Consider the following 144179-nt stretch of genomic DNA (forward strand, 5'->3'; position numbering starts at 1 on the left):
GGGGATGGCTAATTGTGGATGTCTGTCTGTGTGTTCTGTACTAGCAGCTGGACAATTAGCTAATACCATGTTTTTGTCATCTTTGTGGAAAAAAATATCTTCCAACCACGCCGAGCGTTGGCGCATGGGTGGAGGGCCACCAAACCTGGCTGATCTGTCAGACCTGGAGGAGCTGGCCGCAACCCTCATAGGAACGCATAATCGCTAGGCCACCCGTGGTGGTACTGATCCTGTGGTAGTGGCAGGTAAGTCATGTATAATCTCCGGACTGTGCAGCATTCATGTAATTTAATGCTATGTGAATATAATGTAGAAATGATCTAATATAATGTAATGTAATGCCGGGACCACGAAATCTAAATCTAATGCCATGCAGTTTCTGTCCATTCTGTTCATGTTAATTTCATGTAACGTCTCTCGGTGATATATAATGCAGCAGTGTTGCTCCTCTACATATGCCTGCGCAATGTAAGCATTCTCATGTCACCCTGACCCTCCCCTCCCCTGCTGTTAACCTCTCATATTATGGTTTTTAGTTGCCCAGGAGCTTCAACAACCTGCTGAGCCCCCTGGAGCTTCACCATTATTGGTGCAGGTGCTACTTACTGGAGGGGAGACCACTGAGGAGGAGGAGAGTGTATGCCTTGACGACCCTCCTCAAGCTGTGTCATGTGCACAACATGTGCAGGAGATTGTTGGGGAGGGGGAGGTGATGACTCGGGTCCATTCTACCTGCGGCCACCTCTTCCTCAGCAGAATCTGTCTTTTTGGATTCGGCTTGGAGGAAGTAGCGGGATCAAGTGGTGTGCGCACCGAGTGTTCCAGCCCCTGTGCCGAATCCGCGGAGGTTGATCCGGCAGGACAGGCATGCTCGACGACAGGCAGACGTCGACCTGGACATGGTGGGACTGTCTAGGGTGAGCATCGACATTGGTCGAGAGCTACTCCAGGTCATTGGTGGCTTAGCGGGGAACATCGCCACGCAATCAGCGCGTCGATCGGCGGACATGGCAGAGCTGATTGCGGCGATGCGGTGAACCGTCGATTCCATCAATGCCATGTGAACAATAGAATCGGTATATGGTACTGCACCCTAAGGTGTCATACCACCAATGCTGACAGCATCTGAGAGTCTGGAGCAATTAATTGCTTCCGAATCTGAAGACGGGTCTTCAGAACCCCCAACATCTCCACAACCCCCACACATGGCACTGCCATTGTCACCCCAGCTACAGCAGCAGCGCTCGAGGTGCCCTGCTGCACAACGCCATGGTCCCAACGTGGGTAGGGGCAGGGGTAGGGGTAACGGGAAAAAGCAATTGGGGGTAAATTGGGGGAGTGGGGGGCGGGGGGAAAGGCAGTGGGAATGGTGGCCGCAGATAGATTTTTTGCCGGAATGGGGGGTGTTGGGGTGTTGGTAGTTTTTAATGTTTTCACTGTTTGTTTTTGTTGTTAATGGTTGTTTTGGTTAAATTATGTATCAAATTTCATTTAAAAACAATTATTTATTAATTTATTTTATTTCAAAGATTATAAAGTTTTTCAATTTTCAAAATGTACAAAAAACTCTCACTGTTCAAGCAAAGCGTTCATTTATGAGCTGCTGACGTAACAGTTTTGCAGTTGCATAAGTACCACGGGGCTTCTCCTGTGGTGTGGGGTCGGGGGGTGGGGGGTCGGGAGGAGGCATGGGTTCACCGCCAGGCTCCTCGTCCTCCTCGACCTCCTCTTGCTCCCCCTCCTTCTCCTCTTCTTCCTCTGCCTCCTCCCCTCTATCCTGAGGTGGTCCTGCAGTCCCCTTTGCCAATTCCTGTCCCCTCATGATGGCAAAGTTGTGCAACATGCAACACACCACAATGAACTCAGTAACCTGCTCAGGGTGATATTGTAGGCTGCCTCCAGAGTGGTCCAGGCATCAAAAGCACTGCTTCAGCACTCCAATTCTCTTTTTGACGATATTGCATGTGGCTATATGGCTGTTATTGTAGCGATGCTTGCCTGAGGCTTACGGAGGGGTGTAAAGAGCCAGGTGGCGAGGCTGTATCCTTTGTCCCCCAGCATCCAGCAGTGACCTTGCGGTTGACTCTTAGCGGCCAAGTTTCGGCCTGAGTTGCTCCTGATTTTTTGGAGCAACTGGTTTAAAATGGAGTATCTTAGAAATTTGAATTCTCGGCATTTAGTTTGCTCCAGTCCTAGTCAGTTCGAACAGTTTCACTTTGGAACAGAATTTTTTTTTCAAAAGGGGGCGTGTCCGGCCACTTACGCCTGTTTTCAAAGTTTCGGCAGTGAAAACTTACTCCAAACTAACTTAGAATGGAGTAAGTGAAGATTTTTGTACGCTCGAAAAAACCTTGTCTACACTTTAGAAAATCAGGCGTAGGTTACAAATTAGGCGTAGGGAACGAGGTGTGGGGGGTGGGGGGAAGGGAAGTTATTAAATTCGGCAATCAATCATTAGTTATACTTATACAAATATTATACAAATAAATCCAACCTGAATAAAAATTTATAAGCAAAGAAAAGATTAAATAAACCATGTTCCTACCTGTGTGAAACAGCAGCAGCCTTCGAGCTGCTGTGCTTCAGGCAGGCCTTTCATGTTGGAGACAGGCAGGGGTGTGGCGTCAGTGTCTCGACGGCAGCCCCAACAGCGGCAGCAAGCAGCCTTCGAACTGAGCTGCGGTGCTTGAGGCAGGCCTTCATTCTCTTAGTGGCTGGCCGCGAAGAATCAACACCGGACGGACTTGAGACCATTTGGCCATGGAATAGCAGCGGCATCAGTGGCTGGCCGGCAGCCAAAGAATCAGCACTGGACCGACGTGAGGCCATTCGGCCATGAGATATCAGTGGCGTCAGTGGCTGGCCGGCAGCTGAAGAATCAACAGAGGACACACGCAGCTCTTTATGGTGCTTGAGGCCATTCGGCCATGCTTTAGGGGCAGCGTCAGTGGTTCGACGGCAGCCGAAGATACAGCAGCAGCCTTCGAGCTGTGAGCAGGACTGAGGCCATTTGGACAGGGAGAGGCAGCCACATAGACAGTTTTATATTTAAATTTGCAGAATGGGTGCTGCATTGTCAACACCACATATTATGTAATGGTTCGCCATCAATTCACTGCATAGGAGAGAATTGATTAGAGCTCAACGCACCAGGAACGTCATAGCCCGTAGGTTCATGGGCAGGAGACCTTACCCACGTCGACAATATCGAGCCAGGCGCTCGTACCTGGACATGAGCGAGGCTGATTGTGTGAAAAGGCTGCGTTTTCGCAGAGAAGTTGTCACTGAGATCTGTGATATGGTGAGAGCAGATTTGCAACCCAGAAGCTGAACGGCAACTGCTCTGTCTGTTGCAGTGAAGGTAACAGCTGCACTTTCTTTCTATGCCTCGGGATCGTTTCAGGCTACAACTGGAGATGTGTGTGCCATCTCTCAACGTGCAATACATGCGTGCATTTACCAGGTCACGGCTGCACTGTATGCGCGAAGGAATGACTTCATCAATTTCCCAACGACCGCACAAGCGATCCATGAGAGGGCTGTGGGCTTCTTCAGGATTGCCGGCTTCCCAAAGGTACAGGGCTGCATTGATTGTACCCACATAGCTTTGCGAGCATCTGTGGAGGATTCTGAACAGTACCGAAATAGGAAAGGTTTCCACTCTATCAATGTGCAGCTCATGCATGATGACAAACAGCGCATCATGTCAGTCGATGCGAGATACCCTGGCAGCACACACGATGCGTTCATCCTACGCGACAGCGTTCTATCTGACATGTTTGAGCAGCAGCCAGAAGGGCAGAGCTGGCTACTGGGAGACAAAGGGTACGGCCTGACCACCTGGCTCATGACGTCCATACGCGTGACACGGACAGAAGCTGACCGTCAATACAACATGGCGCACATTGCGACGCGCAGCATCATTGAGAGGACCATTGGCATATTGAAACAGCGATTCCGATGCCTGGACCATTCCGGAGGACAGTTGCTATACTCTCCTCAGATTGTCGGTCACTTCACTATTGTGTGCTGCATGCTTCATAACTTAGCCATCATGAGGCAGCAGGAGCTGGTAGTGGAACCAGAAGACCTACTGAGGGTCCAGTGCATGATGATAGTATTACGGAAGACCAGGATGTGGATGATAACGACGATCAGGAAAGCATGCAAGTGCCTGATGCCGAAGCACGAGGTCGGAGGAGGGCCGTCCATCGTGCCCCTTTAACGATTGCTCGAGCCTTGCGCCAGCAGCTCATCCGTGAATGCTTCAACTACTGATGCTTGAGGGCTCTGCGACCACTTTTGCATATGGACATGTTTATTCTTTGCAGTTGTTCCTACGTTGTGTTGTGTTAATGGAACATGAAACAGTTTTAATGAAAAAATATTTTATTGAAAAGTTAACGTCACTCTAATAAAATATTTGTTGTATCAAACTATACTTTTTAATATGACTCTTGAAGATCACTTAAAAACTTTAAGATCACTTATAAACTTGTAAAGTTACAAAAGTTACAAAACACTTTCTCTGTGAAAATTTTTACACTCTAAGATCACTTACACTTCAAGATCACTTTTTAGATGCAAAATTAAATAATTTACAGAATGTGAGAGCATTTACACTATAAGATCACTTGAAAACCCTGAGATCACTTATATGTTGTAAAGTTACAAAACTTACAAAACAGTTTCATTGTGAAAAATCTTGCACTCTGAAGAACACTTAAACTTCAGGATCACTTTTTAGGTGCAAAATTAAATAAGATACAAAAAAATGTGAGAGCATTTACACTATAAGATCACTTAAAAACCATAAGATTCCTTATAAGTTGTAAAGTTACAAAACTTACAAAACAATTTAAATTTGAAAAACGCTACTACAGCTACATCAAGAACAAGAACAAAAGCAGCAAAGAAAGGCTGCAACAATCTCTCATCCACATCTCAGTGAATGTTCACTTCCTCATGGGGGTGTCATTTGATTGGCTGGGCTGTGTGCCCTTATTGCAGCAGCTACCTCAACCATGCCCTCCCTGACGGCCTGTGCCGACACTTGCATGTCCTTCCTGATGGCTTGTGCCGTCATTTGCATGCCCTCCCTGACGGCCTGTGCCGTCGATTGCACTCCCTCGGACATTCCCTCCCTAAGTTCCCGTGTCATTACTGCTATTTCTCCCGTCAGGACCGTCAACTCTTCACCTACTGCACTGACGCCGCCGATGAGTGATCGGGTAAGCTCATTGGTCTCCATACCCAATGCCACAACCTGAGTCGCATCTGTTGCACGCTGCATCTCAGGAGAGCGTGTCTCCAATCTCCTTCTCCTCTGCCTGGGTCTGCCTTGTGGCACCACTACACTGGGAGACGTGGGCACGGACGGTGGGACGCTTGGTGTTGCAAGCGGCACCACTGCACAGGGAGGCGTGGGCTGGGACTGTGGGACGCTCTGTGCTCAAGACGGCTGAACTGGAGGGAGAGGCTCGGGCTGGAATGGTGGGATGCTCTGTGTTGCAGACGGCAGAACTAGAGGGAGAGGCTCGGGCTGGGATGGTGGGGCGCTCGGTGTTCCAGACAACAGCACTCGAGTGCGAGCCGTGGGCTGGGATGTTGGACAAATGGGTGTAAACTGCTCCATGATATCAGCAGCAACACTGGGACCCGAAGCGTCGGAATCAAAACCATAGTAGGTGGAACCAGAACCTATGCGAGAGGGAGGCGCAGGCTCGGATGGTAGTGCACTGACTGTAGAATGCTGCATTATACCAGCAGCACCGCTGGGACCCGCAACATCGGAAGCAAAACCATGGAAGGTGGAACCAAGACCTATGCTAAGGTTTGAAACTCTGATGCCCCTTGATGGGGGCTCATAAACATTAAATTGGAAGCTCTCCCCTGCAGACATTTCAGTCATCACTGCCATCATCCAGTCTGGATCGTCCGCAGCTGGTTGTACTGGTTCTTGTTCTGTACCCTCAGGATCCTCAGGGTTGGCAGCAGCATCATCATCATCATCATCATCATCATCATCATGTTCTGCAAAATACATCAGAACAGTCAAATGCTTAACAGCAAAGGAGGGGGCTAGATGGGTGGCATGAGTACTCTTACACATAGCAGGTTAGGCAGCAGCTTGATTTAAAGGGCCACGATGCATTTTCAGGACTTACCCTCTTCCTCACGTGCGGGCCCAGCTTGTGCTGTACTGATTGCTTTTCTCCATGTATGACTTATCATAGCAGCTACCCTTTGTTCTCAGGGTGTCAGTGGATGCAGATTGGTCACGCCTCCTCCTGTCCGAGTTGCCTCCCTTTTGTTGTGGGCCAATTTCTTCTGCAAAGAGTAAAATATAACTTTTTACTGAGTGTGCCAGTCTGCAAGGTGGAACATATAGATAGTCACGTTACAATTACGATTAAATTAAAAATGGGAAATATTATTTACACTAACTACTTGACCAAGGTCATGCCATTTCTTTTTACACTGGCTTCCAGATCTCATGGTATGCACCACTGCGCAGAAATCTTCTGCAACTTGGTTCCAGCGTTTCTTCATTTCTTTTGGTGGCACTTTTATGCGACCTCTGTTGCTGGTATCTAGCTCCTGCCATCTCTGCTCAATTATGTTGACTAACATCTCTACTTCCTCATGCAAGAAATTTTTTGTTCTTGGTGGACGTTGATCCATTGCAAAGTTGAATTGGCACTCTTATTTCTCAAAACACACAGTCCTTAATTTGCATGCACCAATGCAGCACCGGTTCTGCAAGTTTAGCAGTGAAAAGCTGAACTCACTGATTTCAGCAGGTGATTTATTCAGCAGTGCTGCTAAAAGCACTCCCTCACACACAGAAATATCATAAAAATTAAATTACAAGCCTTTGCAGGGGTCCAAGAGACAAATCTTCACTTTTTCTCCAGTCCTTTTAAAAATGGCCGCGTGCCAATGTTTGTTTGACACTGCGCATGCGCGCACGCTCCAACGCGCACGCACAGGGTTGCCGGCACCACGTTGGCTCATTTAAATTGGACCCGCCCCCCACTACTTACAGAATCGGCGCGAGTGTTTGGCTCCGCCCCCCGCTGTGAAGAGCGTGCCGCGCCAAGCACAGATCGAGCTCCGAGGAGCCGGAGAATATCGCAGTTTTTTTCTAGCGCACTTTTAGGTGCGAAGAACAGGCGTGCAGCTCGGAGGTGCGCCTTTTTCGGCGCGGGCCGAAACTTGGGGCCTTAAAGAGGTCAGAGACAGTGCTCTCACGAAAGATGTACGCATCATGAATGCTCCCTGGAAAATTGGCATTTACTGCCATGATTATTTGCTTGTGGCAGATAACAAGCTGCATGTTCAGGGAGTGGAATCCCTTTCGGTTCTGGTACATCTCTGGCTCCTCTAAAGGTGCTCGCAGGGCTATGAGCTTACAGTTTATTGCACCCTGCACCTTGGGGAAGTTTGCTATTCTCAAAAAACCCAAAGCCCTCTACCTGTGTGCCTCCCTGGTCATTGGGAAGTTTATGTAGTCCATCCTACATACGTAAAGTGCTTCAGTCACCTGGCGAATGCAGCGATGTGTGGCATGCTGAGAGATGCAGCATATGTTGCCATCTGATGCCTGAAAGGAGCACGATACATAGAAGGAAAGTGCTGCAGTCACCTTAACCTCAACGGGCAGTGCGGTCTTGTTGGTGCTGGTAGGCTGTAGGTCTTCCTTAATGAGCTGGCATATCTCATTGATGACCTCTTTTCGGAAGCGCAACCTTCTAACGCACTGTGTATCAGACAGGTGCAGGTATGACGGCTTATCCCTGTAAATGCGTTGGGGGTAAGGCCTCCGCCTCCTCCTCAGCAGTCTGTGACCTCTTTGATTGGGCACATAATGCTCTTCAATGAATCTTTTTCCAGCTCTATTCCGCAGCATGTAAGTAGTCAGCAATATTTATTGGCAGAGAAATTACAGGCCCCATTCCTTTAAATGTCCTAAAATGTCATCAAAATTCTTCAATTGTCCTTAAACAACCACAAATGTACTCTAAATTGACCACAATGTCTCCAATAATCTACAGTGTATTCAAACACCCTTAAATACTACTCACGAATGACTTTTATGCTTCCACAAACTTGAAACAGTCTTTTCTTCAAGTTCCTCTGATTTAAAAAATGGCGCCCATATCACTGGGTTAAGGTTAGGTGAGTGCAGCTTGTTCTGGGCGGATTTTAGTCCGGCGGTAAAAATGGTTGATTTGCTGAATTTTGAGCGATATTTGGGCGGTGCACGAGAAATGACGTCAAAATACACAACAAAATGGGCGGGTGGCATCGTTTACCGTCAGGGGTACCTGACTGCCGAATTTGCCGCCAGCAATATATGGGCTATAACTGGGCGGTAATTTATACTTTGGGAGGTAGGGCTAGAAACTCCACTTTTGCGCTTATCGCCCAAAAATGGCCGTTATTTCTGGTGTGGGTGTTAAAAAAGGGTTTTCAGGTCGCTAGCTTTTCGCCCATTCTCAAAACACCTAGTTTCCATTTTTGAAAATGGGCGTTACCACGAGCAATATCAAATGGGCAACAGCATTAAATTTTTTTGACATTCTGCTGTAAAGTGTGGCCGTCCTTAGAAACGGCATGGCAAAGCTCGATTCCTGCGATTCGGGAGGTCAAGGGTCATCATGACATGCGCAAAAGAGGAGACAGAGAGAGAAGGAGCTCAGAGGCACTGAAAGCGTGTGTGGCTGTGGTGTGTGCTTGTCTGGCTGTTGTGGGAGGCACGATGGAGATTCACCAGTAGCAAAAAGCTTACTAAGCACCTAGAACATAGTTGGCACCAAGTATTTGTCCAACAAATAAGATATAACATGGAAGGGATGGAGGAGGCCCTGGAGCTGGTAGCCGGGACCACTGGCAGAGCACTCCCAATGGTCCCGGAGCGCTCTTTCAGGCAAAGCGATCATTAATGAGCTCCTGACGTAAGGCTATCATGCCACCAAGCCCTTTCATGCGGTCTACAGGGGGGTGGGGGCATGGCTTCAGTGTCAGCCTATTTGACTGGGCCGATGTCAGCAACTGCCTCCTCATCCTCCTCATCCTCTCTTTGGTGAGGTGGACTGTCAGATTCATCAGGCAATTCTTGGCCCCTCCTGATAGCCAAGTTGTGCAGTATGGAGCACACCACCACAAATTGAGCTACCTGCTCAAGGTGGTATTGGAGCTCGCCTCCTGAGTGGTCCAGGCATCGAAAGCGCTGCTTCAGCACTCCGATAGTTTTCTCCACGATATTGTGAGTTGCTCTGTGGCTCTCGTTGTATCGCCTCTTGGCTTCAGTGTGGATGTCACGCAGGAGGGTCATCAGTCAGGTGGCAAGGCCATATCCTTTGTCACCAAGCATCCAGCATTGACCTTGTGGCTCATTGTTAAACAAGTCAGAGACAGTGCTCTCACGCAGGATGTGAGCATCATGGATGCTGCCCGGAAATTGAGCATTCACTGCCAGTATAATTTACTGGTGGTCGACAACCAGTTGGACATTCAGGGAGTGGAATCTCTTGCGGTTTCTGAAAACCTCAGCATCCTGAAAAGGTACCCGCATCGTGATGTGGGTACAGTCTATTGCTCCCTGCACCTTGGGGAAGTTTGCAATTCTGAAGAATCCTAGAACCCTCTCACTCTGTGCCTCCCTGGTCATAGGGAAGCTGATCAAGTCCCTCCTGTGTGCGTACAGGGCTTCAGTGACCTATCTAATGCAGCAATGTGTGGCATGCTGAGAAAATCCGCAAATGTCTCCAGCTGTGGCCTGAAAAGAACCCGAGGCATAGAACGACAGTGCCATGGTGTTTTTGACCTCGACAGACAGTGCAGTACTGAGGCTGAAGATCTGCCCTTATCAGCTGGCATACCTCAGTGATAACCTTTTTGTGGAAGCACAGTCTCTGAAGGCAAGTGGTGTCAGGCAAGTCGAAGTAAGAATGCTTCTCCTTGTGTTTGCGGTGGGTGTACAGTTTGGTCCTCCTCATCTGTCTGTCACGGCTTACATTGGGCACATAATGCAGTGGAGCGTTCCTTTGGCGATGTCGAGTCTGCTGCATGTAATTGGTCATCAAGAGAGGGTGAGAAAGGACAGGCCCCATTGCAGTAGCTCTCTGTTTTCCACCGATTGGTCACAAACAAAGAATGCGCTGACTGTTATATATGTATACTTGTATTTACTCTGTACAGCCACCAGAGGACTCATCCCCTGGAGTCCCAAGGGATCCCATAATCCCTTGGGAGCACAGGTATTTAAGGAGGCTTCACAGGATGGAGACGCACTCTGGAGACCTGCAATAAAAGACTGAGGTCATACTTTACTTTGAGCTCACACTGTTCAGTCTGACTCTTTCTCCATACACAACAATTGGCGACGAGATACAGATAGTGAATCCAAAGATGCAGAGATGCATCCTGGAGAAATTCTCGGAGGGAGATGATTGCGAAACCTTTGTGGAGTGACTCGGCTAATATTTCATGGCCAACGAGCTAGATGGGGAAGAGAGCGCTGCCAAACAAAGGGCGATCCTCTTCACCGTCTGTGGGGCACCAACGTATGGCCTCATGAAGAATCTGCTCACTCTAGCGAAACCCACGGAGAAATTGTACGATGATTTGTGCACACTGGTCCGAGAGCATTTGAACCCGAAGGAAAACGTTCTGATGGCGAGGTACTGGTTCTACACCTACAAAAGGTCTTCAAGCCAGGAAGTGGCAAGTTATGTCGCTGACCTAAGACACCTTGCAGGACATTGCGAATTTGAAGGACATTTGGAGCACATGCTCAGAGACTTTTTCTTACTTGGCATTGGCCACGAAACCATACTTCGCAAACTTTTGACTGTAGAGACCCTAACCTTGAGTAAGGCCATAGCGATAGCCCAGGCGTTCATTGCCACCAGTGACAATACGAAGCAAATCTCTCAGCACATAAGTGCTGCTACAAGTACTGTGAACAAAGTGATGTTGTTTTCGAATCATAACGTACAAGGCAGGTCACACATACCTGCAGCTACACGTGCGCAGATGTCTCAAAGTCCACCATCAAGGGTGATGAATGCAAACCCATTAACACCTTGTTGGCGCTGCGGGGGTGATCATCGTTTCCATTCATGCCGATTCAAAGAATATGTTTGCAAGGGCTGTGGAACAATGGAACACTTCCAATGAGTGAGCAGGCGAGCTGCAAAGCCTGTTAAGCCTGCAAACCACCATGTTGCAGAGGAGGACAGATCCACGAAGGAGCACGACAAACCAGAGGCTCAGATCGAGGAGGCAGAGGTACATGGGGTACACACATACACCACGTATTGTCCCCTGATAATGCTGAATGTTGAACTAAATGGACTCCCGGTGTCAATGGAGTTGGATACAGGCGTGAGCCAGTCCATCATGGGCAAAAAGCCTTTCGAAAGATTGTGGTGCAACAAGGCCTCAAGGCCAGTCTTAACTCCAGTTCGCACGAAACTAAGAACTTACACAAAAGAACTGATTCCTGTAATCGGCAGTGCTACCGTAAAGGTCTCCTACGATGGAGCGGTGCACAAGCTACTGTACCGGGCGATGGTCCCACGCTGCTCGGCAGGAGCTGGCTGGGAAAGATACGCTGGAACTGGGACGCCATCGCCCGCTGACGACACTTCGTGTGCCCAGGTCTTAAACAAATTTCCTTCGCTATTCAAACCAGGCATCGGGAAATTCCAAGGAGCAAAAGTGCAGATCCACCTAATTCCGGTGGCGCGATCCATCCATCACAAGGCGAGAGCAGTACCATACACGATGGGAGAAAGAGTAGAGATCAAGCTAAACTGAGCTAGATCGAGTTCAACGATTGGACCACTCCTATCGTCCCAGTCCTCAAGGGTGACGGCACCGTCAGAATCTGTGGCGATAACAAAGTAACTATCAATCATTTCTCCCTGCAGGACCAATACCCACTACCAAAGGCCGACGACCTCTTTGCAACGCTGGCGGGAGGAAAGACATTCATGAAGCTGGATCTGACTTCAGCCTAAATGATGTAGAAACTGGAGGAATCATCGAAGGCCCTCACCTGCATCAACACGCACAAAGGTCTTTTTGTTTATAACAGATGCCCGTTTGGAATCTGATCGGCAGCAGCGATATTCCAGAGAAACATGGAAAGCTTACTGAAGTCGGTCCCGCACACCATGGTCTTCCAGGACGACATCTTGGTCACAGGTCGGATCACAGTCGAGCACCTGCAGAAACTGGAGAAGGTTCTTAGTCGACTCAACTATGTGGGACTCAGGTTAAAACACTCGAAGTGCGTTTTCCTGGCGCCTGAGGTGGAGTTCTTGGGAAGGAGGATTGCGGCGGACGGCATCAGGCCCACCAACACGAAGACTGAGGCAATCGAGAACACACCGAGGCCACAGAACATGATGGAGCTGCGGTTGTTTCTGAGACTCCTGAACTTCTTTGGTAACTTCTTACTGGGTCTCAGCACACTGTTAGAACCACTGCATGTCTTACTATGAAAAGGGGATGAATGGGTTTGGGGAAAAAGCCAAGAACATGCCTTTGTAAACGCTAGAAAATTGTTATGCTCAAACAAATTGCTTGTGATGTATGATCCATGTAAGCGTTTGGTACTAGCATGTGATGCGTCATTATATGGCGTCAGGTGTGTATTGTAACAAGCTAATGATTTCGGTAAACTGCAATCAGTTGCTTATGCATCCAGGAGTCTGTCTAAGGCTGAGAGAGCCTACAGCATGATTGAGAATGAAGCGTTAGCGTCTGTCTATGGGGTAAAGAAAATGCATTAATACCTGTTTGGGCTAAAATTCAAATTGGAAACTGACCATAAGCCACTTATATCCCTGTTCTCCGAGAGTAAAGGGATAAATACCAACGCATCGGCCAGCATCCAGAGATGGACGCTCACGTTGTCCGCATACAACTACGCCGTCCGCCACAGGCCAGGCAGAGAAAACTGTGCCAATGCTCTCAATAGATTGCCATTGCCCACCACGGGGGTGGAAATGACACAACCCACAGATCTAGCCATGGTTATGGAAGCATTTGAGAGTGCGCAATCACCCGTCACTGCCCGGCAATCCAGGACCCCTTATTATCTCTAATCAAAAGCTGTGTGCTTCACGAGAGCTGGTCCAGTGTCCCAGTGGAAATGCAGGAAGAGATAAAGCCGTACCAACGGCACAAAGATGAAATGTCTATACAGGCACTCTGCCTTCTGTGAGGCAATCGAGTCGTGGTCCCCAAGAAAGGCAGAGACACCTTCATCAATGACCTACACAGTACCCACCCAGGCATTGTAATGATGAAAGCGATAGCCAGATCCCACGTGAGGTGGCCCGGTATCGATGCGGACTTAGAGTCCTGCATTCACAGATGTAATACATGCTTGCAGTTAAGCAATGCACCCAGGGAGGCGCCACTAAGTTTATGGTCTTGGCCCTCCAAACCGTGGTCTAGGGTACACGTTGACTATGCAGGCCCGTTCTTGGGTAAAATGTTCCTCCAAGTGGATTGAATGTGAGATAATGTCGGCTAGCACGTCCGCTGCCAATACTGAAAGCCTGCGAACCATGTTTGTCACACATGGCCTACCCGATGTCCTGGTGAGCAACAATGGGCCATGTTTTCCCAGTGCTGAGTTCAAAGAATTCATGACCCGTAATGGGATCAAACATGTCACATCTGCCCCATTTAAACCGGCCTCCAATGGGCAGGCAGAGAGAGCACTGCAAACCATCAAGCAAGGCTTGAAGAGGGTAACTGAAGGCTCACTGCACACTCGCCTATCCCGAGTCCTGCTTAGCTACCGCACAAGACTCCACTCACTCACTGGGATCCCACCTGCTGAACTGTTCATGAAAAGAGCACTTAAGACAGGGCTCTTGTTAGTTCACCTGATCTACATGAACAGGTAGAGAGCAGGTGGCTTCAACAAAGTGCATACCATGATAGCGCAAATGTGTCACGTGAGATTGAAATCAATGATCCTGTATTTGTATTAAATTATGGACAAGGTCCCAAGCCAAAGAGGGGAGCAGGGTGTTTTGGGTCAAACTTTCAAATGGACTCATTCACCGGAAACACTTGGACCAAATCAAACTCAGGTTCACGGACTATCCTGAGGAACCCACATTGGACTCTACCTTTTTTGATCCCCCAACATACACACCAGTGGCAACTGGCACCACGGTTGACCACGAAGCAGTACCCATCATCCACAGCAGCCCAGCAGGGCCCAACAAACCAGGCAGCCCAGCAAGGCCAGCTGCACAGCAGCCCAGCGAGGGCCCAACAAATGACTCAACAACACCAGCACAGCAACAACACCGAGACGATCAACCAGGGCAAGAAGGGCCCCAGATTGACTCACATTGTAAATAGTTACACTATTGACTTTGACGGGGAATGTTGTTATATATGTATACTTGTATTTACTCTGTACAGCCACCAGAGGGCTCATTTCCCGGAGTCCCAAGGGATCCCATAATCCCTTAGGAGCACAGGCATTTCAGAAGGCACTCTGGAGACCTGCAATAAAAGACTAAGGTCATACTTTACTTTGAGCTCACAGTGTTCAGTCTGACTCTTTCTCCATACACAACACCGACGAAGACACCGCTTCAATTCCAATAGGTCACAGTGCGGTCAAGATGTTTTTACAGATGCTCACATCAACTCCAACGACCTGCAGAGTACATCCGAACTCTGCCAAGATTGAAGCACAGCAGCCTTTTAAAGGATGCGACATGTGATCTAGAACTTGGCGTCCATAACGCTGTGATTCGTTCCAGTTAGTTCCACTTTTTCTGCGCGTTTCTTTGGGCGAGCGATATTGTGGGCGATATGTGTGCGAGGTGGTGAAATTGACACAGGGCAATCTCATGGCCGCTAGTTTCGGTAAATATGCTTTTTATGACAAAAACAAGTGGCCGGATGTTAATATTGAATCTCGGCATTAAATCTGTGTGGACAGTAACGCTGGCGATATATGGCCATTGAATTCGCCCATTCTGCTGATTCCACTCCAAAAAAGTGGACTGGCGGTCATATTTTTTCCTGGCGTTAAGCACATGGGGAAATTAACGCTCGGCGATAAGTTTCCGAAAAAATGCCCGCCGGTTCCCATTTTGTGCCAAAATGGGCGATATATGGGCATTTTACGTCATTTCAGCGGTAAAATGGGCGTTAAGTGGGCATTAAGCATGTAAAAAAAAGTAGAGGTTCTCGCCCATAATCTCTTCCTCAATGGTAAATGGGCGGTAAGTGGGCAGAATGTTGCCGAAATTCTAGCCCTAAGGGCTATGTTTTCCTCTGCTCACTAATTTTAGCAAAGAAATACGACAGTATAAATTGGAAATTAGATTAGAAATAGGATATAAATAAAATCCTAAGCATTAATATATTGTCTCTGTTACTATCTGGTGTGCAATCATGCCTGATCTCTTTTGGCTTATTGCATATTGGCAATCATTGGGCAATCATGTACCACTATAACCCTTATAATAAAATACCAGGCTGCCAATTATAACATTTTAAAACAGCAAATACATCTCGTAACATGTAATTTCTGGGATTAATTACATTTTAAGATAGGAAAGGATGACGAACATCAGATTGGCACAACAATGCGATGTAAGTCAGACTACCAGAAGACAGATTTGCACTTGAGAATCTTCGATTGCCGAGTCCCTAGTCTCAATCAGACCACCTGTCTAAACTTTCCTGCCTGTCCTCTCTGTTGGAAAAATGGTGGTGGTGGTGAGTTTCTAAGAGGGAGATAAATGATTTTCAATAGAAAGAGGCTACAGACCAAGATGGTCCCAGGTTAGATTCTCAGTCTATACTGAGCTAGCTGATCTCAGCCAGGGTGGCAGTAGGGGTACTAGCATTGGCTTCATCATCTCTGGGTGAGGGAGCAAAAACAATTAGCCAAGGTTTCTGTTACTTATCATTATATTGTGACTCCTGCTGGAACAGTGCATGCGTGCAGATCAGATGAGGAAAGTATTGGTCTCAGCTCTAATGTCCACCCCCCACAGTGAAATAATCTGCTGACACTTGTAATCAAGGCTTACATAGCCATTTGGTGAGATGCAACATGGTGCTCAGTATCTGCGTAACTATCATCATCATAGGCAGTCCTTCGACGCAAGAATGACTTGCTTCTACGCCAAAAAGGGATGAGTTCACAGGTGTTTCAATGAAGGACCTAATATTCCAGATCCCGAACTACATCTTGGAGGGCGGAAGATGCCTGTGCTTGAATTTTTTTAACTTGTGGTGGCCGTTACACACCAGCCACCACACGGGCTTGACAGAGGTAGGTCTTGGTCCAGTGGGATAAGGATTGCGTAACTATACCCCAGCAAGGAATCAACACCTTCAAGAAAGAAAGAGAGAATATTGGCAGGAAAAAAACTTCCCAGGTTGGTGCTATGGACCTTTATGGAGAGCCTCCTTTTCAGCACTATCATGGGAGGATATTGCATCGCGTTGATTAATCTCAAAAATATGTTTGTTTTAAAACTTTACAGCTTTACTTACAAATGGTAAAGGTATATTGTTAGATTTTCTTTCAATGAAATTTGAACTTTTCTAAAGACTCCAGCAGGCTGGTAAGCCTTTATATTTTTACTGATACCTTTGAAACTAAATTAAAACCCGGAAAGACCTCAGTACATGTGAACAGTCAAAAAAGCATAACATCGAAAGACTGGGTGAGATATGATGACATAGGTTGTAGGAAGAGACAGCTTAGAATGGAGATTTTATAATCTAAATGGCCACTGAAGGCTCAGCGAATCTGGTGAGTGGCCAACCAATTGGACCACACAGTGCCCATTTCTCAGACACAAATCGGGTGTTGAAGGGCCCAGTGTGTCATGCAGAATGCTCTTCTTGACTCCATATTAAAACTGTGGGCCGCTGTCGTCACACTTTCCACCCCACCCCAGCCGATTACCTCACCCCACCCCGCCCCCACCCCCAGTCTTATCTTAGGCCCTTGGTCAGCATCCCAGATAACCAATCTCGCTCTCCCCTCCCCACCCCATGTGGCCAGCGACCTGCCCATGGATATATATATTACCGGTACTGTACTAATAAGGCCTGTGGACCAATTTACCGTGGTCCTGTTGCCAGCCTATTTAGGCAGGTGTAACGGCACTGTACCCGGATCGCGCAGCAATTTAGGCACAATCCAATTTCTCGGCCGGTATTTTCTTACTAAGTTCATTAGTTGTTTCATTTTGTCTCAAATGTGTCAGGAAATGATCTACCAGTCTTGAATCTTGCTACAGCAATTCTGTAGATCTGTCTATCTCTCTCCCTTACTGTCGAATGAAACCTCGTCATTACCAACTGACATAAACAAAGCTCCTACTATAACAAACAGACATTTCCCCATGTCTCAGCTGAACTTCAATCATAGTCTATAAAGAACCTCGAACTTCCATAAAATGAACTTGTGATTTTATTAGTCCCTATATTTGTTATAACAAGGTTTGACTTTGCCTTCTTTTTGAGATCTATGACAAGTCCCAGATTTCCCAGTGGGTTTCTGGTAGTAGCCTAATGAGCTTGAGATGTCCAAAAAATGCAGTTTCTAACTCAGCTTTCATTAGGTAGCAGTGCTGATATAAATTATAAATGCTCCTATACATTTGAGATTTTCACTCCTCTTTAAATAATTATTATATAGAACCTGAAGTTTTTAGTAAAGCTCTTAATGTCGTTCAGCTGTATCGGTTAACATGTAACCTCAAATTATCTAGTAATGTAGAAAACCTTTTCATGAGCAGTAACATTTTATTCAATGGCGTGAATGTCAGTTGCCAATTACATTCCAAATAATTGACCACAGCATGATATGGATTTACACCTTTAGATCCCTGTTATTCCCTTTGTAAAATGGTAAAGCCTTTTTTTTTAAAGTGCAAACTAAATCTTGTAACACCACACCATAATATGATGGTTCCCACTTGTTATTTGGAAGAATTCCGGTTCGTCACTTTCCAAATTTATTGCAAGAGTATTGAGTGTCCAGTGAAATGTGTTTTTGGAAAATTATGAGAGTTGACTGACTTTTTAACATTTATTAAGTTGCCTCCATATGGCAGCTCAGGTCTTAAGAGTTATGGAGGAAGTACAAATAGCAACTAGTGTTCCCCAGTGGAAATGAATTTTCTCAATAGAGTATTTTGGATTTTTTTGAAACATATTTTTATTATGCCCCTATGGCATACAACATTCTTGAATCAAGAGTACAGACAGGAGACCTTTATGCCTGGGGATGAATTGCCTCATCATTTCTAGTGATTTAACGGTGCAGAAATGATGTTACCGACTTTCGCGATGAGGAAAGTTGGGTTGGAAGCAGTTTCTGCTGAACTTCTGCGTTTAAACTGCTTCCCCTGAGTTTCCTCCTATCTGTGCAGTGATCCGCTCACCGAGTTGCCACTGGCTTTATTTGCACGAGTCAAAGTGAGAGCCGGTGGCAGAAGCCCCCCGAGTTTCTGAGCAGTCTACACAGCTGTTGTGTCAGGAGCAAGTTGCACTCAGTTCAAACAGCAGCTGCCAGAATCAGCTATTAAAGATGAAAGTGAGGAGTTCCTGACAGAGAAGAGGAGAAGATCTTTTAAAAGCAGATTTCTGCAGGGGAGGAAACACGTTTTTAAAGCAGTGTTTTTGCTTCTGGTTGCTTCTCACCGGCTTAGAGCACCAACAGACTTTCCAACCCTCCCATGCTACCCTCCCACCCAACATCAGGTGTGCTCAGGAGTAGGTATTCTTATGTTTCTTCTAGGTGCCACCTGAGGGCCGGGATTGCAAATGTGATTGGCTCCTCATGCCATACAGTAGGGGCATGGGACTCATGTGGCCCTCAGCTCATGGCAACTGGGTCCTGGCACACAGCCACTGCTGGCTGCATCTCTGGAGGGTGGCCTGGCAGCCTGGTCCCTCCTCCCACATTCCACTGGCATGGAGAGGAACAGTTGGAGGCTTAGCACGTGCTGTTGCCCTGAGGGATGAGAGTATCGTATCATTCTGGGTGGCTCGTGTAATGCGATAATGTATAGCCCCCTCTAGCTAGGAGGTATAGGGAACAGGCAGCAGCAAGAGCGTGCTGCAAACCTTTCCCACAACGACTATCTGTCCCACCTGTGACAGGGACTGTGGCTCTCGTATTGGACTGTTCAGCCACCTAAGGACTCATTTTAAGAGTGGAAGCAAGTCTTCCTCGATTCTGAGGGACTGCCTATGATGATGATATATTGAGAGAGAGGGTCTGTGAAGGAATGCCATCTTAAGCTCCACATGGCTGTCTGAGATCTCCCAAATAAATAGAGTTAAGTTGAACTAAGAGTGTTCACGATTGTTCAAGAGACTATAAAATACATGATGTCAGAAGCAGAAACTTCCTCGAACTTTCGTCGAACACATCTACGACCAAAATATTGGAATTGTAAGACTTTTTCGAGCCGATCGAAATCGACATTAAGCAGTACAGTGCAGAGTGTGCTTCCTACACATCGCGCGTGGATCCGTGAAGAGTGATAAATAGTCATAAGCTTGTAAAATAATCTAGAGACATTAGTAAAGTAAACTTAAAGTGGCATAAGTTATTGTAGAGCCGTGATTGAAAAAGTATTTCTACAATTACATGCCTATGATATTTTACTATTAGATTTGTTCTAGTCCTCTGGGTATTTGAACTGTATACATTATGTATGTGACAAATTCAAAGTCCTAAACTGTAGCGTGCTGTCATGACCACCGCGGTGCCAACTCCCGTGCACATTCCTCTCCCACCTCCATTGCAGGTGACTGGCGATTTGAAAGCCAACTGGAAAAAATTCAAACAGCTGTGGGACAGGTATGAAATTATCATGAATATTGTGGAAAAACCAGATAGAGTTAGGGTTGCAATGTTTATCACTGCCATTGGCAGCGATGCCCTAGATATCCACAATAATCTTTCCTACAAATCAGAGGAAGACAAACAGGAAACTGAGGCCGACAGCCTGAATCTCAGTGCTTCTATGGGCTCTAAATGGGTGCAAAATGGGCATTGATGTACCGAAAGTCTAGCCCTGGGAAGAGCACTGTAAAGGTAAAACAAACATCATCTATGAACAGTACCAGTTTAACAACTGTGTACAAGGGGACGAGCGGTTTGACAGATATCTCGTGAAAGTGAGGGAGCTGGCATCGTCATGTGATTTCAGCAATTTGAGGGATGATTTCAACAGAGGCTGCATTGTCTGCGGAATATCTGATAACACTCTGCGTAAGAGGCTATTGCAAGAATCACGCCTAATAATCGATAAATGTGTGATGCTCTGTAAAGCTACAGAGGCCACAGTTGTGCAAATGAAATCCATGAAGCTCACTAAAACAGAACTCTGAAGGTGTCAAGGATGTCAGACAGAAACCCCAATCCATAAAGAAAGAATTCACAGACAAAGAGTTCACGAACAATTGCAGATATTGTGACAAAACACATGAGCTGTCAAAAACTAAATGTCCGGCATATGGGGAGACCAGCACAAGTTGCAGCAAACTAAATCACTTTTCTCAAAAGTGCAGACAACATGGATCGAGGCAGAAGTCTGCACATAGCTCTAAATATAAGGGCATGTCAAAAGTTCATGCACTATATGAAGAGAGTTATGATTCTGATTTTGAAGTCATGACTGTAAAGATGCTGGTAAAGTTGATCGCACAATCAAGGACAAAGCTGACAGAAAGTATCCTAACAAGATGATGGCTACTTTTTCCATTAAAGGTCAAATGGTAAAAATGCAAATAGATTGTGGGGCCACATGCAATGTGCTACCTCTTAGATACTTACCTAAAGGCTTAAAGGTAAAAGAATCTAAGACAATAATGTCACCCATGCAACCATTCCAGTGGTAGGGACTTGTAAAGTGCCACTGGAAAATACAAAGAACAAGCAAAAGTACGTTGTGCGCTTTGTGATTATTGAGGGCCAAAGTGCACCACTGACTGGCTCACGCACTGCTCAACAGCTACAACTGATAAAAGTGCAGCATCAGAATATTGCGGTGGTAAATGAACCACGCGAATCGCAAACTACAAACAAGGCAAACGTCTTGCTAGCATCAAAAACTGATGTCAACAATGCATGTTTAAGGGACTTGGACACATGCCAGGGACAGTTCACCTTGAACTTAATGAATCAGCGACACCAGCTGTAATGCCACCCAGACTGGTGCCAATAGCAATCCAACAAATGCTAAAACAGGAACTCGATCGTTTGGAAAAACGACAAATCATCACGAAAGTGGTTGAACTGAGGGACTGGGTATCCAGTCTAGTGACTGCACAAAAAACAAATGGAAAGATACGAGTATGTATCGACCCTCAACATCTGAACAATGCCCTGAAACGTGGACACTATCCACTTCCTGTGATCGATGACATCTTATCACAGATGTCAAATGTAAAGCTCATCACTAAAGCAGACTGCAAGGAGGGCTTCTTGCAATATGAACTAGACACAGAGTCCTCCGACCTCACAACCTCCTTTCAGATTCCATGAGGACGATATCGATATAGTAGAATGCCATTTGGCATCAGTCCTGCCCCGGAAGTCTTCCAGCAGAAGCTAGACCAGAACCTCGAGGGTCTAGGTAGAGTCTACAAGATCGCAGATGATATCTTGATCACTGGATGCGATAAAGAGGCCAATCACAATCATGATGCAAACTTACTCAAATTCATGTAGAGGTGCAGAGAACGAAGCATCAAACTAGACTTCGATAAGTTCGATTACAAGAGCTCCCAAGTGAAATACATGGGACACATACTGTCTACTGATGGACTCAAAGCCGATCCAAGCAAAGTGGTCGCAATCAACAAAATGCAGAAACCACAGGATGTGGCAGGTGTATAACGATTTGTCAGCATGACAAATTAACTCGCAAAATTCTTGCCAGATCTTTCAGACTTCAGTGAACCTTTGCAACGGCTTACTCAACAAGATATGGAGCTAGAACCTCCACTTTTGTGCTTATCACCCAAAAATGGGGGTTATTTCCAGCGTGGGTGTTAAAAAAGGGTTTCCAGATCGCCGGCTTCTTGCCCATTCTCAAAACACCTTGTCTCCAGTTTTGAAATTGGGCGTTACCGCGAGCGATATCAAATGGGCGGTAGCGTTAATTTGTTTTGACCTTCTGCCGTAAAGTGTCGCCGTCCTTAGCAACGGCATGGCAACACTCGATTCCCGTGATTCAGGAGGTCAAGGGTCATCATGACATGCGCAGAAGAGGAGACAGAGAAAGAGGGAGCTCACTGAAAGCGTGTGTGGCTGTGGTGTGTGCTTGTCTGGCTGTTGTGGGAGGAACAACGGAGATTCACCAGCAGCAAAAATCCTACTAAGCACCAAGAGCATAGTTGGCACCGAGTTTTTGTCCAACAAATAAGATATGATATGGAAGGGGTGGTGGAGACTCAGGACCTGGTAGCCAGGAACACTGGTGGCAGAGGGCTCCCAGTGGTCCCGGAGTGCGGCACTGCACCCCAAGGTGCGGCACCCCCATTGCCAACAACACATGAGAGCCAGGAGCAACATCTTTCTTCTGGCTCAGAGCACGTTCCCACCTCAGGACCTCTCCCATATCCATCCAAGCAGTGTTTCGGCCGTCATTCCCCCCCAATGAAGCAGCGCCTAAGGAGCTCCTCAGCTTGGAGTCAGGAAGGGAAGGGGAAGGGGTAGAGGTGGGGAGGAGTGGAGAAGCGGGGGTGAGGGGGGTGGGGGGGAAGGTTTTTTTTTACAGAAATACTGATGATTTCAGACAAATGTCCAATTTAAATGTTTTTTATTTAACAAAACCTTGTTGCGCATTGACTCAGATAGCTGCACCACTACACGCTGATAATTCCTTAACATCAAAGGGTATAATAACACTTAACTTCAATCAAATTAAACTTTAACTCTCACCAAGATCATGCCCACCATTGATGTATGACCTGCAGACCCAGCAGTGTATCAGCCTTGTAAATAACACCAACGTTCTTTCAGGCAAAGTGATCATTGATGAGCTCCTGACTAAAGCTCTTGCAGCTATCATGACACCATGGGTCCTTTCATGTGGTCTACAGGGGGGCAGGAGCATGGTTTCAGCATCAGCCTGATTATCTGGGCCAATGTCAACATCCACCTCCTCATCCTCTTCTTCCTCTCTCTGGTGAGGTGGACTGTCAGACTCTTCAGGAAATTCTTGGCCCCTCCTGATAGCCCAGTTGTGCCGCATGGAACACACCACCACAAATTGAGCTACCTGCTCAGGGTGGTATTGGAGCTTGCCTCCTGAGTGGTCCAGGCATCTAAAGCGCTGTTTAAGCACTCCAATAGTTTTCTCCATGACATTACGAGTTGCTCTGTGGCTCTAGTTGTATCGCCTCTCGGCTTCTGCGTGGGTGTCATGCAGGGGTATCATCAGCCAGGTGGTGAGGCTATATCCTTTGTCACCAAGCATCCAGCATTGACCTTGTGGCTGATTGTTAAACAAGTCAGCTACAGTGCTCTCACACAGGATGTGAGCATCATGAATGCTGCCCGGAAATTTAGTATTCACTGCCATTATAATTTGCTGGTGGTCGACAATGAGTTGGACATTCAGGGAGTGGAATCTCTTGCGGTTCCTGAAAATCTCTGCATCCTGAAAAGGTGCCCACATCGCGATGTGCATACAGTCTATTGCTCCCTGCACCTTGGGGAATCCTAGAGCCCTCTCAGTCTGTGCTTCCCTGGTCATAGGGAAGCTGATCAAGTCCCTCCTGCATGTGTACAGGGCTTCAGTGACCTGTCTAATGCAATAATGTGTGGCATGCTGAGACACACCGCAAATGTCTCCAGCTGTGGCCTGAAAAGAACCCGACGCGTAAAACAACAGTGCCGCGGTGACTTTGACCTCGACGGACAGTGCAGTACTGATGATGCTGGCAGGCTGCAGATCTGCCCTTATGAGCTGACATACCTCAGTGATAACCTCTTTGTGGAAGCGCAGTCTCTGAAGGCAGATGGTGTCAGGCAAGTCGAGGTAAGACCGCTTGTTCCTGTACTTGTGGGGGGTGTAACGTCTGGTCCTCCTCATCAGACTGGCATGTCTTACATTAGGCACATAATGCTGTGGAGCCTACCTTCCATCTCGAGTCTGCAGCATGTAATTGGTCATCAAGAAAGAGTGAGAAAGGAGAGGCCCCATTGCAATAGCTCTCTGTTTTCCACCGATTGGTCACAAACAATGAATGTCCCGATGAAGACACGTATTAAGTTCCAATCGGTCACAGTAAGGTCAAGATGTTGGTACAGATGTTCACATCACCTCCAAACATCTCCAATGTACATCGAAACTCCCCCGAGGTTGAAGCAGAGCAGCCTTTTAAAGGATGCGACATGTGATGTAGAACATGGCGTCCATAACGCTGTGATTAGTTCTGGTTAGTTCTATTTTTTCCGGACAGTATTTTGGGTGAGCGATATTGTGGGCGATATGTGTGCGAGGTGGTGAAAGTGATGATGGGCGATCTCCTGGGTGTTGGTTTCGGCAAATGTGAGCTTTATGACAAAAAAAATGGGCGGGCAGTATTATTGAATCTCGGCGTTAATTCCGTGCGGAAAGTAACGCTGGGTGATATTATGGGCATTGATTTTGCCTATTTTGATGATTCCGCCCCAAAAAAGTGGGCGGGCGGTATTATTTTTTCCCGGCGTTACGCCTGTGGGGAAAGTAACACTCGGCGATAAGTTTCTGAAAAATTCCCGCCAGTTTCCATTTTGTGGCTAAATGGGTGATATATGGGCGTTATTCGTCATTTTAGTGGTAAAATGGACGTTAAGTGGGCGTTAAGCATCCAAAAAAAGTGGAAAATCGAGCCCTAGGTTTCAAAGTGTGAAACATGTAACTCCTATCAATCGAGCCAGACAAAAGAACCATTGATAAGTCACGACCTCCCTCAGAGACCGTGGGAAAAGATTGGTTGTGACATATTCACACTCAATGGGAAAGATTACTTATGCACAGTGGATTACTACTCAGACTATTTTGAGATAGACAATTTTCATGGAAAGAAAGATGCCACTGTCATCATCAAACACCTCAAGAAACACTTCTCTAACCATGGTATTCCAGATAAGGTTCAATCCGACAATGGACCTCCCTTCAACTCACAACAGTTCACAAACTTTGCCACAGAATATGGATTCGATCACGCAACAAGCTCACCAGAATATCCACAAAGGAATGGAAAGGTTGAGAACGCGGTTAAGCTCGTAAACGGTTAATCAAGAAGACAAAGAAAGACCATGATGACTTCTACATGAACCTTCTCATCTGGCAAAACATACCAACTGAAGGCCTTGATAGTTCACCAGCACAACACTTACTCGGTCGCCCGCACAAAGGCAAACATCCCAATCGCAAATGAACTACTCAAACCAAGAATCATACACGACATCATCAGCAACAAAGAAAGGAACCATGCCAAACAAGCACATTACTACAACAGAGGTGCTACAGCACTTCCTACACTTCAGGAAGGAGAAATAATGAGGATCAAACAAACGCGATAAAGCAAAGAGTGGCAAAAAGCTCAGGTTCAGAAACAAGTCGACATTCGTTCATATCAAGTCATTAATGGCTGTGAGTATCGCAGAAATAGGAATCATCTGAGAAAGAGCACTGAGACATTCATCGAAACTCCAGAGATCTCTGTGACACCCACACCCGATCCGCTGACTACATAGCCAACTAACATGCAAAACAGCACTTCAACGACAACATGTGAAAACAGGGATATGTTGCCTGATATTTCCCCTCAGAGCACTGATAAAGGGACTAAAGCGATCAGTGCACAGAACACCATTGAAACAACCAGTTTGAGGTGAAGCAACAGAACTTGCACAACACCAAAATACCTGGAGCACTATGTACAGAAATAAGCAATCATGGACACTGGACACTTGGATAAAGAATTAATAAGACAATAGTTTTGTTGTTGTTTGTTAAACTTGTCGTTGTTTAATACATGTATTCATAAGAAGTTAACTACCTGTTTATATTGAAGCTAACTTTAATTCATTTTTGTTTCTTTTGAAAATAAAGTGTAATGAGATAATGTATAGCACCTTCTAGCTAGGAGTTCGATATAAAGTATAGCACCCTCTAGCTAGGAGGTGAAGGGAGAGAGAAGGTCTGTGAAGGAATGCCATCTTAGGCTCCACATGGCTGTCTAAGATCTCACAAATAAATAGAGTTACGTTGAACTAAGAGTGTTCACGAATGTTCAAGAGACAATAAAATGCAGCTCAGTCCTTATCATCCTCTTCACCATCATCTTCATGCTCCTGTGCCCCCTATTTCTGTGGTTGAGCACCATCCCTTGGTATTAAGGAGACAGGGAAGGGGGTGGAAGGTTGTGGCAATGTGGTGCTTCACAGTGATGCTGGGGTGTCAGTGCAGTTCCTCAATCCGTAACCTGGCACCAGCAAGATGTGCTGAGCTCACCATCTCCCATATAAAGATCTGAGTGCCTCCTACAATTTACATGTACTTGTGCTCGGAGTGGGTGAGAGGTTGAAAGATGGGAATCCCCTTGTTGGCCTGCCATTGGTGGGCTTTGAATGCTCATTTCTCCTTCAAAGAGATAAGTAAATGAGTGTAAGGGTGGCAGTTAAGGAATTAGTGACAAGTGGCATGGGAGAGGTAAATTAAGAGATGTGGGGGTATGAGGGTGTTAAAGTGTAGGAAGGAGTTTTAGGGTTGTTCAAGATAGTTGTTAGTGAAGCTGTGTAGCCATTGTGCAGGAATGGGAGTTGAAGGTGCCCTTAATCAGAGAGCACTGTGAAGGTTAGTTGTGGAAGTGTTGCTTTTAGAGAGTGGAGAATGTGCTGGTGCCCATGGTGGGCAAAGAAGAAAAGGGAGAGGTGTGTGTGTGTTGCCTTGCCTGCCCTGGTGAAGATTTGGAATTTCTGTTCTGCATGATAATTCTGTGTGACTTGGTGGAACACATATCCAAAAGTCTATTCATCTGGCTTTAATGCCCTCCGTGACTATCTGGAGACCTGAAGGAGTGAAGTTGTGCACTCTTCTCCTCTGGGTACAGACGGCAGTTGAATATTCATAATTCTAACCAAAATGTTGTCAAGATGTCCAGTGAAGTAATTAGAGAGTGAAATGAAAAAGCCAAGCCGTGTTTCTGCCTTACCTTCTTGTCCCCCAGTATGCTGTTGAATAACTCAGACTGATCAGTGCATTTAAAAGGCTGCACAGTAGTTTCCTGTTGGGTTCAGTAATTTGCACCAGTTTCACACCAATGCTTGCACCAATATGCAAATAAATATACCCAGGAAACTCCCATTTTTCTCCCTCTAGAGGCCACACCCAGTGCACAAAGCTCATCATCGATGGAGCTGTGCTTATTTTTAAAGAGGGATGTTTATTAAAATAGGTCGCATTTTTAAACCAAATTCAATTGTATTGCCAATGAGTGATGTTGGACCTGTGCTTTAAGGCGTTGTATATCACCAAAGTACCATACAAAATGTGTATTAATTATATAGCATTTTGTACTTTTGTTTGTCTCAAGTCGGTTTCTCTGGGGCTGAAATTGCCCACCACCCGAAACGAGGCACACCTACCGCTTTTTGCCGGTCATTACCGCCACAGTGCGGTGGCCATCAGAGGGAAATTCAGCATTTTTGCTTGAATAAAGGAGCGGTGCGGTATTGGTGGCGGAAATGGACTGTTTTCAGCGGTGTGGGTGCAGAGTGGCCGATTGGCCCGCAAAATTCAGTTGTTGCCGATTTACTCATAATGAGCCAGCTGCTCTCTGGCCTTCTTAAAGGGCAGGGTTTGCAGCGAGGCCCTGAGCACTGAGTTTGTCTCAGTAGCTTGCGAAGGTATGACTAATGCCAGAGGTCTAAGGAGGGCCAGCCACTTTTCTGATGTCGAACTCAAGACCCTGGTCAAAGCTGTGGAGGGAAGGAGGCGCGTTCTATATCCCAACATAGACAGACCGACTTGCACCGTGTTTGTGAATGCCTGGAGAGAGAGCGTTGTGGAGGTCTTGGGGACCTCCATGCATGACCGCACCGCCACCCAATGCCGCAAAAGGCTGAACGACATCATTCGACTGATGAAAGTGAGTACATGTTCCCCCAATTCCTCACCTTCCATCTACCTTCACTATAAAGTAATTGAAGCACCATTTGATTGCTGAGGCATGTATATATAGAATGTGTGCATACTCGCAGTGGAGGCTCCCTTTCATGTCAGAGTTACACCTGCATGTAATGGACCCACACTTGCACTAATTGCTGAGGCCTCATGTCACTGCTACTCAGCAACCCTTCTTTGCTTTGCAGGCTAAGGTATCTCACAACAATTTGGAGCAACAAAGGACTGGTGGGGGTGAGCTAGATATCCAGCAGCTGACTCATATTGAAGAAAGGGTGCAGTGGCTAGTGGGCCCACATGTTGTCTTCTCTGTGGCCGCCGGTGATGTGGATCTCGCAGGGCGCAGCATTGGTAAGTGAAGGCCTTCCGTTAATGCCATCTCTCCCTGAAAGTCCAAGCGCCTACCACACAATTGCTTATGATTGTGTGCAAGTTGCTGGCTGCATGGTGCAATGCCCTACCTCACCCTCACGGGTCCCCTTGTGCCACTTATGATTGCAGATGAGACCCCGAGTGTGACATAGTGACACCAAGACCCTTGAGACGACTGGGAGACAAAGTCCGGAGGACACCCTTGAGGCCATTCCAGATATTGCCGACATGTCCGATGAGGCCGAGGAAGAGGGGGACACTGCTGCCAGCATCGTGTCTGCTTCCTACACTCGCACCGCCGGCTCAGATACCGGGAGAACGTGGTCAGGACAGTTAGAATTAGCAGAGGGGTCTGCACTGGGTGATGCACCGGGGCCTAGCGGGCTGCAGCTTGTTCAATGGCAAAGACAACCTCGGGTGCCATCTCTCCGGGGGGCGAGTTCACATGTGAGTTCTGTTGCAGAGGATTCAGACGAGCCCATCGATGTTGGGGCTTATGAAAGAAGGGTGGAGGCCATGTAATCCCAGATGTTGGGGGCAATGGCAAAGGTGCCGAGAACCTGTCGCAAGTGGTCAGGAGCGCGGAGGAGTCTACCTCCCACATTGTGAACAGCTCTGCGCACACCATGGAGCCCATCATTGCCAGTGTGCAGATGATGGACTCCCAGAGCGACCGTGCAGATCCAGCTGTGATGCAACGTGCCGTGGGTGATGTGGCAGCTGCCATTAGAGCACAGGCACAAGGGAGCGAACGTCTAAGTGCTGCTTTGGAGAGGATGGCCGCTGCCCTGGAAGTTCAGAATGTTCTCTTGCACCCTGGGCAACAGGCCACGGAGTGTCTTACTGCTGTCATCTCTGGTGGCATCGAGACCGTGTCTGCTCTCATGCAGTCTCAGCTGGATGCCACGCGAGATTTGACTGCTGCCATCGTGGCTGGGTCCACCACGGTCCATGGGGGACCTTCCGGTGTCATGCCACCCCATCGACCTGTGCTCCAGCAGATTGATGGGGATGGTGAGGTGCTGCCCCGGGGGAGTGGCACTGGCTCCTCGGACCAGGATCCTGATGCGCTCACTCAGGATCACAGCAGTCCTGAACCGAGACCTGCTACTCCGCCATTGCTGCCAAGCATGGAATTGCCCCAGCCAATTCCAACTGAAGGCGCCAAGGAGGATGTGGCCCAGTCTGCAGTCGGCCCTTCCAGAGCCAGAGCTGGTTGAGGGCGTCTGAGATGGTTCTACACCTGAAACACAGCAACCTTCCCAGAGCCATGATGCAGCCACAGGGGAGACACTGCGGTATAGTTCCAAAATAGGCATGAGTAAGAGCGGTTATAAAGAAATGCACAAGGGTGAGAATTGAGAATGTGTATGTTCTGCGTATCCATTATTTGTGGTGTAATAAATTTTTATTTTGGGTTTGAATATCTGTGCGGTCTCTCATTTCATTGTAGGCAAAGCTGTGTGAAAGGGCTCATTGGGTTACCATGGAAATGCACAGATGAAGGGTAAAGTGGGCATGAACTCAGCGGAAACAAACAGCAATGAGACAGTTTAGTACTTCACTTGCAAAGTCCAGATGGCGACGGCGCCTCCTGGGTGGGTGCCCACCAGTATCCTGCTCCTCCTCCTGAGCCTCCTCCTCCTCCTGTGTGTCGTGCTCCTGTGCCTCCTCCTCCTGGTCCTCCTCCTCAGGTGGTACTGCTGCCTCGTCCTCCAATGGTTGTGCTCTCATGATTGTCAGGTTGTGAAGCATGCAGCAGATGACCACGAATAGGGAAACCTGCTCAGGTGAGTACTGCAACGCTCCTTCTGAGCGATCCAGGCAACAGAACCTCTGTTTAAGGATTCCGATCGTGTGCTCAATGATGCACCTGGTGGCTGAATGAGAGTCATTGTAGGCTTGTTGCGCAGCAGTCCTGGGGTTGCGAAGGGGACTAAGTGCACAGTGGGTAGCCCTTGTCTCCAAGGAGCCAGCCGCAATCTTGGTTTGAGCCAGCAAAGACACCTGGCACAGTCTGGCGCAGGATGAAATAATCGTGGCTGCTGCCAGGGTACCTGGCATCAACTGCCATGATTTTGCGGTGGTGGTCGCACACAAGCTGGACATTGAGGGAGTGGAATCCTTTGCGGTTTCTGAAGATCTCGAGATTGTTCTGTGGCGCCCTCAATGTGATGTGGGCGCAGTCTATGGTGCCCTGAACCCTGGGGAAGGCCGCAATCCTCACAAACCTGATCTGCCACTCCAGCTGCTTCTCCCTGCTCATCGGGAAGGAGATGAAGTCCCTCCTCCTCTTATAGAGAGCATCTGTGACCTGACAGATGGAGCAATGCACGGCAAACTGGGAGATGTTCGAGATGTCTACTGTTGCAGCTTGAAAAGATCCAGTCGCATAGAAATTGAGGGCAATAATGACCTTTGATGTGACAGTCAGAGCTGTTCTTAACCTTGTTGACGCTGCAGGTCTGGCTGCAGGAGGTTGCACAGCTCCGTCACAATTTCCTTCCAGAATCGCAGTCCCTGGAGACACTGGTCATCCGTCAGGTCTATGTATGAGAATTGCTACCTATAGATCCTTTGACGATAGGGCCTTCTGCCCTCATGTCTATGTTGTATGCCACTGCTTCATTGCCTTCTCCCTCTTGTTTGTGCTGGTCCTCACCCTCTGCAGCCTGCTGCTGGCAAGCATCTGCCTCCTGTGCATATTGCCTTCGGTCCATCTCGCCCACTATCTGGTGCGGGAGGTCAGCGGACCTGACGCTCCTGCTGATGGCAGGCCCTTCCTGAGGTCCTTCCTGGGGCACCTCTCTGGGTTCAGGTCTGTTGCCATCTCCATGGCCTTCTGCATGTTCAGCAGCCATGTGTGCTGCATCCCTTGCCCATTACCTCTGGATCCATTGGAGACAGCGCTGCCTTCTCCTGCGTGCCTCCCTGCCATGCACAATGTGTAGGAGGTGTTCTGCTGCCAGCACTGACCCCACTTAGATGTCCTCCGCAAGTAGAGCCTCCAGAATCACGGCTCTTTGTTGTCGAGATTGAAGATCCTGCTCTACTATCACTCAAGGCAACTCGCAAACTTTGGAAAAGTCCAAAAAAAATCCTCTCTGTTGTAGAGATTGAGGAGCCTAGCCCACTATCACTCAATCCTGCTGTGAACAAGGCAACTGGCAAAGTTTGGAAAAGTCCGAAAAAGTCTCGGCGACATGAATGCTGCTACACGCAACATGCCTTTAAAGGTGGTCTTGAGCAAGCACTGTGAACCGATCCAAAAACCTGTTGTTGGCACCGACAGAAGACTCTTTGAGCTGAATTTACTTTTTGAGCTGAATTTACCTTCCGCATTGGGGCTGTTGCAGTGCGCGCCCCGATGACGTCGTTAACGACGCATCTGCAGGAGCGGGGCGGAAGTGGGGGGAGCGGGGCGGATCTCCACACAGAGCAACAACCCACGAGGGCAATGGCGCGAACGTTGGCCAGTCCGCGGAGACTCGGCTGCCATTTCGCGCCGCACCGTGGCTGCTGTTTACAGGCGGCCAGCGGCCTTATTGGGAGGGGCAATTTCGACCCCTCTGAATTTTCACATGTACAGCATTGAGAATATTTAACTGTAGATAAATGATCAGTTTAAGCAGAAAAGACATTTTTTCAGTAGAGAGGCCAATTGGAAATCTCACAATACCGTTCTAAATTTCCATCATTTAATTTAGAAAAGCGAATACTGCTGACACCAATTAGAAGTCCAATGGTTATAGGCCTGAGTTTCCATGAGCTCAGTCAGAACCAATAAATGATAACAAACAGGATTTTAGACCATCTGAAAACACTGATTGGAAGTACTTCACTGGGCCACATTAACCACTCGAATGTTTTGCTGGGGTCGTAGGATCCATGACAACCCTGAGGCTTGTTTTTAAATCCTGACTTTGAATGGAGAATCTGAAGCTCTTGGGCATGTCTTTGTCAGGTTAAGCAGAAGAGTTGTTCTGAGGTATGGTAAACTGTAGAGAAAAATAAAACTTCTATATACAAAATACTGCATTCCAAACAGAGTATTTGCAAAGTTTTTTTAAAAATCATGTTAAGATTTGGATATTTGCATATATGACTTGACACTTCAAATCTACTTTCAGTATAAATAAATATGAATAATTCAAAGTGTAAAAATTACTTTGAAAACCAAGGATAGATTTTCCACTTATTCCCCATGAAAGGGCATAGACATCTAAGTATTGCTATCAGAAAGGTTCAATACTTATATCAATTTTTTCAAGATTTTGTGAAATAAGTTTGCCTAGTTTCAACACAGTTCTTATAAGTATAAGAATGCCACTTGGAGAAAATTGACTAAATTTGATACTAAGTGAGCTTTAAACCCACATCCTGTCCATCACCAGACACCTTACTTCAATCTGTCCTTATTTCAGCCCCTTCTGCCACTAAAACTATTTTACCTCCAAACTCAGCTGTCTTCATAGCTTCCTATCCTCCACCCAACATAAACTCCGCCATTTCCAAACAAGTCCAGACAGACACACAAATCCTGTTGCACTAAGTTGCACTCACTTTCACCCTCATACTTGGTCAGCTGCAGTGACTCCCAGTCCTCCAATTTATTAAGGTCAAAATTTTCATCCTTGTTCCCCCACTCTGCCGCCATCTTTCCTGCTAAAATTCTGTTTGATGCATGAGTGCCAAACCCACCCAACACCATCAGTATGAGATCTGTGACATTTTGATTCCCGACCTTCATTTATATCCCATTGGCCAGCTGCCTGCCCAAAAGCAAGAGGCAGTTGGCCCACTTTGAGCAGGTCACATTTTCAGGGCGAGGGGACGTCCACTGACACTAAGGTAAGTTACTGTGGAGTGGGGTTGCTAAAATTGTGCAGGTGGAAGGGTTCGGGGCCGGGAAGTAGAAGCCCAGACTTTATTTGTGGGGCCCATGGGAGCATTTCTGCTCCTCCTGGCCTCACAAAGGAAAGTTTATGGGCTAGAACCTCCACTTTATTTGCCTGCTTAATGCCCACTTAACGTCCATTTTACCGCTGAAATGACGTATAACGCCCATATATCGCCCATTTTGGCACAACATGGAAACTGGTGGGCATTTTTCGGAAACTTATCGCCGAGCGTTACTTTCCCCATGTCATTAACGCCGAGAAAAAATATTACTGCCCGCCCACGTTTTTGGGCGGAATCAGCAGAATTGGCGATTCAACGTCCATAATATCGCCTAGCGTTACTTTCCACACGGAGTTAACGCCGAGATTCAATATTAACGCCCGGCCACTGTTTTTTGTTGTAAAGAGCATATTTACCCAAATTATCGGCCATGGAGATTGCCCATCGTCAATTTCACCACCTCGCACACATATCGCCCACAATATCGCTCACCCAAAAAAACGCCCACAAAAAGTGGAACTAACCGGAATGAATCACAGCATTATGGACGCCATATTGTAGATCACATGTCGCGTCCTTTAAAAGGCTGCTGTGCTTCAACATCGGCGGAGTTCGGATGTACTCTGCAGGTCATTGGAGTTGAAGTGAACATCTCCAAAAACATCTTGACCACACTGTGACTGATTGTAATTGAAGAGGTGTGTTCATTGGGACATTCCTTGTTTGTGAGCAATTGTTGCAAACAGAGAGCTACTGCAATGGGGATGTCCTTTCTCACCCTCTCTTGGTGACCAAGTACATGCAGCAGACTCGACATCGCCAAAGAAACACTCCACTGCATTATGTGCCCAATATACGAAGTGACAGACATTACACCCCAAGCAAGTACAAAGAGAAGCATTCTTACCTCAACTTGCCCGACACCATCTGCCTTTGGAGACTGCGCTTCCACAAAGAGGTTATCACTGAGTATGCCAGCTGATAAGGGCAGATCTGCAGCCTGCCAGCACCATCAGAACTGCACTGTCCGTCGAGGTCAAAGTCACCGCGGCACTGTCATTCTACGCCTCGGGTTCTTTTCAGGCCACAGCTGGTGACATTTGCGGACTTTCTCAGCATGTCACACATCACTGCATTAGACAGGTCACTGAAGCCCTGTACTTATGCAGGAGGAACTTGATCAGCTTCCCTATGACCAGGGAGGCACAGAGTGAGAGGGCTCTAGGATTCTCCAGAATTGCAAACTTCCCCAAATTGCAGGGAGCAACAGACTGTATGCACATCGCGATGCGGGCTCCTTTTCAGGATGCTGAGGTGTTCAGGAACCACAAGGGATTCCACTCCCTGAATGTCCAACTGGTTGTCGACCACCAGCAAATAATACTGGCAGTGAATGCTCAATTTCCGGGCAGCATCCATGATCTGTACCTGACTTGTTTAACAATGAGCAACAACGTCAATACTGGATGCTTGGGGACAAAGGATATGACCTCGCCACCTGGCTGATGACACCCCTGTGTGACATCCACACCGAGGCCAAGAGGCGATACGAGAGCCACATAGCAACACGCAATATCGTGGAGAAAACCATTGGATTGCTGAAGCAGCGCTTTAGATGCCTGGACCACTCAGGAGGCGAGCTCCAATACCACCCTGAGCAGGTAGCTCAATTCGTGGTGGTGTGCTCCATGCTACACAACTTGGCTATCAGGAGGGGACAAGAATTGCCTGATGAGTCTGACAGTCCACCTCACCAGAGAGAGGAAGAGGAGGACGAGGAGGCGGATGCTTACATCGACCCAGACAATCAGGCTGATGCTGAAGCCATGCCCCCGCCCCCCTGTAGACCACATGTAAGGGCCAATGGTGGCATGATAGCTGCAAGAGCCTTACGTCAGGAGCTCATCAATGATCACTTTGCCTAAAGAACTTTGGTGTTATTTACAAGGCTGACACAATGCTGGGTGTGCAGGTCATACTTCAATGGTGAGCATCACCTTGGTGACAGTTAAAGTCTAATTTGATTGAAGTTAAGTGTGATTATACCTTTTGATGTAAAGGAATCATTAGTGTGTAATGGTGTAGCAATCTGAGCCAATGTGCTGCAAGATTTTGTTGAATAAAAAACATTTAAACCGAATATTTGTCTGAAATCATCAGTATTTCTGTCAAACCAACCCTTTCCCCCACCCCCCACCTTCCTCCCCCAGCTTCTCCTCCACACCTCTACCCCCTCCCCTTCCCCTCCTGACTCCAAGCCACCTGGCCGAGGAGGTACTCAGGTGATGCTTCATTGGAGGTGGGGGGTGATGGCCGACATGCTGCTTGGACGGATACAGGACAGGACAGTCCCGCGGTGGGATCGTGCTCCGAGCCATAAGCAAGATGTTGCTGCTGGCTCTCATGTGTGGTTGGCAATGGGGGTGCCGCACCTTGGGGGCAGTGCTGCACTCCGGGACCACTGGGAGCCCTCTGCCACCAGTGTTCCTGGCTACCAGCTCCAGGGCCTCCTCCATCACTTCTATGTTATATGTTATTTGTTGGACAAAAACTCGGTGCCAACTATGTTCTTGGTGCTTAGTAGGCTTTTTGTTGCTAGTGAATCTCCTTCGTGCATCTCACAACAGCCAAACAAGCACACACCACAACCACACATGCTTACAGTCCCTCTGAGCTCCCTCTCTCTATGTCTCCTCTTCTGCGCGTGTCATGATGACCCTTAACCTCTGGGAATCGAGCGTTGCCATGCTGTTGCTAAGGACGGCTACACTTTACGGCAGAAGGTCATTCATGATGCGTTTTCAGCCGGGATCCTGGCCACATTAAATTTTAAGTTCAATCCAACACCGTGAGGATTGAATCTTTACTGTATAATAATATAATAAAAGTTATAGATGAGTGACAAAGAAATATTTAAATAAAATTATCATTAAGTAATATGACTCCATCTACAAAAGCGATCAAGAACATAATTTTAAAAAGTACATGAATTGGGAAGTTATTGGTGCTTTCGTCACAAATCTATAGACTTTTGTATCAATAATTGGTACAAATAAAAGGTGTGTGTATAGGTAATACATAAAATTAAGAAGATTTTAAATGTAACTAGCAGAGATCCGCAAAACATTTGCGGTGAAATTAGTATCTTTAGTCATAAGGGCCTCATCTAGCTTCCTTTTGAATATATCGAACAAACTGGACTCAACTTCTTTCTGTGGTAGAGAATTCCACAGGTTCACCACTCTCTGGGTGAAAAAGCTTCTCCTCATCTCGGTCCTATATGGCTTACCCCTTATCCTTAGACTGTGACCCCCTGGTCTGGACTTCCCCAACATCGGGAACATTCTTCCCACATCTAACGTGTCCAGTCCGATCAGAATTTTATATGCTTCTATGAGATCCCCTCTCATTCTTCTAAATTCCAGTGAATATAAGCCGAGTCGATCCAGTCTTTCTTCATATGTCAGGCCTGCCATCTCGAGAATCAGTCTGGTGAACCTTCGCTGCACTCCCTCAATAGCAAGAATGTCCTTCCTCACATTTGGAGACCAGACCTGCACACAATACTCAAGGTGTGGTCTCACCAAGGCCCTGTACAACTGCAGCAAGACCTCCCTGTTCCTATACTCAAATCATCTCGCTATGAAGGCCAATATGCCATTTGTTTTCTTAACCGCCTGCTGTACCTGCATGCCTACTTTCAATGACTGATGTACCATGACACCCAGGTCTCGTTGCACCTCCCCTTTTACGAATCTGTTACCATTCAGATAATAGTCTGTCTCTCTGTTTTTACCACCAAAGTGGATAACCTCACATTTATCCACATTATACTTCATCTGCCGTGCATTTGCCCACTCACCTAACCTATCCAAGTCACTCTGCAGCCTCATCGCCGATTTTGTAAGTGGGAGGGGGCGGGTACTATTTAAATTAGTTTTTTTCCTGCCGGCAATGCTGTGCGTGCGCGTTGGAGCGTTCGCGCACACGCAGTGTGAAAAAAACATTGGCACTCGCCCATTTTTGTAGTTCTTTGTAGCTGTTTAATTTTTGAACATTTTTTTAATAAAAGCACATTGCCATCAGCACATCAGCACTTGCAGCCTTCTCACTGTCTCCTTCCCCCCCCCTCCGCGGGAAGAACGGGCGCCTCCCCCCCGCCACGGGAAAGAACGTGTGCCTCCTACCCCCCCCGCAGGAAGAACGGGCGCCTCCCCCCCGCCACGGGAAGAACGGGCGCCTCCCCCCCGCCACGGGAAAGAACGTGTGCCTCCTACCCCCCCCGCAGGAAGAACGGGCGCCTCCCCCCCGCCACGGGAAAGAACGTGTGCCTCCTACCCCCCCCGCAGGAAAAACGGGCGCCTCCTCCCCCTGCCGCGGGAAGAACGTGCGCCTCCTCCCCCCCCACGGGAAAGAACGTGCGCCTCCTCCCCCCCGCGGGAAGAACGGGCGCCTCCTCACCCCGCCGCGGGAAGAACGGGTGCCTCCTCCCCCCCCCCGCGGGAAGAACGGGCGCCTCCTCCCCCCCCGCGGGAAGAACGGGTGCCTCCTCCCCCCCCCCCCGCGGGAAGAACGGGTGCCTCCTCCCCCCCCCGCGGGAAGAACGGGCGCCTCCTCACCCCGCCGCGGGAAGAACGGGCGCCTCAGGCTGACTGCAGCATTCTCCGTGCCTTCACACAGGTAGGAAGATGGTTTATTTAATCTTTTCTTTGCTTATAAATGTTTATTCAGGTTGGATTTATTTGTATAATATTTGTAGAAGTATAAATAAGGATTTATTGTAGAATTTAATTACTTCCCTTCCCTCCCCCCCTCCCCCCCACCTCGTTCTGGACGCCCAATTTGTAACCTGCGCCTGATTTTTTAATGTGTAGAACAGGTTTTTTCAGTTCTACAAAAATCTTCACTTGCTCCATTCTAACTTAGTTTGGAGTACGTTTTCACTGTGGAAACTTTGAAATCAGGCGTCAGTGGCCGGACACGCCCCCTTTTGAAGAAAAAATTCTGTTCCAAAGTAGAACTGTTCTACCTGACTAGAACTGCAGAAAAAAAAATGTGGAGAATTGCGATTTCTAAGGTAGTCTGTTCTCCACCAGTTGCTCCTAAAAATCAGGCGCAAATCATGTGGAAACTTGGGCCCATAGTCTTTCTTCCCTTCCTTAATCATTTTTTTAGTCATTCTTTACTGGCTTTTAAAAGCTTCCCAGTCTTCTGTCCTCCCACTAGTTTTGGCCACTTTGTATGCCCTTGTTTTTAATCGGATACCATCCTTTATTTCTTTAGTTAGCCACAGATGGCTATCTTTTCTCTTACACCCTTTCCTCCTCACTGGAATATATTTTTCTTGAGAGTTGTGAAATATCTCCTTAAATGTACATCAACCATTCTACACTTTAATCTATTTTCCCAGTTCACTTTACCCAACTCTGCCCTCGTACCTTCATAGTCTCCTTTATTTAAGCTTAGTACATTGGTTAGAGATCCAACTTTCTCACTCTCCATCTGAATTTGACATTCAATCATGTTATGAGTACTCATTCCAAGGGGATCTTTTAATAGAAGACCTTGAAATTTACAGGGAAACAGCACTCGACTGCATTAATGGGTTTAATTAGGAGGGGGAAAATAGAGTATGAGAGTAAGCTTGCAGGGGACATAAAAACTGACTGCGAAAGCTTCTATAGATATGTGAAGGGAAAAAGATTAATGAAGCCTGACATCAATAGTGGGTAAAATGATGGAAACAATTATTAAGGATGTCATAGCAGCGCATTTGGAAAGAGGTGACATGATAGGTCCAAGTCAGCATGGATTTGTGAAAGGGAAATCATGCTTGACATATCTTCTGGAATTTTTTGAGGATGTTTCCAGTAGAGTGGACAAGGGAGAACCAGTTGATGTGGTATATTTGGACTTTCAGAAGGCTTTCGACAAAGTCCCACACAAGAGATTAATGTGCAAAGCTAAAGCACATGGGATTGGGGGTAGTGTGCTGACATGGATTGAGAACTGGTTGTCAGACAGGAAGCAAAGAGTAGGAGTAAATGGGTACTTTTCAGAATGGCAGGCAGTGACTAGTGGGGTACCGCAAGGTTCTGTGCTGGGGCCCCAGCTGTTTACATTGTACATTAATGATTTGGACGAGGGGATTAAATGTAGTATCTCCAAATTTGCGGATGACACTAAGTTGAGTGACAGTGTGAGCTGCGAGGAGGATGCTATGAGGCTGCAGAGTGACTTGGATAGGTTAGGTGAGTGGGCAAATGCATGGCAGATGAAGTATAATGTGGATAAATGTGAGGTTATCCACTTTGGTGGTAAAAACAGAGAGACAGACTATTATCTGAATGGTGACAGATTAGGAAAAGGGGAGGTGCAACGAGACCTGGGTGTCATGGTACATCAGTCATTGAAAGTAGGCATGCAGGTACAGCAGGCCAGCTCGGAGGGGCACCCGTTTTTTATCGTGTGGAAACTTGGGCCCTATGAAAGTAAGCTAACACAAAATATAAAAACAGATAGCAAGAGTTTCTATAGGTATATAAAAAGGAAAGGAGTGGCTAAAGTAAATGTTGGTCCCTTAGAGGACGAGACCGGGGAATTAATAATGGGGAACATGGAGATGGCAGAAACTCTGAACAAATATTTTGTATCAGTCTTTACAGTAGAGGGCACTAACAATATTCCAACAGTTGATAGTTAAGGAGCTATAGCGGGGGAGGAACTTAACACAATCACAATCACTAAGGAGGTGGTACTCAGTAAGATAATGGGACTAAAGGTGGATAAATCCCCTGGACCTGATGGCTTGCATCTTGGGTCTTAAAAGAAGTAGGGATTGTGGATGCATTGGTTATAATTTAACAAAATTCTTTGGATTCTGGGTAGGTCCCAGCAGATTGGAAAACTGCAAATATAACGCTCCTATTTAAAAAAGGAGGCAGAGAAAAAGCAGGAAACTATAGACCAGTTAGCCTAACATCTGTGGTTGGGAAAATGTTGGAGTCCATTATTAAAGAAGCAGTAGCAGGACATTTGCAAAAGCAAAATTCGGTCAGGCAGAGTCAGCATGGATTTATGAAGGGGAAATCATGTTTGACAAATTTGCTGGAGTTCTTTGAGGATGTAACAAACAGGGTGGATAAAGGACACCGATGGATGTGGTGTATTTGGACTTCGAGGGCATTTGACAAGGTTTCCACGTAAAAGGTTACTGCACAAGATAAAAGTTCACGGGGTTGGTGGTAATATATTAGCATGGATAGAGGATTGGCTAACTAACAGAGAACAGAGAGTCAGGATAAATGAATCATTCTCTGGTTGACAACCAATAACTAGTGGAGTGCCGCAGGGATCAGTGCTGGGACCCCAACTCTTTACAATCTATATTAACGACTTAGAAGAAGGGACTGAGTGTAACGTAGCCAAGTTTGCTGACAATACAAAGGTGGGAGGAAAAGTAATGTGTGAGGAGGACACAAAAAATCTGCAAAAGGACATAGACAGGCTAAGTGAGTGGGCAAAAATTTGGAAGATCGAGTATAATATTGGAAAGTGTGAGGTCATGCACTTTGGCAGAAAAAAAATCAAAGAGCAAGTTATTATTTAAATGGAGAAAAATTGCAAAGTGCCACAGTGCAGTGGGACCTGGGGGTACTTGTGCATGAAGCACAGAAGGATAGTATGCAGGTACAGCAAGTGAACAGGAAGGCCAATGGTATCTTGGCCTTTATTGCAAAGGGGAAGGAATATAAAAGCAGGGAAGTCTTGCTACAGCTCTACAAGGTATTGGTTAGGCAACACCTGGAGTACTGCGTGCAGTTTTGGTTTCCATATTTATGAAAGGATATACTTGCTTTGGAGGCAGTTCAGAGAAGGTTCACTAGGTTGATTCCAGGGATGAGGGTGTTGACTTATGAGGAAAGGTTGAAGAGGTTGGGCCTCTACTCATTGGAATTCAGAAGAATGACAGGTGATCTTATCAAAATGTATAAGATTATGAGGGGGCTTGACAAGATGGATGCAGAGAGGATGTTTCCACTGATGGGAGAGACTAGAACAAGAGGGCATGATCTTAGAATGGCTGCCCATTTAAAACAGATGAGGAGAAATTTCTTCTCTCAGAGGGTTGCAAATCTGTGGAATTCGCTGCCTCAGTGAGCTGTGGAAGCTGGGACATTGAATAAATTTAAGACAGAAATAGACAGTTTCTTAAACGATAAGGGGAGCGGGCGGGGAATTGGAGCTGAGTCCATGATCAAATCAGCCATGATCTTATTGAATGGCGGAGCAGGCTCGAGGGGCTGTTTTGCCTACTCCTGTTCCTATTTCTTACGTTCTTATGTTCTTCTCATGTATATATCCATTCGTCATCCAATTGAGCAACCCCGGATTAACAACAACATCAATTTCCTTTATATCGCGCCTTTAGTGTAGTAAAACATCTCAAGATGCTCACAGGGGCATTATCAAACAAAATGTGACACCAAGCCACATAAGAAAGACTGCATTTATATAGCACCTTTCACGACCACCGGACGTCTCAAAGCGCTTTACAGCCAATGATGTACTTGTTGATGTGTAGGCACTGTTGTAATGTAGGAAACGTGGCAGCCAATTTGCTCGAGCAAGCTCCCACAAACAGCAATGTGATAATGACCAGAAAATCTGTTTTAGTATTGGCCAGGACACCGGGGATAACTCCCCTGCTCTTCTTTGAAATAGTGCCACCTGAGAGAGCAGACGGGGCCTCGATTTAACATTTGGGCTGAAAGACAGCACCTCTGACAGTGTAGCACTGCCTCAGCATTGCACTGGAGTGCCAGCCTAGAGTTGTGTGCTCAAGTCCCTGGAGCAGGATTTGAACCCACAACCTTTTGACTCAGATGCGAAGGTGCTTCCAACTGAGCCACAGCTGACATTAGGAGATATTAGGACAGCTTTGATGAAAGAGGTAGGTTTTAAAGAGCATCTTAAAAGAGGAAGGAGAAGTTGAGAAGCTTAGAGCCTAGACAGCTGAACGCACGACCACAAGTGGATGGAGTGAAAAAAATCGGGGCTATGCAAGAGGCCAAAATTGGAGTAGCACGGAGATCACGAAGGGTTGTAGGGCTGTTGGAGGTTACAGAGATAGGGAGGGGGGGGCGAGGCCTTGGAGAGTTATGAAAATGATGAAAATTTTTAAATCAAGGCGTTGCTGGACTGGGAGCCAAGGAGTATTGCACTGGGACAGCTTGGAAATGGGGAGGGCAGCCATTAAAAAGCCAAGAATGAGTGCAGATTGCAAAAGCAGACTGGGGTAGCAGCACATAAATGGATGAGTGCTTGTTACAGTGAAGTGACTGTTGGGTAGCTATAATGGATGGCTCAAGTATAATTTTGTGTCACTTTTAAAGCATGTCATCAAATGGAGATCCTGGCAGAGACACCCAAAGAAGGGGGCTGAACATGGCAAAGAGGCAGTAAAGAAAAGCACAAAGTTTCAATGAGATCAAAATTCAGATGCTTCTAGATGAGATGCAGTAAAGGTGAGTAAGAGATACTGTCGGGAAAGCATAACATACTGTAACTGGGGTCCTACCAGGGAAGAATGAAGCCATACATGCAGCCAGGTATCACATATCTGTGTGGTGTCCTCAGGTCCTCTGTCCCACATCTTTGGGAAGAGGAGGTGTGCAGATCCAAGGGTGGGCAAAGATCACCTCTTGTTTAGCCTGACCTGCTAGGCATCCCTCTTCTTCTTACAGACATATCAGATATGGAGATTCTCATTGGGAAACCCATTGGTGGCAATAGGGGGACTGGGGTGGAGGGAAATAAGCAATTTACATCATTGGCACAAGGTCCAAGTACCAAGTGAGAAAAAAAAACAAAAACAAATAGGGAATAGCTAAAATACACTTACCTTTAAATTATTACTGTACCTTTAGATAGTTACTGCTGCTATGCTATCCTGGACTCCCATTTCAAGTGTTCTTTAAATCAGACATCCTGCACGCCAGAACTGCAGGAAATGGTGTATAGAACTAACAAAGGCAGATTAAAGTAAAGTGCCTGCCATTATGTAAGGCTGGCATTTCTACTGCTGATCCTGATTACAGAAAATGCACTGGGATGTAAACTGCTATACTTTTAGCTAGGTGGTGTTTTCTCATCAAGTCAATGTGATACCTAGGAATTACATGGAGCAGGTGAGAAAAATCCAGGCACACTTTTCATGACTAACCATTCTTACCATAATCATTGGCAGTCCCTCGGGATCGAGGAAGACTTGCTTCCACTCTTAGCATGAGTTCTCAGGTGGCTGTACAGTCCAATACGAGAATCACAGTTTCTGTCACAGCTGGGACAGATAGTCATTGAGGGAAAAGGTGGTCAGAAAGCCTGGTTTGCCACACGCTCCTTCCGCTGCCTGCGCTTGATTTCTGCATGCTCTCGGCGACGATACTCGAGGAGCTCAGCGCCTTCCCGAATGCACTTCCTCCACTTAGGGTGGTCTATGGCCAAGGACTCCCAGGTGTTAGTGGGGATGTCGCACATTATCAGAGAGCCTTTGAGGGTGTCCTTGTAACGTTTCCTCTGCCTGCCTTTGACTCGCTTGTCATGGACGAGTTCTGAGTAGAGGGCTTGCTTTGGGAGTCTCGTGTTTGGCATGCGAACTATGTGACCTGCCCAGCAGAGCTGATCAAATGTGGTCAGTGCTTCAATGCTGGGGATGTTGGCCTGGACGAGGACACTAATGTTTGTGTGTCTGTCCTCCCATGGGATTTGCAGGATCTTGCGGAGACATCGCTGGTATTTCTCCAGCGACTTGAGGTGTCTACTGTACATGGTCCACGTCTCTGAGCCATACAGCAGGGTGGGTATTACAACGGCCCTGTAGACCATGAGCTTGGTGACAGTATTGAGGGACTGATCTTCAAACACACTTTTCCTCAGGTGGCCAAAGGCTGCACCGACGCGCTGGAGGCGGTGTTGGATCTCATCATTAATGCCTGCTCTTGTTGATAGGAGGCTCCCGAGATAGGGGAAGTGGTCCACGTTGTCCAGGGCCACGCCGATGATAGAAACATAGAAACATAGAAAATAGGTGCAGGAGTAGGCCATTCGGCCCTTAGAGCCTGTACCGCCATTCAACAAGATCATGGCTGATCATTCCCTCAGCAGCCCCTTCCTGCTCTCTCTCCATACCCCTTGATCCCCCTAGCCACAAGGGACACATCCAACACCCTCTTGAATATATCCAATGAACTGGCATCAACAACTCTCTGCGGTAAGGAATTCCATAGGTTAACAACTCTCTGAGTGAAGAAGTTTCTCCTCATCTCAGTCTAAATGGCCTACCCCTTATCCTAAGACTATGTCTCCAGTTCTGGACTTCCCCAACATCGGGAACATTCTTCCCGCATCTAACCTGTCCAGTCCCATCAGAATCTTATACGTTTCTATGAGATTCCCTCTCATCCTTCTAAACTCCAGTGAATAAAGGCCCAGTTGATCCAGTCTCTCCTCATATGACAGACCAGCCATCCCTGGAATCAGTCTGGTGAACCTTCACTGCACTCCATCAATAGCAAGAACGTCCTTCCTCAGATTCGGAGACCAAAAGTGAACACAATATTCGAGGTGAGGCCTCACTAAGGCCCTATAGAACTGCAGTAAGACCCACTGCTACCATTTGCCTTCTTCACCGGCTGCTGTACCTGCATGCCCACTTTCAGTGACTGATGAACCATGACACCCAGGTCTTGTTGCATCTCCCCTTTTCCTAATCTGCTGCCATTCAGATATTATTCTGCCTTTGTGTTTTTGCCCCCAAAACGGATAACCTCACACTTATCCACATTATACTGCATCTGCCATGCATTTGCCCACTCACCTAACCTGTCCAAGTCACCCTGCAGCCTCTTAGCCCCCTCCTCACAGCTCACACCGCCACCCAGTTTAGTGTCATCTGCAAACTTGGAGATATTACATTCAATTCCTTCATCTAAATCATTAATGTATATTGTAAAGAGCTGGGGACCCAGCACTGAGCCCTGCGGCACCCCACTAGTCACTGCCTGCCATTCTGAAAAGGACCCGTTTATCCTGACTCTCTGCTTCCTGTCTGCCAACCTGTTCTCTATCCACATCAGTACATTACCCCCAATACCATGCGTTTTGATTTTGCACACCAATCCCTTGTGCGGGACCTTGTCAAAAGCCTTTTGAAAGTCCAAATACACCACATCCATTGGTTCTCTCTTGTCCACTCTGCTAGTTACATCCTCAAAAAATTCCAGAAGATTCGTCAAGCATGATTTCCCTTTCATAAATCCATGATGACTTGGTCCGATCCTGTCACTGCTTTCCAAATGCACTGCTATTTCATCCTTAATGATTGATTCCAACATTTTCCCCACTTCTGATAGAAACATAGAAACTAGGTGCAGGAGTAGGCCATTCGGCCCTTCTAGCCTGCACCACCATTCAATGAGTTCATGGCTGAACATGCAACTTCAGTACCCCATTCCTGCTTTCTCACCATACCCCTTGATTCCCCTAGTAGTAAGGACTTCATCTAACTCCTTTTTGAATATATTTAGTGAATTGGCCTCAACAACTTTCTGTGGTAGAGAATTCCACAGGTTCACCACTCTCTGGGTGAAGAAATTCCTCCTCATCTCGGTCCTAAATGGCTTCCCCCTTATCCTTAGACTGTGTCCCCTGGTTCTGGACTTCCCCAACATTGGGAACATTCTTCCTGCATCTAACCTGTCTAACCCCGTCAGAATTTTAAACGTTTCTATGAGGTCCCCTCTCATTCTTCTGAACTCCAGTGAATACAAGCCCAGTTGATCCAGTCTTTCTTGATAGGTCAGTCCCACCATCCCGGGAATCAGTCTGGTGAACCTTCGCTGCATTCCCTCAATAGCAAGAATGTCCTTCCTCAGGTTAGGAGACCAAAACTGTACACAATACTCCAGGTGTGGCCTCACCAAGGCCCTGTACAATTGTAGCAACACCTCCCTGTACTCAAATCCCCTCGCTATGAAGGCCAACATGCCATTTGCTTTCTTAACCACCTGCTGTACCTGCATGCCAACGTTCAATGACTGATGTACCATGACACCCAGGTCTCTTTGCACCTCCCCTTTTCCTAATCTGTCACCATTCAGATAATAGTCTGTCTCTCTGTTTTTACCACCAAAGTGGATAACCTCACATTTATCCACATTATACTTCATCTGCCATGCATTTGCCCACTCACCTAACCTATCCAAGTCGCTCTGCAGCCTCATAGCATCCTCCTCGCAGCTCACACTGCCACCCAACTTAGTGTCATCCGCAAATTTGGAGATACTACATTTAATCCCCTCGTCTAAATCATTAATGTACAGTGTAAACAGCTGGGGCCCCAGCACAGAACCTTGCGGTACCTCACTAGTCACTGCCTGCCATTCTGAAAAGACCCCATTTACTCCTACTCTTTGCTTCCTGTTTGACAACCAGTTCTCAATCCATGTCAGCACACTACCCTCAATCCCATGTGCTTTAACTTTGCACATTAATCTCTTGTGTGGGACCTTGTCGAAAGCCTTCTGAAAGTCCAAATATACCACATCAACTGGTTCTCCCTTGTCCACTCTACTGGAAACATCCTCAAAAAATTCCAGAAGGTTTGTCAAGCATGATTTCCCTTTCACAAATCCATGCTGACTTGGACCTATCATATTACCTCTTTCCAAATGCACTGCTATGACATCCTTAATAACTGATTCCATAATTTTACCCACTACCGATGTCAGGCTGACCGGTCTATAATTCCCTGTTTTCTCTCTCCCTCCTTTTTTAAAAAGTGGGGTTACATTGGCTACGATCCACTCGATAGGAACTGATCCAGAGTCAATGGAATGTTGGAAAATGACTGTCAATGCATCCACTATTTCCAAGGCCACCTCCTTAAGTACTCTGGGATACAGTCCATCAGGCCCTGGGGATTTATCGGCCTTCAATCCCATCAATTTCCCCAACACAATTTCCCGACTAATAAGGATTTCCCTCAGTTCCTCCTCCTTACTAGACCCTCCGACCCCTTTTATATCCGGAAGGTTGTTTGTGTCCTCCTCAGTGAATACCGAACCAAAGTACTTGTTCAATTGGTCCGCCATTTCTTTGTTCCCCGTTATGACTTCCCCTGATTCTGACTGCAGGGGACCTACGTTTGTCTTTACTAACCTTTTTCTCTTTACATATCTATAGAAACTTTTGCAATCCGTCTTAATGTTCCCTGCAAGCTTCTTCTCGTACTCCATTTTCCCTGCCCTAATCAAACCCTTTGTCCTCCTCTGCCGAGTTCTAAATTTCTGCCAGTCCCCGGGTTCGCTGCTATTTCTGGCCAATTTGTATGCCACTTCCTTGGCTTTAATGCTATCCCTGATTTCCCTTGATAGCCACGGTTGAGCCACCTTCCCTTTTTTATTTTTACGCCAGACAGGAATGTACAATTGTTGTAGTTCATCCATGCGGTCTCTAAATGTCTGCCATTGCCCACCCACAGTCAACCCCTTCAGTATCATTCGCCAATCTATCCTAGCCAATTCACGCCTCATACCTTCAAAGTTACCCTTCTTTAAGTTCTGGACCATGGTCTCTGAATTAACTGTTTCATTCTCCATCCTAATGCAGAATTCCACCATATTATGGTCACTCTTCCCCAAGGGGCCTCGCACAACGAGATTGCTAATTAATCCTCTCTCATTATACAACACCCAGTCTAAGATGGCCTCCCCCCTAGTTGGTTCCTCGACATATTGGTCTAAAAAAACATCCCTTATGCACTCCAGGAAATCCTCCTCCACCGTATTGCTTCCAGTTTGGTTAACCCAATCTATGTGCATATTAAAGTCACCCATTATAACTGCTGCACCTTTATTGCACGCACCCCTAATTTCATGTTTGATGCCCTCCCCAACATCACTACTACTGTTTGGAGGTCTGTACACAACTCCCACTAACGTTTTTTGCCCTTTGGTATTCTGCAGCTCTACCCATATAGATTCCACATCATCCAAGCTAATATCCTTCCGAACTATTGCCTTAATTTGCTCCTTAACCATCAATGCTACCCCACCTCCTTTTCCTTTTATTCTATCTTTCCTGATGTCAGGCTAACCGGTCTATAATTACCCGTTTTCTCTCTCCCTCCTTTTTTAAAAAGTGGTGTTACATTAGCTAACGTCCAGTCCATAGGAACTGATCCAGAGTCGATAGAATGTTGGAAAATGATCACCAATGCATCCACTATTTCTAGGGCCACTTCCTTACGTACTCTGGGATGCAGACTATCAGGCCCCGGGGATTTATCGGCCTTCAATCCCATCAATTTCCCCAACACAATTTCCCGCCTAATAAGGAGATCCTTCCATTCCTCCTTCTCACTAGACCCACTGTCCCCTAGTACATTCGGAAAGTTATTTGTGTCTTACTTCGTGAAGACAGAACCGAAGTATTTGTTCAATTGGTCTGCCATTTCTTTGTTCGCCATTATAAATTCACCTGAATCCGATTGCAAGGGACCTACATTTGTCTTCACTAATCTTTTTTCTTCACATTTTTATAGAAGCTTTTGCAGTCAGTTTTTATGTTCCCTGCAAGCTTCCTCTCATACTCTATTTTCCCCCTCTTAATTAAACCCTTAGTCTTCCTCTGTTGAATTCTAAATTTCTCCCAGTCCTCAGGTTTGTTGCTTTTTCTAGCCAAATTATATGCCTCTTCCTTGACTTTAATACTATCCTTAACTTCCCTTGTTAGCCATGGTTGAACCACCTTCCCTGTTCTATTTTTACTCCAGACAAGGATGTACAATTGCTGAAGTTCATCCATGTGATCTTTAAATGTTTGCCATTGCTTATCCACCGTCAACCCTTTAAGTATCTTGATGTTTGGGGGGCAGTGCTGTGCGGCGAGGACAGGCTGGTGTCGGACCTTTGTCTTACTAATGTTTAGCGTAAGGCCCATGCTTTCATATGCCTCGGTAAATACGTCGACTATGTCCTGGAGTTCAGCCCGTGTGTGTGCACAGACGCAGGCGCCGTCCGCCTACTATAGCTCGACGACAGAAGTTGGAGTGGTCTTGGACCTGGCCTGGAGACGGCGAAGGTTGAACAGCTTCCCACTGGTTCTGTAGTTTAGCTCCACTCCAGAGGGGAGCTTATTAAGTGTGAGGTGGTGCATGGCAGCGAGGAAGATTGAGAAGAGGGTTGGGGCAATGACACAACCCTGCTTGACCCCGGTCCGGACATGAATTGGGTCTGTGATGGATCTGTTGGTAAGGATCACGGCCTGCATGTTGTCGTGCAGCAGGCGAAGTATGGTGACGTACTTTTGGGGGCATCCGAAACGGAGGAGGACGCTCCATAGACCCTCGCTGTTGACGGTGTCAAAGGCCTTTGTAAGGTCGAAGAAGGCCATGTATAAGGGCTGGCGCTGTTCCCTGCATTTTTCCTGCAGCTGTCGCGCTGCAAAAATCATCTCCGTTGTGCCCCGGAGGCGACGAAATCCACACTGTGACTCTGGGAGGATCTCCTCGGCCACAGGGAGAAGGCGATTGAGAAGGACTCTAGTGATGACTTTCCCAGTGGTTAATAGCAGGGAGATTCCTCCATAGTTGCCACAGTCGGACTTGTCCCCTTTTTTAAAGATGGTAACGATCACTGAATCTCTAAGATCTCCCAGCATGCTCTCCTCCCTCCAGATGAGAGAGATGAGGTTGTGTTTTCGCGCCAGTAGTGCCTCTCCGCCATACTTCAGTGCCTCAGCAGGGATTCCATCCGCTCCCATAGCCTTGTTGTTATTTCGCTGTCTTATGGCCTTTTCTTCACCGCAGTCAAGGCTACATACGGCCCAAACTCGCAAGGCCCCACCCCACTCCTGGCCAAGAACAGGGAAACACTCATCAAGGACACCGAGGCAGTCAGGTCCCGCTGGAAGGAATACTTCGAAGATCTCCTCAAACGAGACTCTGCCTTTGACTCGAGTGTTCTCGACTCCATTCCGCAGCATGCTACCCGCCACCACCTTACCACAATAGAAGTGAAATGGATGACTTCTATAATATTATTTTGTATTTCATATTTACCTAATCATTTCAAGAAGGTAGCTCACCACCACTTTCTCAAGGGAAAATAGGGTCGGGTAATAATTGCTAGCCTTGCCAGCTGCACCCGTATCCCAGGAATAAATTTTAAAAAAGATTACATTCATTCAGCCAGGAAAATGATATATTATCTTAGAAATTCGAGTAGGCCGGATACCTGCAGTGCAACGCAGGCAGAATTTAACAGCGCGCAATGATAGTGCACCGGTATATTGGTGCTACCTGCTGATTTACATTCGCACAGCGCAAAATCTGCAGTGCAACACTCTGTTTTGGGTGGTAGTCTCAGCAGCCGTAGCATCCCTGAAGCAAGGCAGAGTTTTCTTAAAGCTAGAATGTCATTTTAGAATGCAGTGTCAATCTCTTAAAGAGGAACTGCCTTCTAAAATGAAAATAATAAAAATCTTTTAAAAAATAGGCAGTCTTTAGCACTGAGAGCTCAACTGCCTTCTGAAAAAAATAAACATTAAAAATAATTCCGAAATACCAGTCTTCAGCTCGTAAAGTTGATCTGCCTTCCACACCTAAAAAAATGGGAAAAGTGCTTCAGCACTAACACAAATGACTCAACAAGCCAGGAAGGAGCAACCAGGATCTTGCACGCTGTGTGCAGGGGTTTAACACATGCAAGAGATGTCCTCTACCCACAGACACCAGGAGACCTCCAGAAAGAACGATGTACGACCACATCACCAAGGCCGTCACTGGCAACAGTCTCACATCCACGACTTGGCTCCAGTGTCCAAAGAAGCTTTGACTTCCGACCAGTGGTCAAGGTCAGTGAATGCATTTTCAAAAGCCGTCTTCTACCAACTGCACTACTAGCCTCACAAACTGCTTATTGCACGATCCTCCTGGCACTCACCTACCAACAATCTGTACCAAACATGAAGCACACCTTACATTCCTAGCTTCACCTCACCCCCTTGGAGGAGACAGTGCTAGCCATCCTTGGCAAGGACATGGCAGAGCCCTTGGCCAGTGGTGGGACTGAAAGATGCTGGTATCCTCATACATTATCCTCCTTTCACCACTTTCCCCTCATCTCACAATATCTTCTGATTTACAGGGTGCACATGGTGTAAGCATGCAGCTCTTGCTTTTCCACTCTCCCGTCACCACATCTCCATTCTTGAGCATTCCTCATTTCACACACCCAAGAAATGCAGCATGCTCAGCCAGTGGTTGACCAAGAATCCACCAGGTCCTAGAGGGCATCCTGCAAAGCCATCTGCAGTGTCCCCCACTGAAAGCCACCAGCCTTCCACCAGCCATACTGCAGCCACTGGGGTAGCACTGCGTGACGTCAGTAGGATAGGCGAAGGCACACACAAGACAGTCACTGAGGGAATACACAGGTGATTAGTTGATTTCTTGATGTTATCTTGGATGGATAGATGTATAAATTTGGATCAGAAAGTTTGCTTTCTGGTGGCTTTTAATTCAGCATTGTGACCATGAGGACGCTGTGATGGTCCAAAAGCTTAATTCCAAACTTGAAAGATTGTGTGTACCTTTAAGAAGCGCCAACAGCATCTGTGCTTGGCTGCTACATGCATGCTTTTCTGTGCGTGCTTAGGACCCAACGTCAAGGAGAGCGGAAACGTCAAAGTTTGCAATCGTGGCGTCAAGTCAGACATTGCACAATGATTGATGTCACGATCTGCTAATTTACATTTTAGGGGTCAGCGCTGTCAACAGCAGTGCCATCGGCCTTACCAAAATGGTGGTCGTCCTGTCCCGTGCCCGAGGCGGCCGCCACTTTTTTTCCAGAAAACCAGCGTTAACAGCTGGCACTGAGGTAATCAAATTCTAGGCCATTGTTTATTTTACCAATGTTCTCTTGAAACAATTAACTAGATTGTTGGACTGTCAGTTAGAATTCTAATCGCCACCGACATTCTCGGACTTCCTCAGAGGGTCTCAGACATGTCTCCTGAAAGAGAGTGACGGAGAACAGACTGGATGGCCTCGGCACATCTTTTCTGCAAGTCTGAGGAGTACCACCTGAAAGGGGGTTGATCAAGGTGCAGCACTGATAATACCTTTGGAGATGACACTGGTCTGGATTGATTGTTGACCAACGAGGATTAGAGTATAAGGGAGGGGGGAGGGACGCTATGAGAAAAGAATTGCTCACTGTTTCTAGACAAAAATTCCAGAATAATTTTATGATCCAGTTATTTTATTATTCTGCAGATGTATAAATCTGTGTAAAACTGGATGATTCCATTATTACAATTTTCAAATTCTGTGTAATTTATTATTTCTGTTATGAACAGTATGCAGTGTCAGCATAGAGAAAATACCAGTGAAAGATAAAAGCTTCTTTTTTTTCCCCTTCTATTTCTGCTCTTTACATTTTTTCCTGTTACCCTTTGTCTTTCCTGTTCGGTCATCTTACTTCCACCAAAATAAAAAAAAATTAGTCTGGACTAAGTTACCAAAAGATTCTTTGAAGTTTTGGAATGAACCATAAATAAAATGGACACCTTTGGGAGCTCGTCTTGCAGTGTATGTGCATAAGCATTTTGGAGTCAGCTTGATTTGTTGCTGTCTGCATCCCTTTTTCCAGAAACTATAATTCTTCTCCCCAATAATAAATTAATTGTAATTTTTTCCTTAATTTAGATGATTTTAGTGTCTTTAAAGAGGTCTTGTGTAAAATATAAAAAACACATGTATAGGTACAGTCAAGGTACACCACCTAAGTATGGTCTTAAATCTACTCCCAAACAATTCAGTTTTGAGTAATTGCCACAAAGGCCCATAAAGAAATTTCAGATTCGGTTGTAAAGTTTGATAACATCATGACAAATGTACCATTTCATAGCTTGAAAGAGTGGAAATGTCAGTGGAGATATAAAGCTGAGTTATTGTTTCCAGTTTCAAAAGAACAGCAACAAGTACAAAAAAGCAATACGTGCTCTTTGTCCTTTCCCCCCACCCCCCCTTAGACACCTGCAGTCTTCTAATGTTTCACTGAGTCCTGCAAAATAAATGTGTAGCTTCAATCTCTTAATCCATGTGGCTCCAGAGACCACTGTTACATGAGAACTTAAACTGATGATGCTGGGCGTCGCAGGGGCAGCTTAATCTTTTTTAATTCAAATCAACAGAGTCCCATGTGGCGCTAGGATGATACTCTATATGCTGCAATCAGACTGACCTAGACTTCTTGTGCTCTAAATGATTAATGAAACTGCCTCCTAGTTTGTTTCTATGGTGATCTGAAACTTGACACTGCTTAGGAATCTGCCATTCACCCTGAATGAATCAAGACAGAGGTAGACAGGGACACGACTGTATGGGTCTTACAGTACATTCTGGATTATTAATGCTTCAGTGGGCCAGCCTTTGAAATAAAAGGTCTTTAAGTTGATTTGAGCTATGCAATATTTTAAACTACAAAGAATCCTTTTTGACAAAATCTTATACGGAGCTCCATTGCAAAAGAGCTACTGTAGGTCATGTATTAAACCTCCCTTTTTTACATCATTCTCCTTTCTACAGGGAAAGTATTATAGGAAAGTGCGGTAGTCTGTAATGCTAGATTTGGATCAATCAGTGTTATGCACTGGCAAGAATGAAAGTGTCTAAAATCATGGGAAAATGACCTAGCTTAAGGGCAATGTCTAATGGAACTGTTAGAATGACAGTGACAGATAAAATGGTGTTTAACTTCTATATCAAATTTCAACCTTATTAGTTCTGTTTTTCAACAGATTTTGTCTTCCTTTTCTGCATATGGAAAAAAATAGTGTATATCATTTTCTATTCTTTTAAGTGCAGCTTGCAAAGAAATTTGAACTTTTACCCTAATTGAAACAAGATCAGTTATTATGGTTGGTGTCTGCTATTCTGAAAGCCTGAATGTGGGTAGCAGTTTTTTTTATTTGGAAGTGCGCATTACCATTATGAATAAAAGCTGTGCAAGATTCAAATATCCACGAATTGTTGATGCCAAGCCTGTTATGTAGCAACAAATTGCAAAAAGCCACCAATGGTTCTTTGTTCCTTTAAATTCAGCGTCACATAATTAGTTTGAGCATATGTTCAAATTAGTCAAACATTATGTTAGGTCTTATACTCACAAACAATTTGTTATTGCAAACAAGTGAGAGTACAAGTGTTGTTTGGATGATATTATATTCAAAGACAAACTGAAATTAAAAACCATGTTCAATTAAATGCAAAACCAACACGAGTATCTGGTATCTGGCCAATACCAGTGATGTTAGATGCTATCTACCTCTTGCAGACTAAACCACACTAAGTAAAGCAACAGAAATAGTTATGGATTCTTATGTTTGTATTAGAGGCCAAGGATTGTAGTTTATACTACCAACTTGCAATATTATTACATGGTTTTTTTTCAGTGCTACGTAGCTCTATCATGTAATAATGCAAAGTTCAAAAAGTTTGAAAATGTCAGAATTAATGTGGACCCACATAAGCATTTATATGAACCCTTATTTTTCAATGTTACGAGTGGTACTAACCCATTATATTTTAAATACCATCAACTGTATTTAAAGCAGCTGTGCTTATAAATAATTGTTTTAGATAAAGAGGTCGCAGTTAAGGCAGCCTGCCTGTTAAAAAAGATTCTTACTAACTCCATCCATTATGGCAACTTGGTAGCAGAAGTCAGTTTCACTGTTAGGTACTATCTTCAACTCTGACCTCAACCAGGTTCTTGTCAATCATAGAGCTGGAACCTATAGGCAAATAGCAGGTGGCAACTGTGTTCCTAAACTAGGCCCCATCAACAACCTGGATGTCACCATTGACCAAAATCTTAACTTGATCGGACTGTGGCTACAAGAGCAGGGCAGAGGCTGGGTACTCTGTGATGAGTGGCTCATTTTCAAATTCCTCTTTGCCTCTCCACCATCTACAAGGTTTCCGTCAGGAGGGTGATGGATTACTCATCACTTGACTAGATAGGTACAACCACAACTATACTCCTGAAGCTCAACATCCAGGGCAAAGCAGTCTGTTTGATTGGCATCCGAGCCACTGAACTCAATATTCAACCCTCCACCGCCACAGTACTGTGGCTGCAGTATATATTATCTACAGCATGCAATGCAGCAACTCACCAAGCTTACTGTGACAGCATCTCCTAACCCTGTGAGCTCTACCACCGAAAAGGATAAGTGCAGCAACATCATCACTTGTCAGTTCCCCTCAAAGTCACACCATATCTTGACTTGGAAACATGCCACTACTTCTGCATTGTCACTGGGTCAACATTTTGGAATTCCCCATCAAACATCATCATGGGAACACCATGGGAGCACCGTCATCACAAGGGCTACGATGTTCCAAGGGGAGGACCACCTCCCACCTTCTCAGTGAAACAAGGGATGGACAATAAATTCGGAATCGGAAACATTTCATGAACACAAAAAAAATCTTACTTTTGTGCAGGAGATTGGCTATTCGTTTCGTGGGCTTAATTTTTACCTTTCCATCGGGATGGTGCGGGGGTGGGGGGTGGGGAGGGGGGGTCGTGGAGAGGGTCGGGAGGCCGGATGTTCTACCAGCGTGCTTTACAGTGGCTTTTTAACAAAGCCCCTGCAATTGAATCAGTCATGTGGCTTTCCCGGCAAATTAACTGGAGCGGGTCTGATGACTTCACGGATGACGCGACTTCAGCTCAGCTATTGCAAAAGGAGCAATGCGCAGATGACAGTTGAAAATTGGTGGAGGTGCAGGAGAGATTGGTGGAGAGGCAGTGCATTGTTAACAGAGTAAGCTCATTGTTGGAATATAAAGTTACACAGATTGATAAGCAAAAATGCAGGCTCAACGCCAAAAAACTGCCGCCAGATTTAGTGATATCTCCCTGGAACTCCTGCTCCAGGAAGTCAGAGCCCGCAGGGAGGTCCTCTTTCCCGCTGATGGGCAGAAGAGGCCAGCAGCTGAGACCAAGAGGACATGGCTGGAGGTCGCAGAAGAAGTGAGCAGCAGGAGCGTGGTACCCAGGTCATGGAAACAGTGCAGGAAGCGATTTAATGACCTTATGAGGGCAGGAAAGGTGAGTGCAATGCCACATTCAACTACATCCTGCTGTGCGTGCCGCCCTAACCTCCTCACTCTGCCTTCCCAAGCCTACTGCACTTTGTCCCCTGCACGTCACTCCTCCCACCAACCTATCTTGCAGGTGCATCCATCTCTCACTGTCTATGCGCCTACTCACATCCCCACTAACACTCACCCTCATCCTAATGTAATCATAGGAAGTAACGCCACAGAAGGAGGCCATTCAGCAATGTCATGCAACTCCCTCATAGTCACCCTCTACAGATGCAGCCCATCCATCCCCTACACTCATTCCATGATGCTCACTCAAAGGTCTCTTGTTTCCCTCCTTGCAGGAGAAGAGAGTGCATAACACCCAGGAGAGGCAGAGAACCAGAGGTGGCCCTCCAGTAACCATACCATTGACCCATTGACTACAGCAGAGGAGGCGCTGGGCATCAGTGGAGTTGTGGAGCAGCTGGTGGTGGGAGATGGAGAGAGGGGGACCTCTCAGCTACCTGGTGACAGAATTAAATATCATACAGCCACATGGCATACAATAGTCACTCATGGTGACTGATGTCAGCAGCCAGTGAAATATGATCATGTGCATAATGGTAACTTACAACATTCTTATCATAACAATTCTAGTTCATGTCTTTACTCTCCCACAGATCCATCAAGTGCCCCCCCCACCTCACTCCCCACTGTCCAGCTAGAGGAGGAAAATGACTCCTCAGAGGAGGTCAAGGTCTCTGAGGGTGCACCATCACACGACTGAGAGCACCCAGTGCCAGCGCAGATACGCGCACGCTGGTGGGTCCAATGAGAGAGTAAGTAGTGTTGTCACCCGGTGTCTCACAGGTAATGAGTCAGTAAAAGCAGATGGTGGAGACAGGGACAGCAGTGGAGAGTCCTTGTCGGAGGGTGCTGGGTGCTCCAAGCAGTGCTCAGCTGGACACAGATACTGAACCTCGGGGGCCATCGACAAAGAGGATGATTCTTGAGCAGCAAAAAATGTGGAGGCTCTGGCAGCTTTTCCAGCCGTGATGTGCGCGATTGTAAGGAGAATGGAGGAGTCCATCTCCAGCATGTTGCAGGCGATGGTGACGATTAGCTCTTCCACGGAAAGGGTGGCCACCTGCATGGAGCATCAAATGTGGCAGTCAAAGGAGAACATGATTGCTGTGAACAACAGATTGCAGACACTGATTGCAGTCATATCTAGGAGGGATACAAACCTAGACTTGGCCGTTCATTGCCCCACCGATGTGCAGCAAAGTGCTCTCCAGCTCCTTGCTAGCAGGGAAGTGCAGATGTGCCTTGAGAGGGATGATGGTGAGAGGGGACATGAAAGTGTGGACTCTGCTCAAAGCACTCCCACTTCTTCCCCTTGCCTCCCCCTCAGTCAGAGCCCCACATGCTGCCTCAGATACCGATGGCCGAGTCTGCCCCTGCACAGTTGCTTGAGGTACAGACTTTGGCAGGGCCCTCACACGCTCCAAAGTCCAGAGGACTCTGTCTAAGTTGTCAGAGCAGGGAAGTGAGCAGCCTGCCTCTACCTCTGATGATCCCACACTGGGTGCACTGCATAGAAGTAATAGAAAAGGAAAATTGGCGCAATTGTAGATGCACAAGGATATGTACATGGGTATGTTCCAAAATATTACAGGGTTAAATTTCAGGTCAATTCAAGAGTCACATAAATTTATTTCTTTGCACTACTTTCCCATCTTGTCCATTTTTGCCTGCTATCTAGGAAGTGGCCTTGTCACTTGGAGTGAATGGAAAGACATTACTTAAGCTCGAGAAATGGGGTTGTGTATGACAGGAATGATTTGGTCATTTTCAGATTGCTTTGTGGTGTTGGTGAGGGGCGGGGGGGAGTTAGTTCAGCGCCTGGATGCCATATGGGTACACTGATGCAATTTAACAAAATTGTGCCAGTATGAGGCCATCCTGGGTTTCCTGGGCAGCAATGTGTGCTGCTGCTGGTTCCATCTCCACCTCAGGTTCCTCCTCCTTCCATCTGCTCCTCCGACAAAAAGGCTCTGCGCTTTGCACCTTGCTCCATCATTCTGGAGACCCTGGTTGGTGCATGTTGAAGGGCTCCTCCAGATCTGTCCAGGCATCTTCAGCATCCCGATTGCTTGTTCCATCACACATCTGGTTGTCATGTGGTTTTAATTGTAGCACTCCTCGGCCTCATTTCTTGGCCTCCTCTAGGGTGTCATCAGTCATGTCTTCAGTGGATAGCCCTTGTCTCCAAGCAGCCAGCCGGTAAATCTGGTTGGAGTTGCGAAGAGCTGAGGAGGGTGGACTGGTGTAGGACAAAAGAGTCGTGACAGCTCTCTGTGAATCTGGAACGCAGATGAATGTTGATCTTTTTGTGATTGCGGACTAGCTGCACATTGAGGGAGTGGAAACCCTTGCGGTTCACAAACACTCCTGGGTGATCTGGGGGTGCCTTGATAGTCACATGTGTGCAGTCGATGATGCCCTGCACCTGTGGGAAGCCAGTCAGAGCCGCAAAGCTGAGAGCCCGCTCAGTAACACTGGCTTCATCAGTGGTAAAGTTTACATAAATGCCTGACTTGTCAAACATGGCATCAGTTATCTGGGTGATGCATTTGTGGCCGACCGACTGCAAGATCCCACAAATGTCTGGTGCAGATCCCTGGAAGGAGCTGAGGCGAAGAAGCTGAGGGTGATGGTGACTGACAGTCACTGGTAAGGCGTGTCCACCAAGTCCTCTGGGCAGCAGGGCTTCATCCAGCAAGCTACAAATGTCTGCCACGACCTGACACGATATCCCGTGCCTCCTTTTGCACTGCTGTTCAGTCATGTCCAGGAAGCTCATCCTCTGCCTGTATACCCTGTGTTGGGGGTATCGCTTCCGGGAAGGTACATCCCTGTGCTCACCTGCTTTCTCCTGTGGAGAGGCATGTCGGTGAGGAGAAGGCTGCTGGTGTTGCTGCAGGACCTCATCTTAGTCCGAATCTGAGATCAAATGTGAAACAGCATAAGTGGCACCCATGCTGATCTGATAGATGCCAGGTGAAGTGAAGATCCGAGGCACAATTCTACAATGTAGTGAGAGCGACCAGCAATGCAGTGAAAGTGGCTTCTGAGGTTGTGGAAATAACCTGCAAATTTCTCAAAGCAAATTCTCAGCACAAATGGTGTCAGCAAAAGCCTTTCTCTTAGGCAAGGAAGCAGGTGTAAGGTGTGAGTATTTTATGTGATTTTTTTCAACTGTCAATTGTACAACTCGCACAATGGCTGCTCAACTCTCACCTTGCTTTCACTGGGGGAGGTTCAGGATGCCCGTGAATCCTGCGGAGAGCCAGGTTAAAAAGACTGTTAATAGCCTGTCAACGAGCTCTGAACTACCTCTCCTGAGCGAGTCTCTGGCACACTGTGAAACGGCCTGACTTAAAGGCGGAAGTCAGCGGGTTGAAGGCAGTTTCCCGACACGCTGTCAATTTCAGCGCTTTTAACTGCCCACCCGTGCGTGCACAAACCCGCACTCTCTTCAAAGTAAAAATGATGGCCCTGGAGTGGGGGGCAGAGATTGTCCTCCGCCGGAAACGCGGCACACCTACAGTTTTAGTTGTGTTCTGGGCGCCACAATGGATGTGGCAGCCTATCCGGCAAAATTCAGCTCTTCGTCTTTTTTTTCCGAGCGGGGCAGAAGTCGGTCTTAATCGGGGGCGAAGTGGGGGCGGGGCAGAGTAGCCGCCACAGTCAGTCATCAGCGCTGGGCTGGTGACATCATCATGCTGGCGTGTCATCACGTCTTTCCTCTTCAGTTAAAGGGGGCTCTGTGATTATTTTACTTAAGTCCACTGGGCCACCAGGGACGGTTTCAGTCGGGCCATCAGCCTGGCACCCAAGAGGGGATTTTCAGGTCGACCTGGCAGTCGGCCGACAACTAAAAATAAAATGGCGTTGCCGGCAGCACCACCTCCCCTTTAAGGGTGGCGCTGACCAACAAGGAGTGCACCGATACAAAAAGCCAGAGGCCTTAACAAAAGGGGCAATTTCGGCCCCGGTTATATAGGTTAACGCTATTATATTAATATATGTGGGGCCAAAATTGTAATGGCCAAGGAGGGCGTAAAGTTGATAGATCACCCACCAAGGACCAGATTTAGGCATAAACCGGATTATCTAGGTGTCTGCCCGATTTATATCATAGCCCACATTTTGATTGGGCTGAGTGGACTAATCCTCCACCCAGCCCTTTATAAATTCACCCCAGGATTTCCACCCATTGAGCCCTCTTTAGCAGTATCATTACTGTCACCTGGCATGACTTCTGTTAAGGCACAGGATAGGCCCTAACACTGCTCAAGGTAACAGTAATCAATCCTGGAAGAGATCAGTTACCTTCAAACCTATTTCTGTTTGATTCATTAGGAAAAGAAAAAGAAATGTAACTAATTTGTTTCCTCAGCTCAGTGTCCCCCTATTGGCATAGCTGGGAACCCCTTTAGCTTCCAATGGAAAAACAAGGTGGGTTCCTCTGAAATGCACTTACAACTGCCCCAATCATGGTAATGAGCCCACCCCCCAACAATTTGAAACTGAGTCTGCATCGGTGGCCATGGGCATCCTGGAGTCCATCTCCACCAATTCCTGCTGGCGGAACTGCGGGCCCTTTAGGGCCGATTTTAACTCTCGGCCAAGAATGGTGCGGGTGGAGGCCAAGCCGCATGGCAAACCATCCGGTCTCATCTGCACAGGCCCAGTCCGTCTCCTGCCTTAGCCCACTGGGAATCATTAGCTGGCTGACAGGCGGGACTGGGATTTCTGGTAGCAGGAAGCCACCAGCGGAGAATCGAAGGAGCAGTCCTCGGAACTCTGGTAAGTAGTTAGGAGAGGGATTAGGAGGCATTGCGGTCATAGGATGGGGTAGGCCCAAAGCTTCCTTGTGGGATCCGGAGCAACACTTCTGTTCCTCCTGGTCCACAAGGAAACAGAAAAACATTGAAAACTTGCCTTTCCCGATTCCTCTCGCCGCCTGATTGGCCCGGAGGGGAAGCCATAACGGCTTCACTGTGGAGGCCTTGGATTAAAGTCGAGCCCTGATTAATTCATCAGAGTCTGATCTGCTTATTTAAGGAAGAACCTACTGCCTTCTTGCAAGTGTTCCTCTTGCCTAAGGTTAAAATTGCAACCTGTAGGAAGCCAGTGGGATCGATGGGGGTGACATTGTGGCCATTTTAACTGCCTGCCCACCCAGTATCCGATGGGCTGGCAGGGTTAACATCTGCCTTTGTGTCTTTGTGCATTTTAATTGTACAATATTTAATAATATTTACAACATTTATTTTAATAAGATCAAAATGGGGTTTAAGTTGAATGTTTTTAGTATGCTTTTGTTTTATTTTGTTCTATGCATCTTGATTGCAATGAAGGAGATCAGTGTGACTGTTACTATGTTGCACAAATATGTATCTAAACTATCTCAAGAATGGATCAATTACATTTCTTAAGATATCATGGCATGAATAATCTTGGCAAAATCACATTCGTTCTTGAATTTCAATGGTCTTGGTAATAAGTTTAAGTAAAAGATTTTCTTCACAGGAAAATGCAAAGGCATCATGTTTTTGAGCAGGGAAAATAATAACATCATACTGCTGCACAGAAAATTTGGGCTTCTTAATTTCATTGAAAAACTTTTTCAAAGCTAGAACTGCTGATAGATATTTCACTTTAAATGAAGACAATGAAAGAGAAAATGAATAAAAGATAACGACATGTTTTGCAGGTCCGTTATTTCAGCTGGACCAATTAAAATATCAAACTTTGTATGACCAGCTGTTGCCGATAGTTATTTGGTTAATCTTCACTCTTGCTATATATCAGTGATCTACAACATATAGATACTAACAGACTAAAGGAAATGTTGGTCCCTTAGAAGATGAGAAGGGGGATTTAATAATGGGAAATGTAGAAATGGCTGAGACCTTCAACAATTATTTTGCTTCGGTCTTCACAGTGGAAGACACAAAAACCATGCCAAAAATTGCTGGTCACAGGAATGTGGGAAGGGAGGACCTTGAGACAATCACTATCACTAGGGGGGTAGTGCTGGACAGGCTAATGGGGCTCAAGGTAGACAAGTCCCCTGCTCCTGATGAAATGCATCCCAGGGTATTAAAAGAGATGGCAGAAGTTATAGCAGATGCATTCATTATAATCTACCAAAATTCTCTGGACTCTGGGGAGGTACCAGCGGATTGGAAAGCAGCTAATGTAACGCCTCTGTTTAAAAAAGGGGGCAGACAAAAGGCAGGTAACTATAGGCCGGTTCGTTTAACATCTGTGGTGGGGAAAATGCTTGAAACTATCATTAAGGAAGAAATAGCGGGACATCTAGATAGGAATAGTGCAATCAAGCAGACGCAGCATGGATTCATGAAGGAGAAATCATGTTTAACTAATTTAGTGGAATTCTTTGAGGATATAACGAGCATGGTGGATAGAGGTGTACTGATGGATGTGGTGTATTTAGATTTCCAAAAGGCATTCAATAAGGTGCCACACAAAAGGTTACTGCAGAAGATAGAGGTATGTGAAGTCAGAGGAAATGTATTAGCATGGATCGAGAATTGGCTGGCTAACAGAAAGCAGAGAGTCAGGATAAATGGGTCCTTTTCGGGTTGGAAATCGGTGGTTAGTGGTGTGCCACAGGGATCGGTGCTGGGACCACAACTGTTTACAATATACATAGATGACCTGGAAGAGGGGACAGAGTGTAGTGTAACAAAATTTGCAGATGACACAAAGATTAGTGGGAAAGCGGGTTGTGTAGAGGACACAGAGAGGCTGCAAAGAGATTTGGATAGGTTAAGCGAATGGGCTAAGGTTTGGCAGATGGAATACAATATCGGGAAGTGTGAGGTCATCCATCTTGGGAAAAAAAACAGTAAAAGGGAATATTATTTGAATGGGGAGAAATAACAAAATGTTGAGGTGCAGAAGGACCTGGGGGTCCTTGAGCATGAAACTCTTTTTGGAGTTTATCTGCAAAAACAAAAAACATTTAACCGTGCCACCCTACCTGGGTGACACACCATACATTTACAAGGCCCTTTTTTTTCCTTTTTTTTTGTGTTTTTCTTTTTTTTTGGTTTTTTTTTTTGGGCACTAAAATCACAATTTTTCCCCAGTGCCCCCTATAAAAGGGAAGGGGGACACTAAAAGCACCGGCAATTAAAACAAATTAAACTTTAAAACGTAAAATCAAATTAAAATTTGGTTGCCGGGCGTGATGATGCACTCCAGTCCCTCTGGTGCCCACCTCTCGCGGAAGGCCGCGAGCGTACCGGTGGACACCGCGTGCTCCATCTCCAAGGACACCCTGGACCGGATGTAAGAGCGGAAGAGAGGCAGGCAGTCAGGTTGAACGACCCCCTCGACCGCCCGCTGCCTGGACTGGCTGATGGCACCCTTGGCCGTGCCCAGCAGCAGTCCTACGAGGAGGCCTTCGGACCTACCCGCTCCCCTCCGCACAGGGTGCCCAAAGATCAGGAGAGTGGGACTGAAGTGCAGCCAGAATTTCAGGAGCAGCCCCTTCAAATAATAAAACAGGGGCTGCAACCTCGTGCATTCCATAAAAACATGGAACACGGACTCTTCCAGACCGCAGAAATTGCAGGCGGCCTGGGAGTCCGTGAACCGGCTTAAAAATTTGTTGCACGGCACTGCTCCGTGCACCACCCTCCAGGCCAAGTCCCCGATGAATACTGGGAGGACCCCTGCGTAGAGTGCCCTCCATCGGGGACCCCCGCCTCCTCCGGACGGCAAGATGGTACGCCATGGCGTGTCCGGACGGCCGGCGAGGATGGCAAAGTTGAGAGTGTGCAGGAGCAGCCCGTACAGGAAACCCCTCCGCGCGGAACTGAAAGGCACGGAGGGGATTTCCCCGAGGCGGCTCAAGTTGTGAGGCGCCGGCCCCCGAGGGAGGTTCCGGGGTTTGGCGCCGATGAGGAATTGCGTCCGGACGGGGGTCAGTTCGGACGGGATCTCCCCACGTGCTTGAGCCTCCTCGATGCACCTAACGGAGTCAGGGCCCAGAGCTGTTTTTAGCGACTCGATGGCATCGGCCGCGTGGCGGACGTTGGCAGAATTTAGGCGCCGCGCCAGCGTGTCTGTCGCCATCCAGCCCGCTCCTCCGCCATCGAGCAGGTCCCTGACCCTGGTCACCTCACCAGCCACAGCCCTCTCTTCCAACCACCACATAAAACCTCGGTCGTGGAGGTACGGATTCCCGAGCAGCGGCTCCTGCAGGACGGCCGCCACTCCAGCCGGCGGAGAGCTGCGCTTGGTGGAGACTTTGTTCCAGACCCTGATGAGTTCCTTGTAAAAGACAGGCAGCTCCCGGAGGGCGGTCCTGACACCCCCCAAGTTCACAAACAGGAGCTGCGTGTCGTAATTGAGGTCGCGCTGCTGGCGGAAGAAATACCTCGCCAGAGCACACCACCTAGGAGGGGGCTCGACGTAAAGGTATCTCTGCAGGGTCTGAAGACGGAAAGTCGCGAGCTGGGCGCTGACGCACACCAACGACTGACCGCCCTCCTCAAGCGGGAGACTCAAGACCGCGGCAGAGACCCAGTGCTTCCTGTTGTTCCAGAAGAAGTCCACCAGCTTCTTCTTTATTTTGGCGACAAACACAGGGGGAGGGGTCAAAGTGACCAACCGGTACCACAACATTGCGGCCACCAGCTGGTTTATGACTAGCGCTTGACCCCTGTAGGACAGCACTCGGAGCAGTCCTGTCCAGCGCCCTAGGCGAGCGGCGACCTTGGCCTCCAGCTCCTGCCAGTTCGCCGGCCAGGCTCCCTCGTCGGGGCTAAGGTAGACTCCCAGATAGAGGAGATGGGTCGTGCTCCAGACAAAAGGCCTGAGCTCCTCCGGCAGGGAGTCCACCCGCCACTGACCCACCAGGAGTCCGGAACATTTCTCCCAGTTGATCCTGGTGGAGGACGCGGCCGAGTAAATCTCCTGGCACTCACGCATCCTCCGCAGGTCAGCGGGATCCTCTACCGCGAGGAGCACGTCATCGGCGTAAGCCGAGAGGACGACCTCCACGCCCGGCCCTTGCAGAGCCAGTCCCGTCAACCTCGTCCGCAAGAGGCGCTGGAAAGGCTCCACGCAAACGGCGTATAACTGGCCGGACATGGGGCATCCCTGGCGCACCCCTCTCCGAAAGCGAAGGGGCGCCGTCAAGGACCCGTTAACCTTAATCAGACACTCCGCGGCGGCGTACAAAAGTCGGATCCGGGCGACGAAATGCGTCCCGAACCCGAAAGCGCGCAGAGTTCCGAGCAGATTGTCGTGATCCACCCTGTCGAACGCCTTCTCTTGGTCGAGAGATAGGAAGGCGACCGACAGACCAACCTCCTGGGAACAATGGATGAGGTCCCGGACCAGATGGATGTTATCGTGGATTGTCCGGCCCGGGACCGTGTAGGACTGGTCGGGGTGGATCATGTGGTCCAGCACGGCACCAAGGCGAGCAGACATCGCCCTGGCGAAGATTTTGTAGTCCGTGCTGAGGAGGGAGACCGGGCGCCAGTTCTTAAGGAGGCGGAGATCGCCCTTCTTAGGCAGCAGGACGATGACTGCCCTGCGCCAAGAGAGGGGCATCTCCCCGGTCGCCAGACTTTCCCCCAGGACTCGCGCGTAGTCGCTCCCCAGGACGTCCCAGAACGCCCTGTGGAACTCCACGGTCAGCCCGTCCAGCCCCAGGGATATTCCCCTCGAGAGCCAGTCGAGGGCACCGGTCAGCTCCGCCAGGCTTAGCGGAGCTTCCAGATTTTCGGCGCCCTCCGGGCTGACCTTCGGCAGGTCCTCCCACAAAACTCTACGCGCTTCCTCGCTAGACGGAGCCGGAGAGAACAGAGCCCCGTAATATTCACGGGCCCTGTTGTTGACGCCCTCCGGATCCGAGACGAGAGAGCCGTCGTCGGCCAGCAGCGTCAAGAGCTGCTTACGGACACTCTGCCTTTTTTCCAGCGAGTAGAAGAAGGGGGAACCGCGGTCCAGATCCCGCAGGAACCGGATCCGCGACCTCACGAACGCGCCTCGGGACCCGACGAGCTGCAGGTCCTTCAGCGCGGCCTTCTTCGCTTCGTACACCGTCCGCAGGGCCGGGTCCTGGACGACTTGACCGAGACGGGCTTCCAGGTCGAGCACCTCTTTTTCTAGGCGCCCGACTCTGGCCGCCCGCCTCTTGGTCGACCCCCCTCGCGTACTCTTGACAGAAGACGCGGACGTGAGCCTTGCCCACGTCCCACCATAGCCTCAAGGAGGGGAAGCCCCCCTGCTTCCTTCTCCAGTCGGACCAGAATCGACGGAACGAGTCCTGGAACCGCACGTCCTCCAGCAGCCGATTGTTAAAGTGCCAGTACGCGGACCCCGTCCTCGCGCGGAGCGAAGCGAGCTCCGCCCACACCAGGTGGTGGTCCGAACACGGCACCAGCCACATGGAGGCCGCCGGGACGCAGGAAACGTACGCCCGAGACACGTAAAGGCGGTCGACTCTAGACCATCCTACTCCAGGCCTCACCCAAGTAAAGGCGCTGGAGTCGGGGTGGAGATTTCGCCAGACGTCCACCAAGTCGAAGGACCCGACCAGGTCCCTCAGCTTCTCCATCGCCGTCATGCACTGCGGGGCACCGGAGCGGTCCCTCGCCTCGAGGGTGCAGTTAAAATCCCCCCCGAGGACAATGCAGTCGCCGACGTCGACGGAGCCAAGAAGAGCGGACACCTCTTCAAAGAAGCGCGTCTGCTGCGGGCCGGGATGAGGGGCGTACACGTTCACGAGATGGAGCGGCACGTCCCCCAGGCGAACCGTTACGTGCAGCAAGCGGCCTGGCACGGGCTCCTCGACCCCCAAGATCTCCGGCTGAAAATGCGGGCCCAGCAAGATGGCCACCCCACTAGAAATGGCGGTGAGGTGGCTCATGCGGACCTCTCCTTGCCATTCCAGGAGCCACGTGGCTTCATCTCCCGGAACGGTGTGGGTTTCTTGCAGGAAGCACACCGCATATTTCCCCTCCCGCAGGAGCGAAAAATTGTCAAATCTACGGCGTGCCCCTCTGCCGCCGTTGATGTTGAGGCTGGCTATGGTTATCTTCATGGCAAAAGCATAGTGCAACCTCTACCTTAACCTATTGTGGGGGAGGGAGCGGAGTCTTTTGTTGAACTCCGCTCCCTCCGCAGCCCAGCGAGGAGTCCCTCGAGCTCGCGCAGCTCAAGGTGTTGCTCCTTTGTCAAGGGCCCGCCCGCGGCCAAGGTTTTAACGGCGGCGCGGACGGACTCCTTGATCAGCTCTGGCTCGGACCATTTTTCCAGGGCCAGTCGGGCTTGGTTGCAGCGACCCCGGCTCTGGGCCAAAAAGTCTCGGAGTTCCTTTGCAGGAATGAGGATGGTCTCGGTGGTGGCCGCGAGCAGATCCACCGCCTCACTGGCGGTGGTCTCTAGATTTTCTCCCGCGTCCCCCACCGAGTCCCCGTTCTCCTCCGGGAGATGGCCGCCAGCAGCCGGCCCATCGACCGCACAAGGTACGGCAAATGAACCGGCCGCTCCAACCGGCCCTGGCTCTGCCCCGATCCCACCCCCAGGATCGTCGGCAGAGGAGTCCCCACTGGGCTCTTTTAAAAATGGTGCAGGGTCGGGAAATGACAGCGGAAGGGGTTCCCCCTCCGCCCCAGGAACCGGGGAACAAGGAGAGACCCGGCCATAGGAAATCCCCAGGCTCCCCAAGTGCTCCAGCTCCAAAGTAAGGGGCGAGGGTGGGTGTTCCTCCCCCTCCCCGCTGCCACCCCCCAGCCCAGCATCTACAGTGTCATAAAATTTGTTCATTTCATTTTCTGCCGGGTCGAGCGACTCCCGGGGGAAGTTGGATATTGGCTGGGCAGGCTCAGGTTCGGCCTTTTCGGCCCCGCCCGCCTCAGTCCCCGGGACGCCCGGCCCGGCGGCAATGCATTCCTCCGCGGTCCCCACGCCCCCCACGACAGGCAGATCTTCCATGCCATCCCCGGGAGGCAGAGGCTGGGCAGCCTCGACTGTCTCACCCTCCCCGGGGACAGACTCCTCCCGCCTACGGCACTGCTTGGGGGCGCTGGTGGGGGACGCGGGGGACGCGGCGGGCAACGACTCCTCCGCGGAGGGATGTTGTTCCCCCTCCGCCTCAACGGAGCGGCGCCTCCTTTTGTTGCTGGAGGTGCGCTGAGGCAGGGAGACCTCCATGTCTGCCGAGGCCTCCCGCTCCGCCCCCCCCTTTTCCTTTTCTTGCCCGTGCCCGGGCCCCTCTGCGGTGTTGTTCAAGGGCTCGGGCACGGGCTCAGGGCACCCCGCGCTCGCCGGTGGCTGGGTTGGGCCGAGCGCGGTGGTCAATCTTTCTGGCGCACTGAGGGGACCTGCCTCTAGATGTTTCTCCTTGTTCCGCGCCTTCTTTCCATTCGGACGCTCTCCCTCCCCCCCGCCGGAGGCCCTGAAAACAAAGGCCTCCGACGATGCCCGCGCACCCATGGCTCCCGGCACGCGGACACAACTAGGGGGAGGGGTGGCGGCGGCGCCAGCCTTGGCCGCCTTCGGTGGTTTGGCGGCCTTGGAGGCGGGGCAGTTCTTACGAACATGTCCCACCTCCCTACAGGCATGGCACCGCACGCCGTCCGACGTCCAGAAGACGCGGTAGGCAGTCCCCTCGTGCACCACATTAAAACTACCCTCCGTCGTCTCCTCCCGCGCCAGCCGGACAAAGAGCTGGCGGCGGAAGGAGAACACGTGGCGCAGGCTGTTCTCCCTGAGGCCGAGCGGTATGGGGTTGATCCCTGACCTTACCTCCCCCAGTTGTTGTAGGTGAGGGAGGAGGAGCTCAGCGGGAACAAAGGGCGGGACTTTCGACACGATGACCCTCTGCGCGGTGGCCTCGAGAGGATCCACCGGCAGGAACGTCCCGCCCACCGTGAGCCCCTTTTCGAGGGCCAGGGACACCGCTCGCTCCGACCCCAGGAAGAACACAGCCTTCCCAGACATCTTGGAGGCTGCGACAATGGCCGAGGGGCCGACTACCCCAGCCATCGCCCGCACGCACTCCTCGATGCTCATTGTGGGGTGAGTGTAGCTCTTGACCCCGTGTTTCCTGGTTATAAGTCTGAATGGTGGCAGGGCAGCGGGTGGCGCAGGAGGTGCCGTGGAAGCGGTTGCCACCTGCGCATATGTCCTTGCTGGCCCTGCCACCGGCGTGGATGGGGTCGCCATCACGGGGTCCCTTTAAGGGCTACACCCACCCCAAAGTCACAGGCCTTAATGGTCTTTATTGGCCTCGTATATTGACTGAGCAGAGGAGCCCTTAACGAGGCACACCTCTCCCCTAGTTGGCAATTGGGGAGGGGCCTTGCTCCCTCTGCTCAGTTGTCTCAATTGTTTTTTATTTTATCAATTTGGGAGGAAAAGGGCTCTGAGAGAGAGAGGGGAGAAACAGAGAGTAACAGAGAAAGAGAGAGGGGGGTGGGAAGGGGGGGGGGGACTGCGAGGGCAGATCTCCCCTCGCAGCTGTGGGTGGGTGCAATCCCCAGATGGTAAAACACAAAATAGTCTTTGGGATGGTCTTCGGGTGAGGGGAGAAGATGTCTTCACCTGGGGCAGCTAGAGCCACCAGGCACACACTCCTAATGATGTTAAAATAAGTGGTAAATAAAAATCTTCAGCCTGGTAGCTCCAGCTATCCCAGGCTAGGCAATTGGGCGGGGGGGGGGGTTCAATTGTGTGTGGGGCCTAGTTGTAAGCAAGGCCCCCACACACACTTCCACACACACACACCCCCCGCGATGTTCCGGCCCTCAGTGGTCTTCCTTCCTCCCCCCACCGATATAACAAAGTCTTTTTGGGAAATGCACCCACACCCACCTGTAGAAGATGTAGAGTCACCCTCCTTCCACACTGGATGTTGTTTTGGTCTTTCCCCCTCTCTCCAACTCTTTGCAGAAATGATAAAAGTTGTTGAAAGTTTTCTGCTTTTTCCTCCTCTCCCTCTGGGTGAAAGTTGGTGGTGAAGTCCCTTCCTTCCTTCTCTTCCTGGGCTGGTCTCAGGGCTCACTCCAGGCCTTCTAAACAGGAGCTAAGGTTGATAGCTGCTCCTCTCACTGCTCACAGCTCCAACTGTGCAGGACACGCCGCCACTGCTCCACAATTGGCCCTTGAGCATGAAACTCTTTTTGGAGTTTAACTCTTTTTGGAGTTCACCTGCAAAACATAAAACATTAAACGGTGCCACCCGACCTGGGTGACACTCCAGACATTTACAAGGCCCTTTTTCCCCCCCCCTTTTTTTTTTGTGTTTTTCTTTTTTTTGGTTTTTTTTTGGCACTAAAATCACAATTTTTCCCCAGTGCCCCCTATAAAAGGGAAGGGGACACTAAAAGCACCGGCAATTAAAACAAATTAACTTTAAAACGTAAAATCAAATTAAAATTTGGTTGCCGGGCGTGATGATGCACTCCAGTCCCTCCGGTGCCCACCTCTCGCGGAAGGCCGCGAGCGTACCGGTGGACACCGCATGCTCCATCTCCAAGGACACCCTGGACCGGATGTAAGAGCGGAAGAGAGGCAGGCAGTCAGGTTGAACGACCCCCTCGACCGCCCGCTGCCTGGACCGGCTGATGGCACCCTTGGCCGTGCCCAGGAGCAGTCCTACGAGGAGGCCCTCGGACCTACCCGCTCCCCTCCGCACAGGGTGCCCAAAGATCAGGAGAGTGGGACTGAAGTGCAGCCAGAATTTCAGGAGCAGCCCCTTCAAATAATGGAACAGGGGCTGCAACCTTGTGCACTCAATAAAAACATGGAACACGGACTCCTCCAAACCGCAGAAATTGCAGGCGGCCTGGGAGTCCGTGAACCGGCTTAAAAATTTGTTGCACGGCACTGCTCCGTGCACCACCCTCCAGGCCAAGTCCCCGATGAATAGTGGGAGGACCCCTGCGTAGAGTGCCCTCCATCGGGGACCCCCGCCTCCTCCGGACGGCAAGATGGTACGCCATGGTGTGTCCGGATGGCAGGCGAGGATGGCAAAGTTGAGAGTGTGCAGGAGCAGCCCGTACAAGAAACCCCTCCGCGCGGAACTGAAAGGCACGGAGGGGATTTCCCCGAGGCGGCTCAAGTTGTGAGGCGCCGGCCCCCGACGGAGGTTCCGGGGTTTGGCGCCGATGAGGAATTCCGTCCGGACGCCCTTGAGCATGAATCCCAAAAAGTTAGTTTGCAGGTGCAGCAGGTAATCAGGAAGGCGAATGGAATGTTGGCCTTCATTGCGAGAGGGATGGAGTACAAAAGCAGGGAGGTCCTGCGCAACTGTACAGGGTATTGGTGAGGCCGCACCTGGAGTACTGCGTGCAGTTTTGGTCACCTTACTTAAAGAAGGATATACTAGCTTTGGAGGGGGTACAGAGACGATTCACTAGGCTGATTCCGGAGATGAGGGGGTTACCTCATGATGATAGATTGAATAGACTGGGTCTTTACTCGTTGGAGTTCAGAAGGATGAGGGGTGATCTTATAGAAACATTTAAAATAATGAAAGGTATGGACAAGATTGAGGCGGAGAGGTTGTTTCCACTGATCGGGGAGACTAGAACTAGGGGACACAGCCTCAAAATACGGGGGAGCCAATTTAAAACCGAGTTGAGAAGGAATTTCTTCTCCCAGAGGGTTGTGAATCTGTGGAATTCTCTGCCCAAGGAAGCAGTTGAGGCTGGCTCATTGAATGTATTCAAGTCACAGATAGATAGATTTTTAACCAATAAGGGAATTAAGGGTAATGGGGAGCTGGCGGGTAAGTGGAGCTGAGTACAGGGCCAGATCAGCCATGATCTTGTTGAATGGCGGAGCAGGCTCGAGGGGCTAGATGGCCTACTCCTGTTCCTAATTCTTATGTTCTTATGTTCTTATACTAAAAAAATGATATCAAATAATCATGTTCCGCAAAGGCATACAGCACATGGGGGTGTATTTTGGTCTGGGCCAGTATTGAGGCACTGCATGGCCAGCATGTGCCTGAACTGAGCAGCCTGAGGAATGATGGAAGTTGGTCCTCGGCCATCATTAAGCACACTTGGCATGAGCTGCCGGCAGTGGTTGCCCTCCACAGGCAACTCACCCCGAGTGAAGACCTCAATGTCAGATCACCTGCTCCTCATGGCTTCACGGGAACTTTTCTTTTTCAGAACAAGAAAAAAATGAGCTTTCCTTTGTTTGGCAGTCGCAGGGCTGCTGAAGAATCTGAAAGGACTGATGGCTGCCTGCTCATCATTGACTAATTTCTGGATGTGGTCCTTCAACCGATCTTAGGCCTCATTTACATATGTAAGGGTCATAACAACAACAACAAAAACTTGTATTTACATAGCGCCTTTAACATAGTGAAATATCCCAAGGCACTTCACAGGAGTATTATGCGATAAGAATTTGACACTGAGCCACACAAGTAGAAATTAGTGCAGGTTGGTCAAATAAGCGTCTTGAAGGAGGAAAGAGAGGTAGAGAGGCAAAGAGGAATAGGCAGGGAGTTCCAGAGCTTGGGGCCTAGGCAACAGAAGGCACGGCTACCGATGGTTGAGCGATTACAATCAGGGATGCTCAGGAGGGCAGAATTAGAGGAATGCAGACATCTCGGGAGGTAGTGGGGCTGGAGGAGATTACAGAGATAGGCGTCCACCCGGGACATCTACAAAAATGGGCCCACGAATTTAGCAGTTGGACCAAAACCTGTGCAGATTATGACCAAAAAACAGATGCAACGCATACCAATTTCTACCCCATATTGTTTATTTAAACATTGAAACATTTTTTCCAATTTCACACCAAAATTACTATTAAAATGGAATGTTTTGTTAAATTTGCTGTAAACTAGGCTTATAATGATATGTTCAGTGGCTTTATACATATATCAAATTCTATTGTCTAATAGTCAGGACTCAGCACCAGAATATTATAGAAAATTATTTTGGGGATGTATGACACAACAGAGGGAATTGTAACTTCCAGTCAAAAAGCCAGCGAGATGCATGGGCCGCCCGCGGGGAGTCGCAGTGAGCCACACCCAGGGAGAGGCAGTGGGCCGCCCGCGGGAAGTCTCAGTGGGCCGCCCATGGAGAGTCTCAGTGGGCCGCCCGCGGAGAGTCTCAGTGGGCCGCCCGCGGGGAGTCTCAGTGGGTCGCCCGGGGGGAGTCTCAGTGGGCCGTCCGCGGGGAGTCTCAGTGGGCTGCGGGGAGTCTCAGTGAGTCGCCCGCGGGGAGTCTCAGTGTGCCGCCCGATGGGAGTCTCAGTGGGTAGCAGTGGGTCGCCCGGGGGGAGTCTCAGTGGGCCGTCCGCGGGGAGTCTCAGTGGGCTGCGGGGAGTCTCAGTGAGTCGCCCACAGAGAGTCTCAGTGTGCCGCCCGATGGGAGTCTCAGTGGGTAGCAGTGGGTCGCCCAGGGGGAGTCTCAGTGGGCCGCTTGCGGAGAGTCTCAGTGAGCCGTCCGTGGGGAGTCTCAGTGGGTCGCAGTGGGTCGCCCGCGGAGAGTCTCAGTGGGTCGCAGTGGGTCGCCCAGTCCTCTTTAATGGCCGGGCCTCGTTAACATTCCACTGACTATCTGTCTGCTGGAAACAGGTGTCCAGGGGCAGCTCACCACTGCTTGGATTTTCTCTCCTGTTCGTAGTGTCTCTGCACCTTGTTACAAACTCACACAAGGCATGTATATATCAGACACGGTCATTCTGTGACCTTCACTTTATTCCCAGGACCAAGGAGTGCTGACCCTGGGTGGGACCTCCCCTTTTGTACCTGGAAACCCAAGTGAGGAGTGTCTCCTGCAAGCTCACCCCCTGTGGTCAGGGTGTGCATTTCAAGGGTACAGGTACAGTGTGCATGAGTTACAGTGACTTAACTATTGTCATTGCAAGATGGTGAAATACATGGCACCACTCTGCCTGGATTGAGCTGGGCGGAAGGAGTTAAAATTCCTCCTACCGCGTGTATTTAAAAGCTACAAAGTATTTTGAAAAGGGAAAATATTTAAGCAGCAGAACAATCTTTAGAATTATGGAATGAAACATGTTGGGCCACAAATTGCGGTCGGAGGTTTCCTGCGGGCGGATGCCTTCGACCAAAATTTTTTTTACGGAAGTACCTGGTGGTCCTGGAGGAAAGAACACTTCCTGTCTGAGGCCTAGATGCACAGCCCAGTGCAGAGGCCCACGTGTCCCAAGAATGTAAGCGCATCCTGGGATCACGTGGGCCTGGAACATCAATCACAATGTAATATTCTCATTGATATGAATGGTGAGCCCAGTTAGTACGAGCTCCCATTACAATCAATGAGAATATCCCCAAAACACAGAAACACAACACAATACATTTTTAAAAACCTCACATATTTAAAAGTAATTGAAATTGTATTAAATTAAATGTTTTAGGAAACATTTATTTTTTTGAAAATGTTTTAAAAATGTTTTAATAGGGTTAAAAATAAACTTACCTTAATGGACAGGGTTTTTAAAATAAAAATTAGTGATAAAAATAAATTTTTCTATCTTTCAAATCTCCAGGCGTAAGAGTTTTAAGGACATTTGCTGGGCATAAGTTGGGCAAATAGCCCAAATCTCCACCCACGAATGCCCTTCTGCCGGGGATGTGTTGGATCTGTCAATCGGAAGTGCCAGTTTTAGACGCATGTGCTTTCTTTGGGCACATGCGCACATCGTACGCATCCAGAGAGGCCGCAAGCTACGGCCCATTATGTACTTTTAAATTTATTGTCATAGGAACATAAGAACAGGAGTAGGCCATTCAACACCTCGAGCCTGTTCCGCCATTCAATTAGATCATGGCTGATCTGTATCTTAACTCCATCCACCTGCCTTGGTTCCATAACCCTTAACACGCTTTCCTAACAAAAAATTTTCAATATCAGTTTTTAAATTTTCAATTGACCTAACCGCAACAATCTTTTGGGAGAGAGAATTCCAGATTTCCACCACCCTTTATTTTATTGAAAAAAAAGAGATAGATATAGAATCACAGAAATTACAGCACAGAAGAAGGCCATTCTTCCCATCGAACCAGTGCTGGCTCTTCAACTAAAGCCATCTAATTTCCATTTTCCAATACATAAGAAGCACTCACTGTAAGTTTGAGCATATGTTAAGCATCACATGCAAATATTAATATAAAAAGTCAAATGCACACTTTGATAACAATGTGCTTGCTGATCTACATTGGCTCCCGGTCCAGCAGCGCCTTGATTTTAAAATTCTTATCCCTGTTTTCAAAACCCTCCATAGCCTCGGCCCTCCCTATCTCTGTAATCTCCTTCAGCCCCACAACCCCCCGCCCCTGAGATATTTGCGCTTGTCTAATTCTGCCTTCTTGTGCATCTGCAATTTTATTCGCTCCAACATTGGTGGCTGTGCCTTCAGCTGCCTGGGCCCTAGGGTCTGGAATTCCTTCCCTAAATATCTGCGTCTCTCTAACTCTCTTTCCTCCTTTGAAATTCTTCTGAAAACCTACCTTTTTGAGCAAGCTTTTGGTCACTTGTCCTACTATATCTTTATGTGGCTCAGTGTTGAATTCTGTTTATTTTATCGCTCTTGTGAAGCACCTTGGGATATTTTATGATATTAAAGGTGATATATAAATGCAAGTTGTTGTTGTTGATTTGAATATTGTTTATGATTTCATCAATGTGAAGTTTGACCAGTTGGATTATTAACCTGAATTTTGAAAGATTACATATCTCTTTCAATATTTTAATAATTTGTAAATGTTTCAGACCGAATCATCATGTTTTTCAAAATAGAGATGTTTCTGTTACTGAGTTTTCTTCCATATTATTCACACAACATGGGTAACATTAAGCTAGCTTAGTCCGATTGGGCATATTTTCTTATCTCTGAATACTATTTTGCACCATTCCATCATGTGGAATACAATCTAATAAGCTGCTTAATGCAAACTGCTTTCTCGTGAGACAATTACTCTCAGCATCCATTTCTAAACCAACTAAATTTGGACATTATTTTTCTAGCAAAGACACTAACAAATTCTTCCTGGGTTTCGTGATGATTTTTGATCTGTCAAACATGACACATAACATCTTTCTTTCCTCTCTGTAAAAGATACCTTTAGTTGCTTATCCCTGCTATTTGCATCAGTTGCAATTGCTTGGCTCCTGTGAATATAAGAACAATTTAACACATCGGTCATTTATGTTCTATGAGGAAAAATTGGATGGTTTCCCTTTATAAATAGTGAGAAGGATCACAATGTTCCCTTAATACGTGTTGCTGCCCTGAGTTTTAATTGCGAGCGGGAAACTGCGCTGACAAGTTAACTTCCTGCCTGTCCGCAACAGAATGAGACCCGGATAATTTTAACGGCTGGGCCTCATTTAAATCCTGCTGGCTGACTTCCCACTAGTCTGAGCAGGAAGTTGGCAAGAAGCAACGGAGAATCTCTTGGCTTGGAGGCTGCCAGCCGACACCAGGTAGGTAGTGGAATCGACTCTTAGCCATCCTCGGGATTAGGTGGGGGGGATTCCGCGGCAGGTGATTTTAACCTTTCCTTGTAGGCCGAGGACTTCTTTTGGCCCTGATCCTTTTCCCCGCTGTCTTCGCTTGGTGAGAAGGCCACTGCAACTTCCCGCTCAGCATCATTGGGACATGTATATGAAAAATAGGCTCGGTCGACCACATTAAAATTAGGAATGATCAACATACAGCAGCTGCAGGGTGGATGAGTAGCCTGGGCAATTTCAACTCACCACCCACATGATTTCTGTCAGGCGGGTAGAGTTCAGATTGCATCCCCTCTGTCTCAGTTATCAGAACAGGAAAGAAAAACATCATCCAAAGCTCGAGATTACAAAATAATTCTGGATATATATACCTTTAGTTACTTACCATCCATGAGAATCTCTTAAGTTGGGGCAAACACATCATTAAGTGCATCTTAGACAGTCTTCCACACAAAAGTTCCTTGGCATACAGTTATAGAATCATATGGAGGACAGAACAGGAGGAGGCTATTCGGCCGGAATTTTCTCGCTGCCGCACGGTCGCGATTAGAACAAGGTCGGGAGTGATATAAATCGGAGCAGGTCGGGACCCCACCCATTATCCGGCCGTCGTGCGCCTTTTACTCGGGCGCATTTGCCAGCAGGCCGTGACCCGAACAGCAGAGGCTCCCAACCTAATTTAGATATTTCCAATTTCACTGCATGAACATGAAAATCACGCAGCTCGGGAACCACGTCTGTGAACCTGAGGTAGAAGTTCAATGGCCGTTGGTGGAACTCATTACTGCACAGCATGGAAGGCACAATAAACACTCCCACCAGATATCCGGTTACCTTCCTAAGGCAGACGCTGTCGCTGAGTGCAATGTCAGCACAGATTTAGCTTTCTAAGAGGTTGCAAGTGTTTTCCGCAAATTCAGAAACCACTGTCACCTCATTAGTGCAACCTATCACACCAGTGACAGATTGCTTCTTTTATCTCTACTTGACCTGCCTTCTATTACATCAGCATGAGTGCCGTTTATACTGTCTCACCTTGGTCCTCAGAATCAGACCACGATGAGCCCCAACACCAGCAGCAGTAGGCACACCAGCAGCACCAACAACACCACAAACCTTCTGCTCAACCACCTGATGCTCCACAGGATAGAGGGCATCAGCACAGTCTGCATCATGCTGGAGGCGATACCCCCAACACAGGGTATACAGGCAGAGAATGAGCTTTCTCAACATGACTGAACAGCGGTGCCAAAAAAGGCTCAGGCTATCACACCAGAACATCGCAGACATTTGCAGCTTGCTCGAGCAAGACCTGCAGCCCAGAGGAGCGGGTGGATTTGCCTTACCAGTGGCTGTCAAAGTCACCAGCATCCTCAACTTCTTCGTCTCAGGCTCCTTCCAGGGATCTGCAGCAGACATTTGCAGCATCTCACAGTCGGCCACCCACAGATGCATCACACAGTTCACCGATGCCTTGTTTGACAATCAGCCAATTATATCAACTTTGCCACTGATGACACCAGTGTTGCTGAGCGAGCGCTCGGCTTTGCTGCTCTGCCTGGCATCCCATGGGTGCAGGGCATCATCAACAGCACACATGTGGCCATCAGGGCATCCCATTATCACACAGGAGTCTTTGTCAACATCAAGGACTTGCACTCCCGCAATGTACAGCTGGTCTGCAACAATAAAAAAATCATCCTGCATGTATGCACCAAGTTCCCTGGCAGCTGTCACGACTCTTTCATCCTGCGCCAGTCCACCCTCCCTCAGCTCTTTGCATCTACAAACAGACTTTCTAGCTGGCGGCTTGGAGACAAGGGCTATCCACTGAAGCTGTGGCTCATGACACCCTTGAGGAGGCAAAGTAATAAGGCACAAAGTAATGAGGTCTCATCCGCCCATTAGAAGGGAAGAGAACCTCCCTGAATGCTCTCACTGCCTCCACAAGCATATGGAGGGAGTCATTTGAGAACCTGGGTGCAGCCCTCTGACTCAGTTCAGTCATGTTTGGCACTCTTTGCAGCATTGCAATTGTGCAGTGTGCTACCTGCACTATCCAGGATGAACCTTCAAATGCAATTTGGCCATGGCTCCTTTAAATAACCCAACTGAAAACAGGTCATCGCTGATGTCATCAGACTCGTAGCATTTACCAGGGCCGGGTGAAGCGCAGGGCGGCCTTAATAGGCGTCATTAACGGAAAGTCGATCTTAGCAGCAGCATAGTATGAAGAACAGGGTCGCAACCTGCCACGGCCAACGACTCGCCCAGGTACAGAAAATCCGGCCTGTGTGTCAGGCTTTCACCCCAGCAAATTTCCCGATATTAGCCTTATTATAAGATTTTTGGCGAGCTCCTGATAGGATTTCCACCAGCAGTTGGGAGCCTAAATCTGTGAGGAGGGCGTGAAATATGGCTGTTGCAGGTACCTGCATCAATGGGGCAAGGTCAGCTACCTCCAGGGAATGCTATGGTATTTATGACAGATAATATGTAGCATGACGTAATTTAGTCAGTACTGCACCTTAGACTACATTCACTCATATTTGGGTAGATGTATTCAATGGGTGGGTTAAAAAGCAGTAAAATCCCTAAAGTGGCGGCAACCAGAGGAAAACCAGCAGAATGGCTTCTGCTCAATGTCTTGCCTCTTTCCATTCCAAATCCAACTGAAATCAGGGAGAATTGCAGGAAAGCAACTGTCTTCAGTATTCTTTAGAAGTGAATTTACTGCTTTCATTACTTAGGGTGTGGCTTTAAGAACATAAGAAACAGAAGCAGGAGTAGGACATATGGCCCCTTGAGCCTGCTCCACCATTTAATAAGATCATGGCCGTCTCAACCTCGACCTCAACTCCACTTTCCCGCCCGATCTACATATCCCTTGATTCCCCTAGACTCCAAAAATCTATCTATCTCAGCCTTGAATATATTCAGAGACTCAGCATCCACAACCATCTATCACAGAGAATTCCAAAGATTCACAACCCTCTGAGTGAAGAAATTCCTCCTCATCTCTGACTTAAATACCTACCCCTTATCCTGAGACTGTGCCCCCTAGTTCTAGACACTCCAGCCAGGGGAAACAACCTCTCAGCATCTATCCTGTCAATCCCCTTTAGAATCTTGTATGTTTCAATGAGATCACCTCTTTACCTCCAGAGAGTAAAGGCCCATTCTACACAATCTCTCATCATAAGACAGCCCTCTCATCCCAGGAATCAATGTAGTGAACCTCCATTGCATTGCCTCCAAGCCAAATATATCCTTTCTTAGATAAGGAGGCCAAAACTGTGCACAGTACTCCAGGTGTGGTCTCACAAAGGCCCTGTACAATTGTAGCCAGACTTCCTTACTCTTATACTCCAACCCCCTTGCAATAAAGGCCAACATAAGAACATAAGAAATAGGAGCAGGAGTAGGCCACCTGGCCTCTCGAACCTGCTCCACCATTTAATAAGATCATGGCTGATCTGATCATGGACTCAGCTCTAGTTCCCTGCCCACTCCCCATAACCCTTTATTCCCTTATCGCTCAAAAATCTGTCTCTCTCAGCCTTAAATATATTCAATGACCCAGCATCCACAGCTCTCTGGGACAGAGAATTCCGTAGATTTACATCTCAGTTTTAAATGGGCGGCCTCTTATTCTGAGACTATGAGCTAGAACCTGCACTTTTATGGTTACCGGCGTGGGCGTTAAAAAAGGGTTTTCAGATCGCCAGCTTCTCGCCCATTCTCAAAGCACCTAGTTTCCACTTTTGAAAATGGGCATTACTGCGAGCGATATAAAATGGGCGGTAGCGTTAACTTTTTTTGACCGTCCTTAGCAATGGCATGGCAACGCTCGATTCCCACGATTCTGGAGGTCAAGGGTCATCATGACAGGCACAGAAGAGGAGACAGAGTGGTGAGGGAGCTCAAAGGGACTGAAGGCGTGTCTGGGTGTGGTGTGGCTGCTTTGGGAGGAAAGAGGAAGACTTTAGAGCTTCACAGCAAGTAGGCAAACAAAAAGTAGCTGTGACCAGCCACATATTTGACCGAATTTGGCCTATAATGGAGAGAGAGGAGGAGAAATCACAGCACACTGTGGAGACTGACGCTGGAGAGAGCAGTGAAATGGGAGAGGAGCACATTGGAGGGCTTAAAAGAGCCAGGAGATTCTTGGACGAGGCAAACGCCTCCCTCCTGTAGGAGGTCGAGTTACGCTGGGGTGATTTGACCCAGGGAGGCGTGGGAAGCCCACTCCAAAGGCATACAAGAAGATATGGACTGAGATAGCAGAGGTGGTCTCGACGGCGACCAACGAGGTGCGTGAGGGCATCAATGCCGCAAACGATGGAACAACCTTGTGGGACCCACAAGAGTAAGTATTACATTGATTTACATGTACTTATGTATTTATATAATTTGATTTGTAACAGTCATGAGGGACTATCATCAAATGTGAGGTCTTTCACTTTTACCGGGAATGTTTTACTCAAAGCCTGCAGTCACGGTGTACATCTTTAGGTAAACAATGATAATTATCATAATAATCATAATTACATCTGTCGGTTATGTGTTGTATCAGTGTCTGTGACAGTACCCAGCAATGATATCACGCAATGATCTCATGCCATGTCACCTGTTACAGAAGAAGCTATCGACGATGAGGTCCGTGCAGAGGCGAACGGGTGAGGGGGCCACCAGTCCCCAGCGTCATCACTGAGATGGAGGAGCGTGTGCTCGCACTCGTGGGGAAGCACCCCTGGACAGCCACGGACGCATCTGCAGACCCTGAAGTGATGCCACGTGAGTAAAGCTTACACCATTGCGTGATGTAAATTCAATAGATGCCACAGCCACTCATATCTGAACAATTATATATGATAGATGATTTCTAAAATTGTCATATAAATAATGATGGCCTAATGAAAATCATTGGAATGCAAATGTTGATGGTCATTAAATGTGATGTCTGTGATGATTTTGATAGCGGTGGTGCTTTTGTCGTGCATATGCTGTGTGTAGCGCTGGACTCACCTTGTGACCCTCGCACCCACTAATAACCTCATTTGTGTTTTGCAGCTCAGCCAGCAGTGCGTCCCAAGGCAAGACCACAGAGGCCAGAAGGTGGGGCGCTGGGCAGGAGTCGGCAGACGATCCGACTACATCTGGTGCTGAGGATTTCCAATTCTCGCCCGTCAATCCGCTGGGTCTGTTCTCCACGGATGAGAGCGCGGACTTCGAGGAACCTCCATCACCACGCACCAGAAGCCGTTCCACTCCAAGGCCATCTCGTGGTCCTCCGGTCAATCCCGCCTCCACTCTGGAGGTACCGGGCTCAAGCACCTCGCCACAGGGCACCCTATTTGTCCCGAAGACAGCACCGACCCCCGGAGGTCCCATGGATGCGACAGGTCTGTTCCATGAGCACCACATGACAGCGGAGAGATGGTACAGTTGTCCAGGAGGACTGTAGACATTGGTGACCAGCTCATCGAAGCATTGGGGGGCATGTCCCGACAACTGGCCACCATCTCAGGCACCATGATTGAGTACATTCTGTGGATGGTGGAGTCCCTGGATGCGATAACTAGGAACACTGCTGCCACAGGTCTCCCAGTGGTCCCCGAATGCGGCACACCACCTCTCGGTTCCGCACCACCACTGCAAATGACAGATGAGAACAAGGACCAAGATCCTGCTTCTGTATCACAGAATGTTGCCCCTTCGGCACCCCCGCTTCCGTACCCGTCCAATGACCGCATCTGCCTTCATCCCCTCCAATGAGGCACCGCCTAAGGAGCTCCTTGGCGAGGCACAGTGGAGCGAGGAGGGGAAGGGGTAGAGGTGGGGAGAAGAAGGGGAGGGGGCAAGGAAAGCAAGGTGTATGTCCACATAGAAACATATAAACATAGAAAATAGGTGCAGGAGTAGGCCATTCGGCTCTTCTAGCCTGCACCGCCATTCAATGAGTTCATGGCTGAACATGCAACTTCAGTACCCCATTCCTGCTTTCTCGCCATACCCCTTGATCCCCCGAGTAGTAAGGACTTCATCTAACTCCTTTTTGAATATATTTAGTGAATTGGCCTCAACAACTTTCTGTGGTAGAGAATTCCACAGGTTCACCACTCTCTGGGTGAAGAAGTTTCTCCTCATCTTGGTCCTAAATGGCTTACCCCTTATCCTTGGACTGTGACCCCTGGTTCTGGACTTTCCCAACATTGGGAACATTCTTCCTATATCTAACCTGTCTGAACCCGTCAGAATTTTAAACGTTTCTATGAGGTCCCCTCTCATTCTTCTGAACTCCAGTGAATACAAGCCCAGTTGATCCAGTCTTTCTTGATATGTCAGTCCCGCCATCCCGGGAATCAGTCTGGTGAACGTTCGCTGCACTCCCTCAATAGCAAGAATGTCCTTCCTCAAGTTAGGAGACCAAAACTGTACACAATACTCCAGGTGTGGCCTCCCAAGGCCCTGTTCAACTGTAGCAACACCTCCCTGCCCCTATACTCAAATCCCCTCGCTATGAAGGCCAACATGCCATTTGCTTTCTTAACCGCCTGCTGTACCTGCATGCCAACCTTCAATGATTGATGTACCATGACACCCAAGTCTCGTTGCACCTCCCCTTTTCCTAATCTGTCACCATTCAGATAATAATCTCACATTTATCCACATTATACTTCATCTGCCATGCATTTGCCCACTCACCTAACCTATCCAAGTCACTCTGCAGCCTCATAGCATCCTCCTCGCAGCTCACACTGCCACCCAACTTAGTGTCATCCGCAAATTTGGAGATACTACATTTAATCCCCTCGTCTAAATCATTAATGTACAGTGTAAACAGCTGGGGCCCCAGCACAGAACCTTGCGGTACCCCACTAGTCACTGCCTGCCATTCTGAAAAGTACCCATTTGCTCCTACTCTTTGCTTCCTGTCTGACAACCAGTCACCGCAGGTGATGGCTGTGTTATATCTCCATCTGGGTGTTTGCAATTTGTTGCAATGTATGGGGCTGGGGACCATGCTCTTGCTTTGCCTTTGCATTCTGTGTTGCTGGACATGTTGAACATGTGATTTATGTCAATGCTGGAAAAAGTGGGGTGTGGGCGGGGGTTGGGTGTTATTGCCTGTGATGCTTATGATTTCAGACCAATGTTGGTATAAAAATTTTGTTATTGAACATAACCTTGTTATGCATTGTCTCAGATAGCTGGACCATTACACACTGGTGATTACTTAACATGAAAGGGTTAAGTTGTATTTAACATCAATCAACGTAAACTTTAACTGGCACCAAGCTGATGGGCACCATTGATGTCTGAGCTGCACACACATGGCAGTGCCTCAGCGTTGTCACTCACATCAACGCTCTTTCAGGCAAATTGTTCAGATATCAGCTCCTCACGTAAGAGTGGGATTTTAAAAATGCCAGCCACACCGCTGGCGTTCATTCAGAACAGTTCCACTTTTTGTGGCCGTTTTTTTGGGCGAGTGATATTGTGGGCGATATGTGTGCGAGGTGGTGAAATTAACACTGGGCGATCTTCTGGGCGTTAGTTTCAGTAAATATTCTCTTCACGACAACAAAAAGTGGGTGGGCGTTAATATTGAATCTTGGCGTTAAATCAGTGCGGAAATTAACGCTGGGCGATATTATGGCCGTTGATTTCGCCCGTTCTGATGATTCCGCCCAAAATAAGTGGGCAGGCAGTAATATTTTTTCCCGGCGTTAAGCACATGGGGAATGTAATGCTCGGCGATAAGTTTCCTAAAAATGGGCATCAGTTTCTATTTTGTGGCTAAATGGGCGATATCTGGGCGTTATACGTCATTTCAGCGGTAAAATGGGCATTCAGTGGGTGTTAAGCATGCAAACAAAGTGCAGGTTCTAGCCCTATGTCCCCGAGTTTTATTTTCCCCTATGAGTGGAAATATCCTCTCTGCATCCACCTTGTCAAGCCCCCTCATTATCCTATATGTTTCAATAAGGTCACTTCTCATTCTCCTGAAATCTAATGAGTATAGGCCCAACATACTCAACCTATCTTCATAAGTCAACCCCCTCATCTCCAGAATCAAGCTAGTGAAACTTCTCTGAACAGCCTCCAATGCAAGTATATCCTTCCTTATATACGGAGTCCAAAACTGTACGCAGTACTCTAGGTGTGATCTCACCAATACCCTGTACTGTTGTAGCAGGACTTCACTGCTTTTATACTCTACCCTCTTGCAATAAAGGCCAATATTCCATTTGCCGTCCTGATTACTTCCTGTATCTGCATACTAACTTTTTGTGTTTCATGCACAAGGACCCCAGGTTCCTCTGTACTGCAGTACTTTGCAATTTTTCTCCATTTAAATTAACATGCCATTTGCCTTCCCCATTGCTTGCTCTACCTGCACGCTAGCTTTCTGCATTTCTTGCACAAGGACACCCAAATCTCTCTAAATATCACCATTTAAAAGTTTCTCACCGTTAAAAAAATATTCTGTTTTACTATTTTTCCTAACAAAGTGAATAACCTCACATCTCCTTCCATTATCCTCCATTGACCACCTTATTGCCCACTCACTTAGTCTATCTATATCCATTTACTGATGCTTTGTGTTCTCCTCACAGCTTACTGTCCCACCTAGCAATCGTGGATAGATTAGTCAGCAAACTTGGATTCATTATACTCGGTCCCTTCATCTCGGTCATTAATATAGATTGTAAATAGCTGAGACCCCAGCACTGATCCTTGCGGTACCCCACTGGTTACAGCCTGCCCACCTGAAAAAGGCCCATTTATCCCTACTTTCTGTTTTCTGTCCATTAACTAATCCTCTATCCATGCTATTACATTACCTCCAATCCCATGAGCCCTTATCTTGTGCAATAACCTGTTGTGTATCTGTAAAGCACGCACTCCCATGTTCTGCCACCAGAGAGTTCATCCCCTGAAGTCCCAAGGGATCCCAGCATCCCATGGAAGCACTGTATATAAGCCGGCCCCTAATGCCTGTTCCTCACTCTGGAGGGTCTTATTAAAGACTGAGGTCACTGTTACTTTAACCTCCCTGCGTGCAGCCTCATCTGTGTTAAGAACACAATAACTGCTGACGAGAATATGAATCCAACACAAAGATGCAGCAAACTGTGGGCATCCTGGAGAAGATCTCGGAGCATGAGGACTGGGAAGCCTATGTCGAACGCCTAGACCAGTACTTTGTAGCCAACAAGCTGGACGGAGAAGGAAGCGCTGCAAAGAGGAGAGCGGTCCTCCTCACAGTCTGCGGGGCACTGACCTACAGCCTCATGAAGAATCTTCTGGCTCCGGTGAAACCCACAGATAAGTCGTATGAGGAGCTGTGTACACTGATTCAGGAGCATCTCAACTCGAGGGAGAGCGTGCTGATGGCAAGGTATCGGTTCTACACGTGCCAGCGATCTGAAGGTCAGGAAGGGCGAGCTACGTCGCCGAGCTAAGGCGACTTGCAGGACAATGTGAGTTTGATAGCTACCTGGAACAAATGCTCAGAGACTTTTTTGTACTGGGCATTGGCCACGAGACCATCCTACGAAAACTTTTGACTGTAGAGACACCGACCCTCAGTAGACATTGCGATAGCACAGGCGATTATGTCCACCAGTGATAACACCAAACAAATCTCTCAGCACACAAGTGCTAGCAATGTTCATAAATTAACTGGAACTGTGTTTGCGAGTAGAAATGTACAGGGCAGGAATCACGAGTCTGCAACTGCCAGCAGACCTCAGGTGACCCAGATGACTCAGAGTCCCCAACAAAGGATGAATGCAAGGCAATTCACACCTTGTTGGCGTTGTGGAGGCTTCCATTCAGCCTATTCATGTGGCTTCAAAGGATATGTTTGCAAGAGCTGTGGAACAATGGGGCACCTCCAACGAGCTTGCAAATGAGCTGCAAGCTCTGCAAAACATGCTAACCACCACGTGGCAGAGGAAGATCGGTCCATGGTGGATCAAAGCAATTTCGAGCCTCAGAGAGAGGAGGGGTGCACACATTTTCGATGAAATGTCCACCGATAATGCTAAACATAAAATTGAATGGCTTACCCATAGCCATGGAACTGGACACTTGCGCTAGCCAATCCATCAATCCATCGTGAGTAAAAAAATGTTTGAGAGACTGTGGTGCAACAAGGCATTCAGATCAGCCCTGAGCCCCATCCACAAGAAACTGAGAACGTACACCAAAGAGCTTATCACTGGTCAAAGTCACCTACGAGGGCACGGTGCATGAACTGCCACTCTGTCCCAGGCGATGGAAGGAGCTGGCTGGGCAAAATCCGCTGCTACTGGGATGACATCCGCGCGCTATCACATGTCAATGAGGCCTCATGTACCCAGGTGTTCTTAACAAATTTCCTTCCCTTTTTGAGCCAGGCATTGGAAACTTTTCTGGGGCGAAGGTATGGATCCACTTGGTCCCTAAAGCACGACCCATTCACCACAAGTCGCAAGCGGTACCTCACATGATGAGTGAGAGAGTGGAAATCGAGCTGGACAGGCTGCAATGCGAGAGCATCATCTCCCCAATGGAATTCAGCGAGTGGGCCAGCCCGATTGTTCCAGTACTCAAAAGTGATGGCACAGTCAGGATTTGCGCCGATTATAAAGTAACTATTAATCGTTTTTCGCTACAGGATCAATACCCACTACCTTAAGGCAGACGACCTATTTGCAACGCTGGCAGGAGGCAAGACATTCACCAAGCTCGACCTGACTTCGGCCGACATGACGCAGGAGCTGGAAGAGTCTTCGAAGGGCCTCACCTGCATCAACACGCACAAGGGACTGTTCATCTACAACAGATGCCCGTTTGGAATTCGGTCGGCTGCAGCGATCTTCCAGAGAAACATGGAGAGCCTACTCAAGTCGGTACCACACACGGTGGTCTTTCACGACGACATATTGGGACACCGCCGAGCACCTATAAAACCTGGAGGAGGTCATCCAGCGACTGGATCACGTAGGGCTGCGGCTGAAGAGGTCAAAATGCGTCTTCATGGCAACAGAAGTGGAGTTTTTGGGGAGAAAGATCGTGGCGGACGGCATTCGGCCCACAGACGCCAAGAAAGAGGCTATCAGGAACGCGCCCAGGTGACAGTACATCACAGAGCTGCGGTCGTTCCTGGGACTCCTCAACTATTTTGGTTACTTCCTACCGGGGTTTAGCACCCTTTTAGAGCCCCTACATGTGTTATTGCGCAAAGGTGAGAACTGGTATGGGGAAAAACCAAGTAATTGTTTTTGAGAAAGCCAGAAACATTTTATGCTCCAACAAGCTGCTTGTATTGTATAACCCATGTAAAAGACTTGTGCTAGCATGTGACGCATCGTCGTATAGAGTCAGGTGTGTATTACAACAAGCTAACATTGCGGGGAAGTTGCAACCTGTCGTCTATGCTTCCAGGAGCTTGTCAAAGGCCAAGAGGGCCTACAGCATGATTGAGAAAGTGGCCTTAGTGTGTGTGTTCGGGGTAAAGAATATGCATCAGTACCTGTTTGGCCTCAAATTTGAGCTGGAAACCGATCACAAGCCCCTCACATCCCTGTTCGCTGAAAACAAGGGGATAAATACTAATGCCTCAGCCCGCATGCAAAGGTGGGCACTCACGCTATCAGCGTATAACTATACCATCCACCACAGGCCAGGCACCGAGAACTGTGCGGATGCTCTCAGTCGGCTACCATTGCCCACCATGGGGGTGGAAATGGTGCAGCCTGCAAACTTGTTGATGGTGGCGCAGCCCGCAGACTTGTTGATGGTCATGGAAGCGTTTGAAAATGATAAATCACCTGTCACGGCCCGCCAGATTAGGACTTGGACCAGCCAAGATCCTCTACTGTCCCTAGTAAAAAAACTGTGTACTGCATGGGAGCTGGGCCAGCATCCCCACTGAAATGCAAGAGCCAATCAAGCCATTCCAGCGACGAAAGGACGAGCTGTTCATTCAGGCAGACTGCCTATTGTGGGGTAACCGCGTAGTGCTACCAAAAAAGGGCAGAGAGACGTTCATCTCAGATCTCCACAGCACACACCCGGGTATAATAATGATGAAAGTGATAGCCAGCTCCTATGTGTGGTGGCCCGGTATCGACTCTGATTTAGCGTCCTGTGTACGACAATGCAGCGTATGTGCTCAGTTGAGCAACGCGCCCAGAGAGGCACCACTAAGTTTGTAGTCCTGGCCCTCCAGACCATGGTTGAGGATCCATGTCGACTATGCAGGCCCCTTTCTCGGTAAAATGTTCCTGGTGGTGGGGGCTGCTTTTTCAAAATGGATTGAATGTGAAATAATGTCGGGAAGCACCGCCACCGCCACCATTGAAAGCCTGAGCGCCATGTTTGCCACCCATGGCATGCCTGACATACTGGTCAGTGACAACGGGCCATGTTTCACCAGTGCCGAATTTAAAGAATCCATGACCCGCAATGGGATCAAACATGTCACCTTGGCCCCGTTTAAACCAGCCTCCAATGGGCAGGCAGAGCGGGCAGTACAAACAATCAAACAGAGCCTTAAACGAGTCACAGAAGGCTCACTCCAAACCCACCTGTCCCGAGTACTGCTCAGATACTGCACGAGACCCCACTCGCTCACAGGGGTGCCCCCGGCTGAGCTACTCATGAAAAGGACATTTAAAACCAGACTTTCGCTGGTTTACCCCAACCTGCATGATCAGGTAGAGAGCAGGCGGCAGCAACAAAATGTAAACGATGGTCGCACCACTGTGTCACGGGAAATTGATCTGAATGACCCTGTGTATGTGCTAAACTATGGACATTGTCCCTAGTGGATCACGGGCACGGTGATAGCTAAAGAAGGGAATAGGGTGTTTGTAGTCAAACTAGACAATGAACAAATTTGCAGAAAGCACCTGGACCAAACGAGGCTGCGGTTCACAGACTGCCCTGAACAACCCACAGCAGACACCACCTTTTTCGAGCCCACAACACACACCCAAAGGATCAACGACACCACGCCGGACCAGGAAATCGAACCCATCATGCCCAACAGCCCAGCAAGGCCAGGCTCACCTAGCAGCCCTGCAGGGCCAACAACACGCCAGCCCAGCGAGGGCACAGGCAGCACACCAGAACAGACATTTGTACCGAGGCGGTCCACCAGGGAAAGAAAGGCTCCCGACCGCCTCACCTTGTAAATAGTTTTCACTTTGACTTTGGGGGGTGTGTAATGTTGTGTATCTGTAAAGCATGCACTCCCATGTTCCACCACCAGGGAGCTCATCCTCTGAAGTCCCAAGGGATCCCAGTATTCCTTGGGAGCACTGTCTATAAGCTGGCCCCTAAGGCCTGTTCCTCACTCTGGAGTGTCTTAATAAAGACTGAGGCCACTGTTACTTTAACCTCCCTGTGTGCAGCCTCATCTGTGTTAAGAACACAATATAATCTTTTATGTGATGCCTTATCGAATGCCTTTCTGAAAGCCAAATATACTACATCCACTAGTTCCCCTTTATCCACCCTGCTAGTTATATCCTTAAAAAACTCTAATAAATTTGTCAAACACGATTTCCCTTTCATAAAACCATGTTGACTCTTCCTAATCATGTTATGATTTTCTAAGTGTGCTGATACCACTTCCTTAACGATGGGTTCCAGCATTTTCCCGCGACTGATGTCAGACTAACTGGCCTGTTCCCTGTTTTCTCCCTCCCTCCTTTCTTTAATAGCGGTGTTCCATTTGCTACCTTTCAATCCGGTGGGACTGTTCTAGACTCTAGGGAATTTTGAAAGATCAAAACCAATGCATCCACTATCTCTGCAGCCACCTCTTTTAAAACCCTAGGATGTAGGCCATCAGGTCCAGGGGATTTGTCGACTTTTGGTCCCATTAGTTTCTCTAGTACTTTTTCTCTACTTATCTGAATTACATTAAGTTCCTCACCCTCATTAGACCCTTGGTTCCCACCATTTTAGATATGCTTCTTGTATCTTCTACTGTGAAGACGGATACAAAATATTTGTTTAACGTTTCTGCCATTTCCTTATTTCCCATAATAATTTCTCCTGCCTCAGCCTCTAAGAGACCAATGAGAAAGCAAAAAATACAGAATGATTGTGGTCTTCTAAATACAGTACAACTCTACCATTCAGAAACATTTCCATTTCAATGTCAGTCAGGAATTCCCCAAAGTGATGCCTGTAGATGACAAAGCACTTCAACTATTTAACACTAGGTAAAGAATAATAGAATTGGCACAGGAAATAAGGTACAATCTGGTTGTCTCCCAATTTAGTAGAGGTAATCTGCTGTGCTAAGGCAAGAAACCTCATACATCAAATTGGTTGATACTTGATCACACATGCTGACCCCAACATTCCAATCTTGCATCCACGTGATGAAACATTACAGATACTGTACTTAAAACAATTGAAGAATAAAATAAAATATGTATCGGGGCAGATTGTTTCTCTTCTATTGTTACCCCATTCCTATTTACTTGATTTCGTATTCCCTATATCTAATTCAGAAGTGCATGAACAGAGGGGACAAAGGTAAAGTGGGTGATTTAAAAGCGTTTATTCTAATCTTAGAATGTATAGTAGATATGCCTATGCAGAGCTCATGGACTCTGCCAAAAAATGCATGCGCTTCTGCCTTTTAAAAGAGAGCTAATATACAAAAATGTTTTAAGAAATTTATATGCTTTTTGATAGAGGGGGAGAAAAAGTGAGAATAATAGATAGCTAGAGGGTGGGTTAAAAAGCAGCAATTAAATCGAACAGCACTGATGTTATAAATTTTGAGAACAAAGTTTGAGCAGTACACCCAAGATTGAGTTACGAACTTAAATTCACGAACAGTTATTTATCATTCTTTATAATAAATAGTGGCATATGGCAAGACTTAGTGATATACTGAAAAATAAGCCACTGAGCAATGTTGGGTGCCTAACTCATAAGCCTTGAGTGTAAGTGATTTCTGCAGGCTTGATTCCGTGATTTATTGTTTGATAAAACACTTCACTGGATATCTTGTTTATGCCACATACTGGCTGATTTTGTTAGTTTTGAAGATTTCTTTTTTGAAAAGATTGATTTATTCTGTGGGGACTTGCCAGGGTAGAAGGCTGCTGTGTGCTTCCTTATACAGAGCTGTTGAAATATGATGTGGTCACACTACAGTTGGTGAGTTCAGGGAGGAGGCTAGTTGGCTGGCGTGCACATTGGGATCAGAAGAAAATAGCCGATAAAAGTTCCACCTTTTCTAATTATATCATTAATCATCAAGAAATAAAGGTTGTTGGAAAGGTTAACTGAGTGCAGAAGAAGAATAGTTTAAAAGATGTCTCATGATTCATTGAAAGCCTCTCAAAACTTTTAGCAGTAACACACCTTGACTACACTATTGGTACAAAGTTCATATCTATGATGTAAATTTAGGTTATTTTAAAAGGCTCATTTCTACCTTTTATTGCTATTATCAACATTGCAAGAGCTGCATGGCATGGGCAACATGTGAATAAAGATGACAGCAATGTAGAAATGAGGGCCTATAGCATGGTCTGGTGGTTACTATAGTATTATATTTTACCAGCAGTAGATTCATAGTACACTCTATTATTTGCGAAAGAAAAATGAAAAGGGAATAAATAACAAAACAACAGGCAAGCTGATTTTCTATTTATTTGTACAATGCAACCCAATAATCCATTTTTTATATACATTAGAAAAGGCCACACATGAGCAATGCAATTACATATTTTTGTGCCATCAAAGAAAGAGTTTGAAGACTTTTGTGTATATCTTTTTTTTATTATTTCTGCATTTAAGTGAAGTCATTATAAAAATACAAAGCTTCATTCTGAGTTCAAAATTTACCTCTCGTTTACAGTCTGGCACTTGTTAAACCATGTTACTTACCCACAGCAGCACTGGGAGTATCAGTAACACAGAGACTGCCCTTTAAAAGCAAGACTGACCTGAATCTTACAGCTCTGCCTGTCACAGAGAAAAAAAATACACTCATTCGGTCAGATATCAGCTTATCCTGTATGCTTGACTATTCCTTTTACTGTTTTTTCTTTTGCAATGTGAAAAAAGTTGATAACATTTTTTAAAGATTCTGTTTAAAGTGATCTAAATAAATAATTTCTACATATACATTGGAGTTTGCACTATCCCATCATTTAAGAAGTCTGAAAATTAAATATTCGACATAACAAAAGATTCCATTTAGATTTAAATAATTATTATATACAGTGAAATATGTTAAGAATCAATTGTATATTTACTCTACACATGGGCCGTAAGATTATTTAAGGCAAGTTTTTATCTCTCGCATTACATGCTCTACTATGCACAAAAGTCATGTCTTCAGTTAATTCCTGTCTGTTGAAATGAATACACTGGTGAATGGCAGCAGAGAAAAAAGGTTAGGTTAAAGAAAAAACAGTGTTTTGTACTGCAATCCTCTAACATTGTTGAATTAACCTCTCCTCCCCATAATAAAACAAATTCATTGGCTTGTACATTTTAAGACAATATCTTGTATGACCACTGCTCCTCTCTTGAGTTGCAGCTATATTTTTCATTGGTTTTAATTTTAATTTATTCCACATATTTTGCTCTCCTGGAAAGACTCACTATTTCTCAGACAGCTCTGGAATTTTTTCACTTCTGATGAATTTTTTTTTCGCAATCATTGACTCCCTGTTTTCCCTTTCACATAAATGTTATTGTAATATACTTAGGATTTTCACGAGCCATATGATTCATTTTGTTCTTCATTTCCATCCCTTTTCATTTTCTCTCTAGCTCTCTATCTCCTGCAGCAGGGAGAGAAGGCAAAAGAGAAGTAGAAAGAAAACAAAAAGGTGACGTTACAGCCAAGGGGATAAGTGATTGGCTGGTGATTGGTGAGTAGTTTTTTCTTTTTCTTTTCTTTATCAGTAAGTAACCTTTAGCATTATTGTTGGCAAATTAAGTTAATCTAGGGGTTAAGTCATGGCAGCAGAGCTCGGACACATGTTATGCTCCTCCTGTACTATGTGGGAAGTCAGGGACGCTTCCAGTGTCCCTGACGGCTACATATGCGGGAAATGTATCCGGCTGCAGCTCCTGACGGACCACATTGCAGCACTGGAGTTGCAGGTGGATTCACTCTGGAGCATCCACGATACTGAGAATGACGTGAATAACATGTTTAGTGAGTTGGTCTTACCGCAGCTAAAGGTTACACAGCCAGATAGGGGATGGGTGACCAACAGGAAGAGCAGTGGAAGGAAGATAGTACAGGGGTCGCCTGCGGTCATCCCCCTGCAAAACAGATACACCGCTTTGGGTACTGTTGAGGGGGATGACTCATCAGGGGAGAGCAGCAGCAGCCAAGTCCATGGCACCATGGCTGGCTCTGCTGCACAGGAGGGCAGGAAAAAGAGTGGGAGAGCTATAGTGATAGGGGATTCTATTGTAAGGGGAATAGATTGACCTTTCTACGGCCGCAACCGAGACTCCAGGATGGTATGTTGCCTCCCTGGTGCAAGGGTCAAGGATGTCTCGGAGTGGTGCAGGACATTTTGAAGAGGGAGGGTACACAACTAGTTGTCGTGGTGCATAAAGGTACCAACAATATAGGTAAAAAATGTGATGAGGTCGTACAAGATGAATTTAGTGAGCTAGGAGCTGAATTAAAAAGTAGGACCTCAAAGGTAGTAATCTCAGGATTGATACCAGTGCCACGTGCTAGTCAGAGTAGGAATTGAAGGATAGCTCAGAAGAATACGTGGCTTGAGGAGTGGTACAGAAGGGAAGGATTCAAATTCCTGGGACATTGGAACCTGTTCTGGGGGAGGTGGGACCAGTGCAAACTGGACGGTCTGCACCCGGGCAGGACCGGAGCCAATGTCCTAGGATGAGTGTTTGCAAGTGTTGCTGGGGAGGGGTTAAACTAATATGGCAGGGGGATGGGAACCTACGCAGGGAGACAGAGGGAAGTAGAATGGGGGCAGAAGCAAAAAATAGAAAGAAGAAAAGTAAAAGTGGAGGGCAGAGAAACCCACGGCAAAAAGCAAAAAGGGCCACAATACAGCAAAATCCTAAAGGGGCAAAGGGTTTTAAAAAGACAAACCTGAAGGCTCTGTGCCTCAATGCGAGGAGTATTCAGAATAAGGTGGACAAATTAACCGCGCAGATAGCAGTTAACGGATATGATGTAATTGACATCATGGAGACATGGCTCCAGGGTGACCAAGGCTGGGAACTCAACATCCAGGGGTATTCAATAGTTAGGAAGGATAGACAGAAAGGAAAAGGAGGTGGGGTGGCATTGCTGATTAAAGAGGAAATTAATGCAATAGTAAGGAAGGACATTAGCTTGGATGATGTGGAATCTGTATGGGTGGAGCTACGGAATACCAAAGGGCAGAAAACGCTAGTGGGAGTTGTGTACAGATCACCAAACAGTAGTAATGAGGATGGGGACAGCATCAAACAAGAAATTAGGGATGCGTACAATAAAGGTACAACAGTTATCATGGACGACTTTAATCTACATATTGACTGGGCTAACCAAACTGGTAGCAATGCGGTGGAGAAGGATTTCCTGGAGTGTATTAGGGATGGTTTTCTAGACCAATATGTCGAGCAACCAACTAGTGCGCTAGCCATCCTAGACTGGGTGATGTGTAATGAGAAAGGACTAATTAACAATCTTGTTGTGCGAGGCCCCTTGGGGAAAAGTGACCATAATATGGTAGAATTATTTATTAAAATGGAGAGTGACACAGTTAATTCAGAGACTCGGGTCCTGAACTTGGGGGAAGATAACTTCGATGGTATGAGATGTGAATTGGCTAGAATAGACTGGCGAGTGATACTTAATGGGTTGACGGTGGATAGGCAATGGCAAACATTTAAAGATCACATGGATGAACTTCAACAATTGTACATCCCTGTCTGGAGTAAAAATAAAACGGGGAAGGTGGCTCAACCGTGGCTAACAAGGGAAATTAAGGATAGTGTTAAATCCAAGGAAGAAGCATATAAATTGGCCAAAAAAAGTAGCAAACCTGAGGACTGGGAGTATTTTATAATTCAGCAGAGGAGGACAAAGGATTTAATTAGGAGGGGGAAAATAGAGTATGAGAGGAAGTTGCTGGCAACATAAAAACTGACTGTAAAAGTTTCTATAGATATGTGAAGAGAAAAAGATTAGTAAAACAAATGTAGGTCCCTTGCAGTCAGATTCAAGTGAATTTATAATGGGGAACAAAGAAATGGCAGACCAGTTAAACAAATACTTTGGTTCTGTCTTCACAAAGGAAGACATAAATAACCTTCCGGAAATACTAGGGGACCGAGGGTCCAGTGAGAAAGAGGAATTGAAGGGTATCCTTATAAAGCGGGAAATTGTGTTAGAGAAATTGATGGGATTGAAGGCCGATAAATCCCCGGGGCCTGATAGTCTGCATCCCAGAGTAGTTAAGGAAGTGGCCCTAGAAATAGTGGAAGCATTGGTGATCATTTTCCAACAGTCTATCGACTCTGGATCAGTTCCTATGGACTGGAGGGTAGCTAATGTAACACCATTGCTTAAAAAAGGAGGGAGAGAGAAAACAGGTAATTATAGACCGGTTAGCCTAACATCAGTAGTGGGGAAAATGTTGGAATCAATTATTAAAGATGAAATAGCAGCGCATTTGGAAAGCAGTGACAGGATCGGTCCAAGTCAGCATGGATTTATGAAAGGGAAATCATGCTTGACAAATCTTCTAGAATTTTTTGAGGATGTAACTAGTAGAGTGGACAAGGGAGAACCAGTGTATGTGGTGTATTTGGACTTTCAAAAGGCTTTTGACAAGGTCCCACACAAGAGATTGGTGTGCAAAATCAAAGCACATGGTATTGGGGGTAATGTACTGACGTGGATTGAGAACTGGTTGGCAGACAGGAAACAGAGAGTCGGGATAAACGGGTCCTTTTCAGAATGGCAGGCAGTGACTAGTGGAGTGCCGCAGGGCTCAGTGCTGGGACCTCAGCTCTTTACAATATACATTAATGATTTAGATGAAGAAACTGAGGGTAATATCTCCAAGTTTGCAGATGACACTAAACTGGGTGGCGGCGTGAGCTGTGTGGAGAACGCTAAAAGGATGCAGGGTGACTTGGACAGGTTAGGTGAGTGGGCAAATGCATGGCAGATGCAGTATAATGTGGATAAATGTGAGTTATCCACTTTGGGGGCAAAAACACGAAGGCAGAATATTATCTGAATGGCGACAGATTAGGAAAAGGGGAAGTGGAATGAGATCTGGATGTCATGGTTCATCAGTCATTGAAAGTTGGCATGCAGGTACATCAGGTGGTGAAAAAGGCAAATAGTATGTTGGCCTTCATAGCTAGGGGATTTGAGTATAGGAGCAGGGAGATCTTACTGCAGTTGTACAGGGCCTTGGTGAGGCCTCATCTGGAATATTGTGTTCAGTTTTGGTCTCCTAATCTGAGGATGGATGTTGTTGTTATTGAGGGAGTGCAGCGAAGGTTCACCAGACTGATCCCCGGGATGGCGGGACTGACATATGAGGAGAGACTGGATCAACTGGGCCTTTATACACTGGAGTTTGGAAGGATGAGAGGGGATCTCATAGAAACTTACAAGATTCTGACGGGACTGGACAGGTTAGATGCAGGAAGAATGTTCCCGTTGATGGGGAAGTGCAGAACCAGGGGACACAGTCTTAGGATAAGGGGAAGGCCATTTAGGACTGAGATGAGGAGAAACTTCTTCACTCAGAGAGTTGTTAACCTGTGGAATTCCCTACTGCAGAGAGTTGTTGATACCAGTTCATTGGATATATTCAAGAGGGAGTTGGATATGGCCCTTACGGCTAAAGGGATCAAGGGGTATGGAGAGAAAGCAGGAAAGGGGTACTGAGGTGAATGATCAGCCATGACCATATTGAATGGCGGTGCAGGCTCGAAGGGCCAAATGGCCTACTCCTGCACCCATTTTCTATGTTTCCATGTTAATCTACTTTGCATAGGATTATCTGAACTGTTCAGTTATGAACGTTAAATTGATGATTCATCCAGCATCATACTCAAATAGTTTTGCCCCATAAACTATATACAATTTATCCTGCTGTCTTCAACTTACTTAATTGCCTGAATAAAAGCAAATAACCACAAGTAAACTCTTTCTCTGTGACCCCAAAAGGTTATCCAACAAAAGCTCCAGGATGTCATTCTAATTCTATGGGTGGAATTTTCCAGGGGGTCAGTGGGCGCGATTGGTGCTGAGTCAGGTGTTGAAGTGGGGTTTTTTGGACAGCGGGTCAGCACCCCACTGTCAACCCGCCGCCACCACCTTTACCAAATGTTGGGTGTGCCTGTGCTGAGCAGACTCGACACACAGCGGCGGAAAGTAATTCAAATCATTCGTTGCTCGTTTACAGCCATTTAACAGTGCTTTTTTCACTGCTTTTTGAAATTGACAGGTCACCCACTGGTTTCCCACTGTGCCTTGACCTCGTCAGTGAAGCTGAGGCGAGAGGTCACTGACCATTGTTTCAGCTGATGAGTTGACAGCTTCAAATATCAAGTCGAAGCTCCCAGCTGATTGAGAAATATTCCCTTAGTCATTAGCTTCTCTCAACTGCATTTACACAACAGATTCAGAATGCTGCAAGTCCATCCATTCTGATCTCATTAACTCTCCCACTATTGCCAGATCACTTCTGACATCTCTACTTACCTGTCAGCTATTCCATCAGCATGGGTTCCCTTTATACTGTCTCACCTTAGTCCTCAGAAACCCACCACTATCATCCCCAAAACCAGCATCATCAGGCACACCAGCAGCACCAACAAAAACACCAAACTTCTCTGCAATCAACTGATGCTGCACAGGGCACAGGACATCAGCACCTGACCACATTGCTGCCCGGGAGGCCAGTGATGGCCTCACCATGGCCAGATTTACTTCACTTGATGCTGTACACCCTGGCTGCCACATGATGCGCCAGGTTGGCTCCACCCCACCACAATAACATATAGCATCCCTACAATGCCCAAGCCATTCCTTTCACAATCATCGCCATTGCCGGGGGGGAGGGGGGGTTGTGGGGGGAGGTAACGTTATGTCTCACCATTCACTGCAACAAACTAAGCCACTTCCAAAGGTGCACACAAATCTGTCCAAGAACACAAAGAATTGAAAATAAAGCTTTCAATGTTTGACAGCAAATTAACTGAAACTTTACATGAACATTGAATAAAATACCCAAGTGCCTACTCTTGTGTGTTATTAGTTGGTATGATTGCATTAGGATGAGGATGAGTGTGAGGGGTGGCTAGTGAGGTGGGATGTGATAATAAAGATAGAGAGGGATGGGTGGAGGTGCAAAGTAAGTTGGCGTGAGTAAGGATGTGTAGAAGTCGGGTAGGGAAGGCGGAGTGATGGGGATTTGATGCGAGGCACAGCAGGATGAAGGTGAGTGTGGTTTTGTAATAACATTTTGTGATCTAATGAGATCATGGAAACTTTTGCACACTCCACCCAGGTTCTCCTGACCACATCCCTGCTTGTGCCTTTCTGTGCAATGTGCAACCAAGCTGTGTTGGTCTCCTGGGGTGATCCCATGGGAAGGGAAGAGAACCTCCCTGTTTGCTGTGACTCCTTCCATAAGCTTCTGGAGGGAGTCATGAGAGAGCCTGGGTGCAGCCGTGTACCTTTGTGCAGTGTTTGTCAGTGTCTGCAGCACTTCAATGCTGTAGAACACTGACAGCACAAATGTCAAAATAAAGTTTGGCCGTGGTCCCTTTAAGGAAACCATTTAATGATGCGTCATCAAATAATGTCATCAGACCCACTTCCTCTAATTGGCCGGAAACGCTCTGAGAGTACTTAACAAGCCCAATCAAGGGAAATTCATTCCACAGAGTGGCCAGGAACCGATGGTGGGTCAGGGACCCGCCACCGACATCACACGCCACAGAGGTTTGTTAAACCGAGCCCTATGATTTAGCTTAGATCAACTCCAGTTCACAACTGAGATCCTTATAATCCCAGCTGAAACTATAGAGTTCATAGAGTATTTGTTCCTATATAACTTTCCCTTACTTTTATGGGTTTTGATATTATTTCTAACAAAATATTCATACACTTTTTAAAAGTGTCAGTTGGCACTGCATTTTCAGCTTTAGATAGTATTTATTCCATCTTTCTACTGTATTGTGCAAAAAGGTGTTTTCTAATACCTAGCCTTACCTAAAGTTTATTAATTCCTCTGGGTCGTTAACCATAATTTAACCGTCCCTGAAAGCTCATCTGCATGCAATCACACTGCCAATGCACCGGATGAGATAACTTGTCCGAGAATACTTTAAAATAAATCAAAGATTGGTCCGTTTGTTAACCTTGGCACTTGACTGGTTGAATAAGCAGGCATTAGAACTGCTTTTAATCAATCAGAGAAGAATTTTTCCAAAGTTGCTTCCTCCTTCAAAATGAATAGTGGGACCTGGGAGTTATGTAGAATAAGGTAAGCAATCTTTTAAAATTACTGCTTTAAAGAAAAAGTTTGGAAGAAAGTTAGAATGACCTGTATTAGTTAATAAAAGTAAAAAATTCAGAAGAGTGATAATAAGGATGGGAGAATTGGAAGCTAGTTTGGGCAAAAGTAAAGTGGTTAGCAATTTTATTTAAAAAAATAAACAGCATGTATCCTTTTAGTGAAGTTTTGGCACAACATCATTTCACCATATCACGACTTTAATTATATTCGCAGCTGGCTCATTAATTGAACATTACTGAGTGACAATTTGATGAAATGGAGAACAGGAACTTACAGCCCAAAACTTCAGGTACTTTAATGTCAACTCAACTGGAAATGGCTACATTCCTGACAGTGATTCAAATTGACTTTAATTCAAAAATTGAAATGCATTCTCTGTCTCATACAGTTAAAAGCATTATTTCAAATTGACTGAAAACCTAACAAAATGATTGGTATTTAAGAAAAACTTTTTCTTGCAGCTAACTTGAATGAAATCCTTTGTAAAAACAATAGCAAAATTCAGTGTACACACATAAACAAAAGAAATCACGAAACAGCCTGGAATAATTCAATATGTATTTTTTTTGTCTAATGCATTTTTTGGGCTCGAAATTCGGTTCTCAGCGAAAACGGTATTTTTTCGCCAAAATTACTGTTATCGCTTCACTATCGCTATCAGGCCGGAAATTCAATTTTTAATTTGCGCAGTGGTAAAAATCGGTGTTGCAAACCGCGATCCTCGCCAACTTTAGTCCAAGGTCGATACCGCTAATAGTTGGGCCTTGGGAGAGCGGAAAAACACCTAAAAATAAATTGGAAAAAAATTCACAAAACATTTACAAGCCACTTATCTATCAAATCGCTGAAAAAGAATTAAAAAATAAAAACTTTAACTTACCCTTTTTTGCAGATCTCCAAGGGCTGCAACGCAGCTTTTTACATTGGGATTTTTTGCATAAAATACGGATGTGCACAGAGCCAAATTTTTGGCGAAAACGCTGTTTCGGGTCTTGCACGGTGTAGCTTCACTCTCCAGCGGTATTTGAAAACCGCAAAACGTCACCAAAATTACCGCCGACCGATTTTTTGCCAAATATGGTGTAATATTGCCAAAAAAACAGTCGCAAAGTCAGTGAATTTCTAGCCCTAACAATCTAAAAAGCAGAGCAACATATCTACTGTGAGCAATATCGTTGTATCTGTCCATCAACCTCAAATCCTCTGCTTCCTTCTTCTATCTCATTGATTGTCTGCACCAAACTTGCATTTTTTTTAAGATCCATTTGCTCTGGCTGAAGTTGAACTAGCAGTTTGTGTTCATTTCAAAGTAAATTTGGTGAGCTAAGGAAAGAGTGCTACAAACAATATATATTTTTCCAGCATCTTCAAACTGGTGTTAACTTTGGATTCACTGCCATACTAACAACAGCTGGGTATGGCAGCCTGACATTGTTAGAACCTGTGTTATAACTCCCTTAAGGTATTTATATTATTTACTACAATTTTTAGCATTATTAGCAAACCAAAATTGCACATGTTATGACTCATTTTTGTCTATGTGTAAAGGCTAAATTAGACCATGGATATGTATCAAAATCATATTCAATCTTAGAGAATTTGTTGCAATTTTTTCTCCCCAATTTCGATGTCCTTCTTGGTTATCGAATGGGCAGTGGGCAGAACGAGTGTAAGGCCTGCTCAATGCTGCCAATAGGCCTGAACCATTTTGATGATCGGACGTAATTTAAATGTAGTTGGCGAGCTCACCACGCGATTTCAATTATTTTGGGAGGTTGTAAAATCTGTCAGGGCAGCCATTGAGAATGGTCCTAGAGCAGCATCTTAAAGAGGAGGGATGGGCAGATCAGGGGGCAGAGGGAGATGGAGGCATAATTTAAGGACTGAGGACTTTGCAGAAAGAACATGGAAGGCAATTCAGGTAATCCTGAAGGCTCAAAACTGCCAAATATATGAATTAATAATATTTCCTGATTTGCTTCTAACGATCCTTTTAACTTAAGCTGGACCTCGCCCCATGAATACTGAACCCATTTGTAATGTTACAAGACATGAACCATGCTGAGCAGAACTTGATTTCATACCCACAATAGTCTAAGAGATGGATGAACAGTTGTCAACACTGCAGTCTGACATTGAACAGAGAGCAACACCAGCGGTAACCTCAGCGGCCATTGCATTATTTCAGGCCATAGACACAGTAGGAACACCTCATATGACCACTCACTTTACTTTAGGGATTAAAATCCAAGAAGTAGTGAAGGCTAGTTTTGACTCATTTGGTCAATGATTGCAGATATCCACCAGGGAAGGATCAGTGGGAATTGCACATATTCTCCTCGGTGCAATGCCCCATCTGCTGCTGGTGGCTCCTCTGTACCATCATCCTCCTGTTGCTCCATGCCATGCAATGGCCGCTCTTATGTCCATAGTAGTATTGTGCAATACATAGTATACTGTTTAAATTTTGTTTACCTTGATTGGTGCATATGGCAAGAACCTCTTGACTAATCCATCTGAAGCATATCTATAACACTCCATATGGTTGCTCAATATAGATTCCGGTGGAGACTTCACACCATCGGTTAATGGTGTCTGGGAATGTGAAAGGGGTATAATGCCTTGTCATAGTATTAGGGAGACCAAAGGGATCCCTAAAAGTGGGTAAGAATCCAACATGATTATGCAGTTGGTTGAAGTGAAAGTGTGTATTCGTGCCTTACCATGAACACTATAAAGAGACAACATGCAGACATTTACTTAGCAAACTTTTTCTGTGGAGGCTCAGTCATTGAGTGTATTCAAGACAGAGAGTGATAGATTTTTGGATATTAAGGGAATCAAGGGATATGGAGATAGTACAGGCAAGTGGAGTTGAGGTAGAAGATCAGCCATGAACTTGTTGAATAGGCTCGAGGGGGCGAATGGCCTACTCCTTCTCCTATTTCTTATGCTCTTATGTTCTTTTCAACGTCAGACATTTTGCACACCTGGAACAAAGAATTTATAACAGCAGATACTGCATTGACCTCCGCCAACACCTCTTGCCATGTAGCCTTGACAGATGCCTTTTGAGGATGGTGGTGGTGCATGATCTCCCTTAATTTGAGTACTGGGACTTTGTCCAAGAGGATGCTGTCCTCCCTCGTCCCTGTGCATTTCCAGAATTCTGGCTCAATTCCAGCACTGCAAGCCAAGCAATTCTCCAGCTCGGGCACTGAAGGTTGCTCTTTAAGGAGCAGCCCCTGCTCCTCTGTCCCATCACCTTGACTGACCTTGAATCTCCAAGTGTATGGCCCGATCAGCCTTGGAAGCTTGCCATCTTTATTTAAATGAGAGGACCTTGGAAAATCCCAAATGTCCCCTTCCTGCACTCATCATGTGAAATCCCCCAGTGCACCACCAATGGAAAATTGTCTCTACAATATCGACTTAAGATGGTTAACCTAGTGAATCTGGGAGTTTAATTTCCATGCAGGGCTCTGATGGTGTTCAAGATTTTTTCGACAAAAAATACCTTTCCAATTTATCCTTTGTTCAGGAGACAGGGAAAGTAGTGAAAGGTAATCAAAAAAGGAATTCAATTTCTCCCTTGACAGACTGCAATCTGAGGAGTGGAAGAGTTCATAGAACTTCCTGAATTCATTCTTTGTTTTGAGAGGAGGAACTATTATATCTTTGTCAATTTCCCTAATTCCTGGGATAACCCTGTCAGATTCCAATTTCCTCAGTGAACGTGCCAGGAGTCTCTAAGCTCTGTCCCCATGTTACAAATAGGACACTTTGATCTTTTTGATGCCTGCTTTCATTTATCTGTAGGGTTACATACTAAGTTCAATTTGGTTCACTTTGAGGCCATTTCCAGTATGCTTCGAAATACTGCAGTTCTTTTATATCTTACTCCAACTTTACGATTCCCTACTTTTCTGATTTTGTCTTGTTCTATTTGATCCCGTGGACAACAAGTAAAAGTAGCAATTGGACCACTATACTTGTGGGCATGGAGTAAATGTTCACATTCACTGCATGGGCGGTATTTTGGTGGAATGGATCGCCTGCCTGTTATAGAACCCCCGTAATTTAATTCCCTTCATTGTAATGGAATGAATATCAAGCAGGTTCTATAATGGGTGGTCGATCCACACCAACAAATTACTGGCCATGAGGTGAAGATGAAAATATACTCTTATATCTGCTCACATCAAAATTGTTTAGTGTAATAGTTTGCTAATTTATTATGCAGAAAAATTCCCTGCCAGTGGTTTGTTGTTGCAAAGTCTCACAATTAGTACAATAGAAACATAGAAACATAGAAAATAGGTGCAGGAGCAGGCCATTCAGCCCTTCTAGCCTGCACCGCCATTCAATGAGTTCATGGCTGAACATGCAACTTCAGTACCCCCTTCCTGCTTTCTCGCCATACCCCTTGATCCCCCTAGTAGTAAGGACTTCATCTAACTCCCTTTTGAATATATTTAGTGAATTGGCCTCAACAACTTTCTGTGGTAGAGAATTCCACAGGTTCACCACTCTCTGGGTGAAGAAGTTTCTCCTCATCTCGGTCCTAAATGGCTTACCCCTTATCCTAAGACTGTGACCCCTGGTTCTGGACTTCCCCAACATTGGGAACATTCTTCCTGCATTTAACCTGTCTAAACCCATCAGAATTTTAAACGTTTCTAGGAGGTCCCCTCTCATTCTTCTGAACTCCAGTGAATACAAGCCCAGTTGATCCAGTCTTTCTTGATAGGTCAGTCCCACCATCCCGGGAATCAGTCTGATGAATCTTCGCTGCACTCCCTCAATAGCAAGAATGTCCTTCCTCAAGTTAGGAGACCAAAACTGTACACAATACTCCAGATGTGGCCTCACCAAGGCCCTGTACAACTGTAGCAACACCTCCCTGCCCCTGTACTCAAATCCCCTCGCTATGAAGGCCAACATGCCATTTGCTTTCTTAACCGCCTGCTGTACCTGCATGCCAACCTTCAATGACTGATGTACCATGACACCCAGGTCTCGTTGCACCTCCCCTTTTCCTAATCTGTCACCATTCAGATAATAGTCTGTCTCTCTGTTTTTACCACCAAAGTGGATAACCTCACATTTATCCACATTATACTTCATCTGCCATGCATTTGCCCACTCACCTAACCTATCCAAGTCACTCTGCAGCCTCATAGCATCCTCCTCGCAGCTCACACTGCCACCCAACTTAGTGTCATCCGCAAATTTGGAGATACTACATTTAATCCCCTCGTCTAAATCATTAATGTACAATGTAAACAGCTGGGGCCCCAGAACAGAACCTTGCGGTACCCCACTAGTCACTGCCTGCCATTTTGAAAAGTACCCATTTACTCCTACTCTTTGCTTCCTGTCTGACAACCAGTTCTCAATCCACGTCAGCACACTACCCCCAATCCCATGTGCTTTAACTTTGCACATTAATCTCTTGTGTGAGACCTTGTCGAAAGCCTTCTGAAAGTCCAAATATACCACATCAACTGGTTCTCCCTTGTCCACTTTACTGGAAACATCCTCAAAAAATTCCAGAAGATTTGTCAAGCATGATTTCCCTTTCACAAATCCATGCTGACTTGGACCTATCATGTCACCTTTTTCCAAATGCACTGCTATGACATCCTTAATAATTGATTCCATCATTTTACCCACTACTGAGGTCAGGCTGACCGGTCTATAATTCCCTGTTTTCTCTCTCCCTCCTTTTTTAAAAAGTGGGGTTACATTGGCTACCTTCCACTCGATAAGAACTGATCCAGAGTCAATGGAATGTTGGAAAATGACTGTCAATGCATTCGCTATTTCCAAGGCCACCTCCTTAAGTACTCTGGGATGCAGTCCATCAGGCCCTGGGGATTTATCGGCCTTCAATCACATCAATTTCCCCAACACAATTTCCCGACTAATAAAGATTTCCTTCAGTTCCTCCTCCTTACTAGACCCTCTGACCCCTTTTTATATCCGGAAGGTTGTTTGTGTCCTCCTTAGTGAATACCAAACCAAAGTACTTGTTCAATTGGTCTGCCATTTCTTTGTTCCCCGTTATGACTTCCCCTGATTCTGACTGCAGGGGACCTACGTTGACTGCAGGGGACCTACGTCATGGGGTTTAATGTTTTTCATGCATAAGATCAGAGAACGTTTTACCATTTGTTCAGGGATATTAGCAGTTAGATTATCAACAAATCTGTCCATAAGTTTGTTGATAGATAGCACCATTATGCGTATCTATTCTCGCCATGCCACCAGTACTGGGCACTGGTTCAGCACAGCTACTGACCTTCACAAAAGCAAACCCAATGGTATCAATGTTATCAGTAAAGCCTCTTGTGACGCTTGTCTGCAACTCAACCCTAATCCTATCAAAGCCAGAAAAGATAGTCTGCTCCAATCCGACACTACAAGACTCTACAGTAGCAGTCGGAGCATCCATTAAAAAAGCACAAACTGCCCTTCGGGCCTCTGTCATGAGATAACCTTGGTGCTGCCACGTAATCCAGGGTGAAGTGCAATGCTATGTAACCATCCAACATGGTACTGCACATGACCCTAATGGAATTGTCCACTCAATCTCCCATCTGCAGTATATTGTTTGGCACAAGCCCCAGTGCCTTCAAGCATTGTTCCTTTAAAAGCACGACCACTAAGATCTGAATCGGCAGGTCTTCAGCCAAGGGATGATTTTTTTTTAATATTCGTTCCAGGGCTGTGGGCATCGATGGCAAGACCAGCATTTATTGCCCATCCCTAATTGCCCATGAGAAAGCGTTGGTAAGCCGCCTTCTTGAACTGCTGTAGTCCTTGTGGTGAAGGTACTCCTACAGTGCTGTTAGGGAGGGAGTTCCAGGATTTTGACCCAGCGATGATGAAGGAATAGCGATATACTTCCAAGGCAGGCTGGTGTATGACTTGGAGGGCAACTTGGAGGTGGTGGTGTTCCCATGCGTCTGCTGCCCTTGTCCTTCTAGGTGCCAGAGGTCACGGGTTTAGGATGTGCTGCTGAAGAAGCCTTGGTGAGTTGCTGCAGTGCATCTTGTAGATGGTACACACTGCAGCCACGATATGTCGGTGATGGAGAGAGTGAATGTTTAAGGTCGTGGTTACCAATCAAGCGGGCTGCTTTGTCCTGGATGGTGTCGAGCTTCTTGAGTGTTGTTGGAGCTGCACTCATCCAGGCAAGTGGAGAGTATTCCATCACACTCCTGACTTGTGCCTTGTAGATGGTGGAAAGGCTTTGGGGAGTCAGGAGGTGAGACACACCGCAGAATATCCAGCCTCTGATCTGCTCTTGTTGCCACAGTGTTTATGTCCAGTTAGGTTTCTGGTCAATGGTGACCCCCAGGATATTGATGGTGGGGGATTCGGCAATCGTAATGCCGTTGAATATCAAGGGTTGGTGGTTAGACTCTCGTTTGTTGGAGATAGTCATTGCCTGGCACTTCTGTGGCACGAATGTTATTTGCCACTTAACAGCCCAAGCCTGAATGGTGTCCAGGTCTTGTTGCTTGCGGGCATGGACTGCTCCATTATCTGAGGAGTTGTGAATGGCACTGAATACTGTGCAATCATGAGCGAACACTTCTAACCTTACGATGGAGGGAATGCCATTGATGAAGCAGCTGAAGATGGTTGGGCCTAGGACAGTGCCTGGTGGAACTCCTGCAGTGGTGTCTTGGGGCTGTGGTGATTGACCTCCAACTACCACACGATCTTCCTTTGTGCTAGGTATGACTCCAACCAGTGGAGAGTTTTCCCCTTGATTCTCATTGACTCCAGTTTTACTGGGGCTCCCTCGTGCCACACTCGGCCAAATGCTGCCTTGATGTCAAGGGCAGTCACTCTCACCTCACCTCTGGAATTAGGCTCTTTTGTCCATGTTTGGACCAAGACTGTAATGCGGTCTGGGGTCAAGTGTCCTGGCAGACTCCAAACTGGGCATCGGTGAGCAAGTTATTGGTGAGTAAGTGCCACTTGATAACACTGTTGATGACACCTTCCATCACTTTGCTGATGATTGAGATTATACAGATGGGGCGATAATTGGCAAGATTGGATTTGTCCTGCTTTTTGTGGATGGGACATACTTGGGCAGTTTTCCACATTGTTGGACAGATGCCAGTGTTGTAGCTATACTAGAACAGCTTGGCTAAAGGCATGGCTAGTTCTGGAGCACGTCTTCAGCACGACAGCTGGGATGTTGTCGGGGCCCATAGCCTTTGCTGGAACCAGTGCACTCAGCCGTTTCTTGATATCACGTGGTGTGAACCGAATTGACTGAAGAATGGCTTCGATGATGGTGGGGACCTAGGAGGAGGTCGATATGGATCATCCACTCAGCACTTCTGGCTGAAGATGGTTGTAAATGCTTCAACCTTGTCTTTTGCACTCACGTGCTGGATCCACTGCTTCCTAGTTCGCTTTCTTTGGCACATCTAAAAGAGGAAAAGAATAACATTTAGAATGTGTTGCTGAGGAGCAGAGTTCACATCTCACTTGCAGTAGAAGGAGTGGAATGATGGTTTTATGATAAAGTTGCTGACAGGGCTCTCCAACTGTGTGAAAAGTGTTGCTTGCATGCATGATGCAGCATTCTCCCAGCTTCCATCCTTGGAATCTGGACAAAGTCATATTTTATGCCCATCCCCACTTGTTCTGAACAGTTAGTGGCCTTCTTTGGGCCTGATTATTTGTTCAACTGAATAGGTTGCTCGGCCAGTTCAGCAACCTTTAAGAGTCAACCACATGTGGGACTAGAGTCCTGTATAAGCCCAAGTAGGGGTAGAGGTTCTCTTTGCTGTAGAACATTAGTATACCAGTTCCTGTAGCTTTCCTGGTCAGTTTTCTAGGCCAATCTCCTATTTCCTCTTGCCCACCACCTATTCAATTTTCCTTTTCTGTCTTTCTCCCCATCCTCTGCTTCTGTCTCTATTTTATATCAATTATGAGTGTCTCATCTTTCACTATTTTGTTACTCCTCTTCTTTCTCCCTTGTTCTCATCATTCAATTTTTGCTTTCCACTTGGACTTCTCAGACCCTTCTGCTCCTCTTCTTCACTCAATCGGTCCTTTTTTCTGACTCACATATAATACCCTTATTTTGTATCAGTTTGTGGTGTAACATCTTGAGGTGTGACACTTTTGCATGTGACATTATGGATGTATTTTGGACAAAAATTTTTAATTATATAGATGAGCAATAAAGAAGACATGCTTCTTCTGAATTAGAAAGACAAACATAAAGGGCTGGATTTTCAGGTTTTTGTGATTTTGCCCATTTCCGGGAGCAAATCACGGCAACATTTTTTTTTTAGCGGCGGCTTAGCGTTAGCGCCAGAGTGCGCAACTTTCGCCAAATGAAAGTTCACGATGGGCGTCACGCTAACTCTGGCGTTGCATGACAGAATTTGTGTGCTGGAGCCAAAAGTTACGACCATAAGAAAAATTGTCCGTTCTGAGCATGTGCAAATTATTTTTCTTCCCTCGCTTCTGGTCTGCTGTTCGATCACAAACGCTAATGCAGGGCACGGCCGTGCGCATGTGCAGTACACCCAGGGCTGAATCAGCCATTTTACTTTTTGATTTTCATGATGGAGGAGGAGGACAGCAGGCAGCGTGCCAGGAGATTGGGCCCAGAGGCAAACGAGGCTCTAGTGGAGCGTAGGTGGCCTGAATTGTACAGCAGGGGTTGATATAGACCCCTCCCATCAGTAGTTAACAAAATCTGGAGGCAAATTGCAGAGGGGTTCTCTGCCCCAACACTCTGGAAAGGACTACAACACAGTGCCAGAAGTTCAACGATGTTAGAGTGAGTACAATTTTTATTGATGAACTCCTTCGTTACTTAAATTATAAATCTGACACACTATTTGTTCTCATGCTGTTGCTGTCTCTGAGCACTCTGTGGGTTGCCTCCTAAACTTGACACATGGGAAGGCTTAGTGTGGCACCTTTTTTGCCATGACTGATCTTTACACATTATTAACATTGCTATCTAAGATCTCAAAAGACGTTTCCACATTTCGATGTCCTCCTGATGAACCACGTGCAACTTCCAAGGCCGTTATTACATTCACATATTATGGTATAAGTGCTTTGGTGGCTATCTGTGTGTGCCACAAGAGCAGATGGACCCTCTGGTAAGCATTCCCATTTTCATCTTTGCAGGTAAAGAAGTCACATAACCGCTGGGATCAGCGGTGGACAGGCTCGGTCCTGCCACTCACTGACCTGGAGGAGTGAGTGGCAGGTGTCATCAGTGTCTCAGGTCAGGTAACTGCCCATGGGGGTGCTGACCCCCTCTTGGATACTGACGGTAAGTTCTGCACACTCCCTGGGCTGGGTTGGGGCAATGTGATGCAGTGTCTGTGGACTAGGGTTGGGGCAATGTCATGCAGTGTCTCTGGACTACATATAATGGAATAGTGGCAGTCCTTCAAATGAGCCTGTGCTATGTAACCTTCCTCATGTCACTCTGCTCCCTCCCCTGCTGCTAACCACTCATCTGTTGCTTTCTACTTTCAGATGACCAGTCGGAGGCAACGACTCACTCACAGCAAACCTTCACTTCAGGCCGTCATGTGGGGTAAGAGGAGGAGGAATTTGAGGAAGAGGAGCTGACAGAGTAGCCTATTTCAGGCGGGCAGATGCACTTTTGCAACTGGCAAACACCTCATCCGAGGATGATGATACATTCCCGGGCTTTGAGATCTCTGAGGCTCCTTGGACTAGTAGTATGCAGCAACACAGTTCTGGGGTCGAATCCTGTATGCCATCTCTACGGAGATTGAGTTGGCAAAGTCAGTCTGCTAACAGACAGGCAGATGCGGAACTGGACATGGTGGGACAGTCCAGGAAGAGCATCCAGTTCACCTGTCGGCTCCTATATGTCCTGGATTCCCGTGAGCATCGACAGTCTGAAAACGACCATAATAGAGGTAGTGTTGCAGATTGTCGGTGCGAACCGCGAAACCTGCAAGGCCATCAATGCCCACATGAGGCTGGTGGCCTCCACCACTCACACTGGAGTCCCTAATGTGACACCCAGACATACCCCCACACCACTTGTGACTGGCGACACCGATCAAGAGGCCTTCCATGCCTCAAGCTGATCCAGTGCATCCTCAGACGGTACCTCCAATGTCTCTCCCCCCAATTCAGTAGAACTCTGGCCGCCTTGCTGCACGAACTCTTGGTGCCACTTTGTGTAGGGGCATGAGGCGAGGAAAGGGGCTAAGGGTAAGAGAGACGGAAGAGCCGGTGATAAAAGAGAGTAAGGGCAGGGGTTGTTATTTTGTTGTTGCTGTTGTTGTTATTTTATTAAAGTTGTCAAAGTATCCCAATTCTGTTCATAAAGTTATAAAAGTTCACAATGTTTAATAAATGTTATTAAAGTTTCACAATTACGTTTATAAAGTTTACAATGTTTAATAATTTTTTTTGTTTGCCTTAACCATTCCTGTGTAGTGTCTTATTTGCAGAATAAGAGGGGGAGTAGTCAACATGGTGGGATAGAGTGGCCAGGCAACGGTCAAACGTGCTGATCACTCTTCAAGCAAAGCATTCAATTATGAGCTGCTGATGGAAGGCTTTTGCAGCACCAAAAGCTTCATGAGGCTTCCCCTGTGGTTGTGGTGGTGGTGGTAGTGGCATGGGTTCCTCGCCAGGCTCCCCTTCCTCGTCTCCCTCCTCTTCCTCATCCTCCTCCCCTCTCTCCTGAGGTTCTCCTGCAATCCCCATTGGCAAGTCCTGCCCCCTAATGATGGCTAAGTTGTGTAGCATGCAGCCCACCACAATGAACTCAGAGAACTGCTGAGGGGAGTATTGCAGGCAGCCTCCAGAGTGATCCAGGCATCGGAAGTGCTGCTTGAGCACTCCAATTGTCTGTTCAACGATGTTGCATGTGGCTGCATGGCTCTCATTATAGCAATGCTCGGCTTGTGTCTGAGGGTTCCGGAGAGGGTGTCATGAGCCAGGTGACAAGGCCGTAACCTTTGTCCCCCAGCATCCAGCTCTGGCCTTGTGGTTGATGTTGGAACAGGCCTCAGACAGTGCTCTCACGCAAGATGAAAACATCATGGATGCTACCTGGATATTGGGCATTGACTGCCATGATGCGCTGATATGTACGTTCATGGAGTGGAATCCCTTTCGGTTTCGGTAAACCTCTGGATTCTGTAAAGGTGCTCGCTGGGTGATGTGCGTGCAGTCAATGGCACCCTGAACCTTGGGGAAGCCAGCAAATCGTCCAAAACCTACATCCCTCTCATTCTGGGTCTCCTTGGTCATTGGGAAGTTTATGAAGTCCATCCTGCGTGCGTACAGTGCATTTGTCACGTGGAGAATGCAGCGATGTGTAGCGTGCTGCGAGATGGAGCATATGTCCCCTGCTGATGCCTGAAAGGAGCCGGAGGCATAGAAGGCAAGTGCCGCAGTCACCTTCACCTCGACGGGCAGTGCAATCCTGTTGTCGCAGGTAGGCTGTAGGTCTGCCTTTATGAGCTGGCATATCTCTATCAGCACTTCTTTTCGGAAACGCAGCTTTCTAACGCACTGTGCCCCAGGGAGCTGCAGGTATGAGCGCTGTTCCCTGTAAACTCGTTGGGGGTAAAGCCTCCTCTCCATATGTTTTCCATACATTTGCAACATCTTCGATTACATTCAAAATAATCATCAAAAAGCCTTCTTAGAAACATAGAAAATAGGTGCAGGAGTAGGCCATTCGGCCCTTCGAGCCTGCACCACCATTCAATATGATCATGGCTGATCATTTTTGCAACTTTAGTACCCCATTCCTGCTTTCTGTCCATAACCCTTGATCTCTTTAGCCGTAAGGGCCACATCTAACTCCCTTTTGAATATATCTAGCGAACTGGCCTCAACAACTTTCTGTGGCAGAGAATTCCACAGGTTCACAATTCTCTGAGTGAAGAAGGTCTTGCAGCTCGATGCCATATAAATATAGCAGCCAGGAATAATGGCTGACATATTATAGCCCCCATCTTTTAAAATGTCCTTTCAAACAAACTATAAACTCACATAAAACTTCACTATGAAAAATGCAGCCTTCTTCTCCCAATCCCTTTATGCTCTCAATTTCTGCTTCATTTTAAAGATGGTGCCGTTAGTGCCAGGTTTGTCCTGGGTCCGACCTGGGTGAGACTGCTTTTTGCTGGCGGGTTCCTGGGCGGGATGCTAAATCAGGCATCCGCCCGAGGCGCTAGCGCAGCGATGCATGCTGATTAACATCATCCAAACCGTGAAAACATCGGGCGGACGCTAAATGTTCGCGCCGCCACAAATCCACTGCCAAAAGTTCCGGCCAGGCGCAAAATTTGTGCGCCTCATTTTGAGCCACAAAAAAATGTTTTTGCACCCCGCACGGTTGCTAAATGGGTTGCAAACCCCTCGAAAATCCAGCCTAAATTGTTTTGTCAAGTTAAAAACTTCTGTTTACTCTGAAAAGATGGCGGGGCTTATTTTCATCTACAGCTTTAAGACAGTTAATTTAGTGCTCTGTTAAGTTTCAGGGCGTAAGAGACAGAAAATCAAACTGAGATTCTCCCCAGAAAGTGGATTAAGCTGAATTCCTTGATGGGAATTCCTTGAGTGTCTATCAGTATGGGAGTTACACCATCTGCCTACTACCAGTAATAGTTCAAAGCAAAGAAAATATCATACAAAGATCGTAGTTTAACCAGTTCTGAAATCTATTTGGTGTAAATAAAAGTTCATACAAAATGGATCTATTTCCAAGTGCATTCTGGCGATAGGGAACAATTCTCTGTTGTGCACTAATGGAACACACACGTAGACACCTACCCCCACCATTTCAATTGGAACCTCCTCATTTCATCCTATAGATCACATTTGGAAATTTACTTAGGAAGGCACATTGGTACTGCACAATGGTGTGATACAAGGTGAGGTCTCAATCTCACACATGACATCCAAGTACATGATGGCTTTATATACTTTAGAATGCAATGCACTCTTATTTTAAAAGATACATTTTGATCTTAGAAAAAAACTGGTTCCAATTGTATTGACGATACGCTGGTTTCCATTAAGGTCTTGTCCACGTGTACTTCAAACTCCAGTAGACTACAGCAGGCAACTGTTCAGAATTTTCATTGTGATTAAAGTTAATTGGATCTTACTTCATTCTCTCCACTCCAATAATTGGATAATCTGGTGTTTTTAGTCCACCAGTGAAAGAAAGATGTACCATCATGTCAAACGTATATCAGAATTTGTGAATTGGTTTATATACTGCCCAAATTAGCAGCAACACCTCAACCGCCAGTTTGTACATAATAGCCTGGACTGAGGGAGAGCTGCCTTGGCTCACTGTCTGCCCTGGGACATTAGCTCTGGCCACACGGAGGTCTCCAAGCACAGCCCATGGGCATGGTGCCCCCTCCCATTACAGTCCTGTCATTGCCATGCTCATCAGTGGTCCTGATTCATGTTATGCATGCAGCTTCTGTACTACTCTCAGGTTAAGAACATAAGAAATAGGAGCAGGAGTAGGCCATTTGGCCCTTCGAGCCTGCTTCGCCATTCAATAAGATCATGGCTGATCTGATCATGGACTCAGCTCCATTTCCCTGCCCACTCCCCATAACCCTTTATTCCCTTATCACTCAAAAATCTGTCTATTTCCGCCTTAAATAAATTCAATGACCCAGCCTCCACAGCTCTTTGGGACAGAGAATTCCATAGATTTACAACCATATGATTTAATCATATGTAACGTATCTCGTTCACAATTATTGCAGTAATGCTGGTCCTCGTACATATGCCAGCACAGCGCAAGCATTCTCATGTCTACCCTTCTCTTCTAATAACCTCAATTATGTTTTGCAGCTTTTTCTGGTCCCCCTTTGTCCTTTTCCATAACTACCCTAATTGCGGAAAAAGACAGTGTGAATGGTACAGATTGTGTGGAATTCCTAAAATGCATCCAGAAGAACTTCTTTAGCCAGTATGTAACAAGCCCAACAAGAGAGGGGGTGGTTCTCGACTTGGTTTTGGGGAACAAAGAGGGACAGGTGGAAGGGGTATCAGTGGGAGAACATTTTGGTGCTAGTGATTCATAATTCAGTAAGATTTAGGATGGTTATGGAAAAGGACAAAGGTGGCCCAGGGAAAAAAGTTCTCACTTGCTGATTTTGCTGAGATGGGATGGGATTTGGCCAAGGTGGACTAGAAACGGCTACTTGATGGTAAATCAGTGTCAGAGCAGTGGGAGGCATTCAAGGAGGAGATCCTAAGGGTATGTTCCCTCAAAGTATGTTCCCTTAAAAAAAAGGGTGGGGCTAAAAAATCTAGAGCCCCCTGGATGTCAAGGGACATACAGGGTAAGATAAAGAAAAAAAGGAAGGTTATGACAGATTCCGAGAATTCAATACTGCAGACACTCTAGAGGAGTATAGAAAGTTCAGGGGTGCAATTAAAAATGATATCAGGAAAGCAAAGAGAGAGCATGAAAGAATGTTGGCAAGTAAAATCAAGGAAAGCTCAAAGATGTTTTATAAAAGAACAAAAGGATAGCTAGGGAAAAAGTGGGGCCAATAGAGGCCACAAAGGCAATCTGTGTGTAGAGGCAAAAGATGTGGTTATGATTCTTAATGAATACTTTGCATCTGTTTTCACAAAAGAGAGTGGTGATGCAAACTTTGCAATGAGGGAGGAGGAGTGTGAAATATTAGACGAGATAAACATAGTGAGAGAGGAAGTATTAAGGGGCTTAGCAGCTTTCAAAGTGGATAAGTCCCCAGGCCCGGATTAAATGTATCCCAGGTTGTAAAGAGAAGCAAAAGGGGAAAAAGCAGAGGCTCTGACCATCATTTTCCAGTCCTCCCTGGCTACAGGTGTGGTGCCAGAGGACTGGAGGAATGCTATTGTTGTACCTTTGTTTAAAAAGGGAGAAAGGGATAGACTGAGTAATTAAAGGCTAGTCAGTCTAACCTCAGTGGTGGGAAAATTATTGGAAAAGATGCTGAGGGACAGGATAACTCTTCATTTGGAAAGACATGGGGCTAGATTTTGTGCAGATCGCCCAAAAATGGGCGTTATTTCCGGCATGGGCGGTAAAAGTGGGTTTTCAGATCACCAGCTTCTCCCCCATTCTCAAAGCACCTAGTCTCCATTTTTGAAATTGGGCATTACCGCGAGCGATATGAAATGGACGGTAGCGTTAAATCTCTCTGACCTTCTGCCGTAAAGTGTCGCCGTCCTTAGCAACAGCATGTCAACGCTCGATTCCCGCGATTCAGGAGGTCAAGGGTCATCATGACATGTGCAAAAGAGGAGACAGAGAGAGAGAGGGAGCTAAGAGGGACTGAAGGCGTGTGTGGCTGTGGTGTGTGCTTGTTTGGCTGTTGTGGGAGGCACGAGGGAGATTCACCAGTAGCAAAAAGCCTACTAAGCACCAAGAACATAGTTGGCACCGAGATTTTGTCCAACAGATAAGATATAACATGGAAGGGATGGTGGAGGCCCTGGAGCTGGTAGCCAGGAACATTGGTGGCAGAGAGCTCCCAGTGGTCACAGAGCGTGGCACTGATCCCCAAGGTGCCATACCCCCATTACCAATGACACATGAGAGCCAGAAGCAACATCTTGCTTCTGGCTCGGAGCACGTTCCCACCTCGGGACCGTCCTCTCTCGTATCCGTCCAAGCAGCGGTTCGGCCGTCATGCAGGGAGACAGAGGGAAACAAAATGGAGACAGAAGCAAAAGACAGAAAGGAGATGAGTAAAAGTGGAGGGCAGAGAAACCCAAGGCAAAAAAAAAAAAGGGCTACTGTACAGCAAAATTCTAAAGGGTCAAAGTGTAATAAAAAGGCAAGCCTGAAAGCTCTGTGCCTCAATGCGAGGAGTATTCGGAACCCAGGAGAGGGCTCTGAGCTAGTTAGAGTGGGTGAGAGCTCAGATGAACAGGACCCCAAGAAAGAATGCAAAAGGCAGGAGGCAACAGAGCAGAGTCGCACTGGGGTAAGTGTAAACCACAAGGGACAATATGTATGAATATAAAGGGGCTGCAGGAGGGGTGAAAACTAAAAATCATGGTTTAAAAACTAGTATTAAAACACTCTACCTAAACGCACGCAGCATTCGAAATAAAGTAAATGAGTTGACGGCACAAATCATTACAAATGGGTATGATTTGGTGGCCATTACAGAAACGTGGTTGCAGGGTGGCCAAGACTGGGAATTAAACATACAGGGGTATCTGACAATTCGGAAAGATAGACAAGAAGGGAAAGGAGGTGGGGTAGCTCTGTTAATAAAGGATGATATCAGGGCAGTTGTGAGAGACGATATTGGCTCTAATGAACAAAATGTTGAATCATTGTGGGTGGTGATTAGAGATAGTAAGGGAAAAAAGTCACTGGTGGGCGTAGTTTATAGGCCCCCAAATAATAACTTCACGTTGGGGCGGACAATAATCAAGGGAATAATGGAGGCATGTGAAAAAGGAACGGCAGTAATCATGGGGGATTTTAATCTACATATCGATTGGTCAAATCAAATCGCACGGGGTAGCCTTGAGGAGGAATTCATAGAATGCATAAGGGATTGTTTCTTAGAACAGTATGTTACAGAACCTACAATGGAGCAAGCTATCTTAGATCTGGTCTTGTGCAATGAGACAGGAATAATAAACGATCTCCTAGTAAAAGATCCTCTCAGAATGAGTGATAACAGTATGGTTGAATTTGTAATACAGATTGAGGGTGAGGAAGTAGTGTCTCAAACGAGCGTACTATGCTTAAACAAAGGGGACTACAGTGGGATGAGGGCAGAGTTGGCTAAAGTAGACTGGGAACACAGACTAAACAGTGGCACAATTGAGGAACAGTGGAGGACTTTTAAGGAGCTCTTTCATAGTGCTCAACAAAAATATATTCCAGTGAAAAAGAAGGGCGGTAAGAGAAGGGATAACCAGCCGTGGATAACCAAGGAAATAAAGGAGAGTATCAAATTAAAAGCCAATGCGTATAAGGTGGTCAAGGTTAGCGGGAAACTAGAAGATTGGGAAAATTTTAAACAGCAGCAAAGAATGACTAAGAAAGAAATAAAGAAAGGAAAGATAGATTACGAAAGTAAACTTGCGCAAAACATAAAAACAGATAGTAAAAGCTTTTACCGATATATAAAACGGAAAAGAGTGACTAAAGTAAATGTTGGTTTCTTAGAAGATGAGAAGGGGGATTTAATAATGGGAAATGTGGAAATGGCTGAGACCTTAAACAATTATTTTGCTTCGATCTTCACAGTGGAAGACACAAAAACCATGCCAAAAATTGCTGGTCACAGGAATGTAGGAAGGGAGGACCTTGAGACAATCACTATCACTAGTGGGGTAGTGCTGGACAGGCTAATGGGACTCAAGGTAGACAAGTCCCCTAGTCCTGATGAAATGCATCCCAGGGTATTAAAAGAGATGGCGGAAGTTATAGCAGATGCATTCGTTATAATCTACCAAAAGTCTCTGGACTCTGGGGAAGTACCAGCGGATTGGAAAGCAGCTAATGTAACGCCTCTGTTTAAAAAAGGGGGCAGACAAAAGGCAGGTAACTGTAGGCCGGTTAGTTTAACATCTGTAGTGGGGAAAATGCTTGAAACTATCATGAAGGAAGAAATAGCGGGACATCTAGATAGGAATAGTGCAATCAAGCAGACGCAGCATGGATTCATGAAGGGGAAATCATGTTTAACTAATTTAGTGGAATTCTTTGAGGATATAACGAGCATGGTGGATAGAGGTGTACCGATGGATGTGGTGTATTTAGATTTTCAAAAGGCATTCAATAAGGTGGCACACAAGGTTACTGCAGAAGATAAAGGTATGCGGAGTCAAAGGAAATGTATTAGCATGGATAGAGAATTGGCTGGCTAACAGAAAGCAGAGAGTCGGGTAAATGGGTCCTTTTCGGGTTGGAAATCGGTGGTTAGTGATGTGCCACAGGGATCGGTGCTGGGACCACAACTGTTTACAATATACATAGATGACCTGGAAGAGGGGACAGAGTGTCGTGTAACAAAATTTGCAGATGACACAAAGATTAGTGGGAAAGCGGGTTATGTAGAGGACACAGAAAGGCTGCAAAGAGATTTAGATAGGTTAAGCGAATGGGCTAAGGTTTGGCAGATGGAATACAATGTCGGAAAGTGTGAGGTCATCCACCTTGGGTAAAAAAACAGTAAAAGGGAATATTATTTGAATGGGGAGAAATTACAACATGCTGCGATGCAGAGGGACCTGGGGGTCCTTGTGCATGAATCCCAAAAAGTTAGTTTGCAGGTGCAGCAGATAATCAGGAAGGCGAATGGAATATTGGCCTTCATTGTGCGAGGGATGGAGTACAAAAGCAGGGAGGTCCTGCTGCAACTTTACAGGGTATTGGTGAGGCCGCACCTGGAGTACTGCGTGCAGTTTTGGTCACCTTATTTAAGGAAGGATATACTAGCTTTGGAGGGGGTACAGAGACGATTCAGTGGGCTGATTCCGGAGATGAGAGGGTTACCTTATGATGAGAGATTGAGTAGTCTGGGTCTTTACTTGTTGGAGTTCAGAAGGATGAGGGGTGATCTTATAGAAACATTTAAAATAATGAAAGGGATAGACAAGATAGAGGCAGAGAGGTTGTTTCCACTGGTCGGGGAGACGAGAACTAGGGGGCACAGCCTCCAAATACAGGGGAGCCAATTTAAAACCGAGTTGAGAAGGAATTTCTTCTCCCAGAGTGTTGTGAATCTGTGGAATTCTCTGCCCAAGGAAGCAGTTGAGGCTAGCTCATTGAATGTATTCAAATCACAGATAGATAGATTTTTAACCAATAAGGGAATTAAGGGTTACGGGGAGCGGGCGGGTAAGTGGAGCTGAGTCCACGGCCAGATCAGCCATGATCTTGTTGAATGGCAGAGCATGCTCAAGGGGCTAGATGGCCTTCTCCTGTTCCTAATTCTTATGTTCTTATGTTCTTGTCCCCCCCTGATAGTTAAGTTGTGCAGCATGGAGCACACCACCACAAATTGAGCTACCTGCTCAGGATGGTATTTGAGGTCGCCCCCTGAGTGGTCCACACATTTAAAGCGATGCTTAAGCACTCCAATGGTTTTCTCCATGATATTGTGAGTAGCTTTCATTGTATTGCCTCTCGGCTTCAGTGTGGATGTCACGCAGGGGGTTCATCAACCAGGTGGCGACGCCATATCCTTTGTCACCAAGCATCCAGCACTGACCTTGTGGCTGATTGTTAAACAAGTCAGAGACAGTGCTCTCACACAGAATGTGAGCATCATGGATGCTGCCCGGAAATTTAGCATTCACTGCCAGTATAATTTGCTGGTGGTCGACAACCAGTTGGACATTCAGGGAGTGGAGTCCTTTGTGGTTCCTGAAACACTCTGCGTCCTGAAAAGGTGCCCGCATCACGATGTGCGTACAGTCTATTTCTCCTTGCACCTTGGGGAGGTTTGCAATTCTGGAGAATCCTAGTGCCCTCTCAGTCTGTGTCTCACTGGTCATAGGGAAGCAGATCAAGTCCCTCCTGCATGAGTACAAAGCTTCAGTGACCTGTCTATTGCAGCAATGTGTGGCATGCTGAGACATACCGCAAATGTCGCCAGCTGAGGCCTGAAAAGAACCTGACGCGTAGAACGACAGTGCCGCGGTGACTTTGACCTCAACAGACAGTGCAGTACTGATGGTGCTGGCGGGCTGCAGATCTCCACTTATGAGCTGGCATACCTCAGTGACAACCTCTTTATGGAAGCACAGTCGCCGAAGGTAGGTGGTGTCGGGAAGTTGAGGTAAGACCGCTTGTCCCTGTACTTGTGGGGGTGTAAGGTCTGATCCTCCTCATCAGTCTGGCACGTCTTGCATTGGGCACACAATTCTGTGGAGCATACCTTTGGCCATCTCGAGTCTGCAGCATGTAATTGGTCATCAAGAAAGGGTGAGAAAGGACAGGCCCCATTGCAATAGCTCCCTGTCTTCCACCAATTGGTCACAAAGAATGAATGGTCCGACGAAGACACCTATTAAATTCCAATCGTTCACATTCTGGTAAAGTTTTTTTTTTCAGATGTTCACATCACCTCCAAAGACCTCCAGAGTGCATCCGAACTCCCCCAAGGTTGAAGCAGAGCAATCTTTTAAAGGATGCAACATGTGATGTAGAACATGGTGTCCATAACGCTGTGATTAGTTCCAGTTCGTTCCACTTTTTCCGGACGGTTTTTTGGGTGAGCGGTATTGTGGGTGATATGTGTGCGAGGTAGTGAAAGTGATGCTGGGCGATCTCCTGGCCGTTAGTTTTGGCAAATGTGACCTTTACAACAAAAAAAAGTGGGCGGCGGTATTATTGAATCTCAGCGTTAATTGTGTGCAGAATCTAACGCTGGGCAAGATTATGGGCGTTGATTTCACCCATTCTGATGATTCTGCCCCAAAAAAGTGGGCGGGTGGTATTATTTTTTTCTGGCGTTACGCACATGGGGAAAGTAACGCTCGGCGATAAGTTTCTGAAAAATGCCCGTCAGTTTCCATTTTGTGGCTAAATGACGATATATGGGCATCATCTGTCATTTCAGCGGTAAAATGAACGTTAATTGGGTGTTAAGCATGCAAAAAAAGTGGAAAATCTAGCCCATGGATTAATCAAGGACAGTCAGCATGGATTTGTTAAGGGAAGGTTGTGTCTGAAAAACTTGATTGAATTTTTCGAGAAGGGTCGATGAGGGCAGTACGTATGATGTAGTGTATATGGATTTTAGCAAAGCATTTGATAAGGTCCCACATGGCAGACTGGTCACAAAAGTAAAAGCGCATGGGATCCAGGGCAAAATGGCAAGTTGGATCCAAAATTGGCTCAGAGACAGGAATCAAAGGCTAATGATTGATGGGTGTTTTTGTGACTGGAAGGCTGTATCCAGTGGGGTTCAATGACTTGGAATTATGATGGGGGTATGATTAAGAAGTTTGCAGATGACACTAAAATAGGCTGCGGGGTTGATAATGAAGAAGAAAGTTGCAGATTGCAGGAAGATATCACTGTACTGGTCACGTGGGCGGAACAGTGGCAAATGGAATTCTATTCGGATTAGTGTGAGGTAATGCAGTTGGGGAGGTCTAACAAGGCAAGGGAATACATATTAAATGGTATGACACTGAATAGTGTAGAGGAACAAAGGGACCTTGGAGTGCAGGTCCACCTAGCCCAAAAGGTAGCAAGCCAGGTAGATAAGGTGGTTATGAAGTCATTTGGAATACTTGCCTTTATTAGTCGAGGCATGGAATACAAGAGCAAGGCAGTTATGTTTGAACTGTATAAAACTTTGGTTAGGCCGCAACTGGGGTAGCGGCAGTTCTGGTCACCACATTACAAGAAAGATGTGATTGCATTGGAAAGGGTGCAGAAGAGATTTACAAGAACATTGTCTGGACTGGAGAATTTTGGCTATGAGGTAAGATTGGAGATGCTGGGTCTCTTTTCTTTGGAACAGAGGAGGCTGAGGGGAGAGCTGATTGAGGAGTATAACATTATGAGGAGCCTGGATAGAGTGGATAGGATGGACCTGTTTCCCTTGGCAGAGTGGTCAACAACCAGGGGGCATAGATTTAAAGTAATTGGGGGGACGTTTAGAGGAGCTATGAGGGGAAATTTCTTCACCCAGAGGGTAGTAGGGGTCTGGAACTCACTGCCTGAAAGGGTGGTAGAGGCAGAAACCCTCACCACATTTAAAAAATACTCGGATGTGCACTTAAAGTGCCATAACCTACAGGGCTACGGAGTTGGAAAGTGGGATTAGGCTGGATAGCTCTTGATCGGCCGACGCGAACACGATGGGCCGAAATGGCCTCCTTCTGTGCTGTAAATTTCTATGATTCTATGATTCTATGATGATCAAAATTCCGCTCCTGCGGTAACCCGGTGTTGACCCGCTCCGCCCCCCCCCCGCCCCAGCCCCCACTACTCCACTGCTGCCAATCCATCCTAGGTGAGTCATCAGAACGCGCACCACCGATGTTCCTCCCCGATGGCGAAATTCCACCGTGAAAATCTTCAGCCCGACGGGCAGTGCCAAAACAAGCTTTTTCGCGCCAATTCATTGTGGCTGAGGCCTTCTGTAATTGTGTTGTGGCAGGATGCACTGCCGCTGTCGTTTTTTACAAAATAAATGTAAATGTTTTAAAGGGGCTAAAAATAACCATTCCCTTTTGTACAGGGATTTTAAAAAATTGTTTCAATGATAAAAAATAATTATTTTTCAATGTTTTTTTGAACTCTTACGCTGATAAAAACTGGCCTTACACCTGCTTTCACCAGGCATAAGAATTTCACGGGCATTCGCTGGGCAGAAATTCTGCAAACAGCTCAACTCTCCGCCCGCGGATGCCCTTTACCCAGTGTTTGCGTTGGCTCTGTCATGAAGACTCTTGACAGATCGCAAGTTCCGGTGCTTCACACATGCTCTTCGCGCGTGAAAACCCGGAACTTGTGCGGCCCCTTCAGGCGCTTACACACCATGTAAGCGCCCGTAGGGGCCACAAATTACGCAAAAGTCAATATTTATCATTGCCTTCGAAGTATATCCAAGTTTGCTGATGATACTAGATTAGGTGGCACAGTAAGTCGTGTAGATGGGAGCGGAAAGTTGCAAAGGGACATTGCTAGACAAGTGAGTGGGCAAAACTGTGGCAGATGGAGTTTGCTGTGGGAAAGTGCAAAGTTATGCACTTTGGACTGAAGGAAGTTAGATCAGAATATTTTCTAAATGGTGAGAAACTAGGAACTGGTGGACATGTTCAAAATTAATTTAAAAAGATAATGGAATGTTGGCCTTTATCTCCGGGGGGCTGGAGTACAAAGGGGTGGAAGTTGTAAAGGGGTGGGGTTAGCCCCCACCTGGAGAAACTGCATTCTTTTCTGGGCACCACACCTCAGGAAGGATAGATTGGTCTTGGAGTGGGTGCAGTGTAAATGTGCAGAATGATACTATTTTGGGCAGACTGGATAAGCACCCTCCTGTTATGGCCAAGGTAGAGAGTGTTCATAGTGCGTCCACCACTCTACTGTACACCTTTCAGTTCGCTGACGCAGCTGGCGAACCTCAGTCATGAAAGTCTCAGCAGGAAGATGACCACCCAGGAAACTAGTCCTGTTCCCCCTCAGCAGAATCCAAATGGTGACACATGTGGATCTGGTGGACCTTCCTGCAGGATTTGCCGTAGCACAGTGGGCGGCACACTCACCTCTGGGTCAGAAGGTTGTGGATTCAAGTCCCACTCCAGAGACTTGAGCACATAAGTCAAGGCTGACAGTCGCAGTGCAATACTGAGGGAGTGCTTCACTGTCAGAGGTGCCATCTTTCAGAAGAGATGTTAAACCGAGGCCCCATCTGCCCTCTCAGGTGGACGTAAAAGATCTCATGGCACTATTTTGAAGAAGAGCAGATGTCCTGGGGCCAATATTTGTCCCTCAATCAATAACTGATTATCTGGTCATTATCACATTGCTGTTTGTGGGAGTTGCTGTGCGTAAATTGGCTGCCGCGTTTCCCATATTACAACAGTGACTACACTCCAAAAGTACGTCATTGGCTGTAAAGCACTTTGAGACGTGCGGTGGTCGTGAAAGGCACTATATAAATGTAAGTCTTTCTTTTTTTTTCTTTTTTGGCGCATATCCATATTCCCTGCTACCAAATCCATTGTGACCAGCTTTACTGATTGACAGGCTAGTGCCTCACAACAAATGAGTTGAGGGTGCATTCCCTGGCACAGAGTGAAGACCACCTTCAGACACCATCTACTGCAGCAGTGGGCTGTGCGGGTGCCCTCAATGTAGGAGCAGGGTCTATCTCCACTTAGCTTGGCTGCGCACTTCGGGATTCCTTCTGGAGCTGCAGCATCAACTACGCTAGATGAACTTTGATGCTGAGGGCTACTTTGCCGAGCAAGTAAAGGAGCTGCTGCAGGGCTACAAGCATCTCCAGCAGAAGCTTAAGGCATTCCTGGATTAGCATCCGAGGGTATACTGATTAGGATCTGGAATGCAGGGAGTTTGCAACAAGGAAACCCCGAGATTCTGTCCAGCTCCATCTCCCCAGGCAGTGATGATGCCTTGATAGACCACTGCAGAGCCAGGTGCGTGAGCCATTGCAAGTACTTCCCTGTGAAAATGGATCACCCTGGACACTTGGCTCGAAGAGACCAGAAATAGTGTGTATCCAATGCATTAGAAGCTTGAGCCTCTATGTTTTCACAACGTGGTTTGGTTTGACCATCAGAGGAACCGTCAACTAGTGGGCATACTGTCAGCCAGATGTGCCGAGGAGATGATCCATATTGGTCTCCTCCTGAGATCCCCATCATTACAGAAGCCAATCTTCGGCCAATGCGATTCACTCCACGTGATATCAAGAAGCGACTGAACGCACTGAATACAGCAAAGGATATGGGCCCCGACAACATCCCAGCTGTCGTGCTCCAGAACTAGCCGCGCCTCCAGCCAAGCTGTTCCAGTACAGCTGCAACACTGACATCTACCCAACAATGTGGAAAACTGCCCAGGTATGTCCTGCCCACAAAAAAACAGAACAAATCCAATCCGGCCAACTACTGCCCCATCTGGCTACTCTCAATCCTCAGCGAAGCTTGTGGTCAACAGTGCTATGAAGCAGCACTTACTCACCAATAAACTTTCCACCAATGATCAGTTTGGGTTCTACCAGGACCACTCAGCTCCAGACCTCATTACAGCCTTGGTCCAAGCATAGAAAAAAAGAGCTGAATTCCAGAGGTGAGGTGAGAGTGACTGTCCTTGACATCAAGGCAGCATTTGACGGAGTGTGGCATCAAGGAGCTTGAGTAAAATTGTAGTCAATGGGAATCAGGGGGAAAACTCGCCACTGGCTGGAGTCATACCTAACACAAAGGAAAATGGTTTTGGTTGTTGGAGGTCAATCCTCCCAGCGACATCGCTGCAGGTGTTCCTCAGGGCAGTGTCCTAGGCCCAAACATCTTCAGCTGCTTCATCAATGACCTTCCCTTCATCATAAGCTCAGAAGTGAGGATGTTCGCTGATGATTGCAGTGTTCAGTTCCATTCTCAACTCCTCAGATAATGAAGCAGTCCATGCCCACATGCAGCAAGACCTGGATGACATTCAGGCTTGGGCTGATAAGTGGCAAGTAACATTCGTGCCACACAAGTGCCAGGCAATGATCATCTCCAGCAAGAGAGAGTCTAACCACCTCCCCTTGACATTCAACAGAATTACCATTGCCGAATCCACCACCGTCAACACCCTGGGGGTCACCATGACCAGAAACTTAACTGGACCAGCCACGTAAATACTGTGGCAACAGGAGCGGGTCAGAGGCTTGGTATTCTGCCGCGAGTGTCTCACCTCCTGACTTCCCAAAGCCTTTTCACCATCTACAAGGCACAAGTCAGGAGTGTGATGGAACACTCTCCACTTGCCTGGATGATGCAGCTCCAACAACACTCAAGAAGCTCGATACCATCCAGGATAAAGCAGCTCGCTTGATTGGCACCCCATCCACTACATTAAACATTCACTCCCTCCACCATGGGTGCACCGTGTCTGCAGTGTGTAGCATCTACAAGATGCACTGCAGCAACGGTTTCTTCGCCAGCACCTCCCAAACCTGTGACCTCTACCACTTAGGACAAGGGAGCACCATCACCTCCAAGCTCCCCTCCAAGTCACACACCATCCTGACTTGGAAATATATCACCGATCCTTCATCGTCGCTGGGTCAAAATCTTGGAACTCCCTCCCCTCACAGCACTGTGGGAGCACCTTCACCACACGGACTGCAGCAGTTCAAGAAGGCGGCTCACCACCCTCTTAAGGGCAACTAGGAATGGGCAATAAAAGCTGTCCTTGCCAGCGATGCCCACATCCCGTGAATGAATAAAAAGAAAAAAGGTGACATCATGGTCTTCTACCATCTACATGGAGAGTGAGTGATAATCACAGTCAGCTTCGTCATCCAGAAGGGTCAACTGTTGGGGATATTTCTCCAGTTGAGCCTGGCTCCACCAGCAATGTTTCCACAGGTCTCCTTTGTCACAGCGTCTGAACTAGAGCTGGGGGTCCTGGGTGCGCAACGTTCTCCAGGGGTTGGTGCTACAGCTAAAAGGCGCTTCAGCTAATGCTTTGACGCAAGCTCGTTGGACTCGGAGTATGATCTCGCTTTGGGGTTATTGGCTGAAATTTCTGAAAGGCTCCAGGTTCAAATTCCTGGCAAGCCCTTATTTGGGCCCAGTAGCAGCATGGATACAAAATTGGGTTAAGGGATAGAAAACAGAGTTGTGGTGCATGGCTGTTTTTTGGACTGGAGGGAGGTATACATTGGCATCCCTCAAGGTTCAGTGCAAGGACCACGGCTGTTTTTGACTTGGACTTGCGGGTGCATGGCATAATTTCAGAATTTGCAGATGACACGAAACTTGGAAGTGTAGTAAACATTGAGATAGATAGTGATAGACTGCAAGAGCACATTGACAGGCTTGTGGAATGGGCAGACATATGACAAATGAAATTCAATACAGAGAAGAGTGAGGTGATGGATTATGGTTGGATAAATGAGAGACAATACAAGCTAAATGGTACAAATTTAATGGGGGTGCAAGAACAGAGAGACCTGGGGGTGTTTGTGCAAAAATCTTTGAAGTTGGCAGGACAGGTTAACAAAGCAGTTAATAAACCATATGGAATCCTGGGCTTTAAAAGTAGAGGCTAGGGCTAGAAATTCGTTATAGCCCAGGAATGGGCGGTATCAGTAGAGAAGTTGGAGAATTAGCGCCAGGTGTGAATGCTTTACACTGCACGCAAAATTCGTGCTCACTGCTCAATAAAATGGTTGGAGCGCTAATTCAAGTTTAGAGCCCAAGCTCATTGGCGTTACACTCAAAGGGTGGGCCAAAACATGTGCAGTCTAATCGCAACTCATGATTGCCACAGGGTTTTTCCAGTGGTTAAAGGAAAGGTTCATTTATCCTGCAACACCTCCTTCTCAGCATTTTTGGCTGTGCAGCCGAAGTGTGTTGATAACAGATCCACGCCTTGGGAGGGAGCCCGCAGATTCTGCGGTGAAGCATTGGAGGTGTTGGTATTTGCTGTGCAGAGACGGATGGCAGTGCTCTACTCGGCAAGTGGCAGGAGGCCCTCACCACAAGTCTTCCGTACCACGTGGAGTGAGGTAGTGCAGCACGTCTCGGGCAATTCGTCTCGGGCAGTGTGTCTCGGGCAATTCGTCTCGGGCAGTGCGTCTCGGGCAGCGTGTCTCGGGCAGTGTGTTTCAGGCAGCATGTCTCGGGCTGCGTCTCAGGCAGCATGTCTCGGGGAGTGTGTCTCGGGCAGTGTGTCTCGGGCAGTGTGTCTCGGGCAGCACATCTCGGGCTGCGTCTCAGGCAGCATGTCTCGGACAGTGTGTCTCGGGCAATGCGTCTCAGGCAGCATGTCTCGGACAGTGTGTCTCGGGCAATGCGTCTCAGGCAGCACGTCTCGGGCAATGTGTCTCAGGCAATGTATCTCGGGCAATATGTCTCGGGCAATGTATCTCAGGCCGTGCGTCTCGAAAGTGTGTCTCAGGCAATGTGTCTCAGGCAGCACATCACGGGCAGTGTGTCTTGGGCAGCATGTCTCGGGCAGAGTGTCTCAGGCAATGTATCTCGGGCAATGTGTCTCGGGCAATGTATATCGGGCAATGCGTCTCGGGCAATGTATTTCGGGCAGCGTGTCTCGGGCAGCACGTCTCGGGCAGTGTGTCTCGGGTACCACGTCTCGGGCAGTGTGTCTCGGGCACCACGTCTCGGGCAATGCGTTTCGGGCAATGCGTCTCGGGCAATGCGTCTCGGGCAATGCGTTTCGGGCAAAACATCACGGGCAATGCGTCTCGAGCTGCGTCTCGGGCAGTACGTCTCGGGCAGTGCGTCTCGGGCAATGCGTTTCAGGCAGTGTGTCTCAGGCAATGCGTCTCAGGAAGCACATCTCGGGCAGTGTGTCTCGGGCAGCACGTCTCAGGCAGTGTGTCTCGGGCAGCACGTCACGGGCAGTGTGTCTCGGGCAGCATGTCTCGGGCAGTGTGTCTCGGGCAGCACGTCTCGGGCAGCGCCTCGGGCAGCACGTCTCGGGCAGTGTGTCTCGGGCAGTGTGTCTCGGGCAGCATGTTTTGGACAGTGTGTCTCGGGCAGCACGTCTCGGGCAGCACATCACGGGCAGTGTGTCTTGGGCAATGTGTCTTAGGCAGCACGTCTCGACAGTGTGTCTCAGGCAATGTGTCTCGGGCAGCACGTCTCGGACAGTGTGTCTCGGGCAGCACGTCTCGGGCAGCACATCACGGGCAGTGTGTCTCGGGCAATGCGTCTCAGGCAGCACGTCTTGGGCAATGCGTCTCGGACAGCACACCTCGGGCAATGTGTCTCGGGCAGCATGTCTCGACAGTGTGTCTCGGGCAATGCGTCTCAGGCAGCACGTCTCGGGCAATGCGTCTCAGGCAGCACGTCTCGGGCAATGTGTCTCGGGCAGCACGTCTCGGACAGTGTGTCTCGGGCAATGCTTCTCAGGCAGCACGTCTTGGGCAATGCGTCTCGGACAGCACACCTCGGGCAATGTGTCTCAGGCAGCACGACTCGGGCAATGCGTCTCGGACAGCACGTCTCGGGCAATGTGTCTCAGGCAGCACGTCTCGGGCAATGCGTCTCAGGCAGCACGTCTCGGGCAATGCGTCTCAGGCAGCACGTCTCGGGCAATGCGTCTCGGACAGCACGTCTCGGGCAATGTGTCTCAGGCCATGTGTCTCGAAAGTGTGTCTCAGGCAATGTGTCTCAGGCAGCACATCACGGGCAGTGTGTCTTGGGCAGCATGTCTCGGGCAGAGTGTCTCAGGCAATGTATCTCCGGCAATGCGTCTCGGGCAATGTATCTCGGGCAATGTGTCTCGGGCAATGCGTCTCGGGCAGCGTGTCTCGGGCAGCACGTCTCGGGCAATGCGTCTCGGGCAATGCGTTTCGGGCAACACATCACGGGCAATGCGTCTCGAGCTGCGTCTCGGGCAGTGCGTCTCGGGCAATGCGTTTCAGGCAGTGTGTCTCAGGCAGCACGTCTCAGGCAGCACATCACGGGCAGTGTGTCTCGGGCAGCACGTCTCGGGCAGTGCGTCTCGGGCAGTGCGTCTCGGGCAATGCGTTTCAGGCAGTGTGTCTCAGGCAGCACGTCTCAGGCAGCACATCACGGGCAGTGTGTCTCGGGCAGCACATCACGGGCAGTGTGTCTCAGGCAGCACGTCTCGGGCAGTGTGTCTCAGGCAGCACATCACGGGCAGCGTGTCTCAGGCAGCATGTCTCGGGCAGTGTGTCTCGGGCAGCACGTCGCGGGCAGTGTGTCTCGGGCAGTACGTCTCGGGCAGTGTGTCTCGGGCAGCACATCTCGGGCAGTGTGTCTCGGGCAGCACGTCACGGGCAGTGTGTCTCGGGCAGCACGTCTCGGGCTGCGTCTCGGGCAGCACGTATCGGGCAATACGTCTCGGGCAGCACGTCTCGGGCAGTGTGTCTCGGGCAGTGTGTCTCGGGCAGCACGTTTCGGACAGTTTGTCTCGGGCAGCACGTCTCGGGCAGCACATCACGGGCAGTGTGCCTCGGGCAGCACGTCTCGGGCTGCGTCTCGGGCAGCATGTCTCGGGCAGCACAATGCGTCTCGGGCAGTGTGTGTCGGGCAGTGTGTCTCGGGCAGCACGTCTCGGGCTGTGTCTCGGGCAGCATGTCTCGGGCAGCACAATGCGTCTCGGGCAGTGTGTGTCAGGCAGCGCGTCTTGGGCAGCGCATCTCGGGCAATATGTCTCGGGCAACGCGTCTCGGGCAGCATGTCTCAGGCAGCACGTCCCAGGCAGTGCATCTCTGGCAGTGTGTCTCGGGCAGCGCGTCCCAGGCAGCGCGTCTCGGGCAGTGTGTCTCGGGCATTGCGTCTTGAGCAGCACAATGCGTCTCGGGCAGTGTGTCTCGGGCAGTGTGTCTCGGGCATTGCGTCTCGGGCAGCGTATCTCGGGGAGCGCGTCTCGGGCAGCGTGTCTCGGGCAGTGTGTCTCGGGCAGTGTGTCTCGGGCAGCACATCTCGGGCAGTGTGTCTCGGGCACCACATCTCGGGCAGTGTGTCTCGGGCATTGCGTCTCGGACAATGCGTCTCGGGAAATGCGTCTCGGGCACCACATCTCGGGCAATACGACTCGGACAATACGTCTCGGGCAATGCGTTTCGGGCAGCACATCACGGGCAATGCGTCTCGAGCTGCGTCTCGGGCAGTGCGTCTCGGTCAATGCGTTTCAGGCAATGTGTCTCAGGCAGCATGTCTCGGGCAGTGTGTCTCAGGCAGCACATCTCGGGCAGTGTGTCTCGAGCAATGCGTCTTGGGCAGCGCATCTCGGGCAATGCGTCTCGGGCAACGCGTCTCAGGCAGCACGTCTCGAGCAGCGCAATGCGTCTTGGGCAGTGTGTCTCGGGCAACACATCTCGGGCAACGCGTCTTGGGCAGCGTGTCTCGGGCAGCGTATCTCGGGCAACGCGTCTCGGGCAGCGCGTCTCGGGCAGTGTGTCTCGGGCACTGTGTCTCTGGCAGTGCGTCTCGGGCAGTGCGTCTCGGTCAATGCATTTCAGGCAATGTGTCTCAGGCAGCACATCTCGGGCAGTGTGTCTCGGGCAATTCGTCTCGGGCAACGCGTCTCAGGCAGCACGTATCGGGCAGCGCAATGCGTCTCGGGCAGTGTGTCTCGGGCAACACATCTCGGGCAACGCGTCTTGGGCAGCGCGTCTCGGGCAGCGCATCTCGGGCAGTGTGTCTCGGGCATTGCATCTCAGGCAGCGCCTCTCGGGGAGCGCGTCTCGGGCAGTGTGTCTCGGGTAGCGCGTCTCGGGCAGTGCGTCTCGGGTAGCGTGTCTCGGGCAGTGTGTCTCGGGCAGCACGTCTCGGGCAGTGTGTCTCGGGCACCACATCTCGGGCAGTGTGTCTCGGGCAGTGTGTCTCGGGCAGCGCGTCTCGGGCATTGTGTCTCGGGCAGTGTGTCTCGGGCAGTGTGTCTCGGGCATTGCGTCTCGGGCAGCGCATCTCGGGGAGCGCATCTCGGGCAGTGTGTCTCGGGCAGCACGTCTTTGGCAATGCATCTCGGACAATGCGTCTCGGGCACCACATCTCGGGCAATGCGTCTCGGGCAACGCGTCTTGGGCAGCGTGTCTCGGGCAGCGCATCTCGGGCAACACATCTCGGGCAACGCCTCTCGGGCAGCACGTCTCGGGCAGTGTGTCTCGGGCAGCGCATCTCGGGCAATGCGTCTCGGGCAACACGTCTCAGGCAGCACGTCTCGGGCAGCGCAATGCATCTCGGGCAGTGTGTCTCGGGCAACACATCCCGGGCAACGCGTCTTGGGCAGCGTGTCTCGGGCAGCGCATCTCGGGCAACACATCTCGGGCAACGCCTCTCGGGCAGCACGTCTCGGGCAGCACGTCTCAGGCAGCGCATCCCAGGCACTGCATCTCTGGCAGTGTGTCTCGCGCATTGCGTCTCGGGCAGTGTGTGTCGGGCAGCGCGTCTCGGGCAACACATCTCGGGCAGCACGTCTCGGGCAGCGCAATGCATCTCGGGCAGTGTGTCTCGGGCAACACATCTCGGGCAACGCGTCTTGGGCAGCGCGTCTCGGGCAGCGCATCTCGGGCAACACATCTCGGGCAACGCCTCTCGGGGAGCGCGTCTCGGGCAGTGTGTCTCGGGTAGCGCGTCTCGGGCAGTGCGTCTCGGGTAGCGTGTCTCGGGCAGTGTGTCTCGGGCAGCACGTCTCGGGCAGTGTGTCTCGGGCACCACATCTCGGGCAGTGTGTCTCGGGCAGTGTGTCTCGGGAAGCGCGTCTCGGGCATTGTGTCTCGGGCAGTGTGTCTCGGGCAGTGTGTCTCGGGCATTGCGTCTCGGGCAGCGCATCTCGGGGAGCGCATCTCGGGCAGTGTGTCTCGGGCAGCACGTCTTTGGCAATGCATCTCGGACAATGCGTCTCGGGCAATGCGTCTCGGGCACCACATCTCGGGCAATGCGTCTCGGACAATGCGTCTCAGGAAATGCGTCTCGGGCAATGCGTTTCGGGCAGCGCATCTCGGGCAATGCGTCTCGGGCAACGCGTCTTGGGCAGCGTGTCTCGGGCAGCGCATCTCGGGCAACACATCTCGGGCAACGCCTCTCGGGCAGCACGTCTCGGGCAGTGTGTCTCGGGCAGCGCATCTCGGGCAATGCGTCTCGGGCAACACGTCTCAGGCAGCACGTCTCGGGCAGCGCAATGCATCTCGGGCAGTGTGTCTCGGGCAACACATCCCGGGCAACGCGTCTTGGGCAGCGTGTCTCGGGCAGCGCATCTCGGGCAACACATCTCGGGCAACGCCTCTCGGGCAGCACGTCTCGGGCAGCACGTCTCAGGCAGCGCATCCCAGGCACTGCATCTCTGGCAGTGTGTCTCGCGCATTGCGTCTCGGGCAGTGTGTGTCGGGCAGCGCGTCTCGGGCAACACATCTCGGGCAGCACGTCTCGGGCAGCGCAATGCATCTCGGGCAGTGTGTCTCGGGCAACACATCTCGGGCAACGCGTCTTGGGCAGCGCGTCTCGGGCAGCGCATCTCGGGCAACACATCTCGGGCAACGCCTCTCGGGCAGCACGTCTCGGGCAGCACGTCTCAGGCTGCGTCTCGGGCAATGCGTTTCAGACAGTGTGTCTCAGGCAGCACGTCTCAGGCAGCGCATCCCAGGCACTGCATCTCTGGCAGTGTGTCTCGCGCATTGCGTCTCGGGCAATGCGTTTCGGGCAATGCGTCTCGGGCAATGCGTTTCGGGCAATGCGTTTCGGGCAACACATCACGGGCAATGCGTCTCGAGCTGCGTCTCGGGCAGCACGTCTCGGGCAGTGTGTCTCGGGCACCACGTCTCGGGCAATGCGTTTCGGGCAATGCGTCTTGGGCAATGCATCTCGGGCAATGCGTTTCGGGCAACACATCACGGGCAATGCATCTCGAGCTGCGTCTCGGGCAGTGCGTCTCGGGCAGTGCGTCTCGGGCAAATCGTTTCAGGCAGTGTGTCTCAGGCAGCACGTCTCAGGCAGCACATCACGGGCAGTGTGTCTCGGGCAGCACGTCTCTGGCTGCGTCTCGGGCAGCACGTATTGGGGAATACGTCTCGGGCAGTGTGTCGCGGGCATTGCATCTCGGGCAGCGCATCTCGGGAAGCGCGTCTCGGGCAGTGTGTCTCGGCCAGTGTGTCTCGGGCATTGCGTCTCGGGCAGCGTATCTCGGGGAGCGCGTCTCGGGCAGTGTGTCTCGGGCAGCACGTCTCGGGCAGTGTGTCTCGGGCACCACATCTCGGGCAGTGTGTCTCAGGCAATGCATCTCGGACAATGCGTCTCGGGCAATGCGTCTCGGGCACCACATCTCGGGCAATGCGTCTCGGACAATGCGTCTCAGGAAATGCGTCTCGGTCACCACATCTCGGGCAATGTGACTCGGACAATGCGTCTCGGGCAATGCGTTTCGGGCAGCACATCACAGGCAATGCGTCTCGAGCTGCGTCTCGGGCAGTGCGTCTCGGGCACTGTGTCTCTGGCAGTGCGTCTCCGGCAGTGCGTCTCGGTCAATTCGTTTCAGCAATGTGTCTCAGGCAGCACGTCTCGGGCAGTGTGTCTCGGGCAGCGCATCTCGGGCAGTGTGTCTCGGGCAATGCGTCTTGGGCAGCTCGTCTTGGGCAGCGCATCTCGGGCAACACATCTCGGGCAACGCCTCTCGGGCAGCACGTCTCGGGCAGCACGTCTCAGGCAGCGCATCCCAGGCACTGCATCTCTGGCAGTGTGTCTCGCGCATTGCGTCTCGGGCAGTGTGTGTCGGGCAGCGCGTCTCGGGCAACACATCTCGGGCAGCACGTCTCGGGCAGCGCAATGCATCTCGGGCAGTGTGTCTCGGGCAACACATCTCGGGCAACGCGTCTTGGGCAGCGCGTCTCGGGCAGCGCATCTCGGGCAACACATCTCGGGCAACGCCTCTCGGGGAGCGCGTCTCGGGCAGTGTGTCTCGGGTAGCGCGTCTCGGGCAGTGCGTCTCGGGTAGCGTGTCTCGGGCAGTGTGTCTCGGGCAGCACGTCTCGGGCAGTGTGTCTCGGGCACCACATCTCGGGCAGTGTGTCTCGGGCAGTGTGTCTCGGGCAGCGCGTCTCGGGCATTGTGTCTCGGGCAGTGTGTCTCGGGCAGTGTGTCTCGGGCATTGCGTCTCGGGCAGTGTGTCTCGGTCAGTGTGTCTCGGGCACCACATCTCGGGCAGTGTGTCTCGGGCAGTGTGTCTCGGGCAGCGCGTCTCGGGCATTGTGTCTCGGGCAGTGTGTCTCGGGCAGTGTGTCTCGGGCATTGCGTCTCGGGCAGCGCATCTCGGGGAGCGCATCTCGGGCAGTGTGTCTCGGGCAGCACGTCTTTGGCAATGCATCTCGGACAATGCGTCTCGGGCAATGCGTCTCGGGCACCACATCTCGGGCAATGCGTCTCGGACAATGCGTCTCAGGAAATGCGTCTCGGGCAATGCGTTTCGGGCAGCGCATCTCGGGCAATGCGTCTCGGGCAACGCGTCTTGGGCAGCGTGTCTCGGGCAGCGCATCTCGGGCAACACATCTCGGGCAACGCCTCTCGGGCAGCACGTCTCGGGCAGTGTGTCTCGGGCAGCGCATCTCGGGCAATGCGTCTCGGGCAACACGTCTCAGGCAGCACGTCTCGGGCAGCGCAATGCATCTCGGGCAGTGTGTCTCGGGCAACACATCCCGGGCAACGCGTCTTGGGCAGCGTGTCTCGGGCAGCGCATCTCGGGCAACACATCTCGGGCAACGCCTCTCGGGCAGCACGTCTCGGGCAGCACGTCTCAGGCAGCGCATCCCAGGCACTGCATCTCTGGCAGTGTGTCTCGCGCATTGCGTCTCGGGCAGTGTGTGTCGGGCAGCGCGTCTCGGGCAACACATCTCGGGCAGCACGTCTCGGGCAGCGCAATGCATCTCGGGCAGTGTGTCTCGGGCAACACATCTCGGGCAACGCGTCTTGGGCAGCGCGTCTCGGGCAGCGCATCTCGGGCAACACATCTCGGGCAACGCCTCTCGGGCAGCACGTCTCGGGCAGCACGTCTCAGGCTGCGTCTCGGGCAATGCGTTTCAGGCAGTGTGTCTCAGGCAGCACGTCTCAGGCAGCGCATCCCAGGCACTGCATCTCGGGCAGTGTGTCTCGGGCACCACGTCTCGGGCAATGCGTTTCGGGCAATGCGTCTTGGGCAATGCATCTCGGGCAATGCGTTTCGGGCAACACATCACGGGCAATGCGTCTCGAGCTGCGTCTCGGGCAGCACGTCTCGGGCAGTGTGTCTCGGGCACCACGTCTCGGGCAATGCGTTTCGGGCAATGCGTCTTGGGCAATGCATCTCGGGCAATGCGTTTCGGGCAACACATCACGGGCAATGCATCTCGAGCTGCGTCTCGGGCAGTGCGTCTCGGGCAGTGCGTCTCGGGCAAATCGTTTCAGGCAGTGTGTCTCAGGCAGCACGTCTCAGGCAGCACATCACGGGCAGTGTGTCTCGGGCAGCACGTCTCTGGCTGCGTCTCGGGCAGCACGTATTGGGGAATACGTCTCGGGCAGTGTGTCTCGGGCATTGCATCTCGGGCAGCGCATCTCGGGAAGCGCGTCTCGGGCAGTGTGTCTCGGCCAGTGTGTCTCGGGCATTGCGTCTCGGGCAGCGTATCTCGGGGAGCGCGTCTCGGGCAGTGTGTCTCGGGCAGCACGTCTCGGGCAGTGTGTCTCAGGCAATGCATCTCGGACAATGCGTCTCGGGCAATGCGTCTCGGGCACCACATCTCGGGCAATGCGTCTCGGACAATGCGTCTCAGGAAATGCGTCTCGGTCACCACATCTCGGGCAATGTGACTCGGACAATGCGTCTCGGGCAATGCGTTTCGGGCAGCACATCACAGGCAATGCGTCTCGAGCTGCGTCTCGGGCAGTGCGTCTCGGGCACTGTGTCTCTGGCAGTGCGTCTCCGGCAGTGCGTCTCGGTCAATTCGTTTCAGCAATGTGTCTCAGGCAGCACGTCTCGGGCAGTGTGTCTCGGGCAGCGCATCTCGGGCAGTGTGTCTCGGGCAATGCGTCTTGGGCAGCTCGTCTTGGGCAGCACATCTCGGGCAATGCGTCTCGGGCAACACGTCTCAGGCAGCACGTCTCGGGCAGCGCAATGCGTCTCGGGCAGTGTGTCTCGGGCAACACATCTCGGGCAACGCGTCTTGGGCAGCGCGTCTCGGGCAGCGCATCTCGGGCAACACATCTCGGGCAACGCGTCTTGGGCAGCGCGTCTTGGGCAGCGCGTCTCGGGCAGCGCATCTCGGGCAACACATCTCGGGCAACGCGTCTCGGGCAGCACGTCTCGGGCAGCGCGTCTCTGGCAGTGTGTCTCGGGCATTGCATCTCAGGCAGCGCATCTCGGGGAGCGCGTCTCGGGCAGTGTGTCTCGGGCAGTGTGTCTCGGGTAGCACGTCTCGGGCAGTACGTCTCGGGCAGTGTGTCTCGGGCAGTGTGTCTCGGGCAGCACGTCTCAGGCAGTGTGTCTCGGGCAGTGTGTCTCGGGCAGTGTGTCTCGGGCAGCACGTCTCGGGCAGTGTGTCTCGGGCACGACATCTCGGGCAGTGTGTCTCGGGCAGCACGTCTTGGGCTGCGTCTCGGGCAGCACGTATCGGGCAATACGTTTCGGACAGTGTGTCTCGGGCAGCACGTCTCGGGGAGCACAATGCGTCTCGGGCAGTGTGTCGCGGGCAGTGTGTCTCAGGCAGTGTGCCTCGGGCAGCACATCTCGGGCTGCGTCTCGGGCAGCACGTATCGGGCAATACGTTTCGGACAGTGTGTCTCGGGCAGCACGTCTCGGGCAGCACAATGCGTCTCGGGCAGTGTGTCTCGGACAGCATGTCTCGGACAGTGTGTCTCGGGCAATGCGTCTCAGGCAGCACGTCTCGGGCAATGTGTCTCAGGCAGCACGTCTCGGGCAATGTGTCTCAGGCCGTGCGTCTCGGGCAATGTGTCTCGGGCAGCACGTCTCGGACAGTGTGTCTCAGGCCGTGCGTCTCGAAAGTGTGTCTCAGGCAATGTGTCTCAGGCAGCACATCACGGGCAGTGTGTCTTGGGCAGCATGTCTCGGGCAGAGTGTCTCGGGCAATGTATCTCGGGCAATGTGTCTCGGGCAAAGCGTCTCGGGCAGCGTGTCTCGGGCAGTGTGTCTCGGGCACCACGTCTCGGGCAATGCGTTTCGGGCAATGCGTCTCGGGCAATGCGTTTCGGGCAATGCGTTTCGGGCAACACGTCACGGGCAATGTGTCTCGGGCAGCACGTCTCGGACAGTGTGTCTCAGGCCGTGCGTCTCGAAAGTGTGTCTCAGGCAATGTGTCTCAGGCAGCACATCTCGGGCAATGTGTCTCGGGCAAAGCGTCTCGGGCAGCGTGTCTCGGGCAGTGTGTCTCGGGCACCACGTCTCGGGCAATGCGTTTCGGGCAATGCGTCTCGGGCAATGCGTTTCGGGCAATGCGTTTCGGGCAACACGTCACGGGCAATGTTTCTCGAGCTGCGTCTCGGGCAGTGCGTCTCGGGCAGCGTGTCTCGGGCAGCACGTCTCGGGCAGCGTGTCTCGGGCAATGCGTCTCGAGCTGCGTCTCGGGCAGCGTGTCTCGGGCAGCACGTCTCGGGCAGTGTGTCTCGGGCAACACATCACGGGCAATGCGTCTCGAGCTGCGTCTCGGGCAGTGCGTCTTGGGCAGTGCGTCTCGGGCAATGCGTTTCAGGCAGTGTGTCTCAGGCAGCACGTCTCAGGCAGCACATCACGGGCAGTGTGTCTCGGGCAGCACGTCTCGGGCAATGCGTCTCGGACAGCACGTCTCAGACAGTGTGTCTCGGACAGCACGTCTCGGGCAATGTGTCTCGGGCAGTGCGTCTCGAAAGTGTGTCTCAAGCAATGTGTCTCAGGCAGCACATCACGGGCAATGTGTCTCGGGCAATGTATCTCGGGCAATGTGTCTCGGGCAATGTATCTCGGGCAATGTGTCTCGGGCAATGCGTCTCGGGCAGCGTGTCTCGGGCAGCACGTCTTGGGCAGTGTGTCTCGGGCACCACGTCTCGGGCAATGCGTTTCGGGCAATGCGTCTCGGGCAATGCGTTTCGGGCAATGCGTTTCGGGCAACACATCACGGGCAATGCGTCTCGAGCTGCGTCTCGGGCAGTGCGTCTCGGGCAGCACGTCTCGGGCAGTGTGTCTCGGGCACCACGTCTCGGGCAATGCATCTCGGGCAATGCGTTTCGGGCAACACATCACGGGCAATGCGTCTCGAGCTGCGTCTCGGGCAGTGCGTCTCGGGCAGTGCGTCTCGGGCAAATCGTTTCAGGCAGTGTGTCTCAGGCAGCACGTCTCAGGCAGCACATCATGGGCAGTGTGTCTCGGGTAGCACGTCTCGGGCAGTGTGTCTCGGGCAGCACGTCTCTGGTTGCGTCTCGGGCAGCACGTATTGGGCAATACGTCTCGGGCAGTGTGTCTCGGGCATTGTGTCTCGGGCAGCACGTTTCGGACAATGTGCCTCGGGCAGCACGTCTCGGGCAGCACGTCTCGGGCTGCGTCTCGGGCAGCACGTATCGGTCAATACGCCTCAGGCAGTGTGTCTCTGGCAGTGTGTGTCGGACAGCATGTCTCGGGCAGCACAATGCGTCTCGGGCAGTGTGTCTCGGGCAGCGCGTCTCGGGCAACGCGTCTCGGGCAGCATGTCTCAGGCAGCGCGTCCCAGGCAGCGCGTCTCGGGCAGTGTGTCTCGGGCATTGGTCAAGGATGTCTCGGAGCGGGTGTAGGACATTCTGAAAAGGGAGGGAGAACAGCCAGTTGTCGTGGTGCACATTGGTACCAACGACATAGGTAAAAAAAGGGATGAGGTCCTACGAAACGAATTTAAGGAGCTAGGAGCTAAATTAAAAAGTAGGACCTCAAAAGTAATAATCTCGGGATTGCTACCAGTCCCACGTGCTAGTCAGAGTAGGAATCGCAGGATAGCGCAGCTGAATACGTGGCTTGAGCTGTGTCTCGGGCAGTGTGCCTCAGGCAGCACATCTCGGGCAGCACGTTTCGGGCAGTGTGCCTCGGGCAGCATGTCTCGGGCTGCGTCTCGGGCAGCACGTATCGGGCACTACGTCTCGGGCAGTGTGTCTCGGGCAGCACGTCTCGGGCTGTGTCTCGGGCAGCATGTCTCGGGCAGCACAATGCATCTCGGGCAGTGTGTCTCGGGCAGTGTGTCTCGGGCAGTGTGTCTCGGGCAGCACGTCTCGGGCAGCACATCACGGGCAGTGTGTCTCGGGCAGTGTGTCTCGGGCAGCACAATGCGTCTCGGGCAGTGTGTCTCGGGCATTGGTCAAGGATGTCTCGGAGCGGGTGCAGGGCATTCTGAAAAGGGAGGGAGAACAGCCAGTTGTCGTGGTGCACATTGGTACCAACGACAGAGGTAAAAAAAGGGATGAGGTCCTACGAAACGAATTTAAGGAGTAGGAGCTAAATTAAAAAGTAGGACCTCAAAAGTAGTAATCTCGGGATTGCTACCAGTGCCACGTGCTAGTCAGAGTAGGAATCGCAGGATAGCGCAGATGAATACGTGGCTTGAGCAGTGGTGCAGCAGGGAGGGATTCAAATTCCTGGGGCATTGGAACCGGTTCTGGGGGAGGTGGGACCAGTACAAACCGGACGGTCTGCACCTGGGCAGGACCGGAACCAATGTCCTAGGGGGAGTGTTTGCTAGTGCTGTTGGGGAGGAGTTAAACTAATATGGCAGGGGGATGGGAACCAATGCAGGGAGACAGAGGGAGACAAAAAGGAGGCAAAAGCAAAAGACAGAAAGGAGATGAGGAAACGTGGAGGGCAGAGAAACCCAAGGCAAAGAACAAAAAGGGCCACTGTACAGCAAAATTCTAAAAGGACAAAGGGTGTTAAAAAAACAAGCATGAAGGCTTTGTGTCTAAATGCAAGGAGTATCCGCAATAAAGTGGATGAATTAACTGTGCAAATAGATGTTAACAAATATGATGTGATTGGGATTATGGCGACGTGGCTCCAGGATGATCAGGGCTGGGAACTCAACATCCAGGGGTATTCAACATTCAGGAAGGATAGAATAAAAGGAAAAGGAGGTGGAGTAGCATTGCTGGTTAAGGAGCAAATTAAGGCAATAGTTCGGAATGACATTAGTTTGGATGATGTGGAATCTATATGGGTAGAGCTGCAGAACACCAAAGGGCAAAAAACGTTAGTGGGAGTTGTGTACAGACCTCCAAACAGTAGTAGTGATGAACAGGAAATTAGGGGTGCATGCAATAAAGGTGCAGCAGTTATAATGGGTGACTTTAATATGCACATAGATTGGGCGAGCCAAACTGGAAGCAATACGGTGGAGGAGGATTTCCTGGAGTGCATAAGGGATGGTTTTCTAGACCAATATGTCGAGGAACCAACTAGGGGGGAGGCCATCTTAGACTGGGTGTTGTGTAATGAGAGAGGATTAATTAGCAATCTCATTGTGCGAGGCCCCTTGGGGAAGAGTGACCATAATATGGTGGAATTCTGCATTAGGATGGAGAATGAAACAGTTAATTCAGAGACCATGGTCCAGAACTTAAAGAAGGGTAACTTTGAAGGTATGAGGCGTGAATTGGCTAGGATAGATTGGCAAATGATACTTGAGGGGTTGACTGTGGATGGGCAATGGCAGACATTTAGAGACCGCATGGATGAACTACAACAATTGTATATTCCTGTCTGGCGTAAAAATAAAAAAGGGAAGGTGGCTCAACCGTGGCTATCAAGGGAAATCAGGGATAGTATTAAAGCCAAGGAAGTGGCATACAAATTGGCCAGAAATAGCAGTGAACCCGGGGACTGGGAGAAATTTAGAACTCAGCAGAGGAGGACAAAGGGTTTGATTAGGGCAGGGAAAATGGAGTACGAGAAGAAGCTTGCAGGGAACATTAAGGCAGATTGCAAAAGTTTCTATAGGTATGTAAAGAGAAAAAGGTTCGTAAAGACAAACGTAGGTCCCCTGCAGTCAGAATCAGGGGAAGTCATAACTGGGAACAAAGAAATGGCAGACCAATTGAATAAGTACTTTGGTTCGGTATTCACTAAGGAGGACACCAACAACCTTCCGGATATAAAAGGGGTCAGAGGGTCTAGTAAGGAGGAGGAACTGAGGGAAATCTTTATTAGTCGGGAAATTGTGTTGGGGAAATTGATGGGATTGAAGGCCGATAAATCCCCAGGACCTGATGGACTGCATCCCAGAGTACTTAAGGAGGTGGCCTTGGAAATAGTGGATGCATTGACAGTGATTTTCCAACATTCCATTGACTCTGGATCAGTTCCTATCGAGTGGAGGGTAGCCAATGTAACCCCACTTTTTAAAAAAGGAGGGAGAGAGAAAACAGGGAATTATAGACCGGTCAGCCTGACCTCAGTTGTGGGTAAAATGATGGAATCGATTATTAAGGATGTCATAGCAGTGCATTTGGAAAATGGTGACATGATAGGTCCAAGTCAGCATGGATTTGTGAAAGGGAAATCATGCTTGACAAACCTTCTGGAATTTTTTGAGGATGTTTCCAGTAAAGTGGACAAAGGAGAACCAGTTGATGTGGTATATTTGGACTTTCAGAAGGCTTTCGACAAGGTCCCACACAAGAGATTAATGTGCAAAGTTAAAGCACATGGGATTGGGGGTAGTGTGCTGACGTGGATTGAGAACTGGTTGTCAGACAGGAAGCAAAGAGTAGGAGTAAATGGGGACTTTTCAGAATGGCAGGCAGTGACTAGTGGGGTACCGCAAGGTTCTGTGCTGGGGCCCCAGCTGTTTACATTGTACATTAATGATTTAGACGAGGGGATTAAATGTAGTATCTCCAAATTTGCAGATGACACTAAGTTGGGTGGCAGCGTGAGCTGCGAGGAGGATGCTATGAGGCTGCAGAGTGACTTGGATAGGTTAGGTGAGTGGGCAAATGCATGGCAGATGAAGTATAATGTGGATAAATGTGAGGTTATCCACTTTGGTGGTAAAAACAGAGAGACAGACTATTATCTGAATGGTGACAGATTAGGAAAAGGGGAGGTGCAATGAGACCTGGGTGTCATGGTACATCAGTCATTGAAGGTTGGCATGCAGGTACAGCAGGCGGTTAAGAAAGCAAATGGCATGTTGGCCTTCATAGC

Source organism: Pristiophorus japonicus, chromosome 9, assembly GCF_044704955.1.
Source record: "Pristiophorus japonicus isolate sPriJap1 chromosome 9, sPriJap1.hap1, whole genome shotgun sequence".
Lineage (NCBI taxonomy): Eukaryota > Metazoa > Chordata > Chondrichthyes > Pristiophoridae > Pristiophorus > Pristiophorus japonicus.